This window comes from Aquarana catesbeiana, linkage group LG11 (assembly GCF_042186555.1).
Source record: "Aquarana catesbeiana isolate 2022-GZ linkage group LG11, ASM4218655v1, whole genome shotgun sequence".
Classification (NCBI taxonomy): Eukaryota; Metazoa; Chordata; class Amphibia; order Anura; family Ranidae; genus Aquarana; species Aquarana catesbeiana.
Window position 1 is genome coordinate 10,071,738 of NC_133334.1, and position 135,280 is coordinate 10,207,017.

A 135,280-nucleotide genomic window follows, 5' to 3' on the forward strand; every position below is an offset into this window, starting at 1 on the left:
TAATAAAAGCTAAAATTCTGCAACTGAGCAAATTTCAGTGTTTTTGATTTGATTACATTATTATATAATTTTTATAATTATTATATTATTATTTGTTATAATTATTTATAGTTATTTATTATATTATAATTTTTTATTTCGTTTTTCAAACTTTATCATACCCGGGATGTCTACTAGACTCTTGTTTGGACAGATTTAAGTGAACTATTCCTAAGAATTACAGGCCTACAATATAAAACGCCAAATTTCTGTGCAAAATAATTGTACCGCTTTCAGCACCTAAAATCAGAAATAATCATACCACCAGGGAGGTTAATAGTTAGTTATTATTAGTTAGTTACTTAATCTTTTGAATTTTCGGATTTTCTTTCCTATGTTCGAATTTTCTAATTTACGAATTGTGAAATGAAAACAAATTAATGTTTTGGCAGTGCACATGTCTAACAGCCAGGCAGTGGCTTTAAGATCCTCACTGGACATGATACCCCAGGCCGCGCAGTAGTGCAATCTGTCACCTGCTGATGACTGATCAGATTACCGGCTCGCTGCCGGTACCATGTGATCGCAGTGACCAATCACAGCAGGTCACATGACAGTTGTAAACAATTGATGGTTTCCTTTCATTCCATCCAATGTGTACAATTGTGTGGCTAGTTGTGATTGGTCAGTTTGATCACATGGTACAGATGGGAGCCCATCTGTACCATGTGATTAGCTTTGACCAATCACAGCTAATCACAACAAAACAAACTGAATGAATCATTTTCATTCAGTAAAATGCTTGCATATAACAATGAAATTTAGTGCTATAAGCAAACATAATGTGTAAAAAAAAATCCTGATCACTTCCCCAAAGTGGTACAATGTTACTATGGTAACATTATATTGCTCTGGTCAGAATGTGTTAAAAAAACAAATTGTAAAAAAATGAAAAAAAATGTAATAAAAAAAAACAAAAAACTTTTTTTCATACCGTACTGTTACCATTCAGTTCCCTGATCACCACCACACCAGCTATATGATGATCCAGTACTGCACTGGTGACAGTATGTAGAAAAAAAAGGGAATTTTTTTTTTTATTTCTTCATTTTCCAAAAACTTATGACAAAAAATTACAACTTGAAAAAAACGGCCATGCCACTTACTAAATACCTTGGACTATCTACTTAAAAAGGAATCATTTGGGGGTATTTGTACTGTCCTGGTATTTTAAGGCCTCAAGAAATGAGAGGATTGATCGATTTTCAGATATATATCCAATAGTTTGTGGATTCTATAACTTTCCTACAGACTAAATAATATACACTGATTTGGGTTATTTTCACCAAAGAAATGTAGAAGAACAATTTGTTATTTGCAAAAAATTTGTAATAGAAATGAAGCCATTTTTTTCAAAATTTCCAGTCTTTTTTTCATTTATTTAGCAAAAAAAAAAGCCAGTGGTGATTAAATACCACCAAAAGAAAGTTCTAGTTATGTGAACAAAATGATAAAAATGTAGTTTGTGTACAGTGTTGTATGACCGCGCAATGGCCATTCAAAGTGCGACATTGCTGAAAGCTGAAAATTGTCCTGGGCAGGAAGGGAGTAAAAATGCAAAATACAATTTTAAAAATGGCATGAGGTCCCTCAGGAATTCCTTGGTCTTGAAGTGAAGTCCATGCAAAAAAAAAACATGTGTGCGGTCCCTCTAAAAAGCCACTCCCGACCCTTAACCTGAGCATGCAGCCTGACTGGCCAAGAACGGTGGGGACAAGAGTCACATGCCCTCAACATGTGGATTGAGCTTTGCCAGGGAGGACCCTCTCAGCAAAGTACTTTCTATTGATAAGGACAAGGGCCCCAACCCCACAGTCCAGGTTAATGTAAATTCCCAAATTTAACCATGTGGCCATATAAAGATAATGATATAACCCGCTCCATTACCCACCCATTTGCTTACATGGCCATGGACTGTAAATTAATGAGCTATGTCAGTGGTTGGTAAGGAAACAGCGGGTGCAAGCAGCTGCTGGTTCCTTAGCAACCACTGAACGTCCATCCACGCTGAACACCCTAAATGTTTGGCTGTTTGAACATCTGAATTAGCGTTCAGACCAAACACTAAGCTCATCCCTAATTAGAACTCATCACTGATTACAAAACGCTTCTGCTGAAAACCAGAATGTAATCTTTGGCCAGCCAGGTCCACCATGTTTTATATATCATGCAGCTTTCTAGCATTGTCAATTCATGTTTTATAGATCAGTTATGGTGCAACCAGTCCATCACTGAAAGACAGGAGGGTTTTCCCAACCTTGTTCCGGATGCTTCGAAATGATTTTGTAATTTATTCTAACTTGGCTCAAATGCTGAAGTACTTTGGGTGGACCTGGATAGGGATTATTAGATCTAATGAAGACAGCGGGAGAGAAGAGTATATGGTTTTGAGGGAAGTCATGAATCTCTATAAAATTTGCATTTCTTTTAAATTAGAATTTTCTGGTCGGGCATCCATGCTTAGAAATTTAGATGAACAAGCACATTCTATTAAAAAAGGATCTGTAAATGTCATTGTAATCTGTGGGACATTGTTTGAGTTTGAGACTGGCTTTGTACATTTTATAAGCGGTTATGTAGAAGACGGAACAATCATCCTTAGTCCTGTCTGGGCAGCAAACGTTGTCCTCATTGGTAAACACCCAGAAATATTTAATTGTAGTTTGTCCTTTGGGGCCAAGTCCACAAGTATTGCAGAATTTCAGAATTTTGTTGATGAATTCCAACCTCATAAAAAGCCAGACGACAAATTACTTGAAGATCTGTCGATGATTGAATTTGGTTGTTCTTCTGTAGATAAAGACAAAAATCTTCTCTTTGATTATTTCTATAAAAAGCCACTTCATGAGTGCAATGGCACAGAACATATTACTGATATCCAACACTTCTTCCATGGCGGTAATGCCCACCAAGTGTATCTCGCGGTTTACTCTATGGCCGCTGCCTTACATGATATGCTTGGATTCATGAAGACATCTGGAAGCCATTTATCTGACTTGAATCACCAGGTGAGTGCAGCCTATATAGAGTAAAGTATATCTGAATCACTTTTTCCCTTTTATCTTTTTAACCCAGCAAAAAACTCAAACTACTTGTCCCCGGGTGACTTCACTAAGTTCTCCACTGTATCTATGGAGGAATTCATGCTTGCCAGCCAGGCTGGACTTGAAACACGTCTGCCTATTTTTTTGGGAGTGATGGGATTAGCAGTTCACATAAGAAAGATAACATTGTTTCGCTTCTAACTCAGTTCATGAGAAATGACAACAATATCACATTTCTGGCAAGATCAACAGTTTTTTTCTTTTTTTCTTGCTGAAAATGAAAACAAATGCAGCCACCACATCCACGGACTGCTAAACTGCGATACATTTCATTTATTGATATATTATAAGGTCCTTAACAATGCATGTTACGTAATGTGCAAGTGTAACTGGACATGTGCAGAGCGAAAAAATTGTTTCTTTTCGATTCATTATTTAAATAATTTAGTTTTGTTAAATTCACTAAATTAATTAAATTTGTTGTTTCAATTTTAATTGTATTTGTTTTCTAATTTGATACAAACTTTCTGAATTCTGTTGAATCAAATTAAATTTTTCTGAATTCGAAAAATTCTAATTGGCATTCAAATTTATTCTATTCGAAATTTATATTTTGGAAGACGATTATATTCTTTCTATTTTATTCTATTCTATTCTCATGTTTTTTTTTCTATTTTATTCTATTCTTTTCTTTAATATTCTATTCTTATATATTCTAATCTATTTTATTTGAATTCAAATTTATTCAAAATTAGAATTTTGGCAGGTGGTTATATTCTTTCTATTTTTATTCAATTCTATTCTAGTTTATTGTTTTTCTATTCTCTTTTTCTATTCTATTATTTTCTATTTTATTATTTTCTATTCTAAACTATTCTATTCGAATTTGAATTCTATTCAAAATTCGTATTTTGAAAGATGGTTATATTCTTTCTATTATTCTATTCTATACTATTGAAGTCTATTCTATTTTTTATTCTATTATTTTCTATTCCATTCTAGTCTATTCTTTTCCATTCTATTCTAATGTATTTTATTCAAATCTATTCAATTCAAAACTCAAATTTCGAAAGCCAGTGCCGTTTACATAAGAAAGATAACATTGTTTTGCTTCTAGCTCAGTTCATGAGAAATGACAACGACGTGACATTTCTGGCAAGATCAACATGTTTTTTTTTTTGTTCTTGCTGAAAATGCAAACAAATGCAGCCACCACATCCAAGGACTGGTAAACTGCAATACATTTCATTTATTAATATATTTTTATGTCCTTAACCATGCATGTTAACTAGACCCAAGAGATATGGCACTGCGTCACTTCAACTGACAATTGCACGGGCGTGCAACGCTGCACTCAAACAAAATTTAAGTCCTTCTTTTCCTTCAAATAGAGCTTTCTTTTGGTGGTATTTGATCACCTCTGCGGTTTTTATTTTTTGCGCTATAAAAAAACAAAGACTGACAATTTTGAAAAAAATTTTTTTTTTAACTTTTTGCCATAATATATATCCAACGAATAAAAATAAAAAAACAAATGTATTCATCAGTTTAGGCCGATATACAGTATTTATCGGCAAATCAGGGGGAAATTGTGTGTGCGTGTTATATGCCGATCCCTGCTGCCTTGGAGTGGAAGTAGGGGACGAGCGCCGTTGGATTACACACAGCCATGATCTCCTGTGTATCCAGCGCTCAGTTACATACAGTCCCGCCCCCTTGGCCCGGCATTGGACCACTGTTCTGTCCATCATCTGAGCCGGGCAGGACTGTGAGTGACTGAGCACCGGATACACAGGAGATAGGCGGATCTGTGTCATCCAGCACTGGCGTGGCTGCAATCATCAGCAAAGGAAAGTCTGAAGATGTGTACTAAACAGGCTGCAATGATGGGCATGCTAGAGGCTGCAGATGGGCACTAAACAGGCTGCAATAATGGGCACATTAGAGTCTGCAGATGGGCATATTAGAGGCTGCAGATGGGCATAGATCAGGCTGCATTGATGGGCACTGGTGAGGCTGCAGAGCACTGACCCTTATTTTAAAATTTAAGGTTTTTTTCTGAAACTTCCCTCTTAAAGTTAAGATGCGTGTTATAAGCCGGTGCGTGTTATACGTGATAAATACGGTATATTCTTCTACATATTTTTCATGAATAAAATCACAATAGGCGTATATTGATTGGTTTTCGCAAAAGTTATAGCGTCTACAAACTATAGATTAGATTTAGGGACTTTTATTTCTTTTATCGTTTTTACTGGTAATGGCGGCGATCTGAGATTTTTAGTGGAACTGCGACATTGCAGCAGACAAATCTGACCCAAAATGACACTTTTTGGGGACCAGTGACATTATTACATTAATCAGTGCTATAAAAATGCACTGATCATTGTAAAAATGACACTGGCAGGGAAGGGGTTAACACTAGGGGGCAATCAAGGGGTTAAATGTGTTCCCTGGGTGTGTTCTAACTGTAGGGGGGATCGGCTGTCAGGGACATGACAGAGATCACTGTTCCCGATGACTAGGAACAGTAGATCTCTGCCATGTCCCCTGTCAGAATGGGGATCCATCTGCCTTGTTTACAAAGGCAGATCCCCATTCTGCCTCTCTACTAGGCAATCGCGGGCCGCCAGCAGACATTGAGTCCGCCCAACCGGCGTGCACGCTCCCACAGCGTGCAGTGGGCATGAGAGCATGCCGCCCGCAGCTGCGCCTGCGTGAGACGCCGTACAGCTACAGCGATTCTCGCAGGAGTACCAACCTGCCGCCGTATAATGACGGCGGCTGGTCGGCAAGTGGTTAAGTAATGTGCAAGTGTAACTAGATGTGTGCAGAACATCTAGTCTTTTCTATTCAAATGTATTCAATTCAAAATTCTAAAGAAAAAGTAAAAAACACAAGAAAAAAAATGTTAAATAGAAGGTTTTAAAATAATTAAATAAAAAATTATTTACATTTTTTTTAACATACTGTCACCAGTCAGTATTCCTAATCATAGCCACAAAGTGGTGTAGCTACAGGGGTTGCAGGGGTTACAATGGCGACCGTGACTCTGCTCTGGGGGGCCGTGCAACTGGTAGAGAGAGGCTGTCAGACAAAACTCCCCATCGTGTATCGGCATTGGGAGCTCCGTCAGACAGTGAAAACACTGCAAAGTGTAAGCAAAGGAGGAAGATGTGTCTTCCCGTGTGCTGTGTTCTCTGCCTTCCCCTACAGCACAGTACCCGGCTGTATGATTGAAGGTACTGTACTGCTGATTTTTTGAAAGGCTGTATATATACTATATCGCAAAAAGTATTGGGACACCTGCCTTTGTCCCACCCTTTGCAGCTAAGACAGCTTCAACTCTTCTGAGAAGGCTGCCCACAAGGTTTAGGAGTGTGTCTTTGGGAATGTTTGACCATTCTTCCAGAAGCACATTTGTGAGGTCAGGCACTGAGGTTGGACGAGAAGGCCTGGATCGCAGTCTCTAGTCTAATTCATCCCAAAGGTGTCAGGTTGAGGTCGGGACTCTGTCCACCAAATCATTTGGTGGAGGGGGGATTATGGTGTGGGGTTGTTTTTCAGGGATTGGGATTGGCCCCTTAGTTCTAGTGAAGTGAACTCTTAAGGCGTCAGCATAACAAAGACATTTTGAACAATTTCATGTTCCCAACTTTGTGGGAACAGTTTGGGGATGACCCCTTCCTGTTCCCATATGACTGCATACCAGTGCACAAAGCAAGGTCCATAAAGACATGGATGAGCGAGTTTGGGGTGGAGGAACTTGACTGACCTGCACAAAGTCCTGACCTCAACCCGATAGCATACATTTAGGATGAATTAGCGCGCAGACTGCAAGCCAGATCAGTGCCTGACCTCGCAAATGCTCTTCTGGAAAAATGGTCAAACATTCCCATAGACACACTCCTAAACCTTGTGGACAGACTTGGACGAAGTCTTGTTAGACGAAACGCATCGGGAGGACTCCACTGCCGCCTTCTTTTATGGACCCCTGGACGAAGTCTTGTTAGACGAAACGCGTCGGGAGGACTCCACTGCCGCCTTCTTTTATGTACACCCCTGGACGAAGTCTTGTTAGACGAAACGCGTCGGGAGGACTCCACTGCCGCCTTCTTTTATGTACAAGCGCTTTTTATCATCTTAAAATGTAAGTGTAATTCTTTTTACAATAAAATACGGTGTTTACGGTATCACACTATGTGGCCCTTTTTTTTATCCTTTATGAGCCATATGTGGGGAGATCCATTGTTATATTTGGAGAAGACACGTCTTTGGAACCCCCTGTGATCCCTTCAGGCTGTCAAGGTCTTCCTACTATTGCCAGTGAGCAATAAAAGCCGGTTTGACCCTCACAGTATATACTGTCTTGGGTCCAAACCCTCCGGTAAGCCCCCATCTTTACTGGCTGAGGGAATTGCACATTTTTAAAGACACTGTGGTGTGATGTTTAAGAGTTGGTCCATCCACGCATTATTCAATATATATATGTGGGACTCTTTATGAACCAGCTGTACATCATCTCTTTAAGACTTTTATGGTTATACGCTGGTGAAGGTACTTTACACATCACTCACAAGTGGTGACTAGTAGAGTTTCTATGTTCACTGACTTTTATATTCAATCTTTTTCAGTGATGGACATTTATCTGTGTTCTTCTTTTTTGGTTAAACTGTATGTAGAGCATTAGCTCTTCACCTCATTAGTTTAAAGGTGTGTCTTTCATTCAGCGCTACACATTTTGGTTTCTATTGATTTGTTTGGCAATTATTCTTTTTGCGGTGTTAGCGGCTTACCATTTGGAGCAAGCGCAATTTTACTACTGGTGTGGTTTTTGTGGACAGACTTCCCAGAAGAGTTGAAGCTGTTATAGCTGCTAAGGGTGGGCCAACTCAATATTGAACCCTATTGGCCCCAGGCATTGCTTTCCGCTATGCCATCAATGTTTGTGAATTTTTTTTGTAATGTTTACATACCTTAGGCATCCTGAAGCACTGCACTTCCGTATTACCTTGCCACAGTGAGGTACGTCATATCCTCCCACCCGTTTGGGATTGAAGACACATATATCCCAGTAGCCATTGGTCAGTTGGCATCTTCTGCACCTTGCCGAGTGCACCTCGCTTTCTTCACACTGTGCAGGCGCATAATTAGGAGGTGCATGCTGGGTAGCCAGCTGCACTGTATCCCGGGAGAAAGTCCAACCGGGCTTCAGATGCACACACTGATGATGGATGCCTACAGAATCGAGAGGAGACAGTGAGTCACATTGCATTTACAAGGAACACAAACAATTGCATATGCAGTTTATGGCAATTTGAATGGCATAAGCTGTGACTATCAATGGGGTGCTTTAAAAAAAAAAAGACCGGAGCTGCGCTTTAAGTGGGGAATAAGTATACATTGTCCAGTGGAAGGATATCATGAGGAACTCTACCAAACCTATTGCTGTTCACAAAAAATTGGAATGTTAGGTTGGGTGGATTCTAGAGTAGCTTGGCAACCTACGTACATACTGTAAGGTGGCACTCGAGGTATGAACAACATAGTTAGTGACCTCATGGAATAAGTCCAGCCCTCCAGAAACACGAGGTCCATGGCTCAACAAGTGTCCATTAAAACTGCATTATAGTTTCAATCAAATTTTGTCCTCCTGCAGAAGTTGCACCGATATATACAAGCTTCATGCTACTTTTCCGAAAACACTTCACATCAATACTTTAATGAAGATGGAGAATTTGTTACACAATATGTTATCCAAAACCATTTATTAGTCAACAAAACTATTCTCACTAATGATGTTGGATTATTTGAGCAATCTATTTCCAGAGAGCAGAGAATTTTTATCAATGCAAGTTTAATAAAATGGAAGAATGACCAAAAAGAGGTAAGCTGTATTGTGTAAGATGGCTGTGGTCTCCTTGAAGTTGATCTTTTCCCTATCATAGGCCTATCCCGCTTTGTCGGGACTCTGTAAAGGTGGCTATCTTGGTAGAGGAGCAGCGTTTTGCTTCGTAATGTCAGAGCTGCCCCCTTGATGAATGTTGGGAAATATTTAGAAAGAAGTAATAGATGTGGAGGAAGCAAAGATCCACGGAATAGACAAAGAAGAAGCAGGGGGATCCCTGCACTGCAGGTCCTCAGGTACAGCTTTCTTTCCAGCAAGGGGAACAGTGATCAGCACAGTAGTGACATCACCAAATCTCACTTCAAATCATCTAGTGAGACCATCAGTCAGAGGCAGCAGCCCCTTAGATGATATTACACTGCAGATATACAGTTCTGAAGATAGAAAAACAGAAAACACAAGGCTCCTTTTTCAGGGTGCTATGAAGGTGCAATTAAAACTTCTAGATGCTTTTTAACCACTTCAGCCCCGGAAGGATTTACCCCCTTCTTGACCGGGCCATTTTTTGTGATACGTCACTGCGTTGCTTTAACTGACAATTGTGCGGTTGTGCAATGCTGTACCCAAACAAAATTTATGTCCTTTTTTCCCACAAATAGAGCTTTCCTTTGGTGGTATTTGATCACCTCTGCTTTTTTTTATTTTTTTGCGCTATAAACAAAAAAAAAGAGTGACTATTTTGAAAAAAAACACAATATTTTTTACTATTTGCTATAATAAATATCCCCAATTACAAAAAAAAAAAAAAATTCCTCAGTTTAGGCGATGTAATCTTTAACCACGTTAATGCTGGGCACTTTTACCCCCTTCCCACCCAGCTTTTCCATGATATCACACTTTGAATGACACTCAGTCATGTTACATTGTACCCAAATGACATTTCTTTTGGTGGTATTTATTCACCACTGGATTAATTTTATTTTATTTAAGTGAAAAAACAAAACAAAACAAAAAAATATATTATACTTTCTGTTTTTTTTATTTTAATCCAAAAAAATCACATTTCATCATTAATTTAGGCCAGAATATATTCTGCTAGATGTCTTTGGTAGAAAAAATCCTGATAAGTGCATGATGATTGGTTGTGTGAAAGTTAGAGTGTCTCCAAGCTATGCTATGTATCAATGATAATTGATCCTGATGTACTGACGGCCTCTCATTTCTTGAGGCCTGAAAATGTCAGGACAGTACAAATACCCCCCAAATGACAATTAATTTGGGCACGGTGTGGCATGGCTATGGTAATTTCTAGTCAAGCTATCCTGAAAAGATGACCTGGTAATAAAGGGGTATATACAGGCTTGTACTAAAGTTGTTAAATAAAGGGATTATATTGTTATTTAACCACTTAAGGACCGAGCCTCGTTTTGAGATTTGGTGTTTACAAGTTAAAATCAGGTTTTTTTTGCTAGAAAATTACTTAGAACCCCCCAAACATTACATATATATATTTTTTTCTAACAGCCTAGAGAATAAAATGGCGGTAGTTGCAATACTTTCTGTCACACCGTATTTGCGCAGCGGTCTTTCAAGTGCACTTTTTGGGAAAAAATACATTTTTTTGAATTAAAAAATAAAAATAAAAAATAGAGTTAGCCCACTGTTTTTATATTGTGAAAGATAATGCTATGCCGAGTAAATTGATACCCAACATGTCACACTTCAAAATTGTGCCCGCTCGTGGAATGGCAACCAACTATTACCCTTAAAAATCTTCATAGGCGATGTTTAAATAATTCTACAGGTTGCATGTTTTGAGTTACAGAGGAGGTCTAGGATGAGAATTATTGCTCTTGCTCTAAAGATTGCAGCGATACCTCACAAGTGTGGTTTGAACACAGTTTTCATTTGCGGGAGCTGTTCACGTATGCTTTCGCTTCTTCACGCGAGCTCAGCATATATATATTTTTTCTTATTTATTTTACTTTTTATTTTTACACTTTAAAAGAAACTGTGTCACTTTTATTCCTATTGCAAGGAATGTAAACATCCCTTGTAATAGAAAAAAAGCATGACAGGACCTCTAAAATGTGAGATCTGGGGGATCAAAAAGACCTCAGATCTCATATTTACACTAAAATGCAATAAAAAAAAAATGTAATTTGAAAAAATAAAAATTAAAAAAATGTTCTTTTAGGAGCTATGGGTGGAAGTGATGTTTGGACGTAGCTTCCGCCCTACAATGGTATGGAGCCGAGCGGGGTCCATCTTCCCCCGTCAGGTTCATACCACAGACCGAGAAGGATCTGATCACCTCCGCCGCTACCGATGGCTCCAGTGCGAGGTGTGAGGGTGGGCCTCTCCCGCCACCAATAAAAGTGATTTTGCGGAGAATCTGCCGCAGAGACCACTTTTATCTGAAAGCCACCCGCCCGCCTAAGAAGAGGATCCTGGGGTGATGGTAGCTAGCTGCTGCCATAAAAACAATACTCCTCTTCAAACAGCTGACGTATAACGACGGCAGGTGGTCGGCAAGTGGTTAAACCATTTCTGGACCACCCACCGTTGTTATACGTCACTACTTTAACATTAAATACCATTGTTATAGTAGCAGATAGCTGCCATAACCACAGTATTTTAATTCACGGTGGGCAGCCCGCTATAGGATAAAAGTGGTCTCTGCGGCGGATTTGCCAGGAGATCACTGCCATGTCCCGGGCATTCCTGCAGCTTTCCAGAGCCATTGGAAGAGGCGGAGATGATCCGATCTTTTTGCCTAATGGGCAGAAAGTCGAGTGAGGGCATGATGGCCCCCACTCGACTCTATATCCTTGGAGGACCGGAGTGGTGTCAAACATCACTTCCACTCAACGGCATTAAAGGGTCAATTTTTTTAAATTGAAAAAAATATTTTTTTAAATTGCTTTTAAGTGTAATGTCACGTACGCATGAGCGGAATTTCTGACAGAAAGAGTTTGATGGGAGCTTTTCATCATATATTCCAATCCTGTGTAGCCCCATCGGACTTTTCTCGTCAAAAATTCAGACGGACTTAGATATAGAACATGTTTTAAATTTTTCCGACGGAACTAAAACCCATCGTCTGTATGCTGTTCCGACATACCAAAAACGGCTCTGAAGCAAGTACGAGACGGAAGCTATTGGCTACTGGCTATTGAACTTCCTTTTTCTACGTGTTGTACGTCACCGCGTTCTGGACGGTCGGACTTTGGTGTGACCGTGTGTATGCAAGACAGCTTGAGCGGAATTCCGCTGAAACTCTGTCGGAAAAACCGTCAGAGTTTATTCCGATGGCAAAACCGGTCGTGTGTACAAGGCATTAGTGTGAGATCTGAGGTTCTATTACAAGGGATGTTTACATTCCTTATAATAGGAATAAAAGTGATCCAATTTTTTTTTTAAAGGGACAGTGTAAACATAAAAAGTAGGAAAATAAAAAGGAAAATAAATTAGAAAAAAAGTGCCCCTGTCTCTCCGTGCTCACACGCAGAAGCAAACGCATACGTAAGTCACACTCACATATGTAAACGGTGTTCAAATCACAGGTGACGGGAGTCACTTTGGTTGTGGTTGTATTCCATGGTTCTGTTGTGTCTGTCTGCCTTGCGAGAAAAGTATATTATGGGATGAATGTCTATATGGAGGGGGGAATTCCTCCAGCAGCCCCTCCTGTTTACCTATGAGAAGTTTGAATACACCTGACCTGTGTGTCTATTGTTTTTGGACAGTTTACCCGCCCTGAATCCAAGGGGGGGAGTGTCCCTGAATTGTATATCTGTTATTACATGTGTTTGAATAAAGAGTCTGATGTTTTTCACCCTACACTGAGTTACAGCTAGTGACTGGGTGGGCTAAGGGGTCTTGAATAGTGCTGGTTTTGGACAAAGGAAGCATTTACGGTGGACATAGTCCTGTTGAGGATAGGGATTCATCACACCACACATCTGAAGTATCGCCACAATCGTTACAGCGAGTGCAATAATTCTAGCCCTAGACCTCCTCTGTGAGTCAAAACTGGTAACCTGTACAAATTTTTAACCGTCGCCTATGGAGATTTTTAAGTGCCAAAGTTTGTTGCCATTCCGGGCGCAATTTTGAAGCTTGACATGTTGGGTATCAATTTACTCGGTGTAACATTATCTTTCACAATATAGAAAAAAATTGGGCTAACTTTACTGTTGTCTTATTTTTTCAATTCAAAAATGTGTATTTTTTCCAAAACAATTGCGTTTGTAAGACCACTGCTCAAATACGGTGTGACATAAAGTATTGCAACGATCTTCATTTATTCTCTAGGGTGTCTGAAAAAAAAATATATAATGTTTGGGGGTTCTAAGTAATTTTCTAGCAAAAAAAAAGATTTTAACTTGTCAACAAAAAGTGTGTAAAAAAGGCTTGGTCCTTAAGTGGCTAAAAGTATTTCCTGAAAGTTGTTTAACAAAAAATTCTCTTTGTCTAGATCCCGAGATCGCAGTGTTCTGAGGACTGTTTAGCTGGAAACAGAGAAGTGCCGAGCTCAGATGTACATGAATGTTGTCATGGTTGTGTCCCATGCTCAGAAGGAGAGATGTCCAATAAAACAGGTGGATTTTACTACTACTTTCTAATACCGCGTACACACCGTCGGACTTTTCGTCTACAAAAGTCCCACAGACGCCGACGGACCAAAGCTGGCTGACAATCCGATCGTGTGTGGGCTTCCCCGGACTTTCAGCAGACTTTTTCAGCCGCAAATCTGACGGACTTTAGATTTGGAACATGCTTCAAATCTTTACGTCGTAACTCCGCCGGACCCAGAAATCCGCTCGTCTATATGCTAGTCCGACGGACAAAAACCCACACTAGGGCAGCTATTGGCTACTGGCTATCAACTTCCTTATTTTTAGTCCGGTGTACGTCAGAAAGTCGTTAGAAAGTCTGCCGCAAGTCCGCCAAAAGTCCGCCAAAAGTCCATTGAAAGTCTGTCGGACGGGCTGTCGGACTTTTGTAGCCGAAAAGTCCGACCATGTGTACGCAGCATAAGACCTCTGTTGGTGGTAAAAGCAATGCAAGGCAATAGTACCACTCACATTTTTGTAAATATTTTCTTCTATCTTTTCATGTGACAACACTGAAGAAATGACACTTTACTACAATGTAAAGTAAAAAACACAGGGAAGTAACCCAGCGCCAGTGGTCGGCCACCCAGAGAGTATAAAACATAACATATAAAATAAATAAGTTAGCTGTACCATCCGTAAAAAAATGTTAATGTATATATAGCATAATACATATAAAAAAAATAAAAAAGGAAACCAAAAACTACAATAAACATAATAATGATACCCCATGCTGCCAGACAAACTGTAACTGGTGGAAACAGATGATAACAGGAAAAAGCATATAAATAGTCCAGCGCTCAGGATATTGTTGAGAAGCAAAATACGACAAGCATAAAAGTTTATAGTAGTTTTAATAAACCAGTAGTGAGCCAGTAGTAAACGATGGTCTAGAATAACAATAAAAACTGCTAGAAAAACCGGGTTCAGAAGCTCCACTTCCATGCGTTTTCTTTCTTAATGGAGCTTCTGAACCCGGTCTTTCTAGCAGTTTTTATTGTTATTCTAGACCATCGTTTACTACTGGCTCACTACTGGTTTATTAAAACTACTATAAACTTTTATGCTTGTCGTATTTTGCTTCTCAACAATATCCTGAGCGCTGGACTATTTATATGCTTTTTCCTACAATGTAAAGTAGTGAGTGTACAGCTTGTATAACAGTGTAAATTTGCTGTCCCCTCAAAATAACTCAACACACAGCCATTAATGTCTAAACCGCTGGCAACAAAAGTGAGTACACCCCTAAGTGAAAATGTCCAAATTGGGCCCCATTAACCATTTTCCCTCCCTGGTGTCATGTGACTCATTAGTGTTACAAGGTCCTAGGTGTGAATGGGGAGCAGGTGTGTTAAATTTGGTGTTATCACTCTCACTCTCTCATACTGGTCACTGGAAGTTCAAAATGGCACCTCATGGCAAAGAACTCTCTGAGGATCTTAAAAAAAAATTTGTTGCTCTACATAAAGATGGCCTAGGCTATAAGAAGATTGCAAAGACCCTGAAACTGAGCTGCTGCACAGTGGCCAAGACCATACAGTGGTTTAACAGGACAAGTTCCACTCAGAACAGGCCTCGCCATGGTCGACCAAAGAAGTTGAGTGCATCATATCCAGAGGTTGTCTTTGGGAAATAGACGGATGAGTGCTGCCAGCATTGCTGCAGAGGTTGAAGGGGTGGGGGATCAGCCTGTCAGTGCTCAGACCATACGCCGCACATTGCATCAAATTGGTCTGCATGGCTGTCATCCCAGAAGGAAGCCTCTTCTAAAGGTGCTGCACAAGAAAGCCTGCAAAAAGTTTGCTGAAGACACGCAGATTAAGGACATGGATTACTGGAACCGTGTCCTGTGGTCTGATGAGACCAAGATAAACTTACTGTATTTGGTTCAGATGGTGACAAGCGTGTGTGGCGGCAACCAGGTGAGGAGTACAAAGACAAGTGTGTCCTGCCTACAGTCAAGCATGGTGGTGGGAGTGTCATGGTCTCGGGCTGCATGAGTGCTGCCGGTACTGGGGAGCTACATTTCATTGAGGGAACCATGAATGCCAACATGTACTGTGACATACTGAAGCAGAGCATGATCCCCCCCTTCAGAGACTGATAACGTCCAAACGATTATCCGAACATGATAACGACCCCAAACACACCTCCAAGATTACCACTGCCTTGCTAAAGAAGGTGAGGGTAAAGGTGATGGACTGGTCAAGCATGTCTCCAGACCTAAACCCTATTGAGCATCTGTGGGGCATCCTCAAATGGAAGGTGGAGGAGTGCAAGGTTTCTAACATCCACCAGCTCCATGATGTTGTCATGGAGGAGTGGTATAGGACACCAGTGGCAATCTGTGAAGCTCTGGTGAACTACATGCCCAAGAGGGTTAAGGCAGTGCTGGAAAATAATGGTGGCCACACAAAACATTGACCCTTTGGGCCCAATTTGGACATTTTCACTTAGGGGTGTACTAGCTTTTGTTGCCAGCAGTTTAGACATTAATGGCTGTGTGTTGAGTTATTTTGAGGGGACAGCAAATTTGCACTGTTATGCCACGTACACACGACTGGTTTTGCCATCGGAATAAACTCCGAAGGTTTCTCAGATGGAATTCCATTCAAGGGGTCTTGCCTACACAGGATCAACCCAAATTCAGACCGTCCAGAACGCGGTGACATACAACACTTACGACGGGACTAGAAAAAGGAAGTTCAATAGCCAGTAGCCAATAGCTTCCGTCTCGTACGTGCTTCACAGCATGTGTCCGTTTTGGTCCATCGGAACAGCATACAGACGATCGGTTTTCCCGATAGGAATTGGTTCCGTCGGAAATATTTAAAACATGTTCGATTTCTAGGTCCATCAGAATTTTTGAAAAAAGAAGTCCGACGAGGCCTACACATTATACAAGCTGTACACTCACTACTTTACATTGTAGCAAAGTGTCATTTTTTCAGTGTTGTCACATGAAAAGATAGAAGAAAATATTTACAAAAATGTGAGAGGTGTACTCACTTTTGTGAGATCCAGTACAGTACACAAAAGCAGTGTCTAGGTACACAGCTAACCCCATGATTGTCCTAGATATTCAACCTCTTCCCAGCCAGTGCCATTAGTACATATTTTTAGCATATTTTTAGCACTGATCACTGCATTGGTGTTGCTGGTTCCCGCAAAGTGTCAAAAGTGTCAGTTAGTGTCCGATTGTCCACTGCAATATCGCAGTCCAGATATAAGTCGCTCATCATTACTAGTATAAAAAAGAATAAATAAATAAAAATTTCCAAAATACATACCATAGTTTGTAAATGCTATAATGTTTGCGTAAACCAATCAACATACGCTTATTGTTATTTTTTTTCTAACCAAAAACATGTAGCAGAATACATATTGGCCTAAATTTAGGAAGAAATTAGATTTTTACATTTTTTTAAATTGGATATGTTTTAAAGCAGAAAGTAAAAAATATTGTTTCAGTATATTTTGTTTATAGTGCAAAAAATAAAAAACGCAGAGGTGATCAAATACCACCGAAATAAAGCTCTATTTGTGGGAAACAAAGGACCTACATTTCATTTGGATACAGCATTTCAAGACCGCGAAACTATCAGTTAAAATAAAACAGTGCCATATCGCAAAAAATGGCCTGGTCATGAAGGAGGTAAATCTTCCAGAGGTCAAATGGTTAATATATATTACGTTGGTTTTTCCATATGAAAACATTGTGTGGACCTCTATAGTTTTCGGCCAAAATACTTTTTATTTTGTGTAAATTAAAAACTAAAATCAAATATGTTTTAAAATTCCACAATTGGTTTTATTTTTCAGGAAGTGACAACTGCATGAGGTGTCTGAACCATGAATGGCCAAATGAGAACAAAACTGAATGTAATCCCAAGCTGATAGAGTTTTTGTCTTATACTGATAATCTATCTTTATTTTTCATGGTTATCTCTTTATTCCTTTGCATTTTAACTTTTTTGACAATGACTGTATTTATTTCATATGGAGATACCCCCATTGTCAGAGCCAATAACAAGAGCCTCAGCTTTGTCCTCCTGGTCTCCATCATGTTGGGTTTCCTCTGTGTGTTCTTGTTTCTAGGCCGTCCCATGGATACAACCTGCTGGCTACGCCCAACATCCTTTGGATTTCTTTTTACCATAGCGGTCTCCTCTGTGTTGGGCAAGACTGTGATGGTTTGGCTTGCTTTTAAAGCCACCAAACCGGGCAGTGTGTGGAAAAAATGGGTTGGAGTAAAGCTGCCCAATTTTGTTGTCTTCATCTGCTCATCATTACAAGTTTTAATCTGCATTGCATGGTTGTCAATCTCTCCCCCATTCCAGGAGTTGGACAAAAGATCATATCAAACAAAGATCATTGTTCAGTGTAATGAAGGGTCAGTTATCGGGTTCTACTCTGTTCTGGGTTATATGGGGATCCTGGCTGCTGTTAGTTTTATTATAGCTTTTTTTGCCAGGACATTACCGGACAGTTTTAATGAAGCCAAATACATCACCTTCAGCATGCTGGTGTTCTGCAGTGTCTGGATTGCCATGATCCCGGCCTATCTGAGCACCAAAGGGAAATATATGGTGGCTGTGGAGATTTTTGCCATCCTGACCTCAAATGCTGGACTGCTAGTTTGTATCTTTTTTCCAAAATGTTACAAAATTCTTTGTCAGCCCAACTTAAATTCAAGGAAGCATTTGCTTGACAACAGATGCAAATAACTTTTTAGGCTGGGTTCTCTCTATTACAAATAGGTTTCGGGCTTTCCTGCATCCAATTCGCATGTCAATAGAGCTGCTCTGGTGTGAAACTTGACTTTAAGGCTTGAACACAATGAATGATGCGCCAAGTAGAATATTTTCCTTTTTCAATGTTACTCCATGGGCTTGCATACCATTTGTAGCGTTTGTTTTAACTTTTTAAGTTAATAAACTTGTTCACAGTTAAAAGATGTAAAACAGATATCTTCACTGATTTTCTTGTTCAATATTTGTATTGAAGGATTTGACTACAAAGTTGGGAAATATGCAACATGGAGGAAAAATAATTCTCGCCACTATGCAGGGAGAACCAGTAGGCAAGAATTACAGTTAATAACAGATATTGGTACATTGACTATTAAAATAGAGAAAACATTTTAGAAAATATTTGAAACAAAACATTATTCCCATATTATATGCAATGCATCAGCAGAATCATGCGGGTGAAACAAGATGCCTTCCCTGGAAAGGCCCAGGATTAGCAGTAGAACCATGAAAAACCAGAAGGGAGGTAAGAAAAGTAAAGAAGTAGTAGATATGGCTGATGAGAGGACACCTCTATTGGGGGGTATGGCATGTATATAACAATAGAAATAGGTACAAATTGCGCTATACAAATCAAATTAAATTAAAGTCCATATGTGTACTAAACAAATGATACATGTGAAAAATTGTCCAGATTAACGTGGAAAAAGTGAATAGTTCCATATCCGTGTCCATCACCAAATAGCCCAGTGAATCCACCACCAACTATGGAAAGGCTTACCAGCTCCAGTGGACCCCTTGTCACAGGGGGTCAATGAACGCCTGCAGCTTAAACCCAGCCAGGACCTTTCTCCACACTTTAAGATCATTCCACACTCCGGATGGTATCAAATGGAAATGATTTTATTAAGCTCCCTGTAATACACACATGGTCTTAATGTCTTGTCCTTTTTTCACCAAAAAAGATACCGGCACCGGCAGGAGAGGAAGAGGGACGGATGAAGCATTTTTCTACGTTTTCATCTATGTATTGTTGCAATGTTTCCAACTCCATCTCAGAGATGGGAAATAAGCGTCCAAACGGGATTTCGGCCCATGGGAGTAATTCAATTGGACAGTCATATGGCCGATGTGGTGATAGAACATCAGCTTTTCTCTTATCAAAGACATCCAGGAACTCCTGGTAAGCTGGTGGTACACTCTGGCTATTGGCAGGTACAGGTTGGACTGTCAGGCAACTAGTGGCATCTCTGGATTCAGGGACAGGGCAGAGCTGTTGACAGTAGGGAGAGGTGAACAGAACTTCCCTCTTGATCCAGTTAATCTGGAATGAGGATATACCCAGGATGACTGGGAACATAGGTGAACTCAGGACATCAAAGCGTATGAATTCCTGAAAGCCATCAGGAGTAGCAACAAGGAGAGGAGCAGTCTCTTGTGTGACGGGGCCAGAACTAGGCATGGTACCATCAACCAGAAGAACTTCCAGTCTATGTTTCTTGTGGAAAAGGGGCAGACTAAGGTTTCTTGCCAGGTTCAAGCCCAGGAAGCATCTGCATGCCCCAGAATCAATTATGGCCCAAAGCTGAACCCCCTCTTCTGCCAACTGCAACGTGATAGGGAGAATGAGATGAGAAGGGGAAGTTCCGGAAACCTGGAAGTACACTGGGATGTAATTGAGTGGCTTGCTGGGCCTTATGGGACAATTGCATAGGAAGTGTCCGTTTTGTCAACAATAGAGGCAGAGATTGGCTTGACGATGATGACATTTCTCTTCAGGGGTTAGTGCAGATCGTACCAGGCCAACTTGCATAGGGTCAATTCCAGGGGTAGATGTACTGGAGGGCACAGGTCCTGATGGAGTGGAAACTTTAGGCAGCATCCAGACAGGCCTGGAGGTCTGTGATCGTTCAGACTGTCGCTCCAGCAAGCATCTATGTAGCTGGATGGCCAATTGAATGAGACCCTCGAGTGTAGTAGGGGTCCCAACCTTGGCCAACTCATCCTTGAGGGATTCAGAAGGTCCTAGGCAGAACTGGTATTTTAAAGCTGCCTCATTCCAGTCTGTGTCTGCAGACCATTGACGTAAGTCCATGGTACAGTCTTCCACCGGCCGCCATCTCTGCTGTAGTGAGTGTAGAGCGGCTTCAGCCTTGACCGTACGCTGGGGATCTTTGTAGAGCTGTGCCATAGCTTTTTGTTCCCATAGACTGGGGTTCATTGTACAACAGGGAAATGAGAAACCCAACTTTAACAGTCTCAATGGCAAAAGTCCAGGGATGCAAGGCCAGATACAGTAAGCAGGCATTCTTGAAGGATCTGAACTTTTGTCAATCTCCAGAGAATCACTCAAGAGTTGGTACTCATGGTTCTGGAGGAGGGACTACCACCGTAGGGGCCACAGAGGGTCGTTCTTGGGCAAATGTTGTGGAGCTGGTGGAAGATGGACCTGAGCCCGCAGAAGCAGGTGGCACTGTCAAGTGTTGCAGCCGACCCTCTAACTGGAGGTATCCTTCCTGTAGTCTTTGGACTGCTTGAGTCAGAGTAGTGCCCTGTTGGCACACAGCCTCTATCGGGGACGCACCTCTGCTAGCCTCAGACATGGCTGGATTATACTGTCACGTCTTGGGTGTGAGGCCGGATTGCTGAGAGTGCGCCCCTTGCGGCTAAGTGCAACGCACCCCTGGGAGTGATACAGGGAGTGTGGTGCCCAAAGGAGCATGGATTGCCGGTACTGCAGCTGGATGAGCTGGTTAGCAGAGGGCAGCTATGGTGCGCTGGGTGAACTGTGTTGGCAGCTGTGTGAGGAGAGATCCTAGGTATGGAACAGCAGGGTAAACCAGGAACAGAGCCAATAACCAGGATGGGGGTCATACACAGAGGAATCAGTCCAAGATAGATACAGCAGCAAGCCAGGTCATACACAGTGGGCAGGAGATAGCAGAGTAGTCAGCCAAGCCAGGTTCTGTAATCCCTCACAGTTACTCTTGCTGGGAATAGCATAGGCAGCATAGGCAGTCTTCAAGGGATCATAGATCCCTAGCAAATTCAATGAGTTACATCAGCATCAGGGGCTTGATAGCTGCTGTTGATCCAGGACTGATTAATTTTGATAAATGTCAGTCAGTCAGTCTGTGGACAGACACACTCTTTTATCCATCACAAAACCTTCAGAAGCACTGAATGTCCATTCAGAAAGCACACTGGATGCAGGACAGGCCAGTAGCTCAATTGCATATTAAGCATATTGAGCAACCCAGTGGGTACTCAGTTGGAAAGGTCTCCATGTCTGTTCTTGCCCCTAGATAATCCTGCACCATATGATGCAGATGCTGCCAATGGTTGCTTAAACCTAACGGTCCTGGGCGCTGAGGACTAAAGAACTGTTTAAAGTCATTGGTCAGCCAGCCGCCTTCTCCACCAATCTCCACTGACTGAGCGAAGCCTCGGAAAGACGTTGTCCAGGAAATGGTAACCTTCCAGTGTCTGGAAAGTTGTTACACAAAATTTTCTACAAGGCATCCTAAAGATGTTTCATCCTTTGTTCCTTCTTTGAAGGTACGATGAGTTCTGCAACTAAACCTTGTAACGTGGATCAAGAAGGGTTGTCAGCCAGCAATGATCTCTCTCCTTGATACCACGAATCCTCGGTTCCTGTCGCAGGCTTTGCAGAATCAGGGAGCCCATGCAGCATGAGTTTGAGGAGACATTAGATTCTGAGTTCTCTGGGTCACTAAGGATGACATTGTCAGGAACTATCTCCTCCCAGCCACGTACAACTCCTGGGGTTTCTGGGGACTGAAAACCATTCCTTGAAGACTGTTGTATGTTATCCTCTACAGCCATGCAGACACAATTCTCCTCCTCAACCTCTTCCTCCTCCTTCCTTCCTCATGGTGTCTGCATAAAGGGGGCCTTGAGAGGAAAGGAAGTCCTTCTCTTCCTCCCGCTGTTCTGCCTCAAGTGTGCCCTGTCCATGATTTTACAAAGCGTGTGCTCCAGCAGGAAGACTAGAGGGATAGTGTCATTGATGCATGGCCATCCTTGTGGCCTCCTCAAATGGTGACAGGACAGTGCATGCATCCTTTATCAGTAGTCACTGGCGTGGTGAAAAGAAGCCAGGCTCCCCTGAGCCTGTCCTTGTGCCATACTCACACAGATACTCATTGATGGCCCTGTGCTGCATGTGCAGCTGCTGCAGCATTGCCAACATTCCACCTGGTGAGCATGTCACAAATGAGGCAGTTGGTGGGCAGGTTGAATTCCCGTTGAATGGCAGCCAGCACTGGCATTGTATGACTGCCACACTAGCATTTAGAGGCTGAGCATGTGGATGGCTGGGACAGTATTTTTTATTTTTTTTATGGTTCAGTAACTGGGGTAGCGAAATTTAACCGGTGAAATAAACAGGTGGTGTACTGCTAGCCAGTTGAGTGCAAGTACCTGTGGCATCCATTGCTATACCATCATTCCTCTCAGTGGAGGATTTTGAGAAGACTTGAGGTATAGTAGAGGTAAAGATCCCAGATGAGGAGCAAGGAGAAGTCTGCATTTTTTTATGATGTGGGTCTTTCAGGTGCTGTTGCCAATGGACTGCATGGCAGGTCGTCATATGTCTTCTAAAGCATGTGGTGCCCAAGCGGCTGGTGTTCTGGCCATGTTTCAGAGATTGCAAACAGCAACGCTGTGGTCTGCTGCACATGTGTTAAAAAATCCCACACCTATTAACTTTTGGAAGTCAGCGTGGAATCAGCAGTACCCTGCACCTGTGGAGCTCTGTGGTGTGATGCTGTGGATACAGACAAGTGTCTGTACGAGTATCTGCACCTGGCCTTATTTTGTGCACGAATTGGAGGAACACACTGATGCAAACTTGTTCAGTTGAAGTGAAATTTCCTTTATTGCTTTGTGCATATAGCTTCCTTTAGGCCCCTTTCACACGGACGGATAGAATGGTGCTTTTAGCTGAGGATTTTCTAGTTTTCTACCGCAGCAAAAAGAAACACAATGCTTTCCTATGGCCCCATTCACACACTGCGTTTAGCTGAGATTTAGTTACATGTGGTTTGGTGCGGATAGAAAAAATAGAATTGACTGCATCCAGAAGCGATTTAGCGCAGCTATCCGCACATAAGCGCAGGTAATCGCAGTGCACTGTGTCAGCTGCGGATAGCAGTGCCGAGCTGGCTCGCTCATTGGGAAAGGAAACTTTTTTTTCCTTTCCCAATGAGCGACAAGTAGCACAAGGATCCCCGCCAATGCCAGGCACTGTGTTTGGTATGAATCTTAAGGGGGAACTCCATGCCGAATTTTAAATCAAAAACCGGCATGGGTTCCCCTCCAAGAGCATACCAGGCTCTTCGGTCTGGTATGGATTCCAAGGGGCATTGTGGGGGTCACCCCAAATCCATACCAGACCCTTATCTGAGCATGCAGCCCGATCGGTCAGGAAAGAGGGTGGAAACGAGCGAGCATCCCCCATCTCCTGAACCGTACCAGGCCGCATGCCCTCAGCATGAGGGGGTTGGTGCTTTGGGGCAAGGGGGGGCGCCCTGTCGGCCCCCCCACCCCAAAGCACCTTGTCCCCATGTTGATGAGGACAAGGGCCTCTTCCCGACAACCTTGGCCATTGGTTGTCGGGGTCTGCAGGGGGGGTTTATCGGAATCTGGGAGCCCCTTTAACAAGCTTCTGGGAGCCCCCTTTAACAAACTCATGTTCGACTCAAACATCGGCTGTTTGCCAGTTCGCCAAACAGCAAACAATTTGGGGTGTTCGTGGGAAATTTGAAAGCCGTAGAACACCCTTTAAAAGTCCATGGGAGAAATCAAAAGTGCTAATTTTAAAGGCTTATATGCATGGTATTGTCATAAAAAGTGTTTGGGGACCTGGGTCCTGCCCCAGGGGACATGGATCAATGCAAAAAAAAGTTTTAAAAACGCCTGTTTTTTCGGGAGCAGTGATTTTAATAATGCTTAAAATGAAACAATAAAAGTAATATTCCTTTAAATTTCGTACCTGGGGGGTGCCTATAGTATGCCTGTAAAGGGGCGCATGTTTCCCGTGTTTAGAACAGTCTGACAGCAAAATGACATTTCAAATGAAAAAAAGTCATTTAAAACTACTCGCAGCTATTAATGAATTTCCGGCCCGACAATACACATGAAAATTCATTGATAAAAATGGCATGGGAATTCCCCACAGGGGAACCCCGAACCAAAATTTTAAAAAAAATTACGTGGGGGGTCCCCCTAAATTCCATACCAGGCCCTTCAGGTCTGGTATGGATATTAAGGGGAACTCCGGCCAAAATTTTAAAAAAATAGTGTGGGGTCCCCCTCAAAATCTATACCAGACCCTTCAGGTCTGGTATGGATTTTAAGGGGAACCCCGTGCCAAATTTTTTTTTAAAAATGGCGTGGAGTCCCCCCAAAAATCCATACCAGACCCTTATCTGAGCACGCAACCTGGCAGGCCGCAGGAAAAGAGGGGGGGATGAAATAGCACCCCCCTTCCTGAACCGTACCAGGCCACATGCCCTCAACATTGGGAGGGTGATTTGGGGTAGCCCCCCAAAACACCTTGTCCCCATGTTGAAGGAGACAAGGGCCTCATCCCCACAACCCTTGCCCGGTGGTTGTGGGGGTCTGCGGCTGGGGGGCTTATCGGAATCTGGAAGCCCCTTTAACATCTGGCCCTCCCCCTGTGTGAAATAGTAAGGGGGTACAAAAGTACCCCTACCATTTTACAAAAAACCTGTCAAAAATGTTAAAAATGAAACAGTTTTTGAAAATTCCTTTATTTAAATGCTTCTTCTTTCTTCTATCTTCTATCTTCTATCTTCCTTCGGTTTCTTCCTCCATCTTCTTCTTCTTCTGGTTCTTCTGGTTCTTCCTCCGGTGTTCTCATCCAGCATCTTCCTCCGCGGCGTCTTTTTCCCATCTTCTTCTCAGGCCGCTCAGCATCCACCATGATGGGAGGCTCCCACTGTGTGATGCTTCTCGTCTTCTGACGGTTCTTAAATAACGAAGGCCCCCCTCTGATGCATGGGGACTTGACGGGGACTACCCTGTGGCAATCCCCATGAAGTCAGAGGGGGCGGACAGGGAAGTCACCGTGCGTCAGAGGGGGGCGGGGTCACCAGGTGGCCCCGCCCTTCGTTATTTAAGAACCATCAGAAGAGGAGAAGCATCACACAGTGGGAATCTCCCATCGTGGTGGATGCGGAGCGGCCTCAGAAGAAGAAGGGAAGAAGACACCGCGGAGGAAGATGCCAGACAAGAACACTGGAGGAAGAACCAGAAGAACCAGAAGAACCAGAAGAAGAAGAAGATGGAGGAAGAAACTGAAGGAAGATAGAAGATAGAAGACAGAAGAAAGAAGAAGCATTTAAATAAAGGAGTTGTCAAAAACTGTCTCTTGTCATTTTTAACATTTTTGAGAGTTTTTTTGTGAAATGGTAGGGGTACTTTTGTACCCCCTTACCATTTCACACAGGGGGGAGGGCCGGGATCTGGGGGTCCCCTTGTTAAAGGGGGCTTCCAGATTCCAATAAGCCCCCTGCCCGCAGACCCCCACAACCACCGGGCAAGGGTTGTAGGGATGAGGCCCTTGTCCCCATCTACCCCAAAGCACCCTCCCAATGTTGAGGGCATGTGGCCTGGTACGGTTCAGGAGGGGGGCGCTCTCTCGTCCCCCCTCTTTTCCTGCGGCCTGCCAGGTTGTGTGCTCAGATAAGGGTCTGGTATAGATTTTGAGGGGGACCCCACGCCATTTTTTAAAAAAAATTTGGCCGGGGTTCCCCTTAATATCCATTCCAGACCTGAGAGGCCTGGTATGGAATTTAGGGGGACCCCCACAGCATTTTTTTTAAATTTTGGTTCGGGGTTCCCCTGTGGGGAATTCCCATGCTGTCAGACTGTTCTAAACACGGGAAACATGCACCCCTTTACAGGCATACTATAGACACCCCCCAGGTACAAAATTTAAAGGGATATTACATTTTTATTGTTTCACTTTAAGCATTATTAAAATCACTGCTTCTGAAAAAACGGCCGCTTTTAAAACTTTTTTTGCATTAATCCATGTCCCCTGGGGCAGGACCCGGGTCCCCAAACACTTTTTATGACAATAACTTGCATATAAGCCTTTAAAATTTGCACTTTTGATTATTCATGTTCGTGTCCCATAGACTTTAACGGTGTTCGCGTGTTTGAACAAATTTTTGCCTGTTCGCATGTTCTGGTGCGAACCGAACAGGGGGGTGTTCGGCTCATCCCTATTCCTGAGCCTCTGTGCAAATTACTGTTTGGATTCTTGTTATGACCCGGCTTGTTCCTGACCTGTCTGATCTGCTCTCCTGGTTTGACCCCCTGGCTTGCTTTACCGACTTGTTGTCTTCTCCTGTACCTGATCCCGGCTTGTATCACGGACTTTGCTACAGTTACCTGTTCCTGCCTGCTTCCTGATACCAGAGCTTTGGCTTGTCCCTGTTTCTGCAACCTGCCTCCCAATCTTGCCGGATCTGCTGTGTTTGACCCCTGGCCTGGCTTTCACTACCGTTCCGTGTGCACACCTTTCCAAGTATTACCAAAGATTCTTATAGACTTGAGCCCAGCTGTGTTTCCTGTATTACCCGGTGTCCTCTCGGCATTTCGGCCTCCAACCATGTATGTGACAGTCTTTGACAGATGGGCAGCTCCATGTGCCCATTGTACCACAGCCGAGTACATATTCCTAGGCAAGCAAGGTTTCTTGTTGCACTCGAATAGTCCATCCTTAAGGGTTGCTCCCCTCCGCTTCCAGCTTTCCTTCTCATCCAGACTTGCTGCTTCTTGTAGTTCTTTCAGATAAACTCTGTCCACTTGGGAGAGTCTGTAGGGCAAGCACGGGGTGGTCTTCTTCTACCACTCTACTTTCCACTTCTCATGGACTGCTGGCTGCCAGTTTGGCAGTTGAAATGGCTAGATGATTGCCTCAGGCTTCCTTTGAATTCAGTTTGCAGTGTGCTTTTACTTTTGGAATAGCCACTTGAGTTAGGAGAAGTAAGGTGTCCATCAGGTCTTTGATAGCTGAACTGTGTTTCACAGGTGTTCCTGCAGCTGTCAGGAATCCTCTGGCCTTCCAGATAACACCAAAGTCATGGGCAACGTTGAAAGCATATCTTGAGTCTGTATGAATGTTAGCTCTTTTTCCCTCTGCCAGTGCTTGCAGCTCTGTCTCCTGTGCAGACATCCCCAGTGGTAAGGCTTCAGCTTGTAGAACCATGTTAGGTCTGGATTCTGGAGATGTGAGGCTTCCAGCCCCATTAATTGAAAACAGTCATGGGGTAACAAGTCAGGACTCGGCTCCTCCTTGGGAAGTGGAAAAAGGGTTGAAGGGTTCAGTGTTTGACAACGTAATATAGTAATGTTGTCCGGTAGAAAGAGGGAACATTGGAGTCTCAAATGTCTGGTAGTGGACAGATGTTTCGGCTGGATCTGTTTGAGTATGGCAGCAATGTCATGTCCCAGACATTTGAATACAAAGAGCTTGAACTTTTTTTTTCATAGCCTGAGAGCCCTAAAGGGGTTGCATCAGTAAGGAGCCTTCCGGACTGTAGCTTCTATAACTGCTCAGAGGTCCTGGACCATTCTGTACTTGTCTGGTTCTCCCTTAGGGGTTTTCTTCTTCACAGGGAACAGAGGTGTGTTGCATGGAGATGTGCAGGGTATCAGGGCTCCATTAGACACGAGGGCCTTGACATGCTTTGAAATAGCTGCAGATTGGGCTAACTTTTGTTTCTGGAGCAGGGGAGCTCCAAGTTTCAACTGCACCATGACTGGTGGCACCTTTAAGTGTCCTACATCCTCAGCTCCTGTGGACCATAGCAGAAGTGTCCTTAATGCCCAGTGGAGAAGAGACAGTAACAGATCCATCTTCAGAGAAGACAATGGGAGCCTGAAGCCTGGACAGTACATCTGCTCCCGAGAGATTGAGTGGACAGGTGGAAGAACATTTTGGATACTTGTAGCTTGATTGGCCAGTCTGTCCCTTGCCCACTCGCGCAGCTGCTCACAGAATTCTACACCAAATTTAAAGGTATTGTCATTGACAATCCTTGCAACATGGAGACTTTTCTCCATGATGGGCCAGTAAGAGTCTCCAGCTTTTATTTTCACATAAACTGACTACATCTCTCCATGCTGCTGAGTAGGTTTTTTTTTTTGCATCTGGGCCAACCTACGGTAAAAGGGCATGGGTTGTTTTTCTGGGTCTGGCAGAGTGGTCACCAGGGAGGATGCCTAGGATGGAGTGAACATGACATACATCACAGGGGAATTGGCCATTGGCCTAGGAACTACTGTCGATGCCCATGGCATCAAGGTTTGTGAATGGGTTCCACATAATCAACCCCTCATCCTGTAAAGAGGATAGGAAAGTGTCCGGTATGGACGTCAGGGGATGTTGATATGAATGTAAACTCACATCTGGCCTTGTCATTGTATGGGGGGAGGCCGGGACTCCACCTGTGGGAGCAGTGGCATATGATCCTACTAGGTTGGGCATGTCAGGAGTTAGGGTCGGTAGGGGAGGCATGTAGAAGGTGCCATCCGCTCTTATAACTGGGTAGATGGGGGTTGCAGGGCCTGTAGACCTTCCGGTACTGACTGGGTGCACCAAGATGGCCGCTGAAAGAGGTGTGTTAGGCTGTGGGCGAAAGTAGGGCAGCAACGGGGCGTGTGATGGCAGACGGGGCTCATTGGAGTGTCAGGTGTTACAGTCATCATAGGGCTGTGGCTTGTTATCGTCAGTCAGCAAACATAACGGTTCGTTCTTGTCAGTGCATTGATGATACATATATATACTGTCAGTTTTGTACCTCCTGCTCTATCCATTGTTCTCTGTGAGTGGCCTTTGCCACATTTAAAGTAATCAAAACATCCTCAGCCTTTTCTTTCATTAACATTTGCATATTTCTTCATAACATCCATTCTAAACATATCTTCCCTTTTGTACTGCTTCCTTGTCTAACTACTGTTTTTCTCAACTTGCATAATTCCTTTAACATTCTGACATGCTAGAATAATAACGAAATCAACCCGGTCTTGTATATCCCACACATATAAACATCACATTTTATCCTAGTAATTTCATAGCTTGTCAACAGTTAACATTTTTACAGACAGCCTCTCACACAGGAATTTGAAAGGAGGGACCCTTCACTCCTTGCAGTAAAACGCAAGGGTGGGGGGTTAGGGCATAGCTGCAGCATGCTTCTTTCATGCTCGGGATAATTTCTCAGACTTATTTTTCAACTCAGCGATAGATAGCTATCGTGTTTTTCAAACATATAATTTACCTGATATAATTCTCTTTTGCGGGTCCCATCAGTGATATGCATTATAAAAATTTTTTTGACAGGCTCATAACTAAAGTTTTATCACATTTCATACTTTATACCAAGCTTCTGCAGTTTTCAGTAAACAAGAAGGGGCGGTGGGACTTTAAATGAGACAGTTGACAGGTTGGGGTTTAGGATGAAAGTACAATTTATTGCGTATGATTCATACTGATGTGTCTTACATGTGGAAGGTTACCTGTGCATGTGCACCAAGTCTATCCTATATACATACATGCATAAAAACAATACAGAATTCCAGCAATGAATAACTAACACATATATCATGTGGAAATTGTACATATTAAAACTGGGAACAGCACAACATCATGATGTAAAAATGAGTCTCGAAGGTTGATGCATGATATGTTTCATATGTTTCATAAAAGTAGGATCCTAAAGAACGCACAGTGGCTGCATCCAACATGTCCGACGCGTTTCTGTGAAATACACTTCTTCAGGGGCGGATGCTCTAGGATTTCTGAAATAACAAAGTATAGTAACATCAGGAAGTGGACTAGCTGGTAGCCAGAAAGGACAACACGTCAATTTCTGGATAGTAACATACGTGGCCAAGCTATGGTGAGGTACAGGTACTGGGTCAAAAGCATTGCCCCCCTCCGGAGCTGGGGCGACAGGGAATCCAACACACGACGGACGCAAAACAGGCATCCTCCACTCAGTGCTTATCAACTCCTCCATAAGGTGACCAATGATCCTCAATAGATAGGGAGTATGTCTGAAATGGATAAATAAATCCACTAAGATGTACCAAAATTGTTATGCACAAAAGGTGGGAAAGTAAGAGCTTCAAACAGATGGTCATGGTATAATACCTTGAGGTGCTGGAGACAGGAATTGTCCTAGAGGTGCGGCGTTTGCATGTGAGTGGAGAGGAGGACTGCACGAGAGGAGACGCCTGATATGCAGCCCATCTGCGTCGGCGATTGCCGCCAACGTCACGCCGGGCCGACGAGGCATGGGGCGGGGCCCCTGCCTGGGCAGTGAAGGTCCGCCCATGACAGACGCCCTCACGTCCAGCCATGCCGGCACGATGGAAAAGTCAACTCCCGCACAGCGGCACCAGCCAGTGACGTCACGTGCGAGAGTGATGCGTGACGCCGATGCGATGTGCGGCACCCACCCGACCCCCTACACCAAACCAACCCCCCCGGGGTGGACGTGGAGGGGGTGGGGGGGGCCCGCAGAGCGCATCGCAGCTCCGGATATAGGAACAAGAACATGGCCCAGAACTGGCCACCATGCTGGAAGATGTGTGTAGTAACCCAGAATGGGAAGCAACATAATGTTGCAAAAAAATGTGTGTAGGCCAAAAGGTTCACTAACACACATAAACATTATGTTGCTTCCCATTCTGGCGCCGCTGTGCGGGAGTTGACTTTTCCATCGTGCCGGCATGGCTGGACGTGAGGGCGTCTGTCATGGGCGGACCTTCACTGCCCAGGCAGGGGCCCCGCCCCATGCCTCGTCGGCCCGGCGTGACGTTGGCAGCAATCGCCGACGCAGATGGGCTGCATATCAGGCGTCTCCTCTCGTGCAGTCCTCCTCTCCACTCACATGCAGACGCCGCACCTCTAGGACAATTCCTGTCTCCAGCACCTCAAGGTATTATACCATGACCATCTGTTTGAAGCTCTTACTTTCCCACCTTTTGTGCATAACAATTTTGGTACATCTTAGTGGATTTATTTATCCATTTCAGACATACTCCCTATCTATTGAGGATCATTGGTCACCTTATGGAGGAGTTGATAAGCACTGAGTGGAGGATGCCTGTTTTGCGTCCGTCGTGTGTTGGATTCCCTGTCGCCCCAGCTCCGGAGGGGGGCAATGCTTTTGACCCAGTACCTGTACCTCACCATAGCTTGGCCACGTATGTTACTATCCAGAAATTGACGTGTTGCCCTTTCTGGCTACCAGCTAGTCCACTTCCTGATGTTACTATACTTTGTTATTTCAGAAATCCTAGAGCATCCGCCCCTGAAGAAGTGTATTTCACAGAAACGCGTCGGGCATGTTGGATGCAGCCACTGTGCGTTCTTTAGGATCCTACTTTTATGAAACATATGAAACATATCATGCATCAACCTTCGAGACTCATTTTTACATCATGATGTTGTGCTGTTCCCAGTTTTAATATGTACAATTTCCACGTGATATATGTGTTAGTTATTCATTGCTGGAATTCTGTATTGTTTTTATGCATGTATGTATATAGGATAGACTTGGTGCACATGCACAGGTAACCTTCCACATGTAAGACACATCAGTATGAATCATACGCAATAAATTGTACTTTCATCCTAAACCCCAACCTGTCAACTGTCTCATTTAAATTCCCACCGCCCCTTCTTGTTTTCTCTGAATTCGGGATGGAGGCGCCACCCCGCGCCTCACTCAAAGTCCCAAACCTTCCAGTGACACTTGATACTTGGGATGGAGACAGTTGACAGTAGCAGGCAGTGATCCCCTGCCTAGCTTTAGTTTGGGGTTTTTATGTGTGTTAGTGAACCTTTTGGCCTACACACATTTTTTTGCAACATTATGTTGCTTCCCATTCTGGGTTACTACACACATCTTCCAGCATGGTGGCCAGTTCTGGGCCATGTTCTTGTTCCTATATCCGGAGCTGCGATGCGCTCTGCGGCCCCCCCCACCCCCTCCACATCCACCCCGGGGGGGTTGGTTTGGTGTGGGGGGTCGGGTGGGTGCCGCACATCGCATCGGCGTCACGCATCACTCCCGCACGTAACGTCACTGGCTGGCGCCGCTGTGCGGGAGTTGATTTTTCCATCGTGCCGGCATGGCTGGATGTGAGGGCGTCTGTCATGGGCGGACCTTCACTGCCCAGGCAGGGGCCCCGCCCCATGCCTCGTCGGCCCGGCGTGACGTTGGCGGCAATCGCCGACACAGATGGGCTGCATATCAGGCGTCTCCTCTCGTGCAGTCCTCCTATCCACTCACATGCAGACGCTGCACCTCTAGGACAATTCCTGTCTCCAGCACCTCAAGGTATTATACCATGACCATCTGTTTGAAGCTCTTACTTTCCCACCTTTTGTGCATAACAATTTTGGTACATCTTAGTGGATTTATTTATCCATTTCAGACATACTCCCTATCTATTGAGGATCATTGGTCACCTTATGGAGGAGTTGATAAGCACTGAGTGGAGGATGCCTGTTTTGCGTCCGTCGTGTGTTGGATTCCCTGTCGCCCCAGCTCCGGAGGGGGGCAATGCTTTTGACCCAGTACCTGTACCTCACCCATAGCTTGGCCACGTATGTTACTATCCAGAAATTGACGTGTTGTCCTTTCTGGCTACCAGCTAGTCCACTTCCTGATGTTACTATACTTTGTTATTTCAGAAATCCTAGAGCATCCGCCCCTGAAGAAGTGTATTTCACAGAAATGCGTCGGGCATGTTGGATGCAGCCACTGTGCGTTCTTTAGGATCCTACTTTTATGAAACATATGAAACATATCATGCATCAACCTTCGAGACTCATTTTTACATCATGATGTTGTGCTGTTCCCAGTTTTAATATGCACAATTTCCACATGATATATGTGTTAGTTATTCATTGCTGGAATTCTGTATTGTTTTTATGCATGTATGTATATAGGATAGACTTGGTGCACATGCACAGGTAACCTTCCACATGTAAGACACATCAGTATGAATCATACGCAATAAATTGTACTTTCATCCTAAACCCCAACCTGTCAACTGTCTCATTTAAAGTCCCACCGCCCCTTCTTGTTTTCTCTGAATTCGGGATGGAGGCGCCACCCCGCGCCTCACTCAAAGTCCCAAACCTTCCAGTGACACTTGATACTTGGGATGGAGACAGTTGACAGTAGCAGGCAGTGATCCCCTGCCTAGCTTTCGTTTGGGGTTTTTATGTGTGTTAGTGAACCTTTTGGCCTACACACATTTTTTTGCAACATTATGTTGCTTCCCATTCTGGGTTACTACACACATCTTCCAGCATGGTGGCCAGTTCTGGGCCATGTTCTTGTTCCTATATCCAGAGCTGCGATGCGCTCTGCGGGCCCCCCCCACCCCCTCCACGTCCACCCCGGGGGGGTTGGTTTGGTGTGGGGGGTCGGGTGGGTGCCGCACATCGCATCGGTGTCACGCATCACTCCCGCACGTGACGTCACTGGCTGGCGCCGCTGTGCGGGAGTTGACTTTTCCATCGTGCCGGCATGGCTGGACGTGAGGGCGTCTGTCATGGGCGGACCTTCACTGCCCAGGCAGGGGCCCCGCCCCATGCCTCGTCGGCCCGGCGTGACGTTGGCGGCAATCGCCGACGCAGATGGGCTGCATATCAGGCGTCTCCTCTCGTGCAGTCCTCCTCTCCACTCACATGCAGACGCCGCACCTCTAGGACAATTCCTGTCTCCAGCACCTCAAGGTATTATACCATGACCATCTGTTTGAAGCTCTTACTTTCCCACCTTTTGTGCATAACAATTTTGGTACATCTTAGTGGATTTATTTATCCATTTCAGACATACTCCCTATCTATTGAGGATCATTGGTCACCTTATGGAGGAGTTGATAAGCACTGAGTGGAGGATGCCTGTTTTGCGTCCGTCGTGTGTTGGATTCCCTGTCGCCCCAGCTCCGGAGGGGGGCAATGCTTTTGACCCAGTACCTGTACCTCACCATAGCTTGGCCACGTATGTTACTATCCAGAAATTGACGTGTTGTCCTTTCTGGCTACCAGCTAGTCCACTTCCTGATGTTACTATACTTTGTTATTTCAGAAATCCTAGAGCATCCGCCCCTGAAGAAGTGTATTTCACAGAAACGCGTCGGGCATGTTGGATGCAGCTACTGTGCGTTCTTTAGGATCCTACTTTTATGAAACATATGAAACATATCATGCATCAACCTTCGAGACTCATTTTTACATCATGATGTTGTGCTGTTCCCAGTTTTAATAAGTACAATTTCCACATGATATATGTGTTAGTTATTCATTGCTGGAATTCTGTATTGTTTTTATGCATGTATGTATATAGGATAGACTTGGTGCACATGCACAGGTAACCTTCCACATGTAAGACACATCAGTATGAATCATACGCAATAAATTGTACTTTCATCCTAAACCCCAACCTGTCAACTGTCTCATTTAAAGTCCCACCGCCCCTTCTTGTTTTCTCTGAATTCGGGATGGAGGCGCCACCCCGCGCCTCACTCAAAGTCCCAAACCTTCCAGTGACACTTGATACTTGGGATGGAGACAGTTGACAGTAGCAGGCAGTGATCCCCTGCCTAGCTTTAGTTTGGGGTTTTTATGTGTGTTAGTGAACCTTTTGGCCTACACACATTTTTTTGCAACATTATGTTGCTTCCCATTCTGGGTTACTACACACATCTTCCAGCATGGTGGCCAGTTCTGGGCCATGTTCTTGTTCCTATATCCGGAGCTGCGATGCGCTCTGCGGGCCCCCCCCACCCCCTCCACATCCACCCCGGGGGGGTTGGTTTGGTGTGGGGGGTCGGGTGGGTGCCGCACATCGCATCGGCGTCACGCATCACTCCCGCACGTGACGTCACTGGCTGGCGCCGCTGTGCGGGAGTTGACTTTTCCATCGTGCCGGCATGGCTGGACGTGAGGGCGTCTGTCATGGGCGGACCTTCACTGCCCAGGCAGGGGCCCCGCCCCATGCCTCGTCGGCCCGGCGTGACGTTGGCGGCAATCGCCGACGCAGATGGGCTGCATATCAGGCGTCTCCTCTCGTGCAGTCCTCCTCTCCACTCACATGCAGATGCCGCACCTCTAGGACAATTCCTGTCTCCAGCACCTCAAGGTATTATACCATGACCATCTGTTTGAAGCTCTTACTTTCCCACCTTTTGTGCATAACAATTTTGGTACATCTTAGTGGATTTATTTATCCATTTCAGACATACTCCCTATCTATTGAGGATCATTGGTCACCTTATGGAGGAGTTGATAAGCACTGAGTGGAGGATGCCTGTTTTGCGTCCGTCGTGTGTTGGATTCCCTGTCGCCCCAGCTCCGGAGGGGGGCAATGCTTTTGACCCAGTACCTGTACCTCACCATAGCTTGGCCACGTATGTTACTATCCAGAAATTGACGTGTTGTCCTTTCTGGCTACCAGCTAGTCCACTTCCTGATGTTACTATACTTTGTTATTTCAGAAATCCTAGAGCATCCGCCCCTGAAGAAGTGTATTTCACAGAAACGCGTCGGACATGTTGGATGCAGCCACTGTGCATTCTTTAGGATCCTACTTTTATGAAACATATGAAACATATCATGCATCAACCTTCGAGACTCATTTTTACATCATGATGTTGTGCTGTTCCCAGTTTTAATATGTACAATTTCCACATGATATATGTGTTAGTTATTCATTGCTGGAATTCTGTATTGTTTTTATGCATGTATGTATATAGGATAGACTTGGTGCACATGCACAGGTAACCTTCCACATGTAAGACACATCAGTATGAATCATACGCAATAAATTGTGCTTTCATCCTAAACCCCAACCTGTCAACTGTCTCATTTAAAGTCCCACCGCCCCTTCTTGTTTTCTCTGAATTCGGGATGGAGGCGCCACCCCGCGCCTCACTCAAAGTCCCAAACCTTCCAGTGACACTGCAGTTTTCAGTAGACCTTTGTCAGATAACACCCCCGTTTTAACTTCAGTATTTTCCTCCATTCCTCTGGCTGCAATCTACCCCCTGGAGGAATGGCGATCCTATTTTCTCTTTCTTGGCGTAAGTCCCCCATCTCTCTCCGTGACTAAGTCACATGCGAGTTTTCCTTTCTCTGTCTTAACTAATTTCTGCCCCATTATATTCTGTCTTGATGACTGGGAGATTTATGTGTCTGCTCAGGATTTTAGATGGGTCATGAGGTTGCCTTGGATTCTGAAAGGGTCTGGCAATTCCTCTATTCGTCCTCTGGTACCGGTTCAGACTATATCTCAATCGCAAATTAACGAGGACAAAACAGATAGTAAGACAAGGAGAGGCTTTGTCTACAGTGCTCGACCGCCACCTGGGTCACCCCTGGTGCGTCTTCCCAAAACGTAGACTCAGTCACGGGGTCTGCCCATCCGAGATGGCCACAGAATACAGGTCGGGTAATGTGTGACCACTCACTTCACTCAAAAAGACATTTAACAGACAGATAAGAAGTACAGCAGTTAATATTCAACAATGAGATCCTCAACCTCTCACTTTCCTCTATTTCCTTCTAAATCTCCCACTTGTTCAGGACACCTTCCGGCACCTCCTCTAGCAATCTTTGTAATCTCAACTTTTCCTTGTTATACCCTCCTTCAACTACTTTGACCAATCCTCAATTCCCTTCAAAAATGCTGAACATCAATCCACAAACACAATTATGACATGGCGTTTGCACGGATTGTAATAGATGTGTATGTTTGAATTATAATGACCACACAGAATATTTTCCTTCCACGCTATCTGCATCCCTGACGCCCCCTTATGGGTGAAGTGCTACACTGCACTATCACCTTACCAAAGGAGTTTGACACACAGGGACCCAGCTGACATGGACAATCTCTTTCAACATCATACATCATGTATCACAGACCCATACAACACAACAACACAATGTTCTTATAGGCTGCAGATAATAGGAATACAGGTTCATATAATGGACCCTGGGCAAGTATTACCTGTCTTTGGTGACCTTTGGCAGCCGACAAGGACACAAAGATGGATACACACGGGAGACGGGTTATACAAAAAATGATATCTTACCGTATTTTTCAGAGGTGATCAGTCTCTGTCCCGCCCGTGATGGTTCCTCTCGGTGGCCTCTTGGTCGGCTGTTCCTCCGGTTCACAACCCGAGGCCCCACATTGGGCACCAAATTGTTTTGGATACAGACAAGTGTCTGTATGAGTATCTGCACCTGGCCTTATTTCAAATGTAAATTCATGCATGAATTGAAGGAACACACTGACGCAAACTTATTCAGTTAAAGTGAAACTGCCTTTATTGCTTTGGGCATATAGCTTCCTTTATAGTAAAGAATGAGTCATTGTTTGTAAAGCAGCATCACAGCTGCAATCCATGCTGTCAACTGTGGATTGGCTGATCCTTATCTAAGGTCGTTCTGGCCAGATTCATCCAGGTTTTCTGTTGATGTGAAGGCTTGTGGACTCCTGGACTCACTCGAGGGAAGGGGGTCTCTAGTTACCTCATTGAGTAAGGAGATTACCATTTATATGTATACATAATAGAAATAGTCCATTTTATCAAAGCATTAATCAATCCATAACAATGCAATAGGGTGGCTGCCCTTAAGCAGGCCCCTGGAGGACATCTTGCCTCGTTGGAGTTGTTCCTCATCCTCCTTACTTTCCTCCTCTCTTCTCTCAGGCACCCAAGTACAGTCAGTAACCTCATCATCCTCCTCACTCCTCCCCGAGCAAATTTGGCAGTATGCTGCAGCTGAGGGAACATGACTGCTAATTTGTTCTCTGTCATTGACATCCCTTATCTCTAGGCTCACGTTACTCCCTTACTTAACCTGGGAACCAACATAGGAGCATTCAAATTGCTGCGCATCCTCCAGCAGCATGTAACCGACACTATGATCGAATAATTCAGGTGACTCCTCCGTGCATGATGGTGGGGCTATGGAAGGCGTAGTTGTGGACAAGGAGCCGGTGGAATAGGCTGCTTTGGCAGTTGTGGTGGAAGGCAAATTAGTATGACCCTGGGTGACAGAGGATGAGGAGAATGAGGACGACTTAGTTATCCACTTCACCAACTCTTCTGCATGTTGTGGCTAAAAAACACGGCCAGCAGCAGAAAAAAAGGACAAGAGTGCCCCACCTGCAGAGGATGCACCGTGTCCATGACCACCACTTTTCAATGTAGACACAGAGCCTGCTTGTCCTCTTTTAGTGGCCTGTGAGTGTCTGCCTCTCTTTGTTGGCCTTTCGGACATGATGGGGATTCTTTGGGGGATTTTATAACTTTTTATTATAGAGTGTCGGATGGAAATATGGTGCTTGGGTGCAAAACTTTTGTGCTTGGTGCACTATAAACCGTTTTATTATTTTTTTAAATAAAGAAAATAAGGGTACAGCAATTAGAGAGATTTTTTTACTACTGCTGCTGCTGCAAAAAAACTAAAATAAAATAAATGTAAAAACATTTAAGAAAGGCCAAAAAAAAAGCAGCGGTGACGCAGAAGGAAGACCAATTATGGAGAATATTTTTTTGCTGCTGCTGGAAAAAAAAGCTTATAAAAAAAAGGGAATCACTGCTGATGCAGAAAGAGGAATGCCTGTGACGCAGAAGGGGGGACAGCAACTATACCCTAAATATTCTTAGTGCTGCTGCTCCCAAAAAAAAGGAAACCACTGCTGTGCTGACACAGAAGGAATAACATCTGTGACACAGAAGGGGAAGTGAAGGATTGGGTGCAAGGAGACAATTCCTCAGAAGGAGTCTCCAAAGTGGGAGAGGGGAGCAGGGAAAGAATGCTCCCCCCTCCTGCTTTGTAGACTCCTTCTGGGGAATTGTCTCCTTGCACCCAATCATTCACTGTTGCTATTTGGATGATCGTAAGCATTATTTATTTATTATTTACTCAATTATAGGTTTTCCTACTATACAGAAGGGGAAGTACTAATAATGCAACAACAAAACCTGTTGCAGCAAAAAATAAATAAAAATATCAATAAAACAAAAAATGGGATCGGTGGTGACACAGAAGTGTTGTATACACCAGCACGTCAGTGGCACCACTACACTGTATTATTCACACTACACAACACTGTTATTCACCATAGGCATGTGACAAGAGTGTGCTGGATGTGCCTGGGCACACCTTAATCTCCCTGTGCAGCTTACCCCTAGTAAACTGTGTTTACTATGCTTCAGTTTGTGAATTAACAGAAAGTATTTTAGCACAGAGCACTTCCCATTCATTCACTGTCCAGTGCAGTTGAGGCTGAAGAGAAATGGGCTCTTAAAAAAAAAAATGTAAAAAAAATATTGAAATAATTATAAAAAATATTATAAAAAATAAAAAAAACTGCTGACAACGCTCTACTGACACCTTCCACTGCCCTACTGACACGTCCATATTTTAATAAATGTAAAAATAAGTGTGTGTGTGTGTGTATATATATACACACACACACAGTATATGTATATATAAATATATCGTTGTGCTCATAAGTTTACATACCCTGGCAGAATTTATGATTTCTTGGCCATTTTTCAGAGAATATGAATGATAACACAAAAACTTTTCTTTCACTCACGGTTAGTGTTTGGCTGAAGCCATTTATTATCAATCAATTGTGTTTACTCTTTTTAAATCATAATAGCAACATAAACTACCCAAATGACCCTGATAAAAGTTTACATACCCTGGTGATTTTGGCCTGATAACATGCACACAAGTTGACACAAAGGGGTTTGAATGGCTATTAAAGGTAATCACCCTCACCTGTGATGTGTTTGCTTGTAATTAGTGTGTGTGTATAAAAGGTCAATGAGCTTCTGGACTCCTGACAGACCCTTGCATCTTTCATCCAGTGCTGCACTGAATTTTCTAGGTTCTGAGTCATGGGGAAAGCAAAAGAATTGTCAAAGGATCTGCTGGTGAAGGTAGTTGAACTGTATAAAACAGGAAAGGGATATAAAAAGATATCCAAGGAATTAAGAATGCCAATCAGCAGTGTTTAAACCTAATCAAGAAGTAGAAAATGAGGGGTTCTGTTGAAACCAAACCACGGTCAGGCAGACCAACTAAAATTTCAGCCACAACTGCCAGGAAAACTATTTGGGATGCAAAGAAAAACCCACAAATAACTTCAGGTGAAATACGGGACTCTCTGAAAACATGTGGTGTGGCTGTTTCAAGATGCACAATAAAGAGGCACTCAAAGAAAGATGGGCTTCATGGTCGAGTCACCAGTAGAAAGCCATTACTATGCAAATACCACAAAGTATCCGCTTACAATACGCCAAACAGCACAGAAACAAGCCTCAAACCTTCTGGCACAAAGTCATTTGGAGTGATGAGACCAAAATTTAGCTTTTTGGCCACAACCATAAACACTACATTTGGAGAGGAGTCAACAAGGCCTATGATGAAAGGTACACCATTCCTACTGTGAAACACAGAGGTGGATCGCTGATGTTTTGGGGATGTGTGAGCTACAAAGGCACATGAAATTTGGTCAAAATTGATGGCAAGATGAATGCCGTATGTTATTGAAACATACTGGAGGAACATTTGCATTCATTAGCCAGGAAGCTGTGCATGGGACGTACTTGGACGTTCCAACATGACAACGATCCAAAACACAAGGCCAAGTCGACCTGTCATTGGCTACAGCAGAATAAAGTGAAGGTTCTCTAGTGGCCATCTCAGTCTCCTGACCTCAATATCATGGAGCCACTCTGGGGAGATCCCAAACGTGCAATTTATGCAAGACAGCCTAAGAATTTACAGGAACTGGAGGCTTTTGGCCAAGAGGAATGGGCAGCTTTACCATCTGAGAAGATAAAGAGCCTCATCCACAAATACCACAAAACACTTCTGTCATTGATGGTAAAGGGGGCAATACACGGTATTAAGAACTGGGGTATGTAAACGTTTGATCAGGGTCATTTGGGTAGTTCCTGTTGCCATTATGATTTAAAAAGAGTAAACACAGTTGATTGATAATAAATGGCTTCAGCCAAACACTAACCATGAGTGAAAGAAATTTTTGTTTTTGTGTTATTCATATTCTCTGAAAAATGGCCAAGAAATCATCAAATCTGCCAGGGTATGTAAACTTATGAGCACAACTATATATATATATATATATATATATATATATATACACACAGTATCTCACAAAAGTGAGTACACCCCTCACATTTTTTTTAAATATTTTATTCTATCTTTTCATGTGACAATACTGAAGAAATGACACTTTGCTACAATGTAAAGTAGTGAGTGTACAGCTTGTATAACAGTGTAAATTTGCTGTCCCCTCAAAATAACTCAACACACAGCCATTAATGTCTACACGGCTGGCAACAAAAGTAAGTACACCCCTAAGTGAAAATGTCCAAATTGGGCACAATTAGCCATTTTTCCTCCCTGGTGTCATGTGACTCTTTAGTGTTACAAGGTCTCAGGTGTGAATGGGGAGCAGGTGTGTTAAATTTGGTGTTATCGCTCTCACTCTCTCATACTGGTCACTGGAAGTTCAACATGGCACCTCATGGCAAAGAACTCTCTGAGGATCTGAAAAAAAAATGTTGCTCTACATAAAGATGGCCTAGGATATAAGAAGATTGCCCAAACCCTGAAACAGAGCTGCAGCATGGTAGCCAAGACCTTACAGCGGTTTAACAGGACAGGTTCCACTCAGAACAGGCCTTGCCATCGATGACCAAAGAAGTTGAGTGCACATGCTCAGCATCATGTCCAGAGATTGTCTTTGGGAAATAGACGTATGAGAGCTGCCAACATGGCTGCAGAGGTTGAAGGGGTGGGGGGGTCAGACTGTCAGTGCTCAGACCATACGCTGCACACTGCATCAAATTGATCTGCATGGTTGTCGTCCCAGAAGGAAGCCTCTTCTGAAGATGATGCACAAGAAAGCCCACAAACAGTTTGCTGAAGACAAGCAGACTAAGGACATAGATTACTGGAACCAATTCCTGTGGTCTGATGAGACCAAGATAAACTTATTTGGTACAGATGGTGTCAAGTGTGTGTGGCGGCAACGAGGTGAGGAGTACAAAGACAAGTGTGTCTTGCCTACAGTCAATCATGGTGGTGGGAGTGTCATGGTCTGGGGCTGCATGAGTGCTGCCGGCACTGGGGAGCTACAGTTCATTGAGGGAACCATGAATGACAACATATACTGTGACATACTGAAGCAGAGCATGATCCCCTCCCTTCAGAGACTGGGCCGCAGGGCAGTATTCCAACATGGTAATGACCACAAACACACCTCCAAGATGACCACTGCCTTGCTAAAGAAGCTGAGGGTAAAGATGATGAACTGGCCAAGCATGTCTCCAGACCCATACTAGAGATCTGTATATGTGAGCATAGTTACATGAATTTGAAATATGAGAAGTCTCTTAGTCTAAATTCCTTACCATACATAACTTGTGGTGTCCGTAGTCTAGTTCTATGGCACCCACTACGGGTTTATTAGACACTAGGGATGGGCTATCTGTTCGAGTCGAACATGAGTTCGACTCGAACATTGGCTGTTCGCCTGTTCGCTGAACAGCTAACAATTTGGGGTTTTCGTGGCAAATTCGAAAAGCCATGGAACACCCTTTAAAAATCTATGGGAGAAATCTAAAGTGCTAATTTTAAAGGTTAATATGTGAGTTATTGTCATAAAAAGTGTTTGGGGACCTGGGTCCTGCCGCAGGGGACATGTATCAATGCAAAAAAAAGTTTTAAAAACGGCTGTTTTTTGGGAGCAGTGATTTTAATAATGCTTAAAGTGAAACAATAAAAGTGAAATATTCCTTTAAATTTAGTACCTGGGGGGTGTCTATAGTATGCCTGTAAAGTAGTGCATGTTTCCTGTGTTTATAACAGTCCGAGAGAAAAATGACATTTCTAAAGGAAAAACAAGTCATTTAAAAGTACTAGAGCTAGTGCCGGCTATTAATGAGTTGTCCGTCCCGAGAATACACATAAAAGTCATTGAAAGTCATTAAAAAAAAACAAAATGCGTGGGGGTCCCCCAAAATTCCATTACCAGGCCCTTCAGGTCTGGTATGGATATTAAGAGGAACTCCGTACCAAAATAAAATAAATATGGTGTGGGGTTCCCCCAAAAAATCCATACCAGACCCTTCAGGTCTGGTGTGGATTTTAAGGGGAACTCTGCGTCAAAATAAAAAAAATAGCGTGGAGTTCCCCCAAAAAGTCCACACGGGCCCTTATCCGAGCACGCAACCTGGCAGGCTGCAGAAAAAGAGGGGGGGGCGAGAGAGCGCCCCCCCTCCTGAACCATACCAGGCCACATGTCCTCAGCATGGGGATGATGTCCCCATGTTGATGGGGAAAAGGGCCCCATCTCCACAACCCTTGCCTGGAGTTGCACGCAGGATTTCCGTTGCATCGGAGGGGGGCGGGGTCACACATAAATGTCACTGGGATACCCCGGAGTTTCCCTTTGTCAGGAGGGCGGGGTCACGTGATGGGTGGCCCCGCCCTCAGCTACATAAGAGCTGTCAAGCTGGTGCCGCGTCATTGGCTGGGTGCCTCTGGTGGAGTCAGGATCCTGTGCGTGTTCCTCGCCGGAGTCGCTGGAGATCATCCATTGCTGGAGATATCGAGAATTGGATTACATCGCTGGAGTAGGAGCATGGATTTATTGGATTACATCACTGGAATCTCTTTTTTATTTTTTACTTTTTTATTTTTAATAAAGGACTTGTCCCAAGGCGTCTTCTGTGGTTTTTTAACATTTTGACACTTTCGTTTTGTGAAATGGTAGGGGTACACTGTACCCCTTACCAATTCACATAGGGGGGTGGGATCTGGGTGTCCCCTTTGTTAAAGGGGGCTTTCAGATTCCGATAAGCCCCCTGCCCACAGACCCCCACAACCACCGGGCAAGGGTTGTGGGGATGAGGCCCTTGTCCCCATCAACATAGAGGCATCCTCCCCATGTTTAGGGCATGTGGCCTGGTACGGTTCAGGAGGGGGGCGCTCTCTCGTCCCCCCTCTTTTCCTGCGGCCTGCCAGGTTGCGTGCTCGGATAAGGGTCTTGTGTGGATTTTTGGGGGAACCGTACGCCTTTTTTTTTTTTTTGGCGCCGAGTTCCCCTTAAAATCCATACCAGACCTGAAGGGCCTGGTAATGGAATTTTGGGGGCCCCCCACACATTTTTTTTTTATTTTTCAATGACTTTCAATGACTTTTATGTGTATTGTCGGGACCGACAATTCATTAATAGCCGACACTAGCGCTAGCACTTTTAAATGACTTTTTTTTCCCTTAGAAATGTCATTTTGCTCTCGGATTGTTATAAACACGGGAAACATGCGCTACTTTACAGGCATACTATAAACACCCCCCAGGTACAAAATTTAAAGGAATATTTCACTTTTATTGTTTCACTTTAAGCATTATTAAAATCACTGCTCCCGAAAAAACGTCCATTTTAAAAACTTTTTTTTTGCATTGATACATGTCCCCTGGGGCAGGACCCGGGTCCCCAAACACTTTTTATGACAATAATTTGCATATTAACCTTTAAATTTAGCACTTTTGATTTTTCATTTTAGTGTCCCATAGACTTTAATGGTGTTCGCGTGTTCGAACAAATTTTTTGCCTGTTCGCATGTTCTGGATGTGAACCAAACAGGGGGGTGTTCGGCCCATCCCTATTAGACACTCTGTGATTCATAAATACTATTGGTCTAGGATTTGTAGATACTATTTATAATACTATGGGTGAGCTGTTATGTACATTAGAAATTTTAAAGGTTCTCTACTTGCAATTTTACACCGTTTACAGTTGATGGCGATTTTATACAGTTTTATAGTAACTACCATGAGTCCACAAAGGCACGGGGAGCTTTACTTTTATTTTTCTTATTTATTTAACTTTTTATTTTTACACTGTCCCTTTAAAAACATTTTTTTGGATCACTTGTATTCCTACTATAAGGAATGTAAACATGCCTTGTAATAGAACATAAGCTTATATACAATATCCCAACATGCAATGCAGCACTTTTCCTCTGCCAATTGCCAGATCTGTAACAAAGCCTGTGCTGTGCCTGTGCTAACTCCAATAAGCCTTCCTATTGGACCAGTGAGGGACAATCAAACAAGCTGAGCTGCACCTGAGTACAATGAGCAGACCTAACCAATAGATCCTGATCTCTAGTAGGCAGAGAGCACTCTAAGTTTTACCTGACCATCTTCCTGGTAAGCAGAAAGACCAAAAATGATACTCTCTTCTAGCACCTACCTAGGAGGGTGCTGCATATATGTCAGACAACATATAGAATATAAAAAAATACCAAATTAACAATAACAATAGAACGCTATGGGGTTTATTTACTAAGGCTAGAGTGTACAAAATCATGTCTCATGCCTGCAGAGAAACCAATCAGCATCTAACCTCAGTTTGTTCAATTAAACTTTTGGCAATAAAACCTGGAAGCTGATTGATTTCTTTGCAGAAGCAAGACTGATTTTGCCCACGCCAGCTTTAGTAAATAAATCCCTGTGTGTAAAGAAATAACGTTCTGTATATTGAGTGCATGTGGACCTAAATGAGTGTATGTATATCTGTGCTAATTGGCTGATGATAAGGGGCTTATATACATACATGAATGTAGATGGACCCAGGCAATAATAGCTACATGGAATTAATATTTTGTGGACTTATGGTAGGTACTATAAAACAGTATAAAATCGCCATCAACTGTAAACGGTGTAAAATTGCAAGAAACTTCTCATATTTCCAATTCATGTAACTGTGCTCACATATACAGATCTATAGTATAAATAACTGTCATCAAACAGTGCCCAAAGTATGAAATAATATTTATATTATTGATAAGGTATACCCCTAACCAACAAAAAGAAACTCTCATTTTGGCTAAATGTACAGGATTTAGCCTATATCATCTAATTAGTGTGATGGTTACTTACAGATATATACTTCCTCCCATCGATCCCAGAAATCCTATTCACCCAACCAACCAAAACTGGAAGGAAGCGTTGTGTCTTCTTGAAGAAAAGGAACAATGAACAAAAGTTAACAAGACTGGAGTTATAGAATCGTAGAGGCTTTGAGTTCCTCTTTGAGGCCACCTGGTGATACCCTGTTTCCCCGAAAATAAGACCTAGCGTGATTGTTGGTAATGGCTGCAATATAAGCCCTACCCTGTTTCCCCGAAAATAAGCCCTACCCTGAAAATAAGACCTACAAGGACTTTAACTAGGGCTTATTTGGGGGGTAGGGCTTATATTGCAGCTATCACCGACAATCACGCTAGGTTTTATTTTCGGGGAAACAGGGTAGAGTGCAATGCTTTACAGCAGGGGTCTTCAAACTATGGCCCTCCAGTTGTTCAGGAACTACAATTCCCTTCATGCCTAGTCATGTCTGTGAATGTCAGAGTTTTACAATGTCTCATGGGATGTGTAGTTCTGCAACAGCTGGAGGGCCATAGTTTGAAGATCCCTGCTTTACAGGCTCCAAAAAAAGTTTAAAAATTAAAAAATAAATGCCCATTTTTTTTTACCTGCAAAAAAATGTGCATTTATTATTTTTTCCTAAAAAGTGAATGTATCCTTTAAAGGTTGGGCTTGACTGGGTAGCCATTTAGTTTGGCCATTCACTGGCCAATGTTCCTCTAAAGAAACAAAACTGTGCAAATAGAGATGCAGAGATGCCAAGTTTCGCTACTTCATTTATTTTGATTACTAAATAAGTACATCTTTTGGGATAAATATGAAATACTTTGTCAATGCATTATATGGTCAAAAAAAGGAATAATAATAATAATAATAATAATAACCTTCTTCTTCTTCTTCTTCTTCTTCTTCTTCTTCTTCTTCTTCTTCTTCTTCTTCTTCTTCTTCTTCTTCTTCTTCTTCTTATTATTATTATTATTATTAATAATAATAATAATAATAATTTTTTATTCAGTTATTACATTCAATTTTTTTTATAAATAAAGTTAAAATAAAACTGGTTTCAAGGACTTCTACATTATTTTATATCTCTATTAAGAAGTAATGTACTATAAATAATCTATTTACTTGTATGTAACAATAAAATGTTACATTGAATGATTAGATTTAATATGTCAACTCTAACTTGTTTCTGGCAGTCCACAGATACTAAAAATCATCGTTTAGTCAATAATCCCTAAGGGAACTTGAAAGCAACATGAACTTCAAAGACCTCTAATGCCGCGTACACACGAACGGACTTTATGGCATACTTGGTCTGGCGATCTTTACAACGGACTTTGTAGCGTAGCTGCGCCGGACTTACAAACGGACGGACTTGGACACACACGATCACTCCAAAATCTGATGGTTTTGAATGCGGTGACGTACAGCACGTATGACGGGACTAGAAAAAGGAAGTTCAAGCCCCACTACTCAAACCTTTAGGCTCCTTCTGCTAATCTTGTATTTATCTCGTGTTAGTAGAAGTTTGGTTAGAGACGATTTGTGCTTTTCACACTTCAGCTTATTTCGATCATTTTCTGCAGTTCAGTTTGTGCTTGTGAGGTTTGTATCTGCTTTTCAGTGCATATTGGTCAGTTTGTAACCTGCCTAGCAGGCCATTCTGGTCCGCTCGCTCCTGATCTTCAGGTCGCTCTTCATAGGCCTTGCTGTTCTTCAGTGCGTTTGTTCTAAGCTTGTTTGTTTGACCAGCCGACCATTTTGAAGCCATGGTGCGTGGACGTACTCATTCTCGAGTTCGTGCTGCGTGGGGACTTGGTGTTGGGGTTAATACTTTGACCCGAGTCCAGTCCATGAACAGGGCGAGGAGGAGTTCATGGATGAAGAAATGGTTGCGCCAGTGTGATCAATTCTCGCACATGCCTTTGCTCCGTGAGATCCGTGAGAATAATCCTGAGGATTTCAGGAATTATCTCAGGATGACGGACCCCGTTTTTGAACGTCTGCTGGTTATGCTGACCCCTTATATCTGCAGGCAGGATACTTGCATGAGGCAAGCCATCACTGCGGAGCAGAGGCTAGTTGCCACTTTACATTACTTGGCGACTGGGAGAAGTCTTCAGGACTTGAAGTTCTCGACAGGCATCTCCCCCCAGGCTCTGGGGATCATAATCCCAGACACCTGTTCTGCTATTATTCAGGTCCTGCAGAAAGGTTATATGAAGGTAAGTTTTATCATTTAACATTACATGATATGCATTTAATGTTTGCTAAAGTATTGTCTAAATGTCCTCGTTACCTAATTACCATGCTTGGAATATGCTGGGAATGTCCCCTTTATCTTCATGCATGCCCGTTTTTTTACATTAATCATTTTTTGGCCTACATGCATATTTACCTTCAATAACCTCCCCACCATGCAATCCTGGGTCCATTTATACCTCTAGCCTATAGTCCCTTGAACAATGTATATTGTCAGCTCCATTGTACTGTTTTACCCTCCCCCACCCCCTCAAATGTTTGCAATTGTCAGGTGTTTTTTTGCCCAAATTAGAACCCCTCTCCCACCCCCTCAAATGTTTGCAACTGTCAGGTGTGTTGCCCAAATTAGAACCCCTCCCCCCACATACAAATTGATCAATGGTCCATCAGAGGGGGTGAGTAATCTTATAAGTGGCCCTTATGTTTTTTTTATTTTTTCTAAAAATAACACATATTAATAATGTTCAACTGCTGTTGCTCAAGAATGTTTTTGTGTAATCTGATATCCAAGTTATGTTTAAAAGTACTTATATTTTTTTTCTTGTTTGACTCCACAGTTTCCTTTGAACACAGAGGAATGGCAGACTGTGGCCTCCCAGTTCGCTGACCGTTGGGACTTTCCCACTGTGTCGGGGTGATCGATGGGAAGCATGTCCGCATTGTGCCACCACCCCATTCGGGGTCTTATTTTCTACAACTATAAGGGGTTCCATAGTGTAGTTTTGATGGTGGTGGTCTCGGCACAATTGGAATTTATGTTCGTGGACGTGGGGAAGAATGGCCGGATGTCTGACGGAGGAGTCTTTGCACAGACCGAGCTGTGCCAGTGTCTCCAGACTGGTGGCCTGGGATTGCCACCTGATGATTAGAATGTGGATGGACTCCCCTCAGTTTTCATCCCTGATGAAGCGTTTGCTCTCGGCGAGCACTTGATGAGGCCGTTCCCCCAAAGGACACTCATCCCTGAGAGGAGGGTATTTAATTACCGGCTGGCCAGAGCAAGAAGAGTTGTGGAGAATGCCTTTGGGATTCTGGCCAGCCGATTCCTCTCGGCAATAAATCTTGCAGAATACAAGATCAATTATGTGATCATGGCTTGCTGCATTTTGCATAATTTCTTGAGACGTCATTCTTTGACATATATAACTTCTGTTGGGCCAGAGGCCGGACTTGGTGTTGAAGAACCACTCACAGGCCTGGAAAATGTCCGTATTGGCTTGGCCCCCCAAACCACCCATCAAGTGCGTGACAGATATGTCAATTATTTTAATGGTCGGGGGGCCATTGCAATGCAACAAGAGCTTTAAGATTTTATTTAAAAAAATAAAATACATTTTGGCAACAATCTCTTGTTTTGATTCTTGTTTGCATTTAGTTTTGTCTGTCTCCTAGTGCACTTGTAGTGGCAAGTGCATTTCCCTTTAGTTAATAAGTCCCTTTGTCACTGTAACCACACAAAAAAATAACAAACTGTTATTGATAAATAATAAGTAGGGATGAGCTTCGAGTTCGAGTCGAACTTATGTTCGACTCGAACATTGGCTGTTCGCAAGTTCGCTGAACAGCGAACAATTTGGGGTGTTCGCGGCAAATTCGAATGCCACGGAACACCCTTTGAAAGTCTATGGGAGAAATCAAAAGTGCTAATTTTAAAGACTTATATGCAAGTTATTGTCATAAAAAGTATTTGGGGACCCGGGTCCTGCCCCAGGGGACATGGATCAATTCAAAAAAAATTTTTAAAAAGGGCCGTTTTTTCAGGAGCAGTAATTTTAATAATGCTTAAAGTCAAACAATAAAAGTGTAATATCCCTTTAAATTTCATAGCTGGGGGTGTCTATAGTATGCCTGTAAAGGGGCGCATGTTTCCCGTGTTTAGAACAGTCTGACAGCAAAATGACATTTCGAAGGAAAAAACCCATTTAAACCTACTCGCGGCTATTGCATTGCCGACAATACACATAGAAGTTCATTGATAAAAACGGCATGGGAATTCCCCACAGGGGAACCCCAAACCAAAATTTAAAAAAAAAATGACGTGGGAGTCCCCCTAAATTCCATACATTGTTTACAAAATTTGGCTTGACAACAGGGTTTTTAAAAACATAAGAACCAAAAATAACAGGAACTTACAAAGTTCAACATGTTAATAATGGTGCTGGTGATGTCACCCAAGGTAAAACAAAAAATTTGAAGATGCTCACAATTTGGGATTAAAAAAGTTTCAAGTCAACATGTGCTATCTCCCATCATGGGGGAGCAATGGACGTGTTTTGTGTGTGCAATCCCTTTGTTCCTCTCACAAATTAACATTATTCTCATGAAGGGGTTGCAAACACAAAACAAGTACATTGATATCCCCTGATGGAAGATAGCACCATATGCATCTGCAAAATTTTTACATTAGTATTTATCAAATTCAAACATTTTTTAAAAATAAAACTTGACAATGAAATGAAGAACATGATTTATGTTTTTAGGCAAAAAGTTATTAGATTCTGCCCAAAACATCAATCATGTTCTTCATTTCCTATTGCATGCTGTCCAGCCGATTTCTCATGTTGTCAATTTGGTCACGCATCCTATCAATTTGGCCATTTCACACCATTATCTGCCCAATGAGTCTTTGTGCACTGTCTGTGCTAAATTTTGTAAAATATGCATGCCTAAATATATTAACTTAAGCTGGGGTGTCAGTCACTCACTTGGTGGGGTGGAAATATCTCACACTTCCTCCACCTCTCCTTCCCCCAGCTCGTTGGGTGGGCGTGGTCTTGGAATGGGGCTTGGAGTAATTTCAGCTTCAGGCTAGTGATTTGGGGGGTGCTGGGATCCTTGGACTGTTGTCTGAGTCTTTTCTCCCCCATGAGAATTAAACATAAGGTATAGTTAAAACACAGTGATATTTCAGTCTTGAAAAACGAATATGAAATGTTGGTTAGAAGTTGTGGACAATTGTCATTTTGTTGCCCCAAAAATTTGGAAGACAGGATTAAAATTCACTCTGAGCAAAAATGCAAAACAATACACATTTTCATGCAAGTTTCACAGATGCAGACACCTCAAGTATTCCCTGGAGCCCCTATGTGTATTACCCCAAAAAATTTTCTCTGGTGTCACATAGTACACTAGCGCTCGTGAATCCAGATGTGGAAACATCTGCTGTGTCCTGTCCTCACATTACACTGAATCATTTTTGAAGAAGCATTATAGTTTCAAACACATCTACACAACATCAGCACATTTTTGGAATATGACAAATTATCAAGACCTAAATGTATGTCCAACCCTGTACCATAGTATTTGGTGAAAAACAAATGTCATTTTCTTAGTATCATATGTATTTTCAAAAGAACGGTCTTTACGAACGTTGCTGTATAAACGAAAAGCATATGGATCAGCATGCAAGTTAAGTATCTCATTCGGAACACACAACAAGTACTTACTTTTTTAAGCAGCTTCTTTATTCGCCAATATTGTTCAGGCTCCCTAGTTTTGAGGTCAGACCACCGCTTCCTCAATTGTTCTTTAGCCCGTTTAAGGCCAAATTTTTGGTCAAGAGCGGTGACAACTGAGGCCATTTTTTTGTCCTTCCGCATATTGGGTCGGGTGTACGGTCCTTTTTTGCCATCATAATCCTCCCTTCTCAATATGGACACCATCTCCACCATCTCTTCAAAGGCCATGTTGGCCTATCTCCTCCTGAATCTGGATGGTTGTGGCTCTGGGCTTTCCTCCGCGCTACTTGCAGATAATCTCTCTGCCATCGTTCTCTGTATACTCCAACAAAGAGTGAAGGGGCAGGGACAAATAGTACTAAAGAACATCAGGGGCGGGCGACGTGTAGCATGATACATGCGCAGTGTATATAAAGCTATTACGTTGGCCTACGTATGTCCGAGCGGAAGTAGCGAGTTTCAGAAACTAAGGTAAGATTAAACGTGTGTGTGTGTTTGGTGAATGTGTTTGGTGTGTGTGTGTGTATATGTGTACCCTAGATTCTGCAAAAAATAATACTGGAAGTTTGGACTGACATTACAGTTTTTATCTTGTGTCTTGTCTTTCAGCAAAAATGAATCCCTTTAAGGATGTTGAATTTTTGACATGCTTCATTGATCTGTATCAAGAAAAAAGAAACCTGTGGGAGGTCAAGCACCCATTATATTTTAATAGAGATGTAAGGAAGGCAACACTGGGCACACTTTTGGAATTTGTGAAGACTCAAGTCCCCCAGGCAGACCTTAAGTTTGTGGACAGTAAAATTGGTATCTTGCGCAATATGTACAGGCGGGAACACAAAAAGGTCCAGCAGTCGCACAGATCCGGAGCAGTAGCAGACAAGGTTTATGTCCCCAAGCTGTGGTACTACCAAAAACTGTGATTTCTGGATGACCAGACAGAAGCAAGGCAATCACTTTCGACCCTTCCCTCCAGCCTTCCCTCCACCCTTCCCTCCAGCCTTCCCTCCATCTCCACCCCAGCTGAGGAGTCCCAGGAAGAACTGGGCCCTTTCATCCTTGATGAAGTGGATGCACCCAGCTTCAGCCAGGTATACTTTTTTTGTGAATTTGGGATTGTGTAATTATTAATGATGTAAACGTAAAAAATTTTGAAGTGCTTCACCAAAAATGACTTTTCACATCACAATTATTAATATGTAGACATATCACTAGACAGTAGTGGCCAAAAATATACTTGGTGAGCAGCTACAATAATGGTGGGGGTCAAAAAGATAGCCTTTACTATTTGTTTAGAATTATATTTGCAAGTCATGAGCTGAAAATTGTGTGTGATTGCGTAACCCAAAATTACAACTACTGGTATGTCCCTTTTTTTAACCCAGGATGAGCTCAGCCAGGAGGAGGCAGTGCCCAGAGGTATAGAGGAGGAGGCCTTGCCCAGTGGGAGAGAGGAGGAGGCCGTGGCTGGGCCCAGTAGAAACCTCACGGAATGTCAGGTGCCTCCCCTCCGCATTACCACAAAGAGGCCCAGGAAGATGACCCTCACAGAGGAGGAATTACTAGCTCTCATTTGGGAAGCCAGCCAAATCCTGAGCACACCACCCAATGCTGAAGAGGCCTATGGAACATATATGGCCACCAGGTTGCTGGGACTAGAAAAGGGGCAACGCCTCCACTGTGAGGGTCTTATTTTTCAAGCATATCAGAAGGGCTTGAGAGGGGAGCTTACTCAAACAACCTATATAGCAGATGAAGCCACTCCTCCTGCTACTCCTCCCCCTGCCCCAAGTACACCACCAGAGGCACAGCCTCCAAGGAAGGCTGCAGAGAAGAGTGGAGGGAACGCTGCAGGGCAGCGTGCAGGGAAGGCTCCACGGAAGAGTCAAAGGTGATTGCCTGGCTTCTGTCTGGTCTGACTTCTGACTGTGCTCCCTAGTCACAAGATACCAATTTTATTTTCCAAAAACTTGATGTGTGTCCTGGGGGACAAAAGGCTTCACACATTCCAAAAGTGTCTCCAGTGTTGCCTTCCTCATTTCTTTTTTTACCAAAATAAATGGATATTTTCTTTACCTTACATTATTGTGTTTTGATTCAAAAAGGACATTTGGTTTGTGAGTAGGCAGGTACAGGTCAAAAAGACTATGTGGGTTATTTACAAAAGGCTAAATCATTTGGCAATTCAAGTGCAAAGTACTAGTGCAAAGTGCACTTTATAAATTGCACTGCAAGTGCACTTGTTGGAAGTGCAGTCGCTGTAAATCTGAGGGGAAGATCTGAAATGAGGGGAAGCTCTGCCGATTTTATCATACAATCATGTGCAAGAGAGGGGGGTTCCTTGCATGTGCCCCTCGGAAACACAGCAAATGCACTTCCAAATGCTCTTTCAGTGCAATTCCAAGTACAATTTGCACTTGTAGCGAAAAATGATTTTGCCTTTTGAAAATAACCCCCCTATGTCTAATTAACAAGGGACACCAACCTCATTAAGGTTCATTAAAACACTAAAAAATATTAAGGTTATTGTGGTAACTTGAAACGCAAAAAAAAAAAAAATAACATTTTGTATAATTTAGCACACAGTGTAAAATATATATTGTTTAAATATAAAAACTAAAAAAAAAGTGTCCAAAAAATATTTATCTACTTTATTTCTGGAGATCTGGCTTTTAAAAAATATAATATTAGTCATGAGGATAAATCATGAATAAAGTAGTTTGTGAGAACTCTGTGTGAATATAAGCAGCAAAACAACTTCATTCCTCTCGCATTATAAAGAAAAAAAGAATGCGCTGTGTTAAAAGATCACAGAAGAGGAATGTGCTAGCTTCAATACGAAGGCTAGTTTTACCAGACCGAGCGCTTCCGTTTTGTAACTGCTTCAGAGCATGCGTCAGTTTTGGTCCGTCGGACTAGCACACAGACGACCGGTTTGTACGCTAGAAAGCCGAGTCCGTCAGGTAGATTTGAAACATGTTTCAAATCTAAGTCCATCAAACTTTTGAGAAAAAAAGTCTGCTGGAGCCCACACATGATCGAATTGTCTGACGGACTCCGGTACGCCGGACCAAGTATGCCGTAAAGTCCGCTCGTGTGTACGCGGCATTAGCAATTCAACTGCTTTCTCTTGTGACTTTCTTTTACCTGTAATTACATTTATTTCAGCATTCAAAAACTATCATTATTTGCCGTGGCAGCAACCCGGTGAGATTTCACTTATCATTGAATATCTTACAACTTCAAAAGAATACAAAAGAATAAATGTAAAGAACATCGATAGCCAGTTTCACGTTAGCTCAGATGTGTCTGCCTGAAATGTAATGCTATTGTTGAAATAGTTTATGCAAATTAAATATTTTGTACCTTTTTAGAGTGCTTTAGTTCCTAATATTTGAAAAATAAAAGGGTAAAAGATAGGAGCTTGATTATAAAGATAAATTCTAAAGATTCAGGTACTATACATTCGGGAACTATACAGGCTGTCTCAAAAGTCTCCATAGGTAGGAAAAAAAAACCTCATATTATATTTCATATTAAAAAAATATAAACTGATTTAGAAAGAGGTGGCCAACATATTTTGTAAAATTTGGTAATTAATATTTCCTGGTTTCCCCGATGTATGGCGAGTGTTGGGACACCCTGTATTCTGGGGCCACAGGAACACAATTGTCTTTTAACTCTCACCCAATAATATCCTTGGCTCAATCTTATCTTTTGTTTTTTCACAATTCTCCCATTCTTATGCCCTGTACACACGACCGGTTTTGCCGTCGGAATAAACTCCGAAGGTTTCTCCGACAGAACTCCAACGGAATTCCGCTCAAGCGGTCTTGCCTACACACGGTCACACCAAAGTCCGACTGTCCAGAACGCCGTGATGTACAACCCATACGATGGGACTAGCAAAAGGAAGTTCAATAACCAGTAGCCAATAACTTCCGTCTCGTACTTGCTTCAGAGCATGCGTCGTTTTTGGTACGTTGGAACAGCATACAGACGATCGGTTTTCCTGATGGGAATTGGTTCCGTCAGAAAGATTTAGAACATGTTCCATTTCTAGGTCCGTCAGAATTTTCAAAAAAGAAAATGTCCGATGAGGCCCACACACGGTTGTAATAGACGATGAAAAGATTCCGTCTGACTTTTTCTGTCGAACATTCCACTCGTGTGTACGCAGCTTAATCCTCAATCTTCATTTAGAAATGAAAAAAAGTTTTTAAAATCCTATTCCAACATTTTTTCCTTTTCTTTCATTTTTTTTGTATTCATATAAGACTTTTTAAACATGTATGAAATGTATGTAATATAGACATGTGCACTGCCAAAAAATTTGTTCGTTTTCGTTTTTATTTCATTCAGTTTTTGTTTTTTTCATTTTTCGGGTCATTCGTTATGATCGCAATTCGTAAATTCGTACATTCGTACATTCGTAAGTTAGAAAATCAGAAAATTAGAAAATCAGAAATTGTAACTATTAAATTATAGGTATTGTAATCCTTTCAAATTTGGCTGTTAGTGAACACAACGAATACAAATTTTTCCGAAGTTATGAATTATCCAAAATAACGAATGCCGCATCTAAACAAATGGAACAGTACAAATTAATAATTAATAATAATAAATAGTTTATTATTATTTATTATTATTAATTCATTACCTTCCTTTTTTTTAATTGCGGCATTCGTTATTTCGGATAATTCATAACTTCGGAAAAATTTGTATTCGTTATGTTCACTAACAGCCAAATTTGAAAGGATTACAATACCTATAATTTAATAGTTAGTAATAGTTAAGTTATTATTAGGTAATTATTATTTCAGATTTCCGAATTTACAAATTTACGAATGTGCAAATTTAAGAATTTACGAATGTACGAATGTATGAAATTACAAATGTACGAATGTATGAATTTACGAATTTAAGAATTTACGAATGTACGAATTTTAGAATTTACGAATGTACGAATTTACGAATGTATGAATGTACAAATGTGCGAATTTAAGAATTTATGAATGTACAAATGTGCGAATTTAAGAATTTATGAATGTATGAATGTAAGAATTTACGAATGTACAAATTTACGAATGTATGAATGTACAAATGTGCGAATTTAAGAATTTATGAATGTACAAATGTACGAATGTGCGAATTTAAGTATTTACGAATGTAATAATGTGCGAATTTAAGAATTTACAAATGTACAAATTTAGGAATTTATGAATGTACGAATGTGCGAATTTAAGTATTTACGCATGTACGAATGTGCGAATGTAAGAATTTATGAATGTAGGAATGTACGAATGTGCAAATTTAAGAATTTAAGAATTTATGAATTTCCGAATGTACGAATTTACGAATGTATGAATTTAAGAATTTTCGAATGTACGAATGTGCGAATTTAAGAATTTATGAATTTACGAATGTACGAATTTACGAATGTATGAATTTAAGAATTTTCGAATGTACGAATGTGCGAATTTAAGAATTTATGAATTTACGAATGTACAAATTTATGAATGTGCAAATGTACGAATTTATGAATGTACGAATGTGCGCATTTAAGAATTTACAAATGTACGAATTTACGAATGTACGAATATATGAATATTCGAATTTACGAATTTACGAATGTGCGAATTTAAGAATTTATGAATGTATGAATGTAGGAATGTGCGAATTTAAGAATTTACGAATGTACGAATGTGCAAATTTACGAATGTGCGACTGTACGAATTTACTAATTTTTCGAATTTATGAATATTCGTAAAAATTAGTTAAACGAGATTTTGTTAATTCGGATATATCTGAATTAACGAATTTGTCGAAATTCGTTAAAAAATGAATTTGGATCGAAACGAATTGCACATGTTTAATGTGTATGAAATGTAAAATTTCAACAAACCTACAGCGGGGAAAATACAGTTTGAAGGAAGAAAAATGCTGACTATGACCCTAAAGCCGCGTACACATGAGCGGAATGTCCGACAGAAAAAGTCAGACGGAATCTTTTCATTGTCTATTCCGATCGCGTGTATGCCTCATCGGACTTTCTTTTTTCAAAAATTCTGACGGACCTATAAATAGAACATGTTCTAAATATTTCTGACTGAACCAATTTCTATCAGGAAAACCGCTCGTCTGTATGCTGTTCTGACGCACCAAAAATGACGCATGCTCTGAAGCAAGTACGAGACAGAAGCTATTGGCTACTGGCTATTGAACTTCCTTTTTCTAGTCCCGTCATACGTGTTTTATGTCACCGCGTTCTGGACGGTCGGACTTTGGTGTGACCATGTATAGGCAAGACCGCTTGAATGGAATTCCGTAGGAGTTCTGTTGGAGAAACCTTCGGAGTTTATTCTGACAGCAAAACCGGTCGTGTGTACAGGGCATAAGAACACCTTACCTACAGTCACACACAGAGGTGGGGCTGTTTCTCTGCCATAGGTACAGGCCAACTTTGCCGCATTGAGGGGCCAATGGATGGGGCCACATATTGTAAGATATTGGATGAGAACCTTCTTCCCTCAGTTAGAACACTGAAGATGGGTCATGGAAGGGTCTTCCAGCATGACAATGACCCAAAACATACCGCCAAGGCAACAAAGGAGCAGCTCAAGAAGAAGCACATTAAAGTGGAGCTCCACCCACATTATAAAGTCCTTGGCCTCCTAATGTACTCCGTGGGGTCTAAATCGATTTTTGCTGTTTTTTTATTTTTTTCTTAGGGCCCCTTTCACACTGGGGCGCTGGCGGTAAAACGCCGCTATTTTTAGCGGCCCTTTACCGTCAATTTTGCTGCGCTATTCGGCCGCTAGCAGGGCGCTTTTATCCACCCCACTAGCGGGCGAGAAAGTTTTGATGGGGCAATTTTGATGGGGGCAGTATGATAGAGCAGTTTTGATTGGGGCAATTTGATAAGGAAATTTTGATGGGGCAGTTTTGTTGGGAGCAGTATGATGTGGTAGTTTTGATGTGGACAATTTGATGGAGCAGTTTTGATGGGGCAATTTTGATGGTGGATATGATAGGGCAATTTTGATTGGGGCAATCTGATGGGGCAATTTTGATGGGGGCAGTTTTGATGGGGCAATTTTATGGGCCAATTTTGATGGTGGCAGTATGATGGGACAATTTGATGGGGCAATTTGATGGGACAATTTTGATTGGGGAAATTTGATGGGGCAATTTTCATGGGGCAGTTTTGATAGGGCAATTTTGATGGTGGCAGTATGATGGGACAATTTGATGTGGCAATTTAAATGGGGGCAGTGTGATGGGACAATTTGATGGGGCAATTTTGATGGGGCAGTATGATGGGGCAATTTTGATGGGAGCAGTTTGGATGGGGCAGTTTTGATGGGGCAGTTTTGATGGGGCAATTTGATGGGGGCAATTTGATTGGGCATTTTTTGATGGGGGCAGTATGATGGAGCAGTTTTGATGGGGGCAGTATGATGGAGTAGTTTTGATGGGGCAGTATGATGGGGCAGTTTTGATGGGGCAGTATGATGGGGCAAATTTGATGGAGAAGTTTTGATGGGGGCAATTTTGATGGGGCAATTTTGATGGGGCAGTATGATGGGGCAATTTGATGGGGCAGTTTTGATGGGGGCAGTATGATGGGGCAGTTTTGATGGGGCAGTACGATGGGGGCAGTATGATGGGGCAGTTTTGATGGGGCAGAATGATGGGGCAGTTTTGATGGGGCATTATGATGGGGGCAATTTTGATGGTGGCAGTATGATGGGGCAATATTTGATGGGGCAATTTGATGGTGCAATTTTGATGGGGGCAATTTGATGGGGGCAGTATGATTGTGCAGTTTTGATGGGGCAATTTTGATGGTGGCAGTATGATGGGGCAACTTTGATGGGGGAAGTGTGATTGTGCAGTTTTGATGGGGCAATTTTGATGGGGGAATTTGGGGCAGCTCCTGCAAAAGGTAATTACGTTTTTAAAAGATGCTAATTGTAAATGATATCCCGTGATTCTGTGCAGAAACATGGGATATCATTTACAATTAGCATCTTTTAAAAAAAGTAATTACCTTTTGCAGGAGCTTTTTATATCTCTAGATTAATAATCTTTGTAAATGTAGATAAACTTCCTGCTTCCTGGAGGGGGAGGGGACAGCCAAGAAACCTTAAGGATTTAGAGGAGATCTGTAAAGAAGAGTGGAACACAATCCTTCCTGAGATGTGTGCAAACACAAGAAAAGTCTGACCTCTGTGATCGCCAACAAGGGTTTCTCCACCAACTACTAAGTCATGTTTTCCTTGGGGATCAAATACTTATTTTACTCACTGAACTGCATCTTAATTTATAACATTTATATCATATTTTTTCTGGCTTTTGGTTGATATTCTGTCACTAACATATAAAATACACCTATGTTTAAAGGGGAAAGCCGGGGACTGCCCCAATCTTTTCCCTGGCGAAAAGGTGAAAATGCATCTCAGTACCCACAAATTAAAAAGATTTTTTATAAAAAATATAACATTTTATTTATACAAACTCATTGAAAAGTATATTGTACGTATTCATATATATGATTAAAAATGACACTTACATCGTTGATTTTGTACTTGTTGGTTCAAAATGGTGATAAATTATCCCCAATAGATGATGAGGATAACGAATGTAGTATATCTTGATGTATAATCCTTTACATGTTTTGTGGTGAAAGACTGCTTCTTCAGGAGGAATTTACTTATTATCATTTACAAAATAACAGATTCATTCAGCATGCTAGGGTGGCTTTGGCCAATTATGGTTCAGGGGGTTTAGTACACGCCTCACACTATATAAAGCCACCTGCATGTTGGCCCTGTGTAGTGTGTGCCGGCGTTGAGAGAGAGATAGAGAGAGAGACACTGTCATTTGATTTAAGTTACATAGAGTAGGCAGGCGAGTCAGTTAGCTGCACTTACAGTGTATTTTGCATATATATGCATCCTAGGTGTTGTATATATATATATATATATATATATATATATATATACACTGTATTCAGTTTAGTTAGATCCGTTCCTGTTATTCTCTTCCTACTGACAGGCAGGCAGGTGTTTTTACAGTATTTACAGCTACTTGAAGAAAATTGCTGGTGTTTAGTGTAGTGCGTCCTCTGTACAGTGTGCACCTAAAGCTACCTAAAGGAAATAGGTGGCGTTCTTCTGATCCTTTTAGTACCACAGGCAGCTGCAGTATTTACAAGTTAGTGTAGTGCGTCCTCTGCACAGTGTGCACCTAAAGCTACCTGAAGAAAATTGGTGGTGTTTATCTGATCCTATTAGTACCGCAGGCAGCTGTAGTATTTACAAGTTAGTGTAGTGCGCCCTCTGCACAGTGTGCACCTAAAGCTACCTGAAGAAAATTTGTGGTGTTCTTCTGCTCCTATTAGTACCACAGGCAGCTGCAGTATTTACAAGTTAGTGTAGTGCGTCTTCTGCACAGTGTGCACCTAAAGCTACCTGAAGAAAATTGGTGGTGTTCTTCTGATCCTATTAGTACTGCAGGCAGCTGTAGTATTTACAAGTTAGTGTACTGTGTCCTCTGCACAGTGTGCACCTAAAGCTACCTGAAGAAAATCGGTGGTGTTCTTCTGATTCTATTAGTACTGCAGGCAGCTGTAGTATTTACAAGTTAGTGTACTGTGTCCTCTGCACAGTGTGCACCTAAAGCTACCTGAAGACAATTGCTGTTGTTCTGCTCCTATTAATACCACAGACAGGCAGCTACAGTATTTACAGTTAGTGTACTGTGTCCTCTGCACAGTGTGCACCTTAAGCTACCTGAAGAAAATTGGTGGTGTTCTTCTGATCCTATTAGTACCACAGGCAGGCTGCTGCAGTATTTACAGTTAGTGTACTGTGTCCTCTACACAGTGTGCACCTGTAGCTACCTGAAGACAATTGCTGTTGTTCTGCTCCTATTAATACCACAGGCAGGAAGCTACAGTATTTGCAGTTAGTGTACTGTGTCCTCTGCACAGTGTGCACCTAAAGCTACCTGAAGAAAATTGGTGGTGTTCTTCTGATCCTATTAGTACCACAGGCAGGAAGCTGCAGTAATTACAGTTAGTGTACTGTGTCCTCTGCACAGTGTGCACCTAAAGCTACCTGAAGAAAATTGGTGTTCTTCTGATCCTATTAGTACCACAGGCAGGCAGCTGCAGTATTTACAGTTAGTGTACTGTGTCCTCTGCACAGTGTGCCCCTAAAGTTACCTGAAGACAGGTGCTGTTGTTCTGCTCCTATTAATACCACAGGCAGGCAGCTACAGTATTTACAGTTAGTGTACTGTGTCCTCTGCACAGTGTGCACCTAAAGCTACCTGAAGAAAATTGGTGGTGTTCTTCTGATCCTATTAGTACCACAGGCAGGCAGTTGATTCTGCTAGCTACGGTATCAGTATATATATACATCCCAGCTTTGTGCAGCTACATCTCACTGCAGGCCATTAGTATGTCTGGAAGGCCAACAAGGAGACAGTCACAAGCCAATAAAAGAGGGCAAGCAGGCTCTGTGTCTAGAGGCAACAGTGCTGGTCATGGAGACGGTGCATCCTCATAAGCACGTGGCCGTAGAACACGCGTGTCCATTTTTTTGGCATCTGGCCGTGTTGAGCCGCAACATGCAGAAGACTTGATAGAGTGGATGACCAAGCCGTCCTCATCCTCCTCATCCTCTCTCACCCAGGCTCAGGGTACTTTGTCTGGCAAAGCAGCTGCCAACAGTAGGGCAGTAATGTGAGCCCAAAGAGAGGGGGTGCCCAAGAAGGACAGCAATCTGGCAGTCATGTTCCCCCAGCTGCAGCATACTGCCAGCTTTGCTCCAGTGATGAGGAGGGAGGGGATGATGAGGTCACTGACTCCATGTGGGTGCTTGATAGGAGAGAGGAGGAGGAGGCACAACAAGGCAGGATGCCCTCCAGGGGCCAGTTTAAGGGCAGCACACTGACTGCATCACACCGCAGAGCTCCGCATGTGCAGGGCGCTGCTGTCTCTGCGCGTTATTCCAAAAGTTCTTTGGTGTGGGCCTTTTTTGAGACTAGTGCATAGGATCCCACCACTGCTATTTGCAACATATGTCTCAAGTGTATCTCGCGTGTCCAAAACATCACCCGCTTGGGCACCACATGCTTGACCAGACATATGTTGACTTGCCATGCAGTTCATTGGCAAGCGTACCTAAAAGACCCACACCAAAGAACAAAGCGGACCTCTCCTTGCTCCTCATCAGCTGGGATCTCCAACCCCACTATACCTTCAGTCCTCTCTGAAACCTGCACTAAAAGGAATGAAGGTGTAGAATTAGGTGTGTCACAGCCAAGTACTTGCGAGAAATCTGCTATCGGTACACCGACGTCAGATTGTACCAGGCAAATTTTCCTGCCTCACCTGCTGCACCGCCGAAAGAAGTTCGCTCCCAGCCATCCACATGCTCAGCAGTTGAATGCTAGCTTGGCTAAATTTCTAGCACTTCAACTGCTGCATTTTTAGTTGGTAGACTCTGCCCCCTTCCGTGAGTTTGTGGAATGTGCGGTCCCTCAGTGGCAGGTTCTGCAATGTCTTGGCCTCGCCTGGACAGGGCGGTCAGCGGTAAGGTGCATATTACCGCTGACTCATGGTCCAGCAGGCATTGACAGGGATGTTACCTATCTTTCACCGCGCACTGGTTGACTCTTCTGGCAGCTGGGAAGGATGCAGGACAGGGTGCAGTAGTGTTGGAGGTTGTTCCGCCACCACGCCTCCAAAATTCTACTAGTGGGGATTCTGCCACACCTCTCTCCTCCACCCCCTCCTCTTCTTCTTCCTCCATGGCCTTTTCCTGTGCTGATTTGTCCTCAGAACCAGCGGTGATACACTGATTATGCACCTTTTTTATTTTAGGTAGTTATTACTGGCGCATTATCTTGTCTCACCATGAATACCAGCAACCTGGGTCCCTGTGTCCAGGGGAGGCTCTGTATATGCATCCCACCTACACGCGACCCCAGAATACCTCAGCTCCCGGGTCAGACATCTTTTTGGGCCCTGGTTCCCGCTACACCTTATTGTACTGACCACATGTAAGTACTCAGGGTAGGCTCTTTTGCCTTCCCCTATTATGATCAGATACACCTAGACTAATCATATTTCACCATATTTTCTAGACGTCCCTGTGCTATCGCCCCTGATGAGTGTCCTTCACACGAAACGCGTTGAGTATTTCGGGATGCAGACACATGTTTACAGCATACTTTTACTTCAGAACATTTTTCACTTTTCAATTATGATTCTACTGTCTATACCCATATTCCCGGTGAAAGTGCTGCTGCAACATTACATGTACACATATGGAATTTTTTGTTTTGTATGTATAATTCATCAATTGTGACCACTACATGGCACCAAGTTGATATATTTGATGTACTCTTGATGTCTGTATTACATTCGCACATACATATGTGCCTGTAAATACTTTATGAAATGATATTTATTGCAATGTCTTTTATATATGTGGTCTATGGTATTGATATGATTGTGCATTTCACTATGATCAATAAATATGTATTTTTTATCCAGCCATCTTCACAATGTCCATGACCTCATTTTAAAGTCACAACTTTCCTAGTTATAGATATAAAAGCCTATGGACAACTTTGTGTGCCAAAGTTTGTTGCCATTTCAGGGAAGCACACAGCTTTGAGGGGGGGTTAATTAATCTTCCGGCCTAAAATTTGCATTTCAATATGTGTGCAAAAACAGCCTGGCAGTGAAAGTTATAAAATCTTATAAACCTAATTTATTGTATAATCCATTCATTCATATATATGATTCTATTATAGGTTCCCTTTAAGTGGATAATATTATTTTCAAACAGTTTTGTCCTCTCTCCATAGGGAAGCTTTTTTTATTTCAGATTATTCATGGCCAACGTCTTTCAAACTAAATCCAGAACACACCTAGACGTGTCTTACAGATCTCTATAAAAATTCAGAGATCACTGAGCAGTCCATTCTACCATGCCAAGATTATGCTGTAAGGAACGTTCCTTTCAGGTGATCTGTATGAGGACCTATATATATCATGTTCCAGGACTGCATATACCTTGCACCGCAGCCCAGAGATCTGACCTCTCTTCTACTTTTACAGAAAACTATAGAAAAACTCACAAGTTTATCATCAGCTTGAATTGAGATCATTTCTGTAACTTAATTATTTATCCTCTAACTGAATATTTATTTTTCCTTATATGAACCAACTTCTGTTTATATTGGCATTGTATATTTCAGTTTCTCTCTATATTTTATTGCATATTAATTTATCATCTGGAGACAAAATCACAATGATTCCTGCAATCCCATGTCTCCTAGAAATGGTTTCGTTCATTATTGGTGTGATCTCCAGCAGATTGAAGATAAAAGATCCTTCACTGACTTGTAGACTGCAGCTAAGGAAAACTTATGAGGAGTATGAATACTTTAAGGATGGAGATATCATAATTGGAGGCCTTTTCACCATCAATTACGATATGGTCCCCATAGAAAGTCATATGCTTCAGACACACATAGCGTGCTTTAAGTATGTCTTAGGTTCTGTTCTTTCTTTGTGTTATTTCAGTTAGATTGGTCTATCTGGAATAGTGGTTGTCAACATTTGGGCTTAGGGAGGGGGCCTTGAATGTGGCTCCTGATATCACCAAAGGGCCGCACATAATGTTCAATATATGTAATGCTTGAGAGGACCATCAGAAACTGCAGACCGAATAGAGGAAATGAGGGTCAGAGAGTGAGGACAGGATACATTGTTGGTTGGGGTGATGCTGCAGAAGACAATACAAAGCTGGTAAGATGTTACATGAGGCTGGTAGAGATCAATGCTATTACCCTAATCAATGTTCCCAATATAGACTGCTAAGGTTCGAGTACCACACATCATATACCAAAGGGCCGCATGTTGGGCACCAGGGATCTAGATCCTCCTCAAGCATTTTTTTGTTTTCTTGTAATTTTGTTGGGGTATCCCACATCCTTGCTGGGAAGGCAGCCAGAGCCCACCTTGCGTTAACACCTCATGCCTTTGAAACACAACACGTATGAATTACTTAAGCTTTGTAGCTTGATGAAAGCAGGTAAAACACTGGGGTTGATTTACCAAAGGATAAATAGACTGTTGACTTTGCAAGGGAAGTTGCACTTTGCAGGAGAATGTTCCCCATAGCTTAATAAATTAGGTTAACCTCTTGACTTCCATTATCCAATCATATGCAAGGCAGGGTTGGACAGCTTTTTTCCCTTTTATCAATTAAATTATCATTTAAAAACTGCATTTAGTATTTGCTCGGGTTATCTTTGTGTATTATTAAAATTTTGTTTGATGATCTGAATCATTTAAGGGTGACAAATATGCAAAAATATTAAAACAATGCATCCCAATTCACTGGGACACCCCTCAGCCCCCCCCCCCCCCCCCCAATCAAAGAATGGTTTGCAAAGATCAACAAAATAGTGGAGATGGACAGTCTGATTAGTATAGCCCGAGACACGCCCACAAAATTCTCAACCAAATGGGCCTGCTGGACACACTTCCAAATGATCGCAGAATACCACAGTCTGACCAGCTCTCATACCCAGCCTCTAAATGGTTCTCCGTGGTGATCTGACTCCAACGTACCCTGGAATGATGCCCAAACTGCGGCTAGACAACCTTCCTTTTTAAACCACAGGAGAGGGCGAGAGATGGACTGCCCTCCCTCCCTCTTTCGTTTTTTTTATCTCTCTTCTCTCCTGCACTTCTTTCTTCTTCTTTTCTTTTTCTTTCCTGTTTCCTCTTTCACCCATACAGAGACAGGATGTCCCCTCCCGCTGCATGTAATAACAGCCTAGTGGCTGCTTAGCTGCATCAGTTGTTATTACAAGAAAGCTGACAGTCCGCTCTAAAGAACAGTACCAGGGTGAGGCCTGGTACAACCCCTTGAAGCAATATCGGTTAGATCGGTAAGTTTGTGACCAATACGATGTTTAAAAAAAAAAGTGAATATCGGCCCCCTTTAACCGGCCACACCGATAATCGGTCGATCCCTACCCCGTATACTCTAGCTGTTCAGGTATGCCCAATAAATCAGTGAAAGCAGGAATTGTTTGGACCGCTATGGGAATGGTTCCTTAGACACCATCTCAAGCTTCACCTCGAGACCTATAAGCCTCGAGGTCTACATACTTTCATTCCCTCTCTCTTACTACCTAGAGATACTTGTGACCAAATGTTTCTATTCTATCTCCGGATTACAATATTTCGGGTTGTCACCCCGACATGATGCACCTCCAAATGTTTTCTGAATATATACAAAGGTGAGTACACCCCTCAAATTTGTGTAAATCTTTTCTTCTATCTTTTCATGTGACAACACTGAAGAAATTACACTTTGCTACAATGTAAAGTAGTGAGTGTACAGCTTGTATAACAGTATAAATTTGCTGTCCCCTCAAAATAACTCAACACACAGCCATTAATGTCTAAACCGCTGACAAAAAAAGTGAGTACACCCCTAAGTGAAAATGTCCAAATTGGGCCCAATTATCCATTTTCCCTCTTAGGTGTGAATGGGGAGCAGGTGTGTTAAATGCTTTCCTGGGCTTTTCACAGAGATGTGATCTGATCCTCCAATCACAAAATTATAGTAGGGGTCCGTCTATTGTAAAGGTCAAAATTTACCCAGCACCCCCCACTCCTCGCCCCCCCCCTGACAATGCCCAATACTGTCCAAGTAAACATAGACCTATATGAGACTCTTTACTGGTCACATGGATATACTGAGGTGCAAGGGGTTCGTCCCCAGTAGTACACCCCTTAGAAGTACTCGAGCTGAAATTGCACCCCATTGGCTTAGAGCTGCACATCCCATTGTAACGGTAAACTACAACTGAACAGACAATGGACATCAGGACTCATGACCCCCCACCCATTCACAGTTAATGCCCAATTATGTAGTTTAAAAGCACTTACCCTATAACTTGCTCTTCGCACCACTCTATTCCTCATATGATGAACCTCCAAGGAGGATGTTTGTGCACATTCGTAGAAAAAATTCTATTACATTCTTGTTTAATTTTTCCTCTCTGTTATTTGGTTTATTGTTTATCACACAACCTATATTGTACTGAAAATGTCTTGGAACCACTCAATCCTTGTCTTTCATGTACCATGCTAACATTACAATGTTATTTACACATATAAACATGAAAAAATAAAAACTTTGAAACAAAAAAAAAACAAAACAAAACAAAAATGTACCCAGCAAACCATGGCAATCTAAAACAGCCTTTCTCAAACAGGGTTTGGTGGAACCCCTGGGTTCCTCCAGAGGTTGCTAGGGGATCCTTGAGTCATGAGCAGTGCTGGGGCCTGATGATACCAAGGTAGTTTTGGCATCAACATCACTCAGCAGAACCACTGGAATGGTACCAGTTTAGCTTCTCCTCTTAATTATAATTATTTATTATATATTTTGTAAGTTTACCCACTTACTAAGAAATGAAGGGTGTATAAGTTTTATCATAAGTGTATTTTAAATAATAGAGACAGAATAACGACCAAAAATCCAGAAAAAACATATGATACAAATGTTATAAATTACGTTGCAGTTCAGTGAGTAAAATAAGTATTTGATCCCCAAGCAAAACACGACTTAGTAGTTGGTGGAGAAACCTTTGTTGGCAAGCACAGAGGTCAGACATTTCTTGTACTTAGTTACCAGATTTGCACACATCTCAGGAGGGATTTTGTTCCACCCTTCTTTACAGATCTTCTCTAAATCCTTAAGGATTTCTTTTTGGCGGCAAAGTCAGCCTGTACCTTTAGCAGAGAAACAACCCCAAACCATAATGTTAGCACCTCTGTGCTTGACTGTAGTGATGGTGTTCTTATGCTGACTATGACCCTAAGAACACCTTCCCTACAGTCAAGCATGGAGGTGGAAACATTATGATTTGGGGCTGTTTCTCTGCTAAAGGTACAGGCCGACTTTGCTGCATTGGGGGCCAATAGACAGGGCCATGTATTGTAAAATCTTGGATGAGAACCTTCTTCCCTCAGCCAGAACACTGAATATGGGTCGTGGATGGGTTATCCAGCATGACAATAACCCAAAACATATCGCCAAGGCAACAACGGAGTGGCTCAAGAAGAAGCACATTAGGGTCATGGAGTGACCTACCCAGTCTCCAGACCCTAATCCTATAGAACATTTATGGAAGGGAGCTGGAACTTCGAGTTGCCAAGAGACCTTAACAATTTAGAGAAGATCTGTAAAGAAGAGTGGACCAAAATCCCTTCTGAGATGTGTGCAAACCTGGTCACCAACTACAAGAAACGTCTTACCTCTGTGCTTACCAACAAGGGTTTCTCCACCAAGTACTAAGTCATGTTTTGCTTGGGGATCAAATACTTATTTTACTCACTGAACTGCAACTTAAATTCTACCATGTGTTTTATGTGTTTTTTTCCTGAATTTTTGGTTGATATTCTGTCTCTATCATATAAAATACACCTATGATAAAAATTCTAGACCCTTCATTTCTTTGTAGGTGGGCAAACTTACAAAATCTGCAGGGGATCAAATAATTATTTTCCCCACTGTATATATAAATATTTTTAGCAGGGGTTGCCTGAGACCTGAGTATTATTTCAAGGGTTCCTCCATGGTAAAATGTTGAGAATGGCTAATGAAAAGGTTGGTGATAAATTGCCATAATTTGTATTGGGCTGATATCACCAGGTGCCTTTGACGGCAATTTTCAGAGCATGACACCAGCAGCTGGATAGAATTATAAATGTGAAAAATGTACTAACTTATCCATTCTTATCCCTTCCACAGTCCACTACCTTATAACTATAATAATCTGCTGACCTTTTTCTACGGCATCCAGAAAAACTCACAGGTGTTACAGAATGTTTCTCTGGGATATCACATATTTGATTCATGTGCAGATGAAAACAAGGCCATTAAAAGTATCCTGCAGATTTTATCTGGTCCAGGGGAAACTGTTCCTAATTATTCTTGTGCAAAACGTGACAAGATCATCGGTTTCATCGGGGATCACTATTCTAAAACCACCCTTCCCATGGCACAGTTGTTGGGTGTGTACAGTTACTCTCAGGTGAGAAGACACTGAGGTATCACATTCTAATCTTAAATAGAACCCATCAATATTTCCCCCAGAATATTTAGTATAAATTTAATTTAATCCTTTAATTATAGTTCTAATCTTAAAGAGAACCTGTCACATTTCCACCAGTATATGTAATAAAACTTTAGTTAGAAAATTTCCCATTTACAACATAATAAAGATATGAGACGCTGCTCAACCAACCTGATCTATGTGAAGTGTAAATGTCAGCCTAAGGCAACCCTGCTCCACTGACCACACCCTATGATGCATTTTGCCTAGCCCATTGGGGATTAATCGTAGAGGGCCTCTACAATTATGCCCCAGAGGGTGGTATGAAATGCGTCAGGGGAGTAGTCAGTGAAACAGTGCTGACTGAGGCTGTCATTTACACTTCACATGGATCAGGTTGGTTAAGTCCATGCCCCGCACTATATAAGGCCACCTGCATGTTGGCCTTGTGTAGTGTGTTGCTGGTTGAGATAGAGAGAGAGAGAGAGAGAGTGTCATTTCATTTACTTTGAGCAGGCTGTTTACTCAGTTAGCTAGATCTCACTGCAAAATGTTCCTGATGTACTGTTTCTAATATACTTCAGGCAGGCAGTTGATTCAGTTAGCTGCAGTGTATTTAGTATATATACATCCTGGCTTTGTGTATATATATATATATATATATATATATACAGCGTATATATATATATATACGCTGTATCCTGTGTAGCTAGATCTCGCTGCAGACCGTTCCTGGTGTACGTATTCACATACACTTTCAGGCAGGCAGGCCAGGCAGGTTATTCAGTGATCTGCAGTGCATAAAATATATATACTGTCTCCTACATATATATCCACTGTATTCTAGTCTAGCCAAACCTATATTTGACTGCAGGCCTTTGCTGGTGTACGTTTTCAAATACACTTTCAGGCAGGCAGGCAGGCAGGCAAGTGATTCAGTGATCTGCAGTGCATTAAATATATATACAATCTCCAACATATATATATCCACTGCATTCCAGTCTAGCCAAGCCTATATCTGACTGCAGGCCATTCCTGGTGTACGCTTTCAAATATACTTTCAGGCAGGGAGGCAAGTGATTCAGTGATCTGCAGTGCATTAAATATATATACAGTCTCCAACATATATATATATATATATATATATATATATATATATATATATATATATACAGTGCCTTGCAAAAGTATTCACCCCCCTTGACTTTTTACCTATTTTGTTACATTACAGCCTTTAGTTCAATGTTTTCTTAATCTGAATTATATGTGATGGATCAGAACACAATAGTTTAAGTTGGTGAAGTAAAATTAGAAAAATATATACATGAAACTATTTTTCAGAAATAAAAAACTGATAATTGGCATGTGCGTATGTATTCATCCCCTTTGTTATGAAGCCCATAAAAAGCTCTGGTGCAACCAATTACCTTCAGAAGTCACATAATTAGTGGAATGATGTCCATCTGTGTGCAATCTAAGTGTGACATGATCTGTCATTACATATACACACCTTTTTGAAAGGCCCCAGAGGCTGCAACACCTAAGCAAGAGGCACCACTAACCAAACACTGCCATGAAGACCAAGGAACTCTCCAAACATGTAAGGGACAATGTTGTTGAGAAGTACAAGTTAGGGTTAGGTTATAAAAAAATCCAAATCTTTGATGATCCCTAGGAGCACCATCAAATCTATCATAACCAAATGGAAAGAACATGGCACAACAGAAAAGCTGCCAAGAGACGGCCGCACACCAAAACTCACTGACCGGGCAAGGAGGGCATTAATCAGAGAGGCAGCACAGAGACCTAAGGTAACCCTGGAGGAGCTGCAGAGTTCCACAGCAGAGACTGGAGTATCTGTACATAGGATGAAAATAAGCCGTACGCTCTATAGAGTTGGGCTTTATAGCAGAGTGGCCAGAAGAAAGCCATTACTTTCAGCAAAAAAACAAAATGGCAATGTGGGAGACTCCCAAAATGTATGGAGGAAGGTGCTCTGGTCTGATGAGACTAAAATTGAACTTTTTGGCCACCAAAGAAAATGCTATGTCTGGCGCAAACCCAACACATTACATCACCCAAAGAACACCATCCCCACAGTCAAACATGGTGGTGGCAGCATTATGCTGTGGGGATATTTTCAGCAGTCGGGACTGGGAAACTGGTCAGAGTTGAGGGAAAGATGGATTGTGCTAAATACAGGGTATTCTTGAGCAAAACCTGTACCACTCTGTGTGTGATTTGAGGCTAGGACGGAGGTTCACTTTCCAGCAGGACAATGACCCCAAACACACTGCTAAAGCAAAACTTGAGTGGTTTAAAGGGAAACATGTAAATGTGTTGGAATAGCCTAGTCAAAACCCAGACCTCAATCCAATAGAAAATCTGTGGTCAGACTTAAAGATTGCTGTTCAGAAACGCAAACCATCCAACTTGAAGGAGCAGTTTTGCAAGGAGGAATGGGCAAAAATCCCAGTGGTAAGATGTGACAAGCTCATAGAGACTTATCCAAAGCAACTTGGAGCTGTGATAGCCACAAAAGGTGGCTCTACAAAGTATTGACTTTAGGGGGTGAATAGTTATGCACATTGACTTTTTCTGTTATTTTGTCCTATTTGTTGTTTGCTTCACAATAAAAAAAAACATCTTCAAAGTTCTGCATGTTCTGTGGATTAAATGATGCAAATCCTCAAACAATCTATGTTAATTCCAGGTTGTGAGGCAACAAAACACGAAAAATGCCAAGGGGGTGAATACTTTTGCAAGGCACTGTATCCACTGCATTCTAGTCTAGCCAAGCCTATACCTGACTACAGGACATTCCTGGTGTATGTTTTCAACAACACTTTCAGGCAGGCAGGCAGGCCAGGCAGGTGATTCAGTGATCTGCAGTGCATAAAGATATATATACAGTCTCCTACATATATATCCACTGAATTCTAGTTTACCCATGCCTATACCTGACTACAGGCCATTCTTGGTGTACGTATTCAAAAACACTTTCAGGCAGGCAGGCCAGGCAGGTGATTCAGTGATCTGCAGTGCATAAAGATATACATACAGTCTCCTACATATATATCCACTGCATTCTATTCTAGCCAGGCCTATACCTGACTACAGGCCATTCCTGGTGTACATTCTCAATGACATTTTCAGGCAGGCAGGCAGGTGATTCAGTGATCTGCAGTGCATAAAGATATATATACAGTCTCCTACAAATATATCCACTGCATTCGAGTCTCCTATACCTGACTGCAGGTCATTCCTGGTGTAATTTTTCTAGTAAACATCAGGCGGTGTTTTGCTAATGCAATTTTACAGCATGTCTGGAAGGCCACCAAGGAAAGGCAGATGCTCACAGGCCACTAAAAGAGGGCAAGCAGGCTCTGTGTCTACAGCCAACAGTGCTGGTCATGGACACGGTACATCCACAGCACGTGGCCGTGGGGCACGCTTGTCCTTTTTTTAACAGCTGGCCGTGTTGAGCCACAACATGCAGAAGAGTTGGTAAAAATGGCCTATTCCATCGGCTCAATGGCATCAGTCACTCATTCCCTAACCCCACCATCATGTCCTGAAGAGTCCCCCGAACTGTTCGACCACAGTGTCGGGTACATGCTGCAGGAGGATGCGCAGCGTTTTGAAGGCTTCAATGATGGTACCCAGGTTGAGGATGAAGGCAGTAACGTGAGCCCAGAGAGAGGGGGTGCCCAAGTAGGACAAGAAACTGGCAGTCATGTTCCCCCAGATGCAGCATACTGCCAGGTTTGCTCCAGTGGCAAGGAGAGGGATGATGAGGTCACTGACTCTACATGGGTGCCTGATAGAAGAGAGGAGGAGGAAGAGTAACATCTCCAACGAGGCAGGATGCCCTCCAGGGGCCAGCTTAAGGACAGCCAACCAACTGCATCACACCGCAGAGCTCCCCATGTGCAAGGCGCTGCTGACTCCACGAGTTTTTTCAAAAGTTCTTTGCTGCGGGCCTTTTTTGAAACATGTGCAGTTTGCAACATATGTTTGAAGCATATCAAGCATGGCCAAAACAGCAGCGCTTGGGCACCACATGCTTGGCCAGACATATGCCGAGCTCCCATGCAGTCCATTGGCAACAGTACTTAAAAGATCCACACTAAAGAACAAGGCGGACCTCTCCTTGCTCCTCATCAGCTGGGATCTCCAACCCCACTATACCTTCAGTCCTCTCAGAGACCTGCATTGAGAGAAATGAAGGTGTAGAATTAGGTGTCCCAAACACTTGCGGGCAATCTGCTAGCGGTACACCTAAATCCAATTGTAGCAGGCAAATTTCCCTACACCAGTTGCTAAACTGTCGAAAGAAATTCGGTCCCAGCCATCCACATACTGAATGCTAGTTTGGCTAAATTGCTAGCACTCCAAATGCTGCCTTTTCAGCTGGTAGACTTTGCGCCCTTTTGAAAATTTGTGGAATGTGTGGTACCTCAGTGGCAGGTTCCGAATGCCATTTTTTTCTCGGAAGGCCATTTTGGCTCTCTACCGGCACGTGGAAGACAATGTCTTGGCCTTGTTGGACAGGGAGGTCAGCGGTAAGGTGCATATTATCACTGACTCATGGTCCAGCAGGCATGGACAGGGACGTTACCTTTCTTTCACGGCACACTGGGTAACCCTGCTGGCAGCTGGGAAGGATGCAGGACAGGGTGCAGTAATGTTGGAGCGTGTTCCGCCACCATGCCTCCAAAATGCTGGTAGTGGTGATTCTGCCACAGCTCTCTCCTCCACCCCCTCCTCTTCTTCTTCCTCTATGGCCTCTTCCTGTGCAGATTTGTCCTTGGAACCAGCAGTGCTCTGTAGGCATTCCAGGGGCTACGCAAGCACTCAGGCAAAAAGATGCCATGCAGTGCTTGAGTTGGTCTGCTTAGGGGACAGGAGCCATACTGGGGCAGAGATTCTGGCAGCTCTGCAGGGGCAGATTCAGAGGTGGTTGACCTCACACCAGCTTCAGCCAGGAACGGTGGTTTGCGACAATGGCACCAACCTCCTCTCTGCCCTCCGACAGGGATACATGACCGATGTTCTCTGTTTGGCTCATGTCCTTAATTTGGTGGTGCAGCGGTTCTTGTGCAGGTACCCAGGCTTACAGGATCTTCTGAGGCAGGCCAGGAAAGTCTGTGGGCATTTCCGCCAGTAATATAATGCCTGTGCTTGGCTGGCTGACCTTCAAAAGGAATGCAACCTGCCCAAGAACCGTCTCATTTGTGACATGCCCACCAGGTGGAACTCAACATTGGCAATGCTACAGCGGCTGTACACGCAGCAGAGGGCCATCAATGAGTACTTGTGCGAGGATGGCACCAGGACAGGGTCAGGGGAGCTAGGCTTTTTTTCGCCATGCCAGTGGCTACTGATCAAGGATGCATGCACTGTCCTGTCACCATTTGAGGAGGCCATGAGGATGGTGAACAGTGACAGTGCATGCATCAGTGATACTGTCCCTCTTGTCTTCCTGTTGGAGCACACGCTGCATGGAATAATGGACAGGGCACTTGAGGCAGAATAGAGGGAGGAAGAGGAGGACTTCCTTACCTCTCAAGGCCCCCTTTATCCAGGCAGTATTCCTGAAGGCCCGCCTATCACACAGGAAGAGGAGGAGGAGGATTGTGTCGGCATGGAGGTGGAGCCTGTCACTCAGCATCAGCAGCAGTCTTCAAGGGATTGTTTTCAGTCCCCAGAAACCCATGGACTTGTACGTGGCTGGGAGGAGGTTGCTGCAGATCATGTCGTCCTTAGTGACCCAGAGGACTCCGGACCGAATGCCTCAGCAAACCTACGCTGCACGGCCTCCCCGATCCTGCAAAGCCTGTGAAAGGACTCTCGGATTTGTGGTATCAAGGAGAGGGATTAGTGCTGGCTGGCAACCCTTCTTGATCCACGTTACAAGGATAAGGTTGCGGAACTTATCCAGCCTTCGCAGAGGGAGCAGAGGATGAAACATCTTCGGGAGGCCTTGCAGAAAGGTTTGTGCAATGCGTTTCCAGAGCCTGGGAGGTTACAATTTCCTGGTCCTCCTGGACAATGTGTCGCTGAGGCTTCAGTCAGTCACAGAAGGAGCGGTGGAGAAGGTGGCCGTCTGACCGATGCGTTCAGACAATTTTTTAGTCTGCAGCCCCAAGGTCTGATCAGTTCCAGCAACCATCACCAGCATCTGATTTACATGGTGCAGGAATACCTTGGGGCAAGATCAGACTTGGAGACCTTTCCAACCGAAAATCCACTGGGTTACTGGGTCTTGAGGATGGATCACTGGCCAGAGCTTGCACAGTATGCAATTGAGCTACTGGCCTGTCCTGCATCCAGCGTTCTATTTGAACGCACATTCAGTGCTGCTGGAGGCTTTGTAACCAATCACAGAGTGCGCCTGTCCATAGACTCGGTTGATTGGCTCACCTTCATAAAAATGAATTAGTCTTGGATCACCAGCTACCAAGCACCTGATGGTGATGTAACCGATTAATTTTTTATGAATGTGAGATCCCTTGAAGACTGCCTATGCTGATGCTGAGTGACTATCCTGTTATGCTGAGTGACTATCCTATTCCTCCTCAATGTTCATGTTGATAGCTTCTAAGAACATTTTTGGTTCTGGGCACCAGCACCAGTGCCTAAAGCCCAATTTTTCTGCCCCTGTTTAACAGGGGCATGTAATTACATTTTTTGCTGTAATATTTTGCAGCAGGGCTCATTCCTGCGCTCAACTAGAGTATCTGTGAGGGGTTGCAGTGTTGTGGCACCAGCACCAGTGCCTAAAGCCCAATTTCTTCGCCCCTGTTTAACAGGGGCGTGTAATTACAATTTTTGCTGTAATATTTTGCAGCAGGGCTCGTTCCTGCACTCAATTAGAGTATCTGTGAGGGGTTGCAGTGTTGTGGCACCAGCACCAGTGCCTAAGGCCCAATTTTTCTGCCCCTGTTTAACAGGGGCGTGTAATTACAATTTTTGCTGTAATATTTCACAGCAGGGCCCGTTCCTGTGCTCCACAAGAGTATCTGTGAGGCTTTACAGTGTTGTGTCACCACCACCACCGCCGCCTAAGGCCCAATTTTTCTGCCCCTGTTTAACAGGGGCGCGTAATTACAATTTTTGATCAAATATTTCACAGCAGGGCTCGTTCCTGTGCTCAACAACAGAATATGTGAGGGGTTATAGTGTTGTGGCACCACCACCACTGCCTAAGGCCCAATTTTTCTGCCACTGTTCAATAGGGGCATGTAATTACAATTCTTGATATACTATTTCACAGCAGGGCCTGTTCCAGCACCCACCAAGAGTAACTGTGAGGGCTTACAGTGTTCTGGTACCACCAACACCTAAGGCCCAAATTTCTGCAGAGTATATAGGGCAGGCCATATAGTATATACAGGCTGACCCCTACTTTCAAACATCCGACTTACAAACGACTCCTACTAACAGAGGGAGACAACAGGAAGTAAGAGGAAATCTACCCCTAGGAAGGGAAATTCTCTCCTGTAATAGTTAATATGGGAAAAAGGTGTCTCCACTGATGCTTTATCACCAATCCTTTTTCCCTAAAAACCCCGAATTTTCAAAATCCAATTGTCATTGGGACAGAAAGTGAGGTGAAATCTTCTGAACAGGGGAACAGACAGCAAAACAAATGTTATAAGGGTGATAACCCTTCCCTATGTTATCCAAAAAGCTTAAAAATAGATTTTTTGGCTGGAGTTACACTTAAAAAATGTACCTGTTCCAAATTACAAACAGATTCAATTTAAGAACAAACCTACAGTCCCTGTCTTGTTTGGACCGCCTGCATACTGCTGTTCAAAGTATATAGGGCCTGGGGGCCCCACACCTTTTCTTTTTTTAATTTGGGTGCGGGGTTTTCCTTAATATCCATACAAGACCCAAAGGGCCTGGTAATGGGCTTGGGGGGTTACCCATGCTGTTTTTTTCAATAATTTTCATCCATATTGCTAGGACCTGACATTACATTACAGCCGCAGGCAGTTTTAAGTTATTTTTATTCCTTTAGAAATGTAATTTTGTGCAGGGACTGTTCTAAACAAGGGAAGCACGTGCCACTTTACAGGCATACTATTGACACCCCCCAGGTATGATATTTAAAGGAATATTTCACTTTTATTTTTTCACTTTAAGTATCATTAAAATCACTGCTCCCGAAAAAACGTCCGTTTTTAAAACTTTCTTTTGCATTGATACATGTCCCCTGGGGCAGGACCCGGGTCCCCAAACCCTTTTTAGGACAATAACTATTAGCCTTTAAAATGTGCACTTTTGATTTCTTATGTTTGAGTCCCATAGGCGTTAACGGTGTTCGAATGTTCGTGCGAAATTTCGGTCCGTTCGCATGTTCTGGATGCGAACCGAACTGGGGTGGTGTTCGGCTCATCCCTATATATAATTACAACTGATGTAAGAGGTGCATTATTCTATAAAACACATAAGATGCTGTTCAGTTCTCCTGGTGGGTTCATCAGCCAATTTCCTTGCTCTGAGCTGTCAGCAAGTAAGTCGTCTTTTGTATTGTGTTGCTTTCTCCATGTAGTAAAACATGAATAAAAAAACACATAAAACATATACAAGGTTTGTACTCTTTTTTAAAGGAGAAGTCTAGCCTGAGCTCGTTTGGCTGTACTTCTCCTGTGACTTTTGCGCTCCTGTGACTCGTTTTCAGCAGAGAGCGGTCTGAAATCTGCTCTCTGCTGATGTCACCAAGATCAGTCCAGGCACTGCGTCATCATGACAATGAAGTCTGGATCTGCCAGGTGCCTGAACTTATGGCTATCTCAGCCTCTCAGTGGCTGAGATGGCCACTCCCCGCCCCTCCACACCTCAGCGTTCCAGTGAGCGTGGGGGAGTAGAGCAGAGGGCTGCTGTTTGACAGGCAGCAGCTCTCTGCTCTGGGAGCTGTGAGAACTGAGCCATCGACCATGTTTGATCACTCAGTTCTCAGTGCAGAGGCGCTGGGTATGATGGGCAAAAAAAATTAAAACCCATACTTCTCTTTTAACCACTTGCTGACCGTAGGACGTCATATGACATCCTCAGTTTGCAGTGGTTATACAGGCATCATCCTGGTATCAGCATTTTCAGCCAGCTATTCCCTGTAAGGCAGAAGTGGTCGAGTGGCTGAATAGCCACTCGACCACTTCTGCCGCAACCGCCTTTCCCGGACTCTTCCGTCCGATTATGGAGCCTTGGAGCACTGTGGCCAGCAGGGACTGCTGTGCAGCACAAAGAGAGAGGAACTGACATTGTTCCTTCCTCTCTGTGACCCGGGAAACAGGGAATGAGGAGGATTTAGTCCTTTCCGTTTCCGCCTCTCTGTTTACCTGGCCATTAACAGCCAGGAAAGCAGCTAATCAGACTGATCTCTGTCCGATCATCTGCATTGGAGGCCAGAGGAGAGATTTGGAGTCTAAAAGACCCCAGAGCTCTCCATAAATAGGACCTGTCACGGCCCATGTTGTTAATCTATTGTGATAGCACTAAGTTAAAATAAAAAAATTAACTTAAAGAGACAGTGTAAAAAATAGTTTTAGATAAAATAAATAATAAAAATAAAAATGAAAAATTTAAAGCGCCCTCGTCCCTCTGTGCTTATGCGCAAATGCAAACACATACGTAAGTCTTGCATGTATGTAAAAGGTGATCGCATCACACATGTGAGGTATTGTCACGAACGTCCAAGCAAGAGCAATGATTCTAGTGCCAGACCTCCAGACCTCCTCTGTACCTCTAAACTGGTAACCTGTAAACATTTTTAAAGTGTCCTGTCAGTTAAAAGATATCGAACTGTCAATAGTGACCACAGTGATAGTCAACTCAATAAATTGGTAAATTAATGGTAAATTATCTTGCTTAAACTAGCAAATTAGTAACAGTAAATAAAAACAAAAAATAACACAAACATGTGTAATCCACATACAATGTGTTGAAGGGAGGTTGAAGGAAGCTCTGCAATTCACGCTGTTCATGATCCCTTATAATCAGGAGAATATGAAGATTTGGTAAGAGGCCATTTTTTCTATTTTTGAACACTGGTGGAACACAAAAGCACTTTATTGGATGTCATTATTAACCATTTGCTGACCAGCCGCCATCATTATACTGCGGTTGGTACAATCCCGCGAACCGTCGTAGCTGTACGTCGGTCCCTTTAAGTGGGATAGCAGGTGCACGCACACCGCTGCACAGCGGGGGTGCCGATGCTCGTGACTGGTGGCCACAAGCGATCGCAGGCACGAGAGGCAGAACAGGGACATGTGTGTGTAAACACACACATCCCAGTTCTGTGAGGAGAGGAGAGAGAGATTGTGAGTTCCTACGAGCTGGGAACCACAATCTCTCATCTCCTATAGTCAGTCCCATCCCCCTATAGTTAGAACACACAATAAGGAACACAGTTAACCCCTTGATCACCCCCTAGTGTTAACCCCTTCCCTGCCGGTGACATTTATACAGTAATCAGTGCATTTTTATAGCACTAATCGCTGTATAAATGCCAATGGTCCCAAAAATGTGTCAAAAGTGTCCGATGTGTCCGCCATAATGTCGCAGTCCTGATAAAAATCGCAGATCGTCGCCATTACTAGTAAAAAAAAATAATAATAAAAATGCCATAAATCTATCCCCTATTTTGTAGACGCTATAACTTTTGCGCAAACCAATCAATATACGCTTTTTGCGATTTCTTTTACCAAAAATATGTAGAAGAATAAACATCGACCTAAACTGAGGAAAAATTTGCTTTTAAAAAAAAAAAATTGGGGCTATTTATTACAAAAGTACAAAATATTGTGTTTTTTTTCAAAATTGTCGCTCTTTTTTTGTTTATAGCGCAAAAAATAAAAACCGCAGAGATGATCAAATACCACCAAAAGAAAGTTCTATCTGTGGTAAAAAAAGGATGTCAATTTTGTTTGGGTACAGCGTGTCACGACCGCGCAATTGTCAGTTAAAGTGACGCAGTGCCGTATCGCAAAAAATGGCCTGGTCATTGAGCAGCCAATTCTTCCAGGGCTGAAGTGGTTTTACTCATCTGTTTGTCTTTTTTTTTTTTTTATCGTTTGGACACAATTTATTTATTGTTTTTATTTGTTTTTGGACATGTATGTTGATATATCACTTATGTGGATGACACATTTGTTTTATTTTTTTGTTTTTATTTACTGTTAAAATTTTGCTAGTTTGAGCAAGATAATTCACCACATTGATTTGACTATCACTGTGGTCACTATTGATAGAGTTTGATATCTTTTAACTCACAGCTCCCTTTTTATTTTATTTTTATTTTCGCCTACTTTTCAGTATCCAGGGAATTTTTAAGTGCAGCAGTCTGTTATAAATTATTTTAGTGCGAGGTCATTTTTATATATATTTTTAAAGTGTCGCCTATGGAGAATTTTAAGTACTGCAGTTTGGCGCCATTCCACAGGCAATTTTAAAGTGTGACATGTTAGGCATCTATTTACTGGGCATAACATCATCTCTTACATTTTACCAAAAAAGTCGGTATTATATTGTGTTTGTGTGCAATAAAATTCATTAAAATATATTTTTCCCCAAAACACTGCGTTTGAAAAAGCATTGCACAAATACCGTATGACATAAAAAATAGCAAAACCCATCATTTTATTCTATAGGGCCTCTGCTAAAAAACATATATATATATATATATATATATAATGTTTCGGGGTTCTAAGTAATTTTATAGCAAAAAAATGTATATTTTTTTTCCATGTACTGTGTGTGAAAAGTGTTTGAATCGGCCCTGTTGGCAAGTGGTTAAAATTTTCCGAAAAGAAAAAAAATATATAAAAGCCGCTTGCATTTACTAGTGAAAACAGGACAAATTTTCTTTATACTGAATATCTTTTCTTCTTTACATTTTCCATAGATCAGTTACGGTGCTACAAGCCATGAACTAAGCAACAAGAAGTTGTATCCAAAATTTTTTCGAACGGTCCAAAATCACCGTGCCACTTCCATTATCTTGTGTAAGCTGATTAAATTCTTTGGCTGGACCTGGGTTGGAATTCTAGCTTCGGATGATGATGATGGAGAGAAAGAAGCTCAGGAATTGATGAATATTATGGTCGGTGAAGGCATCTGTGCTGCTTTCATTATAAAAATTAAACAGGGTTCACTTGAAAGGTTTCAAGAATTTGAAAGGAGCCTTCAGATTATTCAGAAGTCAACAGCCCAAATTCTGGTGATTTGTGGCTCCATTTCCTTTTCTATGGATTTCAGTTTTGCGTATTTAGAGAAGCATTTAAGTGACAGAACTTTGATCCTTTACCCGTCATGGGCAGTCCAACAATTCCTCCTAAATGATTACCCAAAGACATTTAATGGGAGTTTGACACTTAATAGTTTACCAAGAAATTTCTCACAGTCAGCGGATTTTTTTAACAATATTCAGCGTGTGAAATACCCAAATGACTTATTGCTTGAAAATATCTGGATGATGTTTAAGGGTTGTTTGACAAGTAAACCAAAGAAAAATCAGCATTTTAGAATTTTGTTCAATCTCTCATTCCAAAATTGCACTGGGGAGGAACCAGTAACATTAGTTCCTGGGTTAAACAAATACAAGTTTTCTACTCAAGTTTATATTTCAGTCTATACTATGGTTATTGCAATCAATTTTCTACTGCAATTGGGTGAACCTACCAGTGGAAAGGATGTCCCAATTTATACAATTAAACAGCAAGTAAGTAAGGTCTGGGAAGGGAGCATTAGGTCATGAATATTTAAAGTGATATTAAAGTCTCTTTTTTTTTTTTAAATGTCATACTCACCTGCTCCGTGCAGTGATCCTCCTCTTCTTGGGTCCTTTGCCGGTGCTCCTGGCCCCTCCCTCCTGCCCCCAGAGCAAGCAGCTTGCAATGGGGGCATTCGAGCAGGCTCGCTCCCAAGCTGCAGCTCTACGTATCAATTCACATACAGAGCCACGGCTCAGCCCTGCCCCCTCTATCCCCTGATTGGCTTAGTGGCTGTGCTTGATAGCTGTCAATGAGGCCAATGAGGAGGCAGAGACCCCAGAGAGCGGAGGCCCTCATGTACATTGCTGGATCGGGATAGGGCTCAGGAAAGTACAGAGCCTTGAAAAAGTATTCATACCTGTCATGTAGCTGGTTGGAGGCCGAAGTGCCATGAGGGCTCCCCTTGCAGCTAAGTGCAGTACACCCCTAAAGATGGTACAGAAGGTGCAGTGCACAAAGAAGCACAGGTTGCCAGATGAGTACAGGAGAGTAGAGCCGGTGGTCACCTGAAGTATGAGGCAGGATACACATCTGGGCCAAAGTCTCTTAGGGAACCTCATTAGTACTTGGCAACAGTGCAGACATAAGATGATAGTAAAAGCCAGGCCTGCGGTCAAGTACAGTGGATCCATCAGCAGGAAGAAGCAGATAGCAGAAACAGGATCTAGCCGAGGTCAAATACAGGAAGGCAAGCTAGGAATAGGTAATAATAGCAAAGTCTGTTGCGATACAGGCTGGGATCAAACACAGACAGACAGCAAAGTCGGTAAAGCAAGCTAGGAGGTCAAAACCAGGAGAGCAGATCAGGCAGGTCAGGAGCAAGCCAGGTCATAACAGGAAATCCAATAGAACATGCACAGCGACTCAGGAACACAGGAAGGCTGACGACAATCCAGCAATATAATGGGCTCAGCAGCAGTCTTATATAGGCCAGTAAGTGGCTGCCTCTGTCACGTTGTGCGCCTATTGCGCATGCGCCAATTAGCGCCATTGCGCATGCTCATTCACACATTTCACGCCATTACAAACTTTGATAATGCCCCTGATGCGCCCATTACCACTACTGGCAATATTGCCAGTTCTTCTACGGCCATTCCCCTGACAATACCCCTTGAAATTTTCCACATTTTGTCGTGTTACAACCAAAAACTTAAAAGTATTTTGATGGGATTTTATGTGATAGACCAACACAAAGTGGCACATAATTGTGAAGTGGAAGGAAAATGGTGAATTGTTTTCAATAATAAATAAATATGTGAAAAGTGTGGCGTGCATTTGTATTTGGCCCCCTTTACTCTGATCTAGTGGAACCAATTGCCTTCAGAAGTCACCTAATTAGTAAATAGAGTCCACCTGGGTGTAATTTAATCTTTGTATAACTACAGAATTTGTTTGAACTGTCATGAATGGCTTTCATTCATGACGCATTGTTTACTTTTGTGATGCTATGATTGACCACAGCTATCACATGGCACAGGGTGCTATGATTGGCTCAGGTACAATGTGATCACTGGTGACCAATCACAGATTACACAGTAGTAAACAATGATGTCATGAATGGATTTTATTCATGACTATTGTTTACTAGGTGACATATGATCGCACAGTGGTATCTGGGGAGCACGCACAGCGTGCATTGAACGGGCTGACATACTGGTACATCGTGGTGCTTGATCAAGCCACCTGCCAGCGGTAAGATTACTGTTGGCTGGTCGGAAAGTGGTTAAGGCAAAGTGTTTAGAAAGCTATGCCCTCCCTAAATAGCGATCCAATTAATGACTTGTAAAAACAAGTACAATCAGTGCTCAGTACCACAGAGAAATAAACAATGAAAAGTCTATAATGCACAATGGTGACAAGCAATCAGCTGAGAAGGTGGATTGAAAAGGCACACACAATCTCATCTCCGGCAGCTCCTCGTCAAGGATCTGGGAATCCCTAGTGGACATGTAAAGCAAGAGAGCAGGGTGCCAGATTAGTAGGAGTTAAAAACAAACTACTTATTGCAGGCTCACTTCCATAGAAAAGTCCTGTATAGTGTTAATGTGGCTGGTGCAATCGTGCAGAAACAGCTTCAGCAATCAGGATGGACTGGGTGATAGCTGTAGGACACAGGCAGGGACATGATGTGATATCGCCAGCACCTTAAGCCCTCACTTATTCCACTGACAGGAGACCAGGACAAGCAGGAGGGGGCCGGCTTCGATGCATTTCTGAGGCCCCGCCTCCTTTTTCTATCTATCTATTTCCCCTAAATAGTGACCGTATCTCATCAAGGGATAAGGTGAACCCTTTACAAGATCACAAAGTTTAGGATTAGGGATGAGTGAACCAGACAAAGTTCAGTTTGCTGGATGTTCTATTAACGCAGCAGGAAATACGTGAACCCCGAACATAGCACCCAAATCAAGACAAAGATTAATGAAGCTGAATCTTGTTTTTTTTGCCCTTTATTATGACCAGGCTATGCCAACTTTTCAAAAACACTGGCACAGCTGCATACCTACCAAGACATGGCCGTCCACCTAAACTGACCGGCCGGGCAAGGAGAGCATTCATCAGAGAAGCAGCCAAGAGGTCCATGGTAACTCTGGAGGAGCTGCAGAGATCCACAGCTCAGGTGGGAGAATCTGTCCACAGGACAACTATTAGTCGTGCTCTCCACAAATCTGCCCTTTATGGAAGAGTGATAAGAAGAAAGACATTGGTGAAAGAAAGCCATAAGAAGTCCCGTTTGCAGTTTTTGAGAAGCCATGTGGGGGACACAGCAAACATGTGGAAGAAGGTGCTCTGGTCAGATATGACCAAAATTGAATATAGGGCCTAAAAGCAAAACGCTATGTGTGGCGGAAAACGAACACTGCACATCACCCTGAACACACCATCCCCACCGTGAAACATGGTGGTGGCAGCATCATGTTGTGGGGGTCCTTTTCCTCAGCAGGGACAGGGAAGCTGATCAGAGATGATGGGAAGATGGATGGAGTCGAATACAGGGCAATCTTAGAAGAAAACCAGTTAGAGTCTGCAAAAGACCTGAGACTGGGGCGGATGTTCACCTTCCAGCAGGACAACGACCCTAAACATACAGCCAGAGCTACAATGGAATGGTTTAGATCAAAGCATATTCATGTGTTAGAATGGACCAGTCAAAGTCCAGACTTAAATCCAGTTGAGAATCTGTGACAAGACTTCAAAATTGCTGTTCACAGATGCTCTCCATCCAATCTGACAGAGCTTGAGCTATTTTTCAAAAAATAATGGGCAGAAATGTCCCTCTCTAGATATGCAAAGCTGGTAGAGACATCCCCAAAAAGACTTGCAACTGTAATTGCAGAGAAAGGCGGTTCTACAAAATATTGACTCTGGGGGCGCCATACAAATGCCCCCACACTTTTCACATATTTATTTGTAAAAAAATGTTGAAAACCATTTATCATTTTCCTTCCACTTCACAATTATGTGCCCTTTGTGTTGGTCTATCACACAAAATCCCAATAAAATACATTTATGTTGTTGGTTGTAACATGACAAAATGTGGAAAATTTGAAAGGGTATGAATACTTTTTCAAGGCACTTTATGTCGGGGAGTAATTGATTATGTTCACATTCTTCCTTTTGAATTTTTTTGCATTATAATCGATGTGGCGAAGTTTAGAGCTATAATTCATTTTTATTGTATTTTCTGGTCTATAGATTTCTGTGGATGGCTCCTACTCCATAATAATATAATATACATTCTTACTTTTTGACCTGGTAGGATCCTCTCTTTTGATTTTTGACTAGAATGATCTCATTCAGAGTAAATAGCTACCCAAAGCATTTGAGACTCTAACTGCTTGCCGCCCACCCACCGTCAAATGACGGCGGAGCGGTGCGGCTCTAGTTCTGGACCGTCGGCTAGATCCAATCACAGCCGGTCACATGTAAACACAGAGATGCCAGTAATTGGCTCTCCTCGCCTCACACTGACAGAGCTTGTGGCGCGGAGAGCCGATCAGTGGCATCTCCACACAGGGGGAAATCTAGGGATGTAATCAGGGCACTGATCATCAGTGCCCTGATTACAGTATAGAAATTGAGTGTCACTAATCAGTGCCCACCATTGCCCACCAGTGCCAGCAATCAGTGCCCACCAGTGGCACCAATCAGTGCCCACCACTGCCCACAAGTGCCACCAATCAGTGCCCATTAGCAATGCCAGTCAGTGCTGGCTATCAGTGCCACCTTTAAGTGCTGCCCATCAATGCCCATCACCGCTGCCCATCAATGCCCATCACTGCTGTCGATCAATGCCCATCAGTTTCACCCATCAGTGCCACCCATCAATGCCCATCAGTTCCCATCAGTACGCCTATCCATGCCACCTATTAGTGCCCACCAGTGCCGCCTATTAGTGCCCACCAGTGCCTTCTATCAGTGCTCATCAATGCCACATATCAGTGCCACCTATCAGTGCCCATAAGTGCGGCATATTAGTGCCTCCTCATCAGTGCCACCTAATCAGTGCCCATAACTGCCGCCTCATCAGTGCCCATAAGTGCCACCTCATCAATGCCCACCAGTTCAGCCTATCAGTGCCCATCAGTGCCGCTTCATCAGCGTACATAAGTGAAGGCGAAAAATTACTTAGTTACAAAATTTACTGACAGAAACTAAGTAAGAAACATATTTTTTTCAAAATTTCTGGTCTTTTTTTTTTTTTGTGGAAAAAAATAAAAAACACAGCAGTGATTAAATACCACCAAAAAGAAAGCTCTATTTGTGTGAAGAAAATGATAAAAAATTTGTTTGGGTAGAGTGTAGCATGACCACGCAATTGTCATTCAAAGTGCGACAGCGCTGAAAGCTGAAAAATGGCCTGGGCAGGAAGGGGGTGTAAGTGTCTGGTAGGTTAATAGAAGAAAATTACCAGCTCTCTTCTTGCTACTCAAACACTGCTTCATCTCTGTTATTGAACTTAGCAGAATTTTTGTTGAAATGTGTAACTTTTTTTTTTAATGTGTTTTTTTAGCTGCACTATTTTTTGAAAAGGCTTACCTACACAAAGGAATCCAGGACTCACCTATATTATGATGAAAACAATGAATTTATTACCAAATATTTTATCAACAACTGGATTGTGCTTAACAATACTTGTAGAATTAGGAAGGTTGGCTGCTTTGATCCCTGGACGGTTGATGAAACTGGCCAGTTTTCTGTTAATGTGACACAGGTCTTTTGGAAAAACAGTAAAAGAGAGGTAAGCAAGAGTTGCTGTAGCTGGATTGTGAAATCACTTTTGAGAATAAACAGCTATTGTCCTGGGAATACATTATGTGTATTATGGGTGAGAATGCATTTTGAGTTTTTGTTAAAGAGGAACTTCAGTCCCCTTTTGTTTAGATCCCACCACCCCTCCGGGACCATTATTGTTATTACTCTAATGCATGCACAGATGTGCCGAAGTGCTTTGTCTGGCATTCGGGTTGCATATCTTCACATGCCACACCTATGGTCAAAGAGTCCAAAATGTTTTTTAATTAGATATTCAGTGAAATAGGAGATCCTCTCATTTTATCAGGATGACTTGGTAGAGCAAGGGCCCTTTGGATGGCATGCTGTGGAGCAGGACCTCATACTTGTGATATATGTAGACAAAATCCCTCCAAGCAAAAACTATTGGGACTTTTGATCTACCAAATGTACTAATTTATATAAAAAATATCCAAAATTGTATTATAACAATTAAAAATATCCATTAAAAACAAAGTCCATGGGTGTGGCCAAGCTCGACATGTAGAAGGAAGTTTCTCCAGGCAGTTCTGTCGAGAATCCTGCAATCATCCTGATAGCGCCGCCATCCTTTGGTAGTTTAGCCCGGGAACCATATCATCTGCTGCAGCTGAACCTCCTTTACCCCTCTGTGAGTATATTTTCTGTGCAGACATGGCTAAAAGAGGCACAGGCAGCCGTATACCGCCAGACACCCGCGGGCAAGATGGGAGCCTCCCGCCACGTTCTGCTAAGGAAGCAGCCCAGCGCCTGTTTTCTAAGAACACTGGCAAGGATCCTCCAGCGCTCTCCCAGGCCGGCACATGCAGTGAAAGCCTGGATGCAGACCCCAGGGAACCCAATGTGCCCAGCCAGCAGCCATCTGCCTCTGTCCCTGCTTTACATGTGAGTACACCCCCTCAATGCTGATATGGAACAGTGTGTGCATGGTGCAGTCCCTGACCCTGAACCCACCTTAAGAGATATTCTGTGGGCTGTGACTATCTGCAACTCATCCATAGCTGCTCTCACAAGGGAAGTTAAGGGGATAAAAGTGGAGATATCCTTAGTGAGACAGGATATGCAAAAATTAAAGGAACGCACATCTGTGGTAGAGGGTCTTTTTAGTACGCTGGAAGATAAGTGGCAACCCATACAAAGAGATGTCCGATATGTGCAATCTATAGCCTCTGCTAATGCTGCCAGACTGGAGGATATGGAAAATTGCCTCTGTAGGAACAATGTCAGAGCAGTTGGCATTCCTGGGAGGGTAGAGGGCAAGAACCCAGTAGCATTTATTGAAGCCTGGCTGACAGACGCTTTTGGCCGAGTGATATTTTCGCCTATGTTTGCAGTGGAACAGGCCCACAGGGTCCTTACGAGACCGCCCCCCACCTGGAGCCCCAGTGCGGCCTTTTCTATTTCGTCTACTTAACTATAGGGATCGAGACGCCATTTTGTCTAAGGCTAGTACAACTGACAACATTAAAGTGGATAATGCTAAAGTCTCCCTGTTTCCTGACTTCTCGGATGAAGTCCAAAAACAATGAGCAAAGTTCCTGAATTTCAAGAAAAGGTTGAGAGTCCTGGGCATACAGTCAAGTTAAAGATTGCATCCTCCATACAAAGTTGTTATCCAACAAGAAGAGGTGAGGTCTCCGCATTTACATTCAATGCATTGCACAGGTCAGTGCCTGTTTCTTCCAGAGGAGCAAGAAGTTTTCTTACTCTGTAAACATAAATAGACAGGTACTCTCCAATACCATATCATATCAATGGGACCTTTTATATTCAAATGTACACCCTACCTTTAGAAAGCAACATGTTCTTTTATACAACCACCATTATAGAAAAACAGAGAGGGCATCGCCATAAATGGATGGATCCAGGTGTCGAGCCTTAATCCCAAAAAATACCACTGTCTTCCTTCTCCTGCTTCTTTGGATTAAGGCCGGAGACCTGAAGCCGTCAATTTCTGGTGATGCCCTCTCTGTTTTTCATTTAATGGTGGTTGTATAAATGAACATGTTGCTCTCTATAGGCAGGTTGTACTTTTGGAATATAAAATGTCCCATTGTGGCTATGGAATAGCATTGGATAGTACAACCTGTCTATATATGTATACAGAGTAAGAAAACATCTTGTTCTTCCTCCTTGCTCTTCAGTATAACCATACTGGAACTAATTATGTATACGTTGGATGACATCTTTGTATGGAGGATGCAATTGTAATCTCAGCAACATGTAGGATGGACCTAGTTTTTAATGGTTATTTTTAATTGTTATAATAAAATTTTATAATTTTATAAAATTTTAATTGTTATAATAAAATTTTGGATATTTTTATAAAATGAATTAGTAAGCTTGTTACCTGAAAAGTCCTAATGGTTTTTGCTTGGAGGGAATTTGTCCAGATGTATAATATTGAAGGATGTGATACCTGTAGGAAAGATATATAAGAATTTCCTGGCCCTATCCTTTTTTCTTGTGGTCCATGTGACAGATCTGTTCTATTTTCTATCTGCGACACACGAAAGAAGGGTATGGGCTTATATCTTAGTGTAAGAAGTCATTTTGATCTGCGTCAATATAAAACTTCATCCATCTGTTGCTCAGACAATGTATACATGCGCTCACCCCCTGGGGGCCTCATAGTATGACCTTATTCAATTTGGGTGTCAATCAAAATCATGGTCTCCCAGGTCCTCTTGAGGAATTGGGCTCTTGCCCCATGAAACAGGTTGAGGCAACTGGGATCCCTAACACAAACCCAATAAGAGATGAATAATCTATAAGTAGGCTATATTAGTATGATGTCAAATAAAATGATTGGGGCTGGTATATGGGGACCACCTTATTAAGGAGGGAGTCACAGCAGGTGTAACATTTTTAATTGTGTTGTCTGAGATACCTGAAAAGATATCAGCTGCACTAAAATCTTAGCTCTTCTTGCTGTATTTATTGATTGTCAGCAGAGCAACTGCATGCAACATGTCTACCCACAAAGTAACCTTCCTTGATGTGTTTCACCACTGAAAGTCAAGAAGGGAAGAAGAGGATATTTGGCCCATATGTACAAGGCTTAAGTGCTGCATCTATTTAGAGTGTTTTGGAATTGTGGCTGCTTTGCCCATGGGTGTTTTCTATTCTTCTGTGCAAACTAGAGTTGGTGAAACGCAAAAAGGAAGGTTGCGTTCTGGGCAGAGTAATAGGCAGTAAATACACAAGAGGTCCAGTTAATATAGCACAAGTCCAGATTAGTCCATTGTTTCCAAACCCCACTGGGAACCCCCTGACTTGGCTCCCACCACCACCCCAAGGAGGTGGTCCACTTTTGCAAGGTAAGAGCTACATTTTGGCAGATTTTCCCTGAACCAACCTCACAGGGCACTTATGAGCTCCTATTTATAGGGTATGAAAATTGCAAGGGTAGTGACCTTCTGAAAAGAGTGAGAAAACCTGTCCAGCAGCATTAATCCTTCCTTCTCAGACACCACCAGCTCAGCAGGTCAACCTGGAGACACAGTGCAACATTTATACATTGTAACAATTACAACATTGTTGACCTAGTTAACCTTAGGGCATGAACACATGAAAAGAAAACATAACTCTTCAGAATGCTATTGGGAGAACCTGCTTACATGATTGTGGTCTTAGATATATGGTTCTATAACCTTTTTTTAAATGAATGCATTGTGTGCATTTTTAAATGCTTAGTGTGTAGTTCTTGGACACCCTAAAACTCCATTCTTATTAGGTGTCTTGGATTTGTGATTTAAATAGAACATGTTGTCCTGCTATCGGTTCATTCTAACTCTATACATACAGTAAGAACCCAGTTAGAAAATTGTGTGAATCTTGTGTCACCCAAAGTGCCTGGTATGGACTGGGGGAAACGCACACCGGTTTTTTCCTTGATTTTCATCTATATTGCTGGGAGCCGGCAATTCATTACAGCCACGAGCAATTTTAAATGACATTTTTTTCCTTTAGAAATGTAATTTTACTGTGGTACTGTAATAAACATCGGAAAGATGTGCTACTTTACAGGCAGAGTAAGGGGACCGCCCAGGCACAATATTTAAAGGAATATTTCATTTTTTTTGTTTCACTTTAAGCATTATTAAAATCACTGCTTCTGAAAAAATGGATGTTTTTAAAACTTTTTTTGCATTGATACATGTCCCCTGGGAAGGACCCAGGTCCCCAAACACTTTTTATGGCAATAACTTGCATATAAGCCTTTAAAATTAGCACTTTTGATTTTTCATGTTTGTGGCCAATAGACTTTAACGGTGTTCGCATGTTAGCACAAATTTTTTGCCTGTTCACAACTTTAGGTTCGGATCATCCCTAATTATGACAAGAGCTTGTGAGTGGCATAAAAATTTTAACTTCCGCTTTAACTGCTTGTCCACCATCACTATGGCTCTGGGTTCCCCCAGGCAATGTACCCATCATGTAGAGGGCATGTTGCCTGGTATAGTTCAGAGGTGCGGGGTGCATGATTGCCCACCCCTTTCCTGCCTGCCAGTAATACACAGTCACCAGGATCATGCAGCAAAGCAGTACTGACAAGGCCAAGGATGCAAATGTGCCCGTTCAGCTTTCTCCAGGTCCCTTCCGGGGAAGCTATGTGGACTGGATCCTTAGGTGAAATCTCAGGGTGTCTAATACCTTCTCAGATGTAGCCCCCCTCCCCTCCCCACATCCAACAACTGGAAAAAAAGATAAACAGCAATTTGAAACAGCTGAACAGCTGGAGGTAGAAGGCAGCCACCCCTCACCTGTACAGGTGGAATTCCTTGGACAGGAAGACACTGCTGTTCTAAATTTCAGACTATTTATGCGCTTCTCAGCCATGAATTTCCAGGGATTGGCTGGAGCACAATAAATATTCATGCTGCCCATTTGCCTTGCTCAAATCCTATGTGCCAGAACTTTCTAGAAGGCAGTGGAAAGCAATCAAACTTGCAGTCTGTGAAATCCAGAACGGCCAAAATAAATCAACAACTGCTCCAATGATTACAGAAGAGTCAAAAAGAACTACATTTACCTAACATCCCAGCAACCTAAATTGGAGGGTGCTACACATACACTATACAGTACACAGTATAGTAGTGTGAGAAAAAACATCTGCTATATATGATGCTCGGCTTCTGCCAAATAGGCTGAAAATCTGGCATTGGGATGAAAGCCCGAACAAGCAAAATTCAGTCCTAACCTGTGTTCAGACTGAGCCGGGAGTTATTTTAAAAGGATATATAAAAAGAAAGAGAAAACCTGCGCTATCAAGCAAAAAATTAATATAACTGCAGCTGCAACAAAACCACAAATATCAATGAGGTGAAAACTTACATACAAAGAAAAAATTGTGCGCTTGCATTAGATATTTAAATCTATATTACTACATGATTATCATAAGTAGATAAACAAATAAATAAAAACATAAATAAAAAACACCATCAAAGTTAATTGTGAGTGAATTAGAAAGTCGCTATGCTACAGAGCAAACAGCGACATGTAAGTCTAATAAGTAATAAAAAACACCATCAAAGTTAATTGTGAGTGAAACATGTCGCTGTTTGCTCTGTAGCATAGCGACTTTCTAATTCACTCACAATTAACTTTGATGGTGTTTTTTATTTATATATATATATTTATACACACTAAGGAATGCAATTCATGAACTTTGGATATGCGTTTTTCCTGCGACTCAGGATGCAATTTTGAACTTTATGACTTTGCACTTGGGTGGAATAACCTTTGTTTTTTCTTTTTTGCACACCAGTTTATAACTTTATTGTTGGTTTATATGTATGCAATGGTCAATATTAGTATTTGACTTACATGTCGCTGTTTGCTCTGTAGCATAGCGACTTTCTAATTCACTCACAATTAACTTTGATGGTGTTTTTTATTTATGTTTTTATTTATTTGTTTATCTACTTATGATAATCATGTAGTAATATAGATTTAAATATCTAATGCAAGCGCACAATTTTTTCTTTGTATGTAAAAGGATATATAGCACAGTTGTATGATTCTTGTGTGATTTTTCATTGTTTTGCATGTTTGCCACACTTTAATGTTTCAGATCATCACACAAATTAAAATATTAGTCAAAGTAAACACAACATGAAGTTTTTAAAGGAAGGTTTTTATTTTTAAAGCGGAGTTCCACCCAAAAATTGAACTTCCGCTTTAAAGTGATACTAAAGGTTAGTTTTTTATTTTCTAAATATGTTCCTTTAAGCTAGTGTACTGTTGGTTCACTTACCTTTTCCTTCGTTTTCCCTTGTAAATACTTGTTTTCTGTGTGTGAATTGGTAACTTTCTGTTCCTCCTCTGTAAGCTTGTCCCCTCATCCGTTCTTCCATTGGGGTTACTATGCGTGCTCGCCCCCTTCCTTGGGACTACATCCCTGCATGGAGACAATGTGTGTGTTCACAGGCACGGGAGGCAGGGGAGCCAAGGGCGTGTTTAAGATGCTGTAGCTCCGACTATGGGTGTGCTGGGGAGGCGGGAATGGGCGTGTTAACTGGGAGGCGTCTGGCGTCTGTACAAGGCAGAAATAGAAATGAGAACTAGGCTTGTTCTCATTTTCTCACTGCGAAAAAGCGACACTCCGCATGCACAATGCCGCTAAGCACCAAGGGAATTGTAGTTCCCTTGAAGCTGTGACGTACATGCAGGGAGCGCGCTCAAAAACCAGGAAGTAGAGGAGAATATACAGAGAGGACGGAGGAAGTGCTGATAATAATGATAATGATGATAATTAACTAACAGGTAACTAAATCATTTCTGTACAAATAACATCTAGATTCATGATCTATATTGCATATAGATTAGATATGGCCCAAAAAAATTTGGCAGGTAATTTTTTGGGGGGAGGAGCGGGTACCCTTTTTTTACAGGCACCCAGCTCCCACTTCCTCCCTGGCTCCGCGGCGCCAGAAGGAAGATCGCCTCCTACCCCTCCCTCCCTGCAATCTTCCTGACATGTCACAGGTCCCAGAAGATTGCCTGGCCATTCACAGCGTGCAGCTCGGCTCGTGCATTGCACGCAGTTAGAATGCCGGTGTGTCAGGGACATGTTGGTGGTCATCGGGCTAACATGCGTGCACGTAGGTGAACGAGAGGCTTTTCCAGAGCAATTCAGCTGAACTCCCCACTGGGGGGCGCTGGCGCGCTTCTGCGCGCGCCCGTTCGCGCGTTCGCGCGCCCGTTCACGCTAGCGCTGTTTGGCGCCAAAGTCCCTTTAAAAAGGTGTCAGTTACTCCCATCAGGTGCTGTTCGTCTGCAGCTCTGCACCTGAGTTCCTGAATCCTGTCTGTTGTTACTATTATTATTGACCCGGCTCCGTCTGACTATTCTACTATCTCCTACCCGACCCGGCCTGCCTGACCTTGCTGATATACTGTTACCTGTTGCCGAACACCTGCCTGCCTGACTATTCTGTGATCATCCCTTCTGCCATATACCTGCCTGATCTCCTGCCAATACGGACTGTTTGACTCTGCTTTGCTTGTGTCCTGTGACGCTGCTCACCACCTGCTCTTCCAGCTCCAGGTTCTGCTGTTGCAATATCCTTCACCTGCCTGCTAACGGATCCGCTTCTGCTTACCTGCATCCGCAATACAGCCTCCCCGAAGGAAGTCTCCTTAGCTCCTGTGTTGGCCGTCGCAATAAACCACATCAGGCACTCCTACCCACTGTGCTCAAGAGACCACTGTCCCCACTCCAGTGGCTCCTGAACCAGCGCTTAAGAGAGGTCTCCTTCTACCAGTCGGGCTCAACTACCAGGTACCTAACAGTACGAACAGCCATGACTGAGCCCGCAGGAGAGGCCTCTCCTATCAAGGAGATCTGTACGCACTTAGCGGCACTCACACAAGCCATAAAGACTTTGCAAGACAGTTATGCCAGACTGGAGGGTCAAGTCCTGAACCTCAGTGGCCCAGGAGGCACATCTCCTGCTTCAGCAGCAGCTCCAGTACAAGCTGCTGTACCTCCCTCTGTGGTTATGCTTCCACCCGAACCGAGGGTCCCCATCCCTGAGAGGTTCTCTGGGGACCGCACGAAGTTCCTGGCTTTCCGCAGCGCCTGTCAGTTATACTTTGCCTTACAGCCACGGACTTTTTCTTTGGAGGCTACTAAAGTAGGATTTGTGATATCCCTCCTGCAAGGAGAGCCGCAAACCTGGGCTCATCGCCTGCTTGAAAATAACTTTCTTCGAAGCCATTGCTCAATTGTACGAGGATCCTCAGCGGACTGCCACCACTGAGTCAGCTTTGTTCGCGCTCCAGCAAGGCCGCAGACCGGCCGAGGACTATGTCATGGACTTTCGACGCTGGAGCGCGGACACACAATGGAACAATGCAGCATTACGCCATCAATTCCGCATGGGGTTATCAGAGAGCCTCAAGGATGAGCTTTCACCGGTAGGAATGCCAGATACCCTTGAAGAACTCATTGCTTTGACAATTCAGATCGACCGGCGCCTTCGTGAACGCCGGTCTGAACGTTCCTCCCAGCAAACACGCCCCATGTGGATGACTGCAAAAGTTCCGATGCCTACCTCCCGATACCTACCTTCTACCTGCTCCAACCCGGCCATTCCAACTCCTGATGTTCCTGAACCGATGCAGCTGGGACTACTGCGTTCTACTCTATCTCCAGAAGAGCGGGCACGCAGACGCCAGCTAAACCTCTGCCTCTACTGTGGTGGGACAGGCCACTATGTGAACAACTGCCCTGTCAAGACCCGTAAGTGTGTTTCCTCTACTCCGGTCAGTCTTTCCGCATTAACCGCCAATGCCACTCAACTTGCTCTCCCTCTCTCGTTACAGCTCCAGGGAAGAACAATCCGGTCAACGCCATCATTGATTCTGGGGCTTGCAGCTGCTTTATTGACTCTGCCTTTGCTGCTCAACAAAATCTTCCTCTGAAAGACAAGACACACAGACTTTCCGTTTTTCTGGCCGATGGGTCCCACATAAGATCGGGACAAGTTTCTCAAGAAACCCTTCCACTGTCTGCCATCTGTTCATCTCAGCATAAAGAGATCCTGATTCTGGACGTCATCTCCTCTCCTCTGTTCCCGATCATTTTGGGCATGCCCTGGCTTCAGGCCCATAATCCCCACATTAATTGAACTACCGGTGAAATCAAGTTTTTATCTCCCTATTGTCAGAGACATTGTTTACCTGAACCCTCCAAACCGGCTGCCACCTTACTCTGCATGGATGTAGATCCAGATCACCTCCAAACCATACCAGAAGCTTATCATGAATTTGCAGATGTTTTCAGCAAGAAGGGAGTGGACTCCCTGCCACCCCATCGCCCCTATGATTGCCCAATTGAGCTGCTTCCTGGGGCTGAGATTCCCTTCGGGCGCATCTTTCCACTATCTGAAAAGGAACAAGAGGCACTTAAACTATACGTTAATGAAAACCTCGAAAAGGGCTTTATTCGACCTTCCACCTCCCCAGCTGGGGCCGGTATATTCTTTGTTTCCAAAAAAGATCAGACTCTTCGTCCATGTGTGGACTATCGGGACTTAAATAAGGTCACAGTTAAAAACCGCTATCCATTGCCCCTGATACCTGAATTATTTCAGAAGTTGAGGTCTGCCGTTATCTTCACTAAGTTGGATCTAAGAGGGGCCTACAACCTGGTCCGCATTCGGGCCGGGGATGAATGGAAGACGGCTTTCCGGACCCGTTTCGGGCACTATGAGTACTTGGTCATGCCTTTCGGCCTATGCAATGCCCCTGCCACATTTCAGCATCTGGTCAATGATGTATTCAGAGATTTCCTGGACATCTTTGTGATAGTTTACTTGGATGATATTTTAATCTTCTCTAATTCCCTTAACCAACATCGGGAACATGTTCGCAAAGTCTTGAGCCGTCTTCGTTTACACGGACTGTATGCCAAAGCAGAAAAATGCGAATTCGAACAAAGGGACATTCAGTTTTTGGGGCTAGTGATCTCCCCTACCGGCATTAAAATGGATCCTCAAAAAGTGTCCGCTGTGCTAGATTGGCCAGCTCCTCTGGACAAGAAGGGCATGCAGCGCTTTATCGGATTCGCAAATTTCTATAGAAAATTTATTAAAGGATTCTCCGCCATTATTTCACCTATCACGCAGTTAACCAAGCAGAACTGTCGCTTTCACTGGAGCTCAGAGGCTCAGGAGGCCTTTGAAGAATTGAAAAGGCGTTTCACCTCAGCTCCAATTCTCAGCCATCCTGACCCATCCCTACCTTTTATTCTGGAGGTGGATGCTTCCGAAGTGGCCGTGGGTGCAGTCATCTCTCAGCGACAGGGTAACAAGGATCTGATGCACCCTGTGGGATTTTTCTCCAGGAAACTCTCGCCGGCTGAGCGAAATTACGATGTGGGTGACCGAAAATTACTGTCCATCAAGGCAGCACTAGAAGAGTGGAGGTATTTGTTGGAGGGTGCAGTCCATCCGGTTCTAATATATACAGATCACAAGAACCTCGAATATTTAAGATCTGCTAAGAGACTGAAACCTCGACAAGCCCGGTGGGCCCTATTTTTCACACGTTTCTGTTTTCATATTACTTACCGGCCAGGAACCAAGAACGTAAAACCAGACGCGCTGTTGCGCATGTTTGATCATCCCAAAGAACCTTCTGTACCCGACACCATCCTGCCAGCAAATACTTTCTTACTCCTTCAGATGGACATCCTGTCCTTGATCAGAGAAGCATCACCAGAACCCTCAAGTCTTCAGGGACTTGCTTTAGCATCCCAAGATGGGTTATTATGGAAAGGAAGTCAAATATTTGTGCCAGAAGACATCCGAGTCAAAGTGCTGACTTTGTTGCATGATCACCCACTTGCAGGACATTTTGGGGTCCGTAAGACCCTTAAACTCGTGCAACACACGTTCTGGTGGCCTAACATGAAAGAATTTTGCAGAAAGTACGTCAGCTCCTGTTCTGTTTGCATTCAAAATAAAACTTCCAGGAACCGAGCTTGGGGACTGTTGAGGCCGTTGCCCATACCAGATAGGCCCTGGAGGATGATAGCAATGGACTTTATTGTTGAATTACCATGCTCAGAAGGATGTTCGGCGATCTTCGTGGTCGTCGATCGTCTGTCTAAAATGGCCCACTTTCTGCCCTTAAAGGGGACACCTTCTGCTGTAGAGACTGTCCGTGTGTTCATCAAGGAGATCGTCAGGCTGTACGGAGTTCCTGCAAATATAGTGTCCGATAGGGGGGTGCAGTTTACTTCACGCTTCTGGAAAGCCCTATGTGAAATACTGAAAATTGAATTAGCCCTGTCTTCAGCGTATCACCCCCAAACAAATGGGCAAACTGAACGGACAAATCAAACGCTAGAGCAATACATTAGGTGCTTTACCTCATTTGTACAGGACGATTGGGTGTCCCTACTACCTCTAGCAGAATTCGCTTATAATAATGCTAGCCACTCTGCCACGGGTCAGTCCCCGTTTTTTGCCAATTATGGTTTTCATGTGTCTTTCTTACCAGATTTTCTTCCAGAGTCCCCAGTTCCAGCGGTCCAGGACACAGTACAGTTCCTCAGTCACAACAACCGGATGCTACAGGAAGCGGTATCCAAGGCACAAGCAGACAGTAAGAGGATCTTCGATCAAAAGAGAAGAGGAGATCTAAATCTGCAGATTGGTGATAAGGTATGGCTGTCTACCAATAATATTAAACTAGCTTGTCCTTCCAAGAAGCTTGCTCCTAAGTTTATTGGGCCTTTTCCGGTAAAAAAGAAGATTAACAAAGTGTCTTATGAACTGTGTTTACCTGACTCACTTAAAATCCATCCTGTGTTCCATGTGTCATTATTGAAGCCTGCTGTAACCGATCCCTTCCCTAATAGGGGCACCAGGGTCCCCGAACCTGTCTTGGTGGACGGAAATGAGGAATATGAGGTGGAGGCTATCCTCGATTGCAGGAAGAGATTGGGGCAGGTACAGTTCTTGATCAAATGGAAAGGGTATGGTCCGGAGAATAATTCATGGGAACCCAATAACAATATTCACGCTGAACGTTTGATCCAGGCCTATTTCTCTGCTCATCCTGAGAAGAGGAGTTATCTGGGCATCCGGAGGCTGCCCGTTGGGAGGGGGCAATGTCAGGGACATGTTGGTGGTCATCGGGCTAACATGCGTGCACGTAGGTGCACGAGAGGCTTTTCCAGAGCAATTCAGCTGAATTCCCCACTGGGGGGCGCTGGCGCGCTTCCACGCGTTCGCGCGCCCGCCCGATCACGCTAGTGCTGTTTGGCGCCAAAGTCCCTTTAAAAAGGTGTCAGTTACTCCCATCAGGTGCTGTTCGTCTGCAGCTCTGCACCTGAGTTCCTGAATCCTGTCTGTTGTTACTATTATTATTGACCCGGCTCCGTCTGACTATTCTACTATCTCCTACCCGACCCGGCCTGCCTGACCTTGCTGATATACTGTTACCTGTTGCCGAACACCTGCCTGCCTGACTATTCTGTGATCATCCCTTCTGCCATATACCTGCCTGATCTCCTGCCAATATGGACTGTTTGACTCTGCTTTGCTTGTGTCCTGTGACGCTGCTCACCACCTGCTCTTCCAGCTCCAGGTTCTGCTGCTGCAATATCCTTCACCTGCCTGCTAACGGATCCGCTTCTGCATCCGCAATACAGCCTCCCCGAAGGAAGTCTCCTTAGCTCCTGTGTTGGCCGTCGCAATAAACCACATCAGGCACTCCTACCCACTGTGCTCAAGAGACCACTGTCCCCACTCCAGTGGCTCCTGAACCAGCGCTTAAGAGAGGTCTCCTTCTACCATTCGGGCTCAACTACCAGATACCTAACACGGTGCCTCAGAGAGGAGGGGGAGAGGAGCGAGGCTTCCTGCACCCACATCGCTGGACCCTGGGACAGGTGAGTGTCTGATTATTAAAAGTCAGCAGCTACACTTTTTGTAGCTGCTGACTTTTAAATGGGTGGAACTCCACTTTAAGGGAAAACAAAATCCAAACCCACATGGCTCTGTGTGAAAAAAGTGTTTGCCCCCCCCCCCCCATTAAAACATAACTTAACTCTGGTTTATCACACCTGAGTTCAATTTCTCTAGCCACACCCAGGCCTGATTACTGCCCCACCTGTTCGCAATCAAGAAATCACTTAAATAAGACTTGACTGACAAAAGTGAAGTAGACCAAACAATCCTCAAAAGCTACACATCATGTCGAGATCCAAAGAAATTCAGGAACAAATGAGAAAGAAAGTAATTGAGATCTATCAGTCTGGAAAAGGTTATAAAGCCATTTCTAAAGCTTTGGGACTCCAGCGAACAACAGTGAGAGCCATTATCCACAAATGGCGAATACATGGCGAATGGCGAACGCATGGAACAGTGGTGAATCTTCCCAGGATTGGGCAGCCAACCAAAATTACCCCAAGAGCACAGCAACGACTCATCCAAGAGGTCACAAAAGACCCCACAACAACATCCAAAAAACTGCAGGCCTCACTTGCCTTAGTTCAGGTCAGTGTTCATGACTCCACCATAAGAAAGAGACTGGCCAAAAATGGCCTGCATGGCAGAGTTCCCAGATGAAAACCACTGCTGAGCAAAAAGAACATAAAAGCTTGTCTCCGTTATGCCAGAAAACATCTTGATGATCCCCAAGACTTTTGGGAAAATACCTTGTGGACTGACGAGACAAAAGTTGAACATTTTGGAAGGTGTGTGTCCAATTACATTACTGGGTTAAAAGTAACACTGCATTTCAGAAAAAGAACATCATACCAACAGTAATGGTTGGGGTAGTGTGATGGTCTGGCGCTGTTTTGCTGCTTCAGGACCTGGAAGACTTGCTGTGATAAATGGAACCATGAATTCTGCTGTCTACCAACAATTCCTGAAGTGTAAGGTGCGGCCATCTGTTCGTGACCTCAAGAAAAACAAAATGAAGACTTTGAAGTGGCCTAGTCAAAGTCCTGACCTGAATCCTATTGAGATGCTGTGGCATGACCTTAAAAAGGCGGTTCATGCTCGAAAACCTTCCAATGTGGCTGAATTACAACAATCCAGCATAGATGAGTGGACCAAAATTCCTGCACAGCGCAGTAACAGACTCATTGCAAGTTATCGCAAACGCTTGATTGCAGTTTTTGCTGCAAAGGGTGGCCGAACCAGTTATTAGGTTTAGGGGGAAAACACTTTTTCTCACAGGGCCATGTGGGTTTGGATTTTGTTTTTCCTTAATGATAAAAACCTTCCTTTAAAAACTGCATGTTGTGTTTACTTGTGTTATCTTTGGCTAATATTTAGATTTGTTTGATGATCGAAAACATTAAAGTGGGACAAACGTGCAAAACAATAAATTATCAGGAAGGGGGCCAACGCTTTTTCACACAATTGTATATAACATATATAGTTGTATAGTTTTCATCTTATGCTTTTTCAGTTTTTTTCTGAACAGATTCCAAAATCTCAATGCTCAGAAACATGTTTGCCGGGGAGCCGAATTATTGTACAAGCTGGAATCCATCGATGCTGCTATAACTGCGTGTCATGTTCTGAGGGTGAAATATCTAATAAATCTGGTGTGTTGAAGTGGATTATTATTGATGATTCTAACAGATGCAGAATATTTATATAAATAAATATAAATATATATATATATATATATATATATATATATATATATCGTATTTATCGGCATATAACACACACTTTTTTCCCCTTAAAATCAGGGGAAAATCGTGGGTGCATGTTATACACCAATCCCTGCCGATCCCCCCCTAATTGTGAGCGGAGGAGCGAGCGCCGGCCGCTGATATACATACATAGCCAACTGTACTCGGCTAGGCTCGGCTAGCTCCGCTCACAGTCACGCCCAGTCCCGCCCTATGATGGACATAACACAGGGACTGAGCGTGACTGTGAGCGGAGCTAGCCGAGCACACTCGGCTATGTATGTATATCGGCGGTGCTCGGCTCCGCTCACAGTCATGCCCAGACCCGCCATTGGACCTGTGTTATGTCCATCATAGGGCGGGACTGGGCGGGACTGCGAGAGGAGCCGAGATACACAGGACCGGCTCTGTGTATCTCGGCGGCATCCTATTTAAACTGCAGTGACACTGACAAGGCTGCAGTGTCATTGGGCAAGGCTGCAAATGACACTGGCAAGGCTACAGATGGACACTGACAAGGCTGCAGGTGACACTGACAAGGCTGCAGATGGACACTGACAAGGCTGCAGGTGACACTGACAAGGCTGCAGATGGACACTGACAAGGCTGCAGATGGACACTGACAAGGCTGCAGATGGACACTGACAAGGCTACAGATTGACACTGACAAGGCTGCAAATGATCTGACAAGGCTGCAGATGGACACTGACAAGGCTGCAGATGGACACTGACAAGGCTACAGATTGACACTGACAGGGCTACAGATGGACACTGACAAGGCTACAGATGGACACTGACAAGGCTACAGATGGACACTGACAAGGCTACAGATGGACACTGACAAGGCTGCAAATGATCTGACAAGGCTGCAAATGACATCGACAAGGCTGCAGATGGACACTGATAAGGCTGCATTGATGAGTATTTAAATGTAATTTTTTTTCCTTAAAAAGTTTTTTTCTTTAAAATTCCCTCCTAAACTTGGGGCGTGTGTTATACGCCGATAAATACAGTATATACTGTATATATGTACAGTATATATTTACACACACACAGAGAATCAGCAGAGTGAATGTACTTAAAATGTCTATAGCAAAACACACAGAAACAACTCTTCCATCTGTGTATGTAGCTGTTTGCCTGGAGTTAAGCTTTAAAGTGATTGTAAAGTATTGTTTTTTTTTTCTCTAAAAATAACAAACATGTTATACTTACCTCCTCTGTGTAATGGTTTTGCACAGAGCAGTCCGGATCCTCCTCTTTTCGGGTCCCTCTTCGGCTCTCCTGGCCCCTCCCTCCTGTCCAAAGTGCCCCCCACAGCAAGGAACTTGCTATGGGGGCACCCGAGCCGAGTCACAGCTCCCTGTGTCCATTCAGACGCAGAGTCTCGGTTTGTCCCCACCCTCTCTCTCTCCTGATTGGCTAACTGACTTTGATTGACAACAGCAGGATCCAAGGGCTGCATTTCAGTCAATCAGGAGGACCACTGAGGCAATTGTGGACATTGCTGGAGAGAGATGGGGCTCAGGTAAGTATAAGGGGGGCTGAGGGAGGCTGCTACACACAGAAGGCTTTTTATCCTAATGCACAGAATGCACCTTCTGCCTTTACAACTCCTTTAACCACTTAAGCCCCGGACCATTTGGCTGGCAAAAGACCAGAGGGTTTTTTGCGATTCGGCACTGGGTCACTTTAACTGACAATTGCGCGGTCGTATGGCATGGCTCCCAAACAAAATTGATGTTCTTTTTTTCCCCACAAATAGAGCTTTCTTTTGGTGGTATTTGATCACCTCTGAGGTTTTTATTTTTTGCGCTATAAACAATAAAATAGCGTCAATTTTGAAAAAAACGCATTATGTTTTACTTTTTGCTATAATAAATATCCCCCAAAAATATATAAAAAAACATTTTTTTTCCCTCAGTTTAGGCCGATACGTATTCTTCTACATATTTTTGGTAAAAAAAAACGCAAAAAGCCTTTTTTGATTGGTTTGCGCAAAAGTTATAGCATCTACAAAATAGCGGTTCGTTTTATGGCATTTTTATTATTAAAGGTTTTTTTTTACTAGTAATGGCGGCGATCTGTGATTTTTATTGTGACTGCGACATTATGGCGGACACATCGGACAATTTTGACACATATTTGGCACCATTATCATTTTTACAGTGATCAGTGCTATAAAATTGCACCGATTACTGTAAAAATGACACTGGCAGTGAAGGGGTTAACCACTAGGGGGCTAGGGGGCTAGGAAGGGGTTAAGTGTGTCCTAGGGAGTGTTTCTAACGGTCAGGGGGCGTGGCTACGAGTGACACGTCACTGATTCAAAACGGGAACGGGACAGGCACTCTATGCTGACTGGTGATACGAGCTCGCCGCTCGTCTGAGTTAAGGAATCGTTTTATCTGTTTTTAATGTGAGTATTTTTGTATGCTAATAACCCAGCTTGTTGCCAACAATATCACACTATTTGGGACCTTCCTTTGTTCTTTCTCATTGGTGACCCCCTCTATATCCGTGGAGGGACTGAGCTCCCGTATGAGGCTATCGTTTATAGGACTAAAGGTTGTCGCCCCCATATACTGGTCTTATGTTGGTACCCCGTCACCTGGAAGGATCTAGCCCCTGCACCAGGAGAAAGGGCCGTTATTCCTAATATTGGTTTATGCTGTTACCCCATTACCTGAAGGTAAGGGGCCACTACTTATAAGTGTGTGGTGTGTTGCACGAAGAGGAAACATCACTGTGTATATTTGTTCCAGTCACCTCACCCCCTTCAAGAGGACTACTATATGTGCACTTTAATTTTGGACATTTTTAGTCATTTGTCACAAGGATTTTATGCGTGTTTGCACTAGTCACTTTGTCTATCTGTTTGCTTGTTGTGTGCCTGGTGTGCATTGTTTTACAAGCCCAGCTTTAGATTTAGTTCACTCATCTGTACTTCATTTATTAATTGGAGCTGTTAATTGCACTTTCATTCGCTGTTACTACCTTGTACATGTTTTTGGTCACATGAGGATTTATCTGCTATGTCACTAGTTATCATTGAATACTAGTATGATATCATAAGAACGGGAAGATGCTCCGTGACACGATCGTGGGACACCAGCGGACATCGAGTCCGTGGGTCCCGCGGACACGGTCACGGAGCTTGCGAGAGGGTCGCGCAACCACATGGCAGAAGATTTAAAGGGAAGTACCTCTACGCCCATTCTGTCGGCGTAAAAGTGCATGCACTGGTCGCTATGTGGTTAAAGATTAACTCCATTTTTGTTGATTAAAAAAGACTCCTCTCTTGGTGATCTACTATATGTACATTGCAGGGATTGCTGCAGATTCCTACCTTTTGTTATTCTGAAGAAATAGCCCTTTGTTTGTCTGTGTCCAAGTGAATGTGAATAGGAGTGACTTTATATATACAGTGGGGACAGAAAGTATTCAGACCCCCTTAAATTTTTCACTCTTTGTTATATTGCAGCCATTTGCTAAAATCATTTAAGTTCATTTTTTTTTCCTCATTAATGTACACACAGAACCCCATATTGACAGAAAAACACATTTTTGCAGATTTATTAAAAAAGAAAAACTGAAATATCACATGGTCCTAAGTATTCAGACCCTTTGCTGTGACACTCATATATTTAACTCAGGTGCTGTCCATTTCTTCTGATCATCCTTGAGATGGTTCTACACCTTCATTTGAGTCCAGCTGTGTTTGATTATACTGATTGGACTTGATTAGGAAAGCCACACACCTGTCTATATAAGACCTTACAGCTCACAGTGCATGTCAGAGCAAATGAGAATCATGAGGTCAAAGGAACAGCCTGAAGAACCTCAGAGACAGAATTGTGACAAGGCACAGATCTGGGCAAGGTTACAAAAGAAAATCTGCTGCACTTAAGGTTCCTAAGAGCACAGTGGCCTCCATAATCCTTAAATGGAAGACGTTTGGGATGACCAGAACCCTTCCTAGAGCTGGCCGTCCGGCCAAACTGAGCTATCGGGGGAGAAGAGCCTTGGTGAGAGAGGTAAAGAAGAACCCAAAGATCACTGTGGCTGAGCTCCAGAGATGCAGTCGGGAGATGGGAGAAAGTTGTAGAAAGTCAACCATCACTGCAGCCCTCCACCAGTCGGGGCTGTATGGCAGAGTGGCCCAACGGAAGCCTCTCCTCTGTGCAAGACACATGAAAGCCCGCATGGAGTTTGCTAAAAAACACCTGAAGGAATCCAAGATGGTGAGAAATAAGATTCTTTGGTCTGATGAGACTAAGATAGAACTTTTTGGCCTTAATTCTAAGCGGTATGTGTGTAGAAAACCAGGCACTGCTCATCACCTGTCCAATACAGTCCCAACAGTGAAGCATGGTGGTGGCAGCATCATGCTGTGGGGGTGTTTTTCAGCTGCTGGGACAGGACGACTGGTTGCAATCGAGGTAAAGATGAATGCAGCTAAGTACAGAGATATCCTTGACAAAAACCTTCTCCAGCGTGCTCAGGGCCTCAGACTGGGCCGAAGGTTTACCTTCCAATGAGACAATGACCCTAAGCACACAGCTAAAATAACGAAGGAGTGGCTTCACAACAACCTAGTGAATGTTCTTGAATGGCCCAGCCAGAGCCCTGACTTAAACCCAATTGAGCATCTCTGGAGAGACCTAAAAATGGCTGTCCACCAACGTTTACCATCCAACCTGACAGAACTGGAGAGGATCTGTAAGGAGGAATGGCAGAGGATCCCCAAATCCAGGTGTGAAAAACTTGTTGCATCTTTCCCAAAAAGACTCATCAAAAGGGGCTTCTACTAAATACTGAGCAAAGGGTCTGAATACTTAGGACCATGTGATATTTCAGGTTTTCTTTTTTAATAAATCTGCAAAAATGTCAACAATTCTGTGTTTTTCTGTCAATATGGGGTGCTGTGTGTACAATAATGAGGAAAAAAAAATGAACTTAAATGATTTTAGCAAATGGCTGCAATATAACAAAGGGTGAAAAATTTAAGGGGGTCTGAATACTTTCCATCCTCACTATATATATATATATATATATATATATATATATATATATATATATATATATATATATACACATGTGCAATCAAATTCGTTCTTTGTCAAAATTCAGCATATTCATTAATTCGGAAACATGCAAATTAACAGAAAACCATTTAACAAATTTTTCCGAAAACGAATTTTCGAAAAAAGAACGAAGATTCTAAAGAACGAAAATCAGAAATTCGAAAATCTAAAAATTAGAAAGAACCAAAATCCGAAAATAAGAACCAAAATCCGGAAAAACTAAAAAAACGAAAATCTGAGAATAAGAACGAAAATCCAAAAATTTGAGATCCAAAAGAACATATATATATATATATATATATATATATATATATATATATATATATATATATATATATAAATGTAATCATTTAATTAGAATATTAATAATAATAATAATAATAATAATAATAATAATAATAAAAACTATAATAATAGTTATAAACTATTCAATTATAGGTATTGGAATTTCCTTTCAAAACTTTCAATAAGCAAATGTATTCTCCCACCAAGAGCACACCAGGCACTCCTTACTTCTTATTGAAGCAGGGTCCCTAATAAGAATTTAGCAATTCAGAGAATACTGAAAGTCAGTCCTCTCTAGCCAGACTACCCCGGAACACCTTACCCTACATGGGTGAGAACCCCTGAGTACTCAACAATGTCTTTAAAACTGTCCCCTGTAAAGGGACCATGTGTCAGGGAAGTGCTGGCCATAGCACAGCTGAAGTTCCTAGGCAAAGACAGATACACATGCGCAGACCTGGTCCTGCAGGTGCCTGTCTTGCCGGGCACAGGCGAAAGCTCATGCGCATACATGCAAATATTCGCAAGTGCGAACGACTATGCGCATGAGCGCATGTTAGCCATTAATAGTGGCGCCAAATGGGCTATATAAGGGCATTGCTGTCTGATCTGCAGCTTTATCTATGTTCCTGTTAGTGTGCCCTGTATATTGTTTCCTGTGTTTGACCCGGCTTATCCTGACCATGCTTGCTTTCACCTGTCCTGACCTCGGCTTGCCTTAAGACTTTGTTATATCTGCCTGTTATTCTGTTGCCAACCTCTGCCTGCATATTGACCATTCTCTTCCTGTCATTCATGCTTGTATCTGATCATCCGTTGCTGACTTGGCATGTCTGACCCTGCATCCAGTTTTCCCTCTGTCCAGCTCTATATAGTACCTGGTGACGTCGATTAAAGGCACACTGTTGGACTGTTCACCCCTGGCCTCATGTGCTACTGTCCCAAGTGGGAAAGTGTGAGTGCCATTTTGTTTTTATCAATAACTGGCAAAACCTTTCTTATTGCATCAGATCTGTGCACTTTCTTTCTCTTTTTTATTGTCATTGCTATAGTTGGTGAATGTCCTCCAGTTCCTTTGGAGCTGCAAGATTGAGTATATAACAATGCCTGTTTTATGAACTTAAATTTATTGCTGCGGACTTTCACCATTCCCTCATCCCTGAGGATACGGCTTAAAGTGCTGTGTGCATTTTTCCTATCTTTTAATTTCTTTAACCACTTTCCACTATAGCTGAATGATGGCTACGGCATGGGCTTCCAGTGCCGGAAGGACGCCAAGTGATATGCTGCCCAGGGGGCACTCGAGCAATGCGCTCTGTGATAGCCACGTCTTTCCGACTCGGCTGATCACAGTACAGAGTAAAGGGCCAATCGCAGCGGGTCCTTTACCATGTGATCAGCTGTCAGCCAATAACAGCTGATCATGGGAGTAACCAAGCCGGTTATCTGCTTTTTTTCTCCTCGCGAGAGAAGAAGAAAGACGGTAACTGGCTTCTATTACAGGGACATCGGCCCCTGCCTCAGTGCCTGCCAGTGTTGCTAATCAGTGCCTATCAGTGTCCACCAGTGCCACCTATCAGTGCCCACCAGTGCTGCCAATCAGTGCCCATCAGTGCCACACCACCAGTGTCACTTGTCAGTGCTGCCTATCAGTGCTGCATACCAGTGCCTATCAGTGCCCATCAGTGCCACCTATCAGTGCCCACCAGTTCAACCTATCAGTGCCCACCAGTGCTGCCAATCAGTGCCCATCAGTGCCTCACCACCAGTGTCACCTGTCAGTGCTGCCTATCAGTGCCGCATACCAGTGCCTATCAGTGCTCACCAGTGCTGCCAATCATTACCCATCAGTGCCTCACCACCAGTGTCAACTGTCAGTGCTGCCTATCAGAGCCAAATATAAACAGATTAAAGAACAGCCAATGCCATGATGATCTGTTTACCACATTATATATACAGTACATAAAAAAAACAAAAAATGTATAAGAATGGGCATTTGTTTTAAATTCACATCAAAAAAGTCTGTGAACAAATTAAAATGGTTGTAAACCCTTCCATATACTCAGTGATGGGACTGACCTCAGGTGATACACAGAGAATTTTTACAGCTTGTCTGAGGTTTCAGAAAACAGGGGTCGGGGAGCTGAAATTACACTCTGCAGAGCTCAGTGAGGAGAGCTCTGATTGGAGAGAAGAGATACACCCTCCTTCACACAACACACAGGAACAGAGCTGAGGCTGTTAATCACAGGCTGTGCTCTGAAGCTCCCTCCCCTGTCAACCTATTTTTCTTGGTGTCAGGAAAACTTGTCAGAAGGGACTCATGCTGACAGCAGAGGAAGGGGACAGACAGACATGCCACTTAGTGTTCTGGATTGGGACAAGCACACACTATAGAGGGATAGGCTTTGCTCATATTTCATGTCTGAGGTTTACAACAACTTTAACATACATATAAAATAAAGTCAATTCATTAAAATTAATCAAGTTCTTGATTGCACAAGTGTAAATGTTCTTTTTTTTAAATGTTTTTTAGATAGTGAAAACTGTATTAGATGTCTGGTTTACGAGTGGCCCAATGAGAAGAAGGATCTGTGCATTCCCAGACTGGAAGACTTTCTTTCCTTCAGAATGGAGGCCATCACCATTGTTGCTATATCATTCTCTGTTCTGTTTCACATAAAAACAGTTTTGATAATCGCAGTTTTTATTCTGTTTCGTGACACACCAGTTGTTAAAGCCAATAACAAGAGCCTCAGCTTTGTCCTTCTGGTCTCCATCATGTTGGGTTTCCTCTGTGTGTTCCTCTTCTTGGGTCGCCCTTTGGATATAACCTGCCAGCTACGCCAAACTACTTTTGCAGTCCTTTTCTCAGTAGCAGAATCATCTATATTGGCCAAGACTCTTGTGGTTTGCATTGCTTTTAAAGCCACCAAACCTGGAAGTAGATGGCAAAAATGGATTGGGGGCAGAGTGCCCAGTTATGTTGTTGTCACTTGTTCTTCTGTCCAAATGTTGATTTGTCTTCTTTGGTCAACACTCTCACCACCGTACCAAAAACTGGACACACATTCTTATCATGGAAGGATTATTGTTCAGTGTAATGAAGGGTCAGTTATCGGGTTCTTCTCTGTCCTGGGATATATGGGGATCCTGGCTGCTGTTAGTTTTATTATAGCTTTTTTGGCCAGGACTTTACCGGACAGTTTTAATGAAGCCAAATACATCACCTTCAGCATGCTGGTGTTCTGCAGTGTCTGGATTGCCATGATCCCGGCCTATCTGAGCACCAAAGGGAAATATATGGTGGCTGTAGAGATCTTTGCCATACTGGCATCAAATGCTGGACTGCTAGGATGCATATTTTATCCTAAATGTTATATCATTGTATGCAAACCAAATCTGAACAAGAAAATTAGTTTGCTTGACAACAGAAAAAAAGTAGTTGGGTATATCAAATAGGTTCATATCATGGTTCATACTTGTTCCTGCCACCCCTCCTCATCCACCATCCCTCTCTTCCAATAACTTCACTTGGATTCAGCCACCCTTAGAATAAAATGTAGTGCTGCAGACTCCATTCTCTTAAAGTCTCTTTCTTATTCTGTTAGATTAAAGGAGTTGTAAAAGCAGAAGGTGCATTCAGTGCATTATAGGGGTTGTAAACCCTCAAGTTTTACATACTATGCATTAAGGTGAAAAACCTCCTGTGGTGCAGCAGCCCCCCTTTTACTTATCTGAACCCTGTCTTTCCAGCGATGGGGATGAGCACACCAGCCCCAGCCGGTGTCTCGGGCCCTGATTGGGTAGATTGATAGCAGTGCAGCCATTGGCTCCCGCTGCTGTTAATCAAATCCAATGACATGGGAACCGGGGGGGTGGGGCCAAGTCCTGCTGTCTGTCAATGGATGCAGTAGCAGGAAATGTGAGTGCGCCCGCACAAGTGCCCCGAGGGAGAGCAGCTCTCCAATGGGGCAGTCGAGAAGAGGAGGAGCCAGGAGCGCCGCTGAAGGACACCAGAAGAGGAGGATTGGGGCCACTCTGTGCAAAACCAACTGCACAGAGGAGGTAAGTATGACATGTTTGTTTTTTTTTTTTGTTTTTTAAAAGAACCTTTATATATCCTTTAACTACTTACAGACCGCCCGCCGTAGTTGTATGTCCTCTGTTTGAAGGGGAATACCGTTGTTACTCAGCGTAACATTATCTTTCACAATACAAAAAAAATTAGGCTAACTTTACTGTTGTCTTATTTTGTAATTGAAAAAAGCTTCTGTGTGTAGCAGCCTCTACAGCACCCCCCTAATTACTTACCTGAGCCCCTTCTCTCTCCAGTGATGTTCACGAATGTCTAAGCCATCTGGGACACTTCTCCTAATTGGCTGAGACACAGCAGCGGCGCCATTGGCTACCACGGCTATCAAGTCAGTCAGCCAATCAGGGGAGAAAGGGGACGGGGCCAGGGCGGGGCTCTGACTCAGATCGGGTGCCCCAATAGGAAGCTGCTTGCTGCGGGGGCACTCGATAGGAGGGAGGGGCCAGGAGCAGCAAAGAGGAACCCGAGAAAAGTAGGTTTCCGGGCTGCTCTGTGCAAAACCAACTGCACAGAGGAGGTAAGTATAACATGTTTGTTATTAAATTTTTTTAAACTAGACTTTACAAGCACTTTAACCTCCACCTATAACATTTGGAAACAGTCCTTTAAAATTGCCCATCCATCTGCCTCTCCTCCCAAACCATTTATCACTAAGTGACCAAATCTCATCACTTCCAGCCACAGCCATCTCTCTTAAAGTGTATCTAAAGTGTATCTAAAGATAAAAATGTTTTTTTTCTAATATTGGATAGCTTATGGAAGGGTTAGAACCCATGTGATTTTCTTTATAGCTACCTGCATTCCCATTAGGGAGATTAACCCTCTTTTTATTTTTCCATTGTTTCCGGGGTGGAAAGAGAAAAAATATCTTTCAATGGGAACACATGGTTCAGGGACAATTGTCTAAGAGGGGATTTTCCTAACTTTGATTTCTTCTCACTCAGTTGCATCTACAGAATAGGAAGTGAAGGAAAACCTTTCCAATGGGACACAGACAGCAAAAAAATAAATAAAAAATAAATAAAAAAATAATGAATGTATCTTTTGCATCTCTTATGCCGCGTACACATGATCGGAAATGCTGCCAGCAAAACTCCGATGAGAGCTTTTTGTCGGAAAATGCGACTGTGTGTATGCTCCATCGGTCTTTTGCTGGCGGAATTCCAGCCAGCAAAAGATTGAGAGCATGTTCTCTATTTTTTGGTCGGGAAAAGTTCCTATCCGAAAATGCGATCGTCTGTATGCAATTTGGACACACAAAAAGCGACGCATGCTCTGAAACAATTTGACGCATGCTCGGAAGCATTGAACTTCATTTTCTCGGCTTTTTATAGTGTTGTACGTCACCGCGTTCTTGACGGTCGAAAATTCAGAGAACTTTTGTGTGACCGTGTGTATGCAAGGCAAGCTTGAGCGGAATTCCGTAGGAAAAACCATCCAAGTTTTTTCCGATGGAAATTCTGCTCGTGTGACTGCAAGGTTTGGTTCTCCTATCTTATGTTTTATTATTTGTTTTTGTCTCTGACTTTGTAAGTTTTAACTCTTTCATTATTTAATATATAGCTTTGTGTAATAAAGGAAAATATATAGTCCTATTATTTCGTATTAACTGTCCTACCATTTTAAGTATGGCAGGATCACATTTGTTTTGTTGATTATAACTTTATCATATAAAATCAGACAACCTTATATATACAATGCTCAAAAAAAAGGAACACTTTTTAATCAGGATATAGCATCAAGTCAAATAAACTCCTGGGATATTGATCTGGTCAGGTAAGTAGCAGAGGGGGTTGTTAATCAGTTTCAGCTGCTTTGGTGTTAATGAAATTAACAACAGGGGCACTAGATGGGGAACAATGAGATGACCTCCAAACCAGGAATGGTTTTAGAGGTGGAGGCCAATGACATTTTTTTTCCTACTCAACTTTTCTGAGTGTTTTTCACTAGCTTTGCATTTGGCTAGGGTCAGTGTCACTTCTGGTAGCATGAGGCCTTACCTGGACCCTATAAAGGTTGCACAGGCAGTCCAACTCCTCCAGGATGGCACATCAATACGTGCCATTGCCAGAAGGTTTGCTGTGTCTCCCTGCCCTGCACAGTCTCAAGAGCATGGAGGAGATTCCAGGAGACGGGCAGTTACTCTAGGAGAGCTGGAGAGGGCTATAGAAGGTCCTTAATCCATCAGCAGGACCGGTCTCTGCTCCTTTGTGCAAGGAGGAACAGGAAGGGCATTGCCAGAGCCCTACAAAATGACCTCCACAAGGCCACTGTTGTGAATGTCTCTGACTAAACAATCAGAAACAGTCTTCATGGGGGAGGCCCTCCTTTAGTGGGTCCTGTGCTCACTGCCTGGCACAGTGGAGCTCGATTGGCATTTGCCATAGGACTCCAAACTTGGCAGGTCCGCCACTGGCGCCCTGTGCTTTTCACAGATGAGAGCAGGTTCACCCTGAGTACATGTGACAGATGTAAAAGGTCATGTGGCAAAAGTATGCAGCCAGTTCCTGTTGGATGAAGGAAATAATAACAATGAATGGCCCCCACGCTCGCCTGACCTAAATCCATTAGAACACCTCTGGGACATTATGTGTCGGTCCAACCAAGGCCGCCAGGTTGCACCTTAGTCTGTTCAGGAGCTCAGTGATGCCCTGGTCCAGATCTGGGAGGAAATAACCCTGGACACCATCCGTCGTCTTATTAGGAGCATGTCCTCACATTGTCAGGCATGCATACAAGCACATGGGGGCCATACAAACTACTAAGGACCATTTTGAGTTATTGCAATGAAATTTCAGCAAAATGGACTAGCCTGCTGCATCATTTTTTCACTTTGATTTTCGAGGTTTCTTTGAATTCAGCCCTTTGTAGGTTGTTCATGTTCATTTCCATCAAATGATGTGGCATCCTTTCCTTCTGAACACATTACTCAGTCTATATCAGTATAGATATCCAGGCTATGTCCATTATCAGTGTTAGGAGGCTACCAAAATAAAAATCAGATAGACGAAGGGAGTAGAAGGAAGTATGAGAAAGGGGAGAGCCAAGAGGAGAGAAACAAGGGAATTGAGAGGGATGTGGGACCCCGGGTACCTCTAGAGGAGGACAAAAATGTAATGTTGATAAAGGTCTAGGCAGTTGTCAATCATGGGAGCAATAGGGACTTGTCAAAATTAGGTGGGAGATAGTGTGTCACCCACGGTGCCCAGAGGGCTTCATATTTCATGATTTTGTCCATAAGACTACAGAGGATAGGGGTCTTCCATGCCTTAGAAATAATCTATTTAGCTCCCGTTGTGATCAGTTGGAGGGGTTTGAATTGGCGTTGGTTCAATTCTGGGGGTTTCAAATTTAGAAGTGCGACAGCCGGGGTTTGGAGGGATGGGTATGGTAAAAAGCATGGAGAGCATGTTAAATAGTTAAGACCAGAAGGCTTGGGTTATCGGACATGTCCACCAGATGTGCAGGAAGGTACCCTGTGTTGGACAGCCTCTGAAACAGTTGGAGGAGTAGTGGGGAACAAACTTGGCGATCCTGGCGGGGACCAAGTACCAACAAGTGAGCACTTTGTAGTTGATTTTTAGTGCCACTATATTCTGTGAAGAGGACTTAGTGGCTTGCCATATGTGATTCCAGTCTGCTAGGTCTAGTGACCGTTCCAATTCTCTTTCCCCCTTTGCGACATAGGACAGGGGGGTGGAAGTACCACTGTGTAGAAGGTATGGAACGAAGATTAGGTCATACCGGTGGGGGTCCCTTTTACAGGTTTGCTCGAATAAGGACATGGAGCAGACCGAGGAGTCCCTTGGAAGTAAGGATGTAAGGAAATGCTTAATTTGAAGGTAACAGAATGTTTCTGAAGGCAGAAGGTTATGCGTTTTACTAAGAATAGTGAGTGATTTGATTCCAGTAGAAGTCATAAATTTATAGGCATGAATTAGGATTGCTGAGGACCAAGCCTAGAAAGAGGAAGGAGAGGACCAAGCTGGATAGAAAGCTGGGTTGTGGAGGAAGAATAGCATGGGGTTGTGAGGTGATTGAAGGGTGTGACTGGATTTAGGCTGGTGCCATAGGGAAAGAGATTGTCGAGTGATCCGGTTGAGTATGGTGCGACGATCTGCGGGTCAGAGCCAGAGGAGTTCAGCAACTGAGAGGGGGTCGCATTCTATTGACTCTACGGCTACCCACAGGGGTATTTCAGAGGTGGCATGATACTTGGGAGTTGGGCTAATTGTGCAGCATAGAAATAGTTTGTGAAGTTGGGGAGACCCAAGCCACTGCCTAACTTTGGTTTGTAAAGTGTATAGCGGGGAATGTGGAGTCTAGTGGAGCTCCTGATATATGGGGAAGTTTGTCGTTGCAGTATGCAGAGGTAGTAACCCAGTACTGGGATGGGTAGCACCCTAAAGAGGTATAGACTCTTTGGGATGATGGCCATTTTGACCAATGTGATTCTCCCCAGCCATGCTAGCAAAAGATTAGACCATTTGAACATAAGGTTGGTGGATGTGTCAACATGGGAGGGTAATTAGCTGAGTAGAGGTTCGATAGATTAGCTGTTAGTTTGATACCTAGGTAGGGGATAGAAAGGGAGGACCAGGGGAATTGTAGAGCTTTTCACAGGTGGGCTAGCTCAGTAGGGGGTATGGAGATGTTGAAAGCTGTTGATTTAAGTGGGTTAACTCTAATGCCCCGTACACACGATCGGACATTGATCGGACATTCTGACAACAAAATCCATGGATTTTTTCCGACGGATGTTGGCTCAAACTTGTTTTGCGTACACATGGTCACACAAAGTTGTCGGAATTTCCTTTTGCCAAGAACGTGGTGTCATACACCACGTACAACGAGACTAGAAAAGGCCAGTTCAGAACCAAGCGCTGCACCCTTTGGGCTCCTTTTGCTAATCTCGTGTTAGTAAAAGTTTGGTGAGAGACGATTCGCGCTTTTTCAGACTCGTGGTTTTCAGATCATTTTCTGCTGTTCAGTTTGTGCTTGTGGGTTTGTATCTGCTCTTCAGTGCGTGCAGCAAGTGACGCGTGACTCTTGTCATTCTGTTCTTGTTCGTTCGTTACTGTTTTTCAGGTCGCTCTTCACAGGACTTGCTGTTCTTCAGTGCGTTCTGTTACTTAGTTATGAGCAGCCGACCGTTTTCTAGCCATGTTACATATACGTACTCCTCGTAGAGTTCATGCTGTGCGGGGGCTTGGTGTTGGGGTCCTGACCTTGACACAAGTCCAGTCCATGAACAGGGTGAGGAGGAGTTCATGGACCAAGAATTGGTTGCTTCAGCGTGACCAGTTATGTCATAAGCCTTTGCTCCGTGAGATCCGTGAGAATAATCCTGATGATTTCAGGAACTTTCTCCGGATGACGGACCCCGTATTTCACCGTTTGTTGGCTTTGCTGACCCCCTATATCAGCAGGCAGGATACCTGCATGAGGCAAGCCATCACTCCGGAGCAGAGGCTAGTCACCACCCTGCGGTACTTGGCGACAGAGAGAAGCCTGCAGGACTCGAAGTTCTCGACAGGCATCTCCCCCAGGCTCTGGGGATCATTATCCCAGAGACCTGTTCTGCCATCATACAGGTCCTGCAGAAGGAGTATATTAAGGTAAGATTTTTATCCTTTAACATCACATGTTATTGTATTTAATGTTTGCTAATATATTGTATTTCCTTCCTCATTCCCTAATTACCATGATTGTAATATGCTGTGAATGTCCCCTTTGTCCTCATGCATGCTTGATATTTTTGTAATTATTTTTTTGTCCTTCATATATATTTGCCTTCACTTACCTCCCCAGCATGCTCTCCTGGCCCTATATTCACCTCATGTAGTCACTTAACAATGTATTTTGTCAGCTCCATAGTAGTGCTTTACCCCAAACACCCCCTAAAATGTTTTGAAATGTGATTTGTGCTTTAAATTCAGGCAGAGTGCCAGAGGCTTTTTTGGGGGGTCCCCAAATCATTTTGAACCCTCCCTCCCCCCAACTGCTAAGTCAGCTGATACCAATTCTCTATCTATCCTCAATCATCTATCTGCTGACTTTGCCAAACCCATACACACTATACCCACCTCTTCTGTGGCCAGATTTATGGATGAATTCCCCAAAGCATATAGTGCAAGGGCCTGCCTGTATACTTTCAAATGGCACTGTTAAAAGTTTTTGTATCCTATTATTATCTTGACAGGTAATAGCAGAATGTCCATATGTCCTTAAATGTGTACAGTGTGTATTTCTATCTTTGTATTATGACACTTCTTACCTGTCCAGTGGGCTGCCAATAGTGTAACTAAGGAGGGCCTGTTCCAAGTAATACCCTGTATTTAGGCATTCATCTCTCAATGAAGTGAAGAGGGTTACCTGTCCAAGATGGCGGTGGTGTCGGCTACTTATGAATTTCTGTATGTGGATGTGGGGAAGAATGGCCGGATGTCCGATGGTGGAGTCATCGCCCAGATGGAGTTCTACAGGCGTCTACAGAATGGCATCTTGGACTTGCCACCTCCAGAAGACAATGTGGAAGGACTCCCATTCGTCTTCATTGCGGATGAAGCCTTTGCGCTGGGGGACCATCTTATGTGGCCATTCCCGATGAGGACCCTCACCCCGGACCAGAGGGTTTTTAATTACCGGCTGGCCAGAGCCAGAAGAGTGGTGGAGAACACGTTTGGAATCATGGCCAGCTGGTTCCGCCTATTTCTTACACCCATACATATGGCGGAGTATAAACTGAATCATATTATCCTGGCATGCTGTGTTCTACACAACTTTTTACGGAAACATTCTGCCAATTATGCTGGCTCAGTTGGGCCTGAGGCTGCAATTACAAATGAACCAACCCTGACGGCGCTTGAAAGTGGCCGTCCTGGCTTGCCCTCCCTGAGTGCCCGTGATGTCCGGCTAAGATACCTTAAATTTTTTGTGGGTAGGGGGGCTATCAATATGCCAGACAATGTCTAAAACCTTTTTCAAATAAAAAAACAAAAAAAATACTCAAATTTTTGGTGACATTTACTGCTTGTGTTTGTTTTAGCTGACCCTGACAGAAATGTGGTGAGTCCTGAAAATGGCGTGATTGCGTAACCTTACAAAGCACTGTTGGGTGTTATTTACTAAAGGCAAAGACACTTTGCACTACAAGTGCAGTTGAAACTGCACTTGTAGTGCAAAGTGGATTATCCCTTAGGAAATAACCCCCATTGTCACAGCAAACACCAATTCGAGCACCACAAAAGTGTTGTAGCGTTGAGACAATAATCCACACAATCTCGATTAACAATCTTTTTAATACCAGCACAACCACATGTGCATTTACAAAAGGTTTTTAAAACAAACCAACATGTTTGTTGTATAACAATTTTTGGGGTCACATTAGAAAAAGTTGAAATGTCCATTTAAGATTGAACAGGCATGTTTAAAACCAACAAGAGACACAAATTTTGAACTTACAAAGTTCACATTTGTTAGAACTTGAAGGCAATATCAGACATGAGTATTTACAAACTGTGTTTGATATTGCGTTCAGATGGGGTGAAGTCACCCCTGGAAAAGCCAAATTTGGAAGATGCACACAAATTTCCGAATGTCAACATTGCTTGGAAGTGGGGTACAATTGTCTGTTTTGGTAGAGTTCAAAGATGTTCCATTTGTCTTGTCCTTTGTCAAGCTTGAATACTTTACCTGTCTTGTCCAAGCTTTACAGATGGAGACACCCCTATAGTATACACTGAAGCACCTGTGTGGGGCCCCCTAAGGAAAAGGGTGTTCTTGTGTCCCACACTAGTGCTCCAGCGTCCAGATGTGAAAACTGCTGCTGAGTGTCCTCTCCTTCCACAGAATCTAGTTGGCATTTAATTCTAGTAACAAACCCATCTACACAACCAAATTAGTTTCAGACAAGTAGGCCGTAAAAAATGTGGGGAAATGCATATAGCAAAAACAATGGTGTTTTCTAGGCCGAATGAACAATGTTTGATTCGAACAAATAATGTGCCCATGAACATGAAAGTTGACATTTTAAACTGGATAACAGTTAAGAAAAGCACATGGAGCAGCACAAACGTAATTAACCTAAAAAGAATAGGAACACAGGACAACTACTTACTTTTTTGCAGCACTCTCCGGATCTTTCTGTACTGCTCGTGCTCTCTTAATTTGAGGTCCGACCACCTCTTCCTGAGCTGATCTTTCGATCGTCGTACCCCGAAATTCCGGTGCAGACTCTTGACCACTTTTGCCATTATCTTGGCCTTTCGGACATCGGGGTTGGGGTAAGGTCCATAATTCCCATCATAGTCGGCCCTCTTCAGGATGTCGACCATCTCCAACATCTCCCTAAAGGACATATTTGATGCCTTAAATCGTCTCCTTCTGGATCCAGACGTTTCAGGCTCCGGGCTTTCCTCCCCCTCCTACTCGTTGCCGTAATTAGCACGCACCTGTTGTGTCTCCACAATGTGCTCTTCCCCACTGCGCCGAACGAGAAGGGGCGGGGAATAGAATAGAAAGAACTTCAGGGGCGGGCGGAGTTACATGCATGCGCAGTGTATATAAAGCGTAACACGCGTGCATAGTACGTACGATCTGTGAGCGGAGGAAGGAGTATCTGAGGCGCTGATCGTGAAAACGAAGGTAAGATCTAAACTTGGGCCTATACTGCTTCTAAATTGAGGCCTATATTGTAACTATATTAGGAGAGTTTTACCTGACATTAGGGTTTGTCTTGTGTTGTGTCTTGCAGAGAAAATGGATGGCTTTAATGACCACAATTTCCTCCCCCTGTTCATAGACAAATACAGGGAGCTGCCCTGTCTGTGGCAGGTCAAACACCCACATTATAATCACAAACAAAAGAGGCAGGCAGCGCTGGAGAAACTGCTGGAGTCGGTGAAGCCGGTGGTCCCCACGGCAACCATCCCCTATTTAAAAAACAGAATTGCACTTATCTTAGGGAGCGCAAGAAAGTCCAGGATTCCCAGAGATCCGGAGCTGCAGATGTGGTTCTATGAGAGACTGCGATTTCTGTCAGACCAGACTGAAGTCAGGGAATCCCTCTCAACCCTTCCTTCCACTCTTCCTTCCACCCCAGCTGAGACTTCTGATGTCCAACCTGGGACTTCCAGCCAGGAAGAAGTGGAGGAGCCCAGATGGAGTCTGGTATAGCATTGTTCTACAGATTTCTGGTCAATAAATAAATTATGTTTACTAGATGTTATTATTGATCACTAATTGCTGATTTAATAAAGTGTTTTACATATCAATAGACAGTAGTGGGCACCAAAAATTCAGACAAGAAAGAAAAATGCTGGGCTCAGAATGATAGTCTGTTATATTTGTTAACATTCAATTTGCAACAGTCATAAGATGAAAATTGTGTGTGATTGATGAATAAAAAACTAAAACGATGTCCCTTTTTCATACACAGGAAGACCTCAGCCAGGATGAGGCTCTGGAATGTGGTACACAGGAGGAGGCTGTGGAATGTGGCAGCCACAAAGAGGCGGGGGTTAGTGGCAGACAGGAGGAGACGGGGCTAAGTGGCAGCCAGGAGAAGGTCGGGCCCAGTCGCAGCCTAATAGAATCGCAGGTTCCTCCCCTACGCCTTCCATACAAAAGACCGAGGAAGGGGACTCACATGCAGGATTCAGCACTCAGGCTCATTCATGAGGCTTCTGCATCCCTCAGAGCCTTACCCACTCCTGAAGAGGCCTTTGCATGCATGGCTACCACCAAACTGAAGGGCATACAGGAGGGTCAACGCAAGCTGTATAAAGTCCTAAGTAAGGGGGTGAGTGGCGAAATCACACCCAATACCCACCTGAGTGAGTTGGCCCATCCCCCTCCTCCTCCTCCTCCTCTTGCTGCCACAACTCCACCACCACAGACACAGCGTGGAAGGAAGCGTGGAAGGAAGACCAGAGAGTGATGACCTGGGTTCAGTCTGGTCTGACAAAAGCTGCAGGCTCTTGTATGACCACAGCCTGGGGACACAGATGTCATCTGCTGCTTTCAGGATCTCTGGGACTTCTGAACCAGACTGCACTCCCTTAGATATGGACTCCTCAGGCCACCAATTTTGCAGTAAAATAGTTGATGTCTGCCCTGGGGGCCAAAGGCTTCAACAATTTCTGCTGTTTCTCCAGCGTTGCCTCTCTCTTTGTTTGGTTCTGAGCCCTTAATAAATTAATTTTTGTTTCAATTATACTTGCCTATGTGTGTTTTCCTTCCAACAGTTTGCTTGTGAGGAGGCAGGTACATTTAAAAAAAAAAGAGACACCAACACCAAGCAATCTCCTTGAGATTAAATAATACAAGATATCAATGGTGTTGTGGTAACTTCACACACAAAACACACACAAAAATATTATGGAGTAAAACATAAAAAAACACAAATAAAAAAAAGCCTTTAAAAAAATACAAACACCAAAAAAATACAAAAACAACCTTGACAAAAAAAAAAATATTTCAAAACAAAAAAAAGAAATTTGGTCAGATGTGACAAATCTAAATATATTGAGGGAATCGCAATAAATAATAAACAAAGAAGTTTGTGAGAAGTCTGTGTGAATATGAGCAACAAAACTACTTCATTCTTCTCACATTATAAAGAAGAAGAGAGTGCGCTGTATTAAACTATTGAAAACATTGCAGCGTGACGAAAGTGCTGTATCCATTCCGAACACTAATTTTACCAGACCGAGCTGTTCCGTCTCGGAATTTCTTCTGAGCATGCGTGGCACTTTGTGCGTCGGAATTGGCCACACACGGTCGGAATCAACGTGATCGGATTTTGTTGTCGGAAAATTTTATAGCCTGCTCTCAAACTTTGTGTGTCGGAAAATCCGATGGAAAAAGTCAGATGGAGCCCACACACGGTCGGAATGTCCGACAACACGCTCCGATCGGACATTTTCCACCGGAAAATCTGACCGTGTGTACGGGGCATTAGTCTTCTAGGAGTTTAAGAAGGTTGGTAGCGGAGATCAGCAGTGAGGACATGAAGAGTAGGATGTTGTTGGCAAATAGGCATAGTTTATGGTGGTGACCACCAATCTCCAACCCTCCAATGTTGGGGTCGACATGGATTAGGTGAGCTTTTTTACATCTAACGATAAGAAACACAATTGGATGTTGCGGGTACGTGTAATATGTGCTAGGAGAGTTGCTCGACGAATGTTGTCACCAGCTTGGCGGGTGGGGATGAACCCTACTTGATCCTTGTGGATGAGGGAGCCTATGATAAGGTTAAGCCAGGTGGCAAGAATTTTAGCCAATAGTTTGATGTCGAGGTTGAGAAGGGGTATAGGTCTATAATTAGACCAGGAGTCATCCTTCTGGGGTTTGGGGAGCATAGAGATGGTGGCCATTAGGGTCTCAGATCTGAAGGCTTGACCTGTAAGAATAGTGTTGTAGGCATTGACCAGTATAGGGGACAGTAGATCTGCAATTTTTTTGTAATATGTTGCTGAAAATCCACCAGGCCCAGGGCGTTTATTTATATAATTAGGTCAATTGGTTTCTCTAGGTTTTCGCGTTGTGAGGCAGAAAGGGATGGCAGGGAGACATGTGAGAAGAGGGTGTCGGTCAAAGGTAGCACTATCAGAGTAAAGGTGGACTAAGTGTTTGCAAAATATATGAGTATTTTATTTGGGTTACTAGTGGAACTATCTTGTGAGAGTTTCAAGTGGATCAGTTTAGGAGCATGGTTCAGGCGTCGAAGAGAAAGGGCCAGGACAGTGTCTGGCTTGTTAGCTTTAGTATAGAATTCATGGCAAGCTCATCTCAGTGTTTTCTCAGCTAGCTCTGTTAGGAAAAAGGTTGAGTTGCAGTCTGGCTTTTTCTAAGGCCTGTCTGTTAGACGGAGTAGGGTTAGACTGGAACATTGTGTGAGCAGTATTAAAGGCAGTTTTTCAGACACTGGCGAGTAAGACGCTTCTCTTTATTAAGAAAGGATACCTAACTGATGCATGCTCCTCTATTGACTGGCTTGTGGGCCTCCAACAAGGTTAGGGGGGAAATGTCTGGAGAGGAGTTAGTGAATAGGTACTCATTGATTGCTGTTTCTATCTCAAGATGGTGTGACGGATGGGTTAGAAGATTGTCTTTGATGGTCCAAGTAGGGTCTCTGACAGTCGGTACCAAGGATGCCAAGGTGGTGATGACAGCACTGTGATCAGTCCAAGAGATTGAGAGAATGGTTGAGGTGAGGAGTTGGGGGGTAGAACCCACTGTAAGAAATAAATGGTCAATACGTGAGAGTGCAAGTAGAAAGTGTATTGTCATTAAATGGGGTTATGTTCGTGCCACGTATTGATCAAAGAATAACGTTGCAGGATTTGTTGAAAGTTAAGTCGTTGCTAGAAAGGGGTGATTGGGAGGATTTGTCCAGGAAGGGATACAGGGTGTGATGGGAATCTCCACCTATGAGAAGTGCGCCGTGTTTGTGGGAGTCTACAACCGCCAATAAGTAAGAGACATGTAAGTGGTGAATTGTTGGGTGCGCAATATGAGACTACCTTCACTTTGGTATCTAGTAGAAGTCCAGTGAGGATAAGATAATGACCTTCTGGGTCCTTGATCTCAGCCAGGAGCATAAAGGGAGTTGTGCGGTAATAGGCTATAAGAACTCCTCTACGTTTAGTGGTGGCCGATGCTGTGTACACTTGCGGGTATGCAGGACTGAAAAATTACGGGGTGGAGCGAGGGGTAAAATGGGACTCTTGCAGGCAGACCACATGAGCCTTGGCTGAGGCAAATGTTTTAAAGGCTTTGGTTCTTTTTTGTGGGGAGTTGAGCCCCTTAAAATTGAGGGTCCCATGATAGGGTAACAGGAGTTCTAGAAGGAAGGCAACTTGCAAGCTTGAGTTCCTCTAGAGAGTACCGGGGGGGGCAGGAGGAGAAGGAAGAAGAAGAATAAAGGGGATAAAAGAGGAAAGGAGTGAGTGGACAGATAAAGATGGATATTTGAAACCACAGGTAAAAACTATCTGTGATTGTCGAAAGGTGAGTCCCTAGGACAGGTGGAGGTCCACCAGTCAGAGGGACAAAAAACAATCCATGGATTAACAGCAAGAAAGAATCCATGGATTTGGCAGAGGAACGCAGTGACCGTCACTGGGGTCGTAATAACCCAACTTAAAAAGTTTAGTCCGGCCTCCACAAAGTGGGAGGTGTGATTGTGCTGCTAGTCGGTACTGTATAGACTTCAGGGGCTCAGAAAGGTATTATGGGAGGGGTGGGGTGTAGGGTTTGGAAAATTTTGGAGCCCCGGAGGTCATTAGGCTATCTTTAAGTGATTTTACCATAACACGGAAACAGAATAACAGAATTTGTAGCATCATAACTTTATCAAGCCAACCAATATCGTAGTTGTTACTAGATAAACAAGCTAATACATAACCAACCATTGCCTCAATGACTGAGGTGGTCAGGCTCGGGGGTTAGGTGGTTGTCTAACAGAGCTGTCAGTGTCCAAGCAAGAGTGGATTACACTGAGGTCCTAGTCGCGTGGGCCTTGCCCAGCGATGAGCGTAAATAAGAATAACAAAGAGTAACAAGGCTTGATATGGTAAAACTGTGCTGAAATTAGGATGTGAAACAGTAAGCAGCTATGAGTCCTCAAAGCCAAGCGCAATATCGAGGATCTAGGGTGTAGTATGGGTTTGGATATGCCCCTGCGGGGTGCGTCTATGAGACTAGGGTTTATGAGGGATCATAGATGCCATATAAATGTTGAGACATAATTTAGTATCAAGAGGGTTAGGGGGGTAGGGGATAGACATGTGCGCCGTCAATAAATTTGTTTTGTTTTGTTCTGTTCCGTTTCATATTAAAATGAATTCGTAATTCGTGTCCGAAATTCAATTCGGATTCGTACGAAATATGAATTTTCGTTAGGTTCATAAACTTTTCGTAACAATAACAAAATTTTGTTATGATAAATTTATCATTATGAGGGGCTCCCACCTTCCCTGTACTGTGCTGACTTCCTGGGTTTTTTAACTTTTAGGTTTGTTAACTTTTCGTAACAATAACAAATGTTCGTTATGATAAATTTATCCGAAGTTTGTAAACGAAATAACAAAATTTCGTATTTCGTACAAAATTTGTATGCATAAAAATTTGTATTTTGGATCCTCACGAATGTACGAATTTTCGGAAATTCGTATGAATTTCCGATTCATACGAAACTAATCGCACATGTCTAGTAGGGGAGGGATAGCAGGGCTAAAGAGGTACGTTATAAATGTTTTGACATGACTAGGCCAGTGAACAATAGAGTCCATAGGGTGCAGGGGCTGTAAATTAGAGAGGCCAGTTCAAGGGTGAGCAAGAGTAGAAAAGCTTGCTCAATCAGCAGTGGGGTAAACAATCGTGGGGTAGTTAGGTTGTCAATTTACATTCCATCTGAGTAAAAGGGACCTGGGAACTCGGTCCGTGATGGTCAGTACATAGAGTCCAGATGCTCTGGGGCAGTGGACATGAAGCACCCACGATTGTAGGGGTTAGGAGTGGCCTCGGGCTCTTGTAGAGCTCTGGTACTTCAAGGGTGAGCAGGAAGCTGATTGGCAACGAGATCCCACAGCCTGTATACTGGGTGGTAGAAGCTGGAGTCGTTGGAGTGGTGCCAGATATTTTGGAACTACATTTTCCATGATGCTACACTGCAGAGTGCATGAGCATCATGGGAAATGTAGTTCCAAAATATCTGGGGTGCCAAGGTTCGCCATCACTGTGTTGGACCATCCCTTGCCTAGCAGCCAAAAATTGGCTATTGCTGTTCTTTAACATTTGGCTCCCATTGAGTTCAGAGAGATTCAGATTCAGGACCTGAACTTCAGGAACCCAGGTATGCTTAATTTATCCCAAGTAGTGACATGTATTTTCAGATATCACAGATTAGGAATAAATAACTTTAATGTCTGCTGATGGTAACATTTTAAAAAAAGACTTACCTGCAAATGTATGTACTTTATTTTCTACTACTCAAAAAAAAGTCTGATATTAAGAGAAAATAAAATTGTTTTATACAACCGTATCGCCTGTTTCTAAATGCATGGACCTTTGTCTTGTCTTACACGGCACTCTATACAAGACGATAAGAGGATGCAGTTTTATTCCATAGACATGATCTGTAGCCTTGTGTATTCCCAGATAATATTATACCGGGTTATAGTGACCTCCCTTCATCTTCATCTTCATCTCTTCATACATATATACAGTATCTCACAAAAGTGAGTACACCCCTCACATTTTTGTAAATATTTTATTCTATTTTTTCATGTGACAACACTGAAGAAATTACACTTTGCTACAATGTAAAGTAGTGAGTGTACAGCTTGTATAACAGTGTAAATTTGCTGTCCCCTCCAAATAACTCAACACACAGCCATTAATGTCTAAACTGCTGGCAACAAAAGTGAGTACACCCCTAAGTGAAAATGTCGAAATTGGGCCCAATTAGTCATTTTCCCTCCCTGGTGTCATGTGACATAGTGTCATAGTGTTACAAGGTCTCAGGTGTGAATGTGGAGCAGGTGTGTTAAATTTGGTGTTATGGCTCTCAATCTCTCATACTGGTCACTGGAAGTTCAACATGGCACCTCATGGTAAAGAACTCTCTGAGGATCTGAAAAAAAATGTTGCTCTACATAAAGATGGCCTAGGCTATAAGAAGATTGCCAAGACCCTGAAACTGAGCTGCAGCACGGTGGCCAAGACCATACAGCAGTTTAACAGGACAGGTTCCACTCAGAACAGGCCTTGCCATGGTGGACCAAAGAAGTTGAGTGCATGTGCTCAGCATTATATCCAGAGGTTGTCTTTGGGAAATAGACGTATGAGTGCTGCTAGCATTGCTGCAGAGGTTGTAGGGGTGGGGGGTCAGCCTGTCAGTACTCAGACCATACGCCGCACACTGCATCAAATTGGTCTGCATGGCTGTCGTCCCAGAAGAAAGCCTCTTCTGAAGATGATGCACAAGAAAGCCTGCAAACAGTTTGCTGAAGACAAGCAGACGAAGGACATAGATTACTGGAACCATGTCCTGTGGTCTGATGAGACCAAGATTAACTTGGTTCAGATGGTGACAAGCGTGTGTGGCGGCAACCAGGTGAGGAGTACAAAAACAAGTGTGTCTTGTCTACAGTCAAGCATGGTGGTGGGAGTGTCATGGTCAGGAGCTGCATGAGTGCTGCCAGCACTGGGGAGCTACAGTTCATTGAGGGAACCATGAATGCCAACATGTACTGTGACCTACTGAAGCAGAGCATGATCCCCTCCCTTCAGAGACTGGGCCGCAGGGCAGTATTCCAACATGATAACAACCCCAAACGCACCTCCAAGATGACCACTGCCTTGCTAAAGAAGCTGAGGGTAAAGGTGATGGACTGGCCAAGCATGTCTCCAGACCTAAACCCTATTGATCATCTGTGGGACATCCTCAAACGGAAGGTGGAGGAGCGCAAGGTCTCTAACATCCACCAGCTCTGTCATGGAGGAGTGGAAGAGGGGAAGAGGACTCCAGTGGCAACCTGTGAAGCTCTGGTGAACTCCATGCCCAAGACGGTTAAGGCAGCCAGAAAATAATGGTGGCCACACAAAATACTTACAGTTTGGGCCCAATTTGGACATTTTCGCTTAGGGGTGTACTCACTTTTGTTGCCAGCAGTTTAGACATTAATGGCTGTGTGTTGAGTTATTTTGAGGGGACAGAAAATTTACACTGCTATACAAGCTGTACACTCACTACTTTACATTGTAGCAAAGTGTCATTTCTTCAGTGTTGTCACATGAAAAGATAGAAGAAAATATTTACAAAAATGTGAGGGGTGTACTTACTTTTGTGAGATACTGTATATATACGCACACATGTGTGTTTGAGCTTTGGGGTGCACATCCTAATGCAATAGGCTGTACACATCTATGTTATTCACACTACACTACACTGACTTCACTAAACTGCGTGAATGCATTATTAACTAACTACCTGCCTAATATCCACTAACACGCTACACAAGGTTTCCGTGTAAGCAGCCTTATATAGTGTGGGCTGTGGATTTAGCCCCTGAGCCATGATTAGAGATGTAAAATCTCTGGAAATTTTGAAGCTCGGAAAAAAAAAAACAATTTTTGGGAGAAAAAACTGAAAATTTCGGAAAAATTGAAAAAAATGCCACATTAGCACTTTTTTGTCTTTTTAAGATTGGAAGTCATTCTATTACTTTAGGAACATAAAATATGACTATGGACAATTTGACTTGGCATACAATTATCACAACTAGCATATTAAAAATATAGTGTAGCTAAACAATTATCACAAACAGAATGTACTTTTTTATAATATTTATTTGTAACAAAGGGATCACCAATCTCCTGAACTGCTTACTGGTTTATGTGGAACAGCCAAAGGCTCCACAAAACAATTTTCAAAACCCAAATTAACATTTTTTCATATTTTCTCTCCACAGTATTAAATAAAAATAAAAACCCCATTCTCATAAAAAGAACTGAAGATGGGGGAAGTGTTAAGAAGAGAGTTGGGACTAAGTTTCAATGGGCATTTAATCAGAATCATTTTCTGAGCTGAAATGGTCAGTATCCGTCTCTGCTTCTGCAGCTACTCTTTTTTGTCCATCATCACAATTAGGAACTTCTAAAAACGTAAGGTTTGACTGGACCGGTTCTTGTTACAATCGCAGCACAGCACCTCCTAAAGGAAGAAATGCATAGTGTTCTTGCATTGGAGGGTTCAGTTTGTTACCTAGGACTTGCTGTGCACAGAAATTAGAATAATCTGATATCATACATTTTTTTTTAGAAATGATTTGGAAAATATTTGAACACCCTGTCTTAAAATATATTATTCATCATGTTAAAATAAAATATTCCATATTTTTTTTTCTTTTTTCAATTTTTCCATTTTTTTGGAAAAAAAACAAAAAAGCCTTCAGGAAAAAAAAACGTTTTTTTTTTCTGGGCCTTCACATCTCTAGCCATGATTGGCCAAAGGCACCCTGCCTTTGGCCAATCATGGCTCTCACAGTACATTGTTTTATGATTGGCCAAAGCATACAGGTCAGGTACATGCTTTGGCCAATCATCAGCAATCAATGCACTGCAAGATCCCGAACTTCCCGCTGAGCACCCCGTTTGTTCGTGTGTTCAGCAAACACACAAACACCTGATGTTCGAGTCGAACTTACGTTTGACTCTAATATAAAGCCCATCACTACTCATAAGTATAAACACGTAACATTCCACAATAGTTTGCTAACAGACAGACGGAAACAATAGATGCAATAATTATCACAATTAACAATGAGAGAGCAGAATAACACATAACATCTTAATAAACAGACTATAGCAGGAGACCACCAGCACCAGGTGGCTTCCTGATGATATTAATATCTGTTTTGAGTCTCACAATGTGAAGCAGTCAGTGTTGGTAATGGGGCAACTAGGCCCAAAACATGGATCCTGGGCCTAGATTTCCAGAGTCTGTGTGTTTTGGGGAGACATGAATTGAATCAGAAACAATACCACTCCAAGGGTCCCCAGGCATACACCTCCTAAAGAGTAGTGTTTCCTTAAAAGCCAGGGCCCATAGTCAGTGGGTAAGAGGCTTGCCCCTAGTCCTCTCCAAAAGCCCCTTTTCTGGTTAGGTCCGTCACATGGCTTAAATCATGAAGTTCATGGGAGGAGCAAAGAGTTTGGGGTTCAGCCAAAAATAGGCACAAGGCAGGATTGTCTAATGGATCAGACAGGGAGCTATCCAGCATCTCAGGTGGCTCAGCAAGAATAGACATTGCCAGATCCAGCAGAGGTCACAGGTTCAAGCCTGGACCCTGACAATACCTCTGATGAAGAGAAAAAGCTTTTTGGTTTTCTCAAAACATAGTAGGTTCTCCTCTGGTTTCTGGAAACTGGAGGCTTTGTAGAGTTTTGGGTGGGATAGATTCTTCAAGTTCTTTTGTGTACGAGCTATCTGAGAAACAAGACATGCAGGGAAGCTGTGTACAGACATACGAGGAGTATGTGCAGGGCCATCTTTAATGCAGGGCAAAAGGGGCAGCTGCCCTGGGCCCTGCAATCACTGTGGGGCCCAAAGCAGCTGCCACTTAAGCCCTGCGCTGCCCGCAGTTTTCCTAGAGTATCGGGTGCAGCTGATCCCCCCCCTCCCCTGCTGTCCCAGGCGGTGGCCACATTATAACAGGAGAGTGGGACAGCTGTGGGCTTCATGTGCTTGAGCCCGCTTGTCCTGCTTCTCCGTCTGTCAGAAGCTGTGGAGCGGAGTGACAGGGAATGAAGCAGAGCAGGGCTCCGTGTTCCTCCCACCCCATCCCCGCCTGACAGACCTGTGTAGCACACAGCCGCGTGAAGTGTTCTGGCTGTGTGCTACGGGTCTGATAGCCGGAGACTGCACTGTGTTGCACCGCCATGAAGAATAAGTTCTATCAGGTGAGAAAGAACCATAGAGAGAAGGGGAAGCGGATTCATAGAAAATTGGGGGTACAGAGGTGAACGTGGATGGGGGTACAAAGATGGATGGTGGGTACAGAGGTGGGGGTACAGAGGTGGACAGGGATACAGAGGTGAATGTGGATGGGGGTACAGAGGTGAATGAGGGAGGGGTATAGAGGTGACCATGGATGGGGGTACAGAGGTGACCGTGGATGGGGGTACATAGGTGAATAGGGGGTACATAGGTGAACATGGATGGTCATACAGAGGTGGATGGGGGGTATAGAGGTGGACAGGGGGGTACAGAGGTGAATGTGGATGGAGGTACAGAGGTGGATGGGGGGTACAGAGGTGGACGAAGGGTACAGAGGTGACCATGGATGGGGGTACAGAGGTGACCATGGATGGGGGGTACTAAGGAGGACAGGGGATACAGAGGTGAATGTGGATGGGGATATAGAGGTGGACAGGGTTTATAGAGGTAGACAGGGGGGTACAGAGGTGACTGTGGATGGGGGGTACAGAGGTGAATGGCGGTACAGAGGTGACCATGGATGGGGGTACAAAGGTGGACAGGGGATACAGAGGTGACCGTGGATGGGGGTACAAAGGTGGACAGGGGATACAGAGGTGAATGTGGATGGGGGGTACAGAGGTGGACAGGGGGATACAGAGGTGACTGTGGATGGGAGGTACAGAGGTGGATTGGGGGTACAGAGGTGGACGAGGGGTACAGAGGTGAACGTGGATGGGGGTACAGAGGTAAACATGGATGGGGTACAGAGGTGAATGGGGGTACAGAGGTGACCATGGATGGGGGTACAGAGGTGACCATGGATGGGGGGTACTAAGGAGGACAGGGGATACAGAGGTGAATGTGGATGGGGATATAGAGGTGGACAGGGTTTATAGAGGTAGACAGGGGGGTACAGAGGTGACTGTGGATGGGGGGTACAGAGGTGAATGGGGGTACAGAGGTGACCGTGGATGGGGGTACAAAGGTGGACAGGGGATACAGAGGTGACCGTGGACAGGGGATACAGAGGTGAATGTGGATGGGGGGTACAGAGGTGGACAGGGGGATACAGAGGTGACTGTGGATGGGAGGTACAGAGGTGACTGTGGATGGGGAGTACAGAGGTGACTGTGGATGGGGGGTACAGAGATGACTGTGGATGGGGAGTACAGAGGTGACCGTGGATGGGGGGTACAGAGATGACTGTGGATGGGGGTACAGAGGTGACTGTGGATGGGGGTACAGAGTTGACTGTGGATTGGGGGTACAGAGGTGACCGTGGATGGGGGTACAGAGGTGACCCTGGATGGGGGGTACAGAGGTGAACGGGGGGTACAGAGGTGACCGTGGATGGGGGTACAGAGGTGAACGGGGATACAGCGGTGAACGTGGATGGGGTACAGTGGTGGAAGGGGGGTACAAAGGTGAGAGTGGATGGGGGTACAGAGGTGGACGGGGGGTATAGAGGTGGACGGGGGTACAGAGGTAGACAAGGGGTATAAAGGTGAAAGTGGATGGGGTACAGTGGTGGACGGGGGTACAAAGGTGAAAGTGGATGGGGGGTACAGAGGTGGACAGGGGTACAGAGGTGGACAGGGGGCATAAAGGTGAAAGTGGATGCGGGGTACAGAGTTGGACGGAAGGATACAGAGGTGAGCCATGGGTGAGGAGTACTGAGGTGGATGGGGGATACAGAGGTGAGCTGTGGTTTGGGGGGTACAGAGGTGAGCTGTGGTTTGGGGGGTACAGAGGTGAGCTGTGGATTGGGGGTACAGAGGTGAGCTGTGAATTGGGGGGGTACAGAGGTGAGCTGTGGATGGGGAAACAGAGGTGAACGTGGACAGGGGATACACAGGTGAGCTGTGGATGAGGATGCAGAGGTAAGCAAATTGGTGTGCAGAGGTGACCAATAGATGGTTACTTTGGGGGCAGGATATGCAAGTACTGCTCCTTGTGCTGATTTTATTTCTGTGCCCTTATTGATACAAACACCTCACAGTACACACTCCCAATCCCTGTGTGTCATCCTGGACTTCCATATCTCCCCCCATCTTGAACTCACCCATTTCTCCACCCCATTCTTCCTGGACCCCCCCCCCTTCATCATCCTGGACTCCCCTATCTCTCCCCTATCATTATTGCTATACAGGATTTATATAGTGCCAACAGTTTGTACAGTGCTTCACAACATGAGGGCAGACAGTACAGTTACAATACAGCTCACCCATAATCGCAGATTTTGCACCCTCCAGTCTTGGTAAATCACCCCCACTGGGTTTTATCCTGTGACTTGTCCCTGTATGGTCCGCTCAGCTCTCAGCTGGGGATTAGCAGCCGACCAGTGAATGTAAACAAAGGGGCTGAGATTATGTAAAAAAAAAGCATGGGGACCCCAATTTAGATCCAGTTTAAATTTTAAGGGAGACACAATGAATTTTGTTGAATTTTGCAACCAAACAAAATTGACGCCCTTTTTCTCCCACAAATAGAGATTTCTTTTGGTGGTATTTGATCATCTCTGCGGTTTTTATTTTTTGCGCTGTAAACAAAGAAAGAGTGACAATTTTGAAAAAAAAACAATATGTTTTACTTTTTGCTATAATAAATATCCCCCAAAAGTATATAAAAAAAACAATTTTTTTCCTCAGTTTAGGCTGATATGTATGCTTCTACATATTTTTGGTAAAAAAAACGCAATAAGCGTATATTGATTGGTTTGAGCAAAAGTTATAGCGTCTACAAAATAGGGGATAGATTTATGGCATTTTTATTATTATTTTTTTAATTAGTAATGGCGGCGATCTGCGATTTTTATTGGTACTGCGACATTATGGCCAACACATTGGACACTTTTGACACTATTTTGGGACCATTGTCATTTATACAGCGATCGGTGCTATAAAAATGCACTGATTACTGTGTAAATGACACTGGCAGGGAAGAAGTTAAACACTATGGGGCGATGAAGGGGTTAAGTGTGTCCTAGGGAGTGATTCTAACTGTGGGGGGGATGGGCTTCAACTCACATGACAGCGATCACTGCTCCTGATGACAGGGAGCAGTGATCTCTGTCATGACACAAGGCAGAACGGGGAAATGCCTTGTTTACATAGGCACGTCCCTGTTCTGCGGCTCCGTGACACGATCACCGGGAGACCGCGAGACATCGAGTCCGCTGGTCCCTGTTAGCCCCGCCTCTTAAAGGGGACATACAGGTACGCCCATTTGCCCGCCGCTGCCATTATGCCGACGTATATCGGCGGTCAGCAAGTGGTTGAAGGATTTGTTTACCTTTTATAACATGTTATA

At 43.4% G+C, this 135,280-nt stretch overlaps 1 protein-coding gene across 1 annotated transcript; it reads left to right on the forward strand.

The window, feature by feature from the left end:
* The first annotated feature begins 20,563 nt into the window (after nt 1-20,563).
* Nucleotides 20,564-111,845, forward strand: LOC141112909 (vomeronasal type-2 receptor 26-like). Its single transcript, XM_073606012.1, has 6 exons — nt 20,564-20,808; nt 69,973-70,255; nt 82,197-82,394; nt 88,079-88,306; nt 102,795-102,918; nt 110,920-111,845. The coding sequence occupies exons 1-6, from the start codon at nt 20,564-20,566 to the stop codon at nt 111,843-111,845; spliced, it is 2,004 nt and encodes a 667-aa protein (XP_073462113.1).
* Nucleotides 111,846-135,280: the final 23,435 nt, after the last annotated feature.

Excerpts from the sequence above, each read along its gene's own strand:
- LOC141112909 (XM_073606012.1), top strand. The coding sequence starts at position 20,564 with ATGGCAAAAGTCCAGGGATGCAAGGCCAGATACAGTAAGCAGGCATTC. Across the intron at positions 88,307-102,794 it reads GGAAAAACAGTAAAAGAGAG|ATTCCAAAATCTCAATGCTC; the intron begins GTAAGCAAGAGT and ends TTTTCTGAACAG. Across the intron at positions 102,919-110,919 it reads TGAAATATCTAATAAATCTG|ATAGTGAAAACTGTATTAGA; the intron begins GTGTGTTGAAGT and ends AATGTTTTTTAG.